The sequence below is a fragment of the Rhinoraja longicauda genome, chromosome 5 (assembly GCF_053455715.1).
Source record: "Rhinoraja longicauda isolate Sanriku21f chromosome 5, sRhiLon1.1, whole genome shotgun sequence".
Lineage (NCBI taxonomy): Eukaryota > Metazoa > Chordata > Chondrichthyes > Rajiformes > Arhynchobatidae > Rhinoraja > Rhinoraja longicauda.
In genome coordinates, this window is record NC_135957.1 from 60,892,970 (window position 1) to 61,037,148 (window position 144,179).

At 41.9% G+C, this 144,179-nt stretch overlaps 1 protein-coding gene across 2 annotated transcripts; it reads right to left on the bottom strand.

Moving 5' to 3' along the window:
- Positions 1-28,275: 28,275 nt before the first annotated feature.
- On the bottom strand, positions 28,276-102,685 carry kcnk3a (potassium channel, subfamily K, member 3a). Of its 2 annotated transcripts, XM_078399657.1 has the most exons (3): positions 102,257-102,685; positions 37,076-37,643; positions 28,276-30,436 (listed from the first exon to the last, which is right to left on the bottom strand). In XM_078399657.1, exons 1-3 carry the CDS (start codon positions 102,537-102,539, stop codon positions 30,406-30,408), a joined length of 882 nt encoding a protein of 293 aa, XP_078255783.1. In that variant the 5' UTR covers positions 102,540-102,685; the 3' UTR covers positions 28,276-30,405. The 2 variants fall into 2 exon arrangements, with proteins under 2 accessions (XP_078255783.1, XP_078255782.1); XM_078399656.1 differs by having other exon boundaries at positions 28,276-37,643.
- Between the last annotated feature and the right edge of the window lie 41,494 nt (positions 102,686-144,179).

Below are 144,179 nucleotides of genomic sequence, written 5' to 3' on the forward strand. Positions count from 1 at the left end.
TCCAATCCCTTAATAATCTTATATGTTTCAATAAGATCCCCTCTCATCCTTCTAAATTCCACTGTATACAATCCTAGTCGCTCCAGTCTTTCAACATACGACAGTCCCGCCATTCCGGGAATTAACCTAGTGAACCTACGCAGCACTCCCTCAATAGCAAGAATGTCCTTCCTCAAATTTGGAGACCAAAACTGCATACAGTACTCCAGGTGTGGTCTCAATATCCTCAATTGAAATCACTGGATAGAAGAAAGTGGCACCAACCAGGCTCAGACATTGGTGGCTGATAATGGAGAGTGTTTCAGGAAGATGGTGTACACAATCATGTCAGAGGTTGTAGGCAGTGTGAGGAAGAAAACACTGAGGCAGATTAGCACTGTCACAGTCAAATATGTTGATCATCTGTGATTTTGAAGAAAGTCATTTTTGAATTGAATTGAATGGAATGGAATGGAATGATACACCATGGAAACAGGCCCTTGGGACAACTGAGTCCACACTCACTTTCGATCACCCGTTCACACTAGTTCTACATAATCCCACTTCTGCATCTACTCCTTACGTACCAGGAACAATTTATAGAAGCCAATTAACATATAAACCCGCATATTCTTGGGATGTGGGAGGAAACTGGAGCACCCAGAGGAAACCCACACGGTCACAGGAAGAACATGCAAACTCCACACAGACAAGACCTGGAGGTCAGGATTGAACCCGGGTCTCCGGTGGTGTGAGGCGTTAGCTCTACCACCTGAGTCACTATGCTGCCCTGACTATGGCTGGGTTGGACTGATTAGATTCAAACAGGGAGATGCAGGAAAAGTGGAAGCAAACAAACCTAATCTAAGTAGACTAATTGAGAATAACAAGGGTAGGACTGATAGACATTAAACAAACTGATTACGTCATCTTCTTCTATGACTGCAGTATGGATTCTAGGACGTGTTACCAAAGCAATTTGTTATATTCATTGTTATAAAGCATAGGTTTATTAAAAATGATTCATGAATATAGCTTTGCACTCCAAGAGTGGAATTCACTCTACAAAAGACAACATTAATTTCAATGAGTAGGAAATACTGCAACCAGCTCTAGATTTCTATTGTTAAATTACCATGATACCCTCCTGTCAACTGAAGCTTCAATTCACAACAGAGATACCAAATATAACATGACAGAAATGCTTTCAACTATAACCAAAATAATTGTGAACAATCATGTATTGAGAAGCAGCACTGCACCACTGAAATCTGTTATCTCATCTGGCATTTTATCTCTTATTAAAGATCAAAAATGTGATTTTTCCAAAGAATAAAGAAATCATTTTTTTTATCTGCTGACAGCCTGAAAAATGGGTTGTTATTGGAGGAAATTAGGGAACCCTAGTTTTTCCTTGCCTGTCATAGAACTACTATTGCCTATTTTCGGGTGAACCTCTATGGACCATGACAGTCCTGTACATTGTAGCCGTGAGAATGTTTATCATAAGGTCGTAAGTGATAGGAGCAGAATTAGGCCGTTCGGCCCATCAGGTCTACTCTGCCATTCAATCGTGGCATTTCTCCCTCCTAACACCATTCTCCTGCCATCTCCCCATACAAATCAAATATATATTCAAACAGGAGTTCTTTGCGCAATGAATCCCAGCTTTGCCTCTAAGAGTGCAAAGCTATACTCAAGAATTGGGCAGCACAGTGGCGCAGCGGTAGAATTACTGCCATACAGCGCCAGAGACCCGGGTTGGATCCTGACGAGGTTGCTGTTTGTCAGGAGTTTCTATGTTCTCCCTGTGACCATGTGGGTTTTCTCCAGCTGCTCCGGTTTCCTCCCACATCCCCAAAATGTGCAGGTTTGTAGGTTAATTGGCATTTGCAAATTATCCCTAGTGTGTAGGATAGAACTAGTGTATGGGTGATCGCCAGTCAGCGCGGACTCAGTGGGCCGAAGGGCCTGTTTTTACACTGTATCTCTATACTAAACTAAACTAAACTAACAAACCTATTCTTTAGGATAACCATATAAAAATTGCTTTGTAATACATGTTTTATGATCCATACTGCAGTAGTTGTAGCAGATGGTTAATCGGTAACTCTGTGGAGGGGAGGGGGGGAGGGGAGATCCTGACTTCAGTTTTGAATTATGAACGATCATCAACTATGCCCACTTGTACCAGGCAAGTAATCCTTGAAATGGCCAACAGAAGTTACAATATTTCTGCAACGACACTAAAAATCTGAGAGCCAGTCCCATTCTGTACAAGCAACTCCCTCTGTTTCTGCTTAAATAAGCTAAATTCCCTCCTTGTGACACCAACAACGTTCATGGGTTATAGGAGTAGAATTAGGCCATTCAGCCCATCAAGTCTCCTCCATTCAATCATGGCTGATCTATCTTTCCTTCCCAACCCCATTCTCCTGCCTTCACCCCATAATCCCTGACACCTGTACTAATGAAGAATCTGTCAATCTCTGCCTCAAAAATATCCATTGACTTGGCCTCCACAGCCGTCTGCGGCAGTGAATTTCACAGATTCACCACCCTCTGACTAAAGAAAGGTCAAGGTTCGCTGAAACTGTTGCAGGTCTCCTGGACTGAACTCAGGTGAAGCTATACCAATTCGTCAACTTCATGCCTCTTCTGGATAGTAATTAAAAATCACCACCACAATTCCAATTCCACCATAACAAGAATACATAATTCCAACCTGATTTTATAGTGCTCTAATGGAAAAATTATGTCTGTGGTCATTAGTTCAGGAAAATCTGTGTATTTGTGCATTAGCTGCAATTTAGATAATTAACAGGTTTACAAAAATGTTGACCTATATATGCTGGACAACTTACACAAACCGAATAAAAGCTTCCAGTAGCCAAGAATGGAAATAAGGATCGAATTATAGTGTTAAGTACATAAATATGGTGCCCACATTAATAACGATGCCTATAGAACTGAAAAGGAACAAGACTTCCACCTTCCTTCAGTTGTGATGATGCTGACCTCAAAAAGGAATTACAGGGTCAGTCAATTTAAATTGACCAAGAGTTGCTGACTGTGTTTGGAAAGAAATGTTGGGGAGGGTGTAGGAAGCCTGTACCTGCAGGAGTGTGAATTAACATGAGAACATAGAACATAGAACAGTACAGGGCAGCCCACAAGGTCCATGCTGAACTTGATGCCAAAATAAATCAATCTCATCTGCCTGAACATGATTCCCATCCTTCCACGTCCCACACATGTCCCTTACATATCCATACTCTCAACTCGATAACAACATCTATGATCCTTCCAATCCCCAAAGCTGTGATGCTGCTGATCGATTGTCACATTTGCAATGGTAGAGCTAGCATGGGAGTTGCCTTTGTACATCTTTTCACATGCAAAATAATTTGTATTGGACATGTTCGCTTTATCCTCACATGCAATAAATAACCTATTAAGGTCAAGGCTAGAAAATTAGATAAAAAAAGGATTGTTATCTACCAAGAGCACAAGAAAATCATGACTATTAAAACTATTTTTTCATGCAATCATTTTTAAAACCAGAAAAAATGCAACTTGGTTAAACTTTCATTTAAAAAAAGGATGATTAGCTGCAATGGTCAATTACTTTAGAAAATTACAGTATGCAGAACAGGTTACACTATATGAAATCCGTAACTATTATAAATGCTTTTGAAAAGAACACAATGTTATCTGATAAATTCACATTTTAGCTAATCTTAATAATGATCGCTGGCAAACATGATCCCACACTATGTGCATCTTGCTCATCTAACAGCTATTAATTTGGTTCGGGTTATTTTTAGAAATGTCTGAATGTTTTCTTTCTTTGCATGGAGTAGGGTTAGATCATTAAAATTCAGTCAATTGAGCATTTTTGTAAAAACTACCACCATACATAAGCACTATGGATGAGATAAAGTGCCATTTGTAGAGAAAAATATTCATAAAATCTTGAGAGACAAAAGGGTAAATTTTGTGCTTAATATTTTTGCCAACCAGATTCTCTGACCCAACGCTCAAGAGAATGAATAATATTCAAGGTGTGAGTGTTCCAAGGCTTATTTATATATTCCAAAGATAGACACAAAAAGCTGGAGTAACTCAGCGGGACAGGCAACATCTCTGAAGAGAAGAAATGGGTGATGTTTCAGGTCGAGACCCTTCGGATACTGCCTGTCCCGCTGAGTTACTCCAGCTTTTTGTGTCTATCTTCAGTTTAAACCAGCATCTGCAGTTCCTTCTTACACATTTATATATTATAATATGTTTTTCAATCTATGTCTTCAAATATAGTAACTTGTTTATGTTTTATTTAACATGAACTAGTTCTGATTGGAATCCCTATCCAAAAAAAATCTGAAAACCTGCAACATTGTTTTTTTAGGGAATAGAAGGGACTTATTTGTCAATACCAATTGTTTATTGATGGAATCTGATGAATGTTTGCTCACACCATTGATTACTGTAGTCTAACTCTTTGATATGGAGTTGACCTACTCAAGATGACCCAGTTACATTTCTGAGGGAAGTGAAACTGGCTCATAATAATAGCACCACAAACCTCTGAGAAACCAAGATAGAAATTTGTTGTCAACAGCTTGCGATAAATGTGAAATGTGATCGCTGCTGAAGTTAAAAACCAAAAATATTAAAAGTATTTAGCAGGTTAGGTGATGTCTTAGGAGAGGTAACAAGAATTAAATATTTCCCATCAATTTCCTTTAAATATATCTAGAGAAAAGTAAGTAGAAAAAAACCTGCAGATGCTGGTTTAAATTGAAGGTAGACACAAAATGCTGGAGTAACTCAGCGGGGCAGGCAGCATCTTGGGAGAGAAGGAATGGGTGACATTTCGGGTCGAGATCAGTCTGAAGAAGGGTCTCGACCCGAAACGTCACCCATTCCTTCTCTCCCGAAATGCTGCCTGACCCGCTGAGTTACTCCAGCATTTTGTGTCTACCTTAGAAAAAAGTAAGTAGAGCTGTGGAAATACAATGACTCCCTCTTCCAAGATTTCACTCTGTTGAGGTTAATATGTTGTGTTAATACTTTATTAGGCAGGAAGAATTTCTATTTATTTGTAAATGTTTACTGTTTAGCAATAATTCGTCCATAGCCTTTCATAAGTCTGTGCCAAGCTGGTCCATTAGGTAAGATCAACTGAAGTCCTGCCACTTTAATCATTGGAACGGTGGAACATTGGTCACATTGACTATTTTCTTCTACAGTGAATATTAGCATCAAATGCTGAATGTGCAAAACAAAATCGCTGGCAAAAATAAGTGCCCTGCATATTCAATCTGAAAGGCAGATTGTTTATACATAAATTGGCAGATGACACCAAGATTGCTGGGGTCACAGACTGTGAGGAAGGCTGTTGAAGTATACAGCGGGATACAGATACAGAAATGGGTGGAGAAATATCAGATCGAGTTTAAACCGAACAAGTATGAGGTGCTGCACTTCAGGAGGTCAAATGCAAGGGGAAAATATATAATTAATGGCATGACCTTTAACAGCATTGAGGTACAGAAGAATGTTGGGATCCAAGTCCATAACTCCCTGAAAGGGGCAACACAAGAGGATAGAGTGGTAAAGAAGCCATATGGTATGCTTGCTTTCATAGGTCGGGCCATTGAGTATGAGAGTCAGCAGGTCATGATGCAGCTTTGTAGCTTTATAACCAACTTTGATTAGGCTGCATTTGTAGCATTGTGTGCAGTTCTGGTTGCCCCATCATAGGAAGGATGTAGAGGCTTGGCAAAGGGTGCAGAGGACGTTTAACAGAATGATACGTCTGTTATAATATGTTTTTCATATTAGGCGGTATTAGCTAACAGAGAGGTTGGATGAACTTGGATTTCTTTTCTCTGGAATATTAGAGGTTGTGGTGACATCCGATAGATATAAAAATGAGAGGCATAGATAGAGGGTAGACAGTCAGAATCTTTTTCCTAGTATGGAAAAAAAAACAAATACTAGAGGGCATAGCTTTAAGGTGAGAAGTATAAAGTTTAAAGAAGATGTGCTCGGCAATTTTTACTCACAGAGGTTGGTGAGTGCCTGGAATGCATTGCTGTGACTGGTGGTTGAAGCAGATATATTAGTGGCATTTAAAAGGCCTTTGGATAGGCATATGGATATGTAGGGAATGGAGGGATATAGGTTATGTACCGGTAGATAGTGATGGTCTTGGCATCATGTTCGGCACTGACATTGTGGGGCCTGTTCTTATGTTGTGCGGTTCTGTGTTGTATGTTAAGAACTGAATGTTTATAGAAAGTTAAATTGTATTTCCATGCAGAGGGTTTCAATAGGAATCCAACAGTACATCTGTACCTTAATTACTTTTCTGTTCCCAGATCTTGGTAGATTTGCTGTCTACAGTATTTTCAACTCATTCTGCTTTCACTTCATATTTTCAGAAACTGATTCTTTTTACATGTACTTCTACATGTTTCATGGCATTCTGAAATTTTGATAAAGTATGATTTTTCGCTGGTTTGTTGAATTGCATCTTCCTGTGTTTTAGAATAATTTTGTTGCCTCCGGGAGCTAAGGGAAGAAATCTTGGTGCACCACTTTCAGCGTAAGAAATGAACTTGATCAGCTGATTTATTTTTCACAATGTTGTCTTTATTGTACAACTGCCAAGCTGTCAATAAACTCAACTTGAAAGATTTTGTTCATGCTGAGAACAATGAAGCCGAATCATAGAATCATAGAAACACAGAGCACAGAATGGGCACTCTTGATCCACCTTGTTCCTGCCAACCCTGGTGCCTGCCTCAGCTAATCAATTTGATTACATTAGTCCTATGTCCCTCTACACCTTTCCTGTTGATGTATGTGTCCAAACACCATTTATATGTTGTCAATGTGCCTGCTTCTACCCTCATTCCAGAAAACCACCATCCTCTGTGAGAAAAAGCAGCTCCTCAGCATCCAGAAAACAGCAGAAAATCTCTCAGTTGGTCTTTTCTGGCCAACTAAATTTGTTCCACCAGTTTTCGAAACTTTAGATTTAGATTTAGAGATACAGCGCAGAAACAGGCCCTTCGGCCCACCGGGTCCGCGCCGCCCAGCGATCCCCGCACACTAACACTATCCTACACCCACTAGGGATAATTTTTACATTTGCCCAGCCAATTAACCTACATACCTGTACGTCTTTGGAGCGTGGGAGGAAACCGAAGATCTCGGAAAAACCCACGCAGGTCACGGGGAGAAAGTACAAACTCCGTACAGACGGCGCCCGTAGTCAGGATCGAACCTGAGTCTCTGGCGCTGCATTCGCTGTAAGGCAGCAACTCTACCGCTGCGCCACCGTGCCGCCCATAAAAACCTCCCCACTATGGTCAGGATTTTAAAGCAGACAAACCCCACAGGTAAATCCACTTTTGTCCTTTGATTATCCACTGAGAGTTCTTCCGATATGACCCAACCCAATGTTTCATTTCCCAGTAGATCTTTACTAATTGCAAAACAGGACCAGCCAAAGACTACCTAATCTAGCTAAGGAAGGATCTGAAGAAGAGTCCCGACCCGAAATGCCACCGATCCATTCTCTCCAGAGATGCTGCGTAACACGTTGAGTTACTCAAACATTTTGTGTCTATCTTAACTAAGGAAGAGTGTGGTCCAGGTTGGAATCTTGGAACCATTAAATCAAACCAGGATATTCTGGAGTCATTCAGCAGGCCAGGCAATATTATAGAGAAGGGAAAGTCAACATACTATTCTAGTCTACGCGTTTTCGTCATTACAGATGTGCAGCTGAACCTTCCAACTCCATATAATAACTAGCAATGAAATAAGACTTGTAAATTAGAGTTGGTTTCATAAGTGTGCACTGCTGTAGTAGAAAGTAGAACTTTCCATATTTATATAATTGAACGATTTCCAAACCAAAGTAAAACATTGCATATGGTGTAACTTTGTGTTTGTTAAATGGAAACATCTGTAATAATTAATCTACCTGTATATAAAAGGGGCAGGAACAGTGATTTATGGCACAGGCTCAACTTGATGAGATAAAGGTCAGAAATTTATAAAAAGGCTGTACAGCATCAAAGACCATCCAGCACTGATAGGGTGAAAATACAGTTTCTTCCTTTGAAGCCAATGTGCTTATTGGGGCAGACATAATTTGTTAACAGATGGCTAGAGGTTTTAGGAGATGACATAGTTTTTCCCTTTCATTTACTGTACCAGACCACTTCTGAATTAAATCAATGGCACTGAATTTTCCATTAAGGACATCTGCTGGGATCTGACATCTTTCGGTCTTAATGTTTGAAAATCCAAAGTTAATGCAAAGCAGAGGAGAAGCACTTTAAACTTCTTTGAACATTTCTTTGTTCACACATTTGTGGAAATCACCATGAAACTAAAGGAACAAAATACTTACAAATTTTTAAGTAAAAGCAATGAAATGTTTCACCTAAGATTTAGTGAAGCTCTCAATTCAATAGGTAATGTTTAAATGTTATTACTTGTGAAAGGAGACTACAACATTGATTAATATTAGTATGATGCTTGCAGGGAGATGAGGTCATGGTGAACTATTTTTCACAGATCCGGCAGCATTGTTAAATTCCATTAATTTATGGCTTCCCTATTGGAAACATAGAAAATAGGTGCAGGAGGAGGTCATTTGGACCTTCGAGCCAGCACTGTCATTCACAGCTGATCATCCACAATCAGTAACCTGTGCCTGCCTTCACCCCCATATCCTTTTATTCCATTAGCCCCAAGAGCTCTATCTAACTCTTTTTAATTCATCCAGTGAATTGGCCTCTACTGCCTTCTGTGGCAGAGAATTCCACAATTTCACAACTTTCTGGGTGAAAAGGTTTATTCTCATCTTTTTTTTGTATCATTGTATTGTTATACCTAGTATTTTATGGGTGAATCTATTCCAAACAATAACATCTTTCAATGAAAACAATATATGGCCTAGAAATATGTAAACATCAAAGAACGTTGTCAGCATTATGCACATGCAAATCACTTATTTCCAAAGTAGAACTGGGTCAAATGTTGCAGCCTTGATACTTGTGTCAGGCCCCACTGATTGCAAAATCAGCCTATGGTGTGCTATTCAGAAGCTATTTTCAGAACTACAATGTCTTAATAGCAACCCCCTACCTGGACTGGTATTCTCAGTAACTTCAAGCTCCCCAAGTCATCAATCACAACTTCAATCTGTATGAGTCCTTTGAACATAGCTAACAATGGCCTGTTTCCTTTATCATCATAACTTTTTGCATATTTGCACATCTTTCATTCATTGTTCTTTATCTCTCTATATCATTGTCTATATCTCTCGTTTCCTTTTCCCGTGACTTTCAGTCTGAAGAAGGGTCTCGACCTGAAACGTCACCCATTCCAGGGTGGCACGGTGGCGCAGCGGTAGAGTTGCTGCCTTACAGCGAATGCAGCGCCGGAGACTCAGGTTCGATCCTGACTACAGGCGCCATCTGTACGGAGTTTGTACGTTCTCCCCGTGACCTGCGTGGGTTTTCTCCGAGATCTTCGGTTTCCTCCCACACTACAAAAAAGACTTACAGGTATGTAGGTTAATTGGCTGGGCAAATGTAAAAAAAAAAATTGTCCCTAGTGTGTGTAGGATAGTGTTAATGTGCGGGGATCGCTGGGCGGCGCTGACCCGGTGGGCCGAAGGGCCTGTTTCCGCGCTGTATCTCTAAATCTAAATCTAAAAATCCTTCTCTCCAGAGATGCTGCCTGTCCCGCTGAATTACTCCAGCTTTTTGTATCTATCTTCAGTCATTTGAAGATCTTGGTCAGTATTTGCTGCTTTCTAGTTTCATTGGCATAAGCTTTCCTGGATAACGAGTGATCGAGGCTCAGGATAAAAACACAATTTGATCCTGTCAAGTGTTTTATTAAGTCTAGTACTTCTCATAGATCAATTCTCTCCAGGGTCCATGATGATATACTTGTTAATTCAGATAATCTGTTTTAATGGTCAATGAGTTTTACATCGGCTATTGCAAAGGCAAATATCTTAAATGGTTTCTGAACAGTATATCAAACCTCGGAATTGGTGGAAAAGTACAGCTAGAATCGGGGAAAGTGATATCTGGTAGAAAGGAGATTTTTCAGTAGAGTTGCTTAAAATACATTCACAAAATATAATTGAAAGAAATGAAAAACAAATTTTAGGGTAATTTCCAGGAATAATTTAGTTGCATTAATAAAATGTTTTATTATGCACTCTTCTAACTAATGCCAGAAATAATATTCTGTGCATAACGATTCATGGCCAAGTGCCAAAGTAGCCAACCAGTGAGCAACATTGCTCGCAGCTATTGGAAGTGATCTACATACGCAAGGGGATCAACAACTAAAAAAAACTATTCCCACATGCAACTATTCCCTTTCTATTGTTAGAGTTAAAGGAGATACAGCTCTGGCAGTGCCCATGGTCTTTATGTGAGCTTCCATATGTTCATGGCCTGCAATGTTCTTTGGGATTATTTAATTATCAGCTCCAAGGGAAAATCCAGCAGCGAAACTTGAGAACACACAGGTTGCCACTGTGGAGAGAGTGGGAATTAAAACGATCAGAACATGTAATCAAAGTAATTGAAACCATTACGCCATTTATGAGTGGGAGGGAGATATCCATGGAAAATAATTTATTTCCCTTCATTGTTTTGGAGGTTCCCACTCACAAAAAAGTATTTATTTTTGAGATTTAACGTATAAATTTGGTTCACCCATTAACATTTTTAAATGTTTTTCTTCTTTACTTTTTTTTAAAGTTTATTTTATTTGTACGCGTACTGAGGTACAGTGAAACACTTTTGTTGTGTGTCTTGGGTGTGGATGCACTCATTGTAACGTCTCTATTACTTTATGAGGTGTAAAAAGACATTTTACCATGGAAGCAGCTGGAATGCTTTACAGCGAATGCAGCGCCGGAGACTCAGGTTCGATCCTGACTACGGGTGCTGCACTGTAAGGAGTTTGTACGTTCTCCCCGTGACCTGCGTGGGTTTTCTCCGAGATCTTCGGTTTCCTCCCACACTCCAAAGACGTACAGGTATGTAGGTTAATTGGCTGGGTAAATGTAAATGTAAAAATTGTCCCTAGTGGGTGTAGGATAGTGTTAATGTATGGGGATCACTGGGCGGCACGGACTTGGAGGGCCGAAAAAGGCCTGTTTCCGGCTGTATATTATGATATGATATGATATAATCCACAGCTGCTTAATGAATGAGAATGACAGGCAACTCATTGGCTCACTGGCTACAATTAGCCCTGCAGCCCATAACCAACCAAACCCAAGCCATTCATCATAATGTGTAAGAAAGAACTACAGATGCTGGTTTAAATCAAAGATAGACACAAAATGCTGGAATAACTCAGCGGAACAGGCAGCATCTCTGGAAAGAAGGAATGGGTGACGTTTCGGGTCATCACCCATTCCTTCTCTCCAGAGATGCTGTCTGTCCCGCTGAGTTATTCCAGCATTTTGTGTCTATCCACTCATCATAATCACCTGCAAAGAACAGCAGCCATCACCAATGACCATAATTTCAAAAATATATATATTATCAAATATACTATTCTAGAAACAAGGAGTCTATTTGGCCCATTGAATCCATGCTGACCTTAAAAGTGTTATTCAGTTTAATCATATTCCTGAGACATTGGTCGATGGTGAATGTTTTTAAGCAGTAAACTCCAACCCTTTCCTTCTACCAACTGCCTGAAAACTACCTGACTTTGATTTGTTCTTTTCATACCTTTGTCATTTGTTCTTTGTACCTATTCACACCTCTAGTTTTCCTCTCCCCTGACTCTCAGTCTGAAGATGGCCCTGGACCAGAAACGTCACCTATTCCTTTTCTCCAGTGATCCTGTTTGACCCGTTGAGTTATTGCAACATTTTGTGTCTATCTGAGGAATAACTCATGAAAAGGTACAAAGAAGGATTAAATACATCTTCGATGTAAACCAGCATCTGCAGTTCCTTCCTACACCTGAAATCTATGACAGGTTCTTTATGAAACTTGAACATATCCAGCTGGGCCAATCTTTATTTTTATATCTATAATTCTCCAAGCCTGGTTACATCTTGAAAGTCTCCTCAGCAACCTCGCTGAAATGACATTGTTAGACAGTCAATTACAGTTGCTGCCATCGGACTTCCCCTACCAATCACCCAGAATCAACTACCAGGATCCACTGAACAAATAATGTCCAAAATGGAAATGGAAGCTGAGAGAGATTTGATTTTGGATCTGGCGGCAGTGAAGCATGATTTTTGATTGATTGATTGATTGATTGGTTGAAAGATACAGCATGGAAACATGCCCTTTCCCCACCTAGTCCACATCGACCAGAGATCACCTGCTCACACCAGTTCTATGTATCCCACTTTCACATCTACTCCATACACATTAGGGGCAATTTAACAGAGGCCAATTAATCTACAACCCTGCATGTATTTGAGATGTGGGAGGAAATCGGAGCACCTGGAAGAAACCCATGTGGTCACAGGGAAATGGTGTAAACTCCACACAGAGAATACCAAGTCTGAAGAAGGGTCTCGACCCGAAACGTCACCCATTCCTTCTCTCCTGAGATGCTGCCTGACCTGCTGAGTTACTCCAGCATTTTGTGAATAAATATCTTCGATTTGTACCAGCATCGGCAGTCATTTTCTTACAATACCAATGGTCAGGATCGAACCTGGGTCTCTGGCGCCGTGAAGCTGCAACTCTTATCGGATGCACCACAATGTTGTCCTAGCAGCTGGAAGCCTGAGGGGATGAAAGGTGAGAGGATTCGCTCCTACATCAATGGAACAAGTTGAAATCAAATTGTTTCAGAAGCCAGCCTGTTGTGTGAATGGACCAGCATGGGTCCCAAATGATTTAGAGATGAAACAAGAGTTAAATGGCACTGGAAAACTTCACAGTGAGACTGTTTAGATCCAAATGAAGAAATTGCTTCCAACAAAATCAATTTTGGAAATATGTTTTCCAACATAAATCACAACACAGCGTTCCAAATTATTTCTGCTCTGCCTGCATCTAGTCCTGCCAGAACGTCAATCCTCCTGTTGCTGTGAATAGAGCTCCCCATCTGTCCACAGTTAGTAGTCATGTTCATTTAGTTCAGCTTTTACACCAGCCAGGATAGAAGCTGGTGGGACATGGACAGGTGGTAAAGCAGAATTACCTGTAATCCAGGGTGTGAAGGTGACATCAATACTTTAGGTTTGGAGTGGGCAAAGATGGTCTCTTAACATAGAGTAGGTTTAGAGCGAGTAGGGAAAATATTTAATAAGAACCTGATGGACAACCTTTTTACAAGGTTGGGTACATGGAAATGGTTGTGGCAGGCACAATAATAACATTTAAAAGACATTTGGACAGGTACATAGACAGCAGAGATTTGGAGAGATATGAGCAGGACAGAGGTAAATGGGACTTGCTTGGATGGGGATCTTGGTCGGCAAGGATGAATTGGACCAAATGGCCTGTTTCCATGATGTCTCTATGAATCTCTGCCACTGCTTTAATTGCAGACAATTTACAAAGTAATGCATTCATTTCCAGTTCCTTAAAAGTGAATATTCTCTTCTCAATAATCATATTATCTTACATATTATACCAACTATAATGAGATATACTATACTATCCATCTTAAGAAAAACTATACTAATTATACTGAGGTGTACTGTGTGTATCAATCACCACTGTCTTCAACGTATAAATAGCAGAACCTCCTCAACATCTTCAGTATTCAGCATGATATAACAGTTACTGCCTGAGGAACAATATCATAAATGTCTAATGTTAGATGTCAAAAAATACAGTGGGTCACAGAATATCTACCGATATGGAAATAAAGCTAATATTTCACTGAACCAAATTCTCCATTGATGCTGTCTGATCTGGTAATTCCAACATTTTCTTTTTTTTTAAACTTCAGCTCTCATAGACTCATAGAGTTATACAACGTGGAAACAGGACCTTTGGCCCACCTTGCCTACGCCGACCAACATGCCCCATCTACACAAGTATCCCTTCAAACCTTTACTATCCATGTGCCTGTCCAAATGATTCTTAAACATTGCGATAGCACCTGTCTCAACTAGCTCCTCTGGCAGCCTTTCCATACACCTACCACCCTTTGTGTAAAAAAGTTGCCCCTCAGGTTCATATTAAATCTGCCCCCCCCCCCCCCCTCCCCCAACCCTAGACCTATGTCCTCTGGAACAATGGGTATTTTTAATTATTGTCAATAACGAAGGAATACGAAGGGTGAAATTAACAAGAGGACTTGAGTGGGGAGGGACAGAAAGAGAGGGATTGTAAGGGTTACTTGACGTTAGAGAAATCTATATTCATGCTGCTGGGTGGTAGGCTGCCCAAGCGTAATATGAGGTGCTGTTCTTTCAATTGGCGTGCGGCCTCACTCTGACAGTGGAAGAAGCCAAGGACAGAAAGGTCAGTGTGCAGACCAACATCTCTGCCATTGTGACCTCTCCCGAAGCCCAGACCTTCCCTCAATGCGGACCGTTTGTAGACCTGATACTTCCCTCAGTCTACCGCCTTCTTCATTCTGCCCCCTCCCTCAGCCCAGCCCCTCCTTTGGGCCTTTGCTACCCCTGAAATCCCAGTCAGCAGAAGGTGCCAAATACTGAAGTACTGGATGACCAATTATTTTTTAGTACGGAACAATTTTGCCCCACTAGTAATTTTTTTCCATCGAAGTTAAAACAAAAAAATTCCACTTGATATCCTGTTTATTAATATTGTGCAAATCAAATAAAAATAGATAGACACAAGAAGAAGGGTCTCGACCCGAAACGTCACCCACTCCTTCTCTCCAGTGATGCTGCCTGACCCGCTGAGGTACTCCAGCATTTTGTGTCCATCTTCGGTGCAAACCAGCACCTCCAGTTCCTTCCTACAGATCTAGACATAATTTTTGTTCTGTCAGCCATTACATTCCCTAGCCCCTTGATATGCTTGGAATATGTCCCTTTCCCATGACTATCCCTCCCTCCTTTTTGAATGGCCTGCTCACCCAACATTACAATTTTTCGCATCTATTGCCACCTCCTTCCTCACCGCTGCTCTGACCTGCATCAAGAGGTCATGTAACTGAACAGACACTGCGGCTCCATGTTTTTGTGCTTCCACTTCAATTCTTATGTCCATCACTAAGTGCTTCTGCACACATTTATATACGTATTCATTTTTTCAGGATTTGAGCTTCATGCTGCCCTTGAACCCAATGGCTTGTTAAGCAAAAACAGACACCATTTAGAAACAAGGAAACATAGAAACAGAAAATAGGTGCAGGAGGAGGCCATTTGGCCCTTCGAGCCAGCATCGCCATTCATTGTGATCATGGCTGATCATCTACAATCAGTAACCTGTGCCTACCTACTCCCCATATCCCTTGATTCTACTAGCCTCTAGAGCTTGATCTAACTTTCTTTTAAATTCATCCAGTGAATTGGCCTCCACTGCCCTCTGTGGCAGAGAATTCCACAAATTCACAACTCTCTGGATGAAAAAGTTTCTCACCTCAGTTTTAATTGGTCTCCCCTTTATTCTTAGACTGTGTCCCCTGGTTCTGGACTCCCCCAACATTGGGAACATTTTTCCTGCATCTAGCTTGTCTAGCCCTTTTATAATTTTATACGTCTCTATAAGATCCTCTCTCGTCCTAAACTCCAGTGATTCCAAGCCCAGTCTTTTCAATCTTTCCTCATATGACAGTTCCTTCATCCCAGGGATTAACCTTGTGAACCTACGCTGCATTGCCTCAATAGCAAGGACATCCTTCCTCAAATTAGGAGACCAAAACTGCAGACAATACTCCAGATGTAGTCTCACCAGGGCCCTACACAACTGCAGAAGGACCTCTTTGCTCCTTTACTCAAATCCTTTCGTTATGAAAGCCAACATGTCATTAGCTTTCTTCACTGCCTGCTGTACCTGCATGCTTACTTTCAGTGACTGGTGTACAAGGACCAAGATCTCGTTGCATTTCCCCTTTACCTAATCTGACACCATTGAGATAATAATCTGCCTCCTTATTTTTGCCGCCAAAGTGGATAACCTCACATTTATCTACATTATACTGCATCTGCCATGCATCTGCCCACTCACTCAAACTGTCCAAGTCACCCTGCAACCCCCTAACATCCTCTTTGCAGTTCACACTGCCACCCGGCTTTGTGTCATCCGCAAACTTGCTAGTGCTACTTCTAATTCCATCATCCAAATCATTAATATATATGGTAAACAGTTGCAGCCCCAGCACCGAGCCTTGCGGAACTCCACTCGCCACTGCCTGCCATTCTGAAAAGGACCTGTTTATTCCTACTCTTTGCTTCCTGTCTGCCAACCAATTCTCTATCCATGTCAATAACCTACCCCCAATACCATGTGCGCTAATTGTGCTCAACAACCTCCCGTGTGGGACCTTATCAAAGGCTTTCTGAAAGTCGAGATACACTACATCCACTGGTTCTCCTTCATCCATTTTACTTGTCACATCCTCAAAATATTCCAGAAGATTAGCCAAGCAGGATTTCCCCTTCATAAATCCATGCTGACTTGGACCAATCCTTTTACCGCTATCCAAATGCGCCGTTATTACAATAGACAATAGACAATAGGTGCAGGAGTAGGCCATTCGGCCCTTCGAGCCAGCACCGCCATTCAATGTGATCATGGCTGATCATTCTCAATCAGTACCCCGTTCCAGCCTTCTCCCCATACCCCCTGACTCCGCTATCCTTAAGAGCTCTATCTAGCTCTCTCTTGAATGCATTCAGAGAATTGGCCTCCACTGCCTTCTGAGGCAGAGAATTCCACAGATTCACAACTCTGACTGAAAAAGTTTTTCCTCATCTCAGTTCTAAATGGCCTACCCCTTATTCTTAAACTGTGGCCCCTTGTTCTGGACTCCCCCAACATTGGGAACATGTTTCCTGCCTCTAACGTGTCCAACCCCTTAATAATCTTATACGTTGCGATAAGATCCCCTCTCATCCTTCTAAATTCCAGTGTATACAAGCCTAGTCGCTCCAATCTTTCAACATATGACAGTCCCGCCATTCTGGGAATTAACCTAGTAAACCTACGCTGCACCCCCTCATTACCTCTTTAATAATTTACTCCAGCGTCTTCCCCACCACCAATGTCAGACTAACTGGTCTATAATTCCCTGTTTTCTCTCTCGTTCCTTTCTTGAAAAGTGGGATAACATTAGCTACCCTCCAATCCACAGGAACTAATCCTGAATCTATTGAACATTGAAAAATGATCACCAATGCATCCACGATTTCCAGAGCCACCTCCTTGAGGGCATTGGGATGCAGACCATCAGGCCCTGGGGATTTATCAGCTTTCAGTCCATCAGTCCACCAAATATTATTTCTCGCCTAATGCAAATTTCTTTCAGTTCCTCTGTCTCCCTTGATCCTCTGTCCACTAGTACATTTGGGAGATTGTATGTGTCTTCCTTAGTGAAGGCAGATCCGAAGTACCTGTTCAACTCTTCCACCATTTCCTTGTTACCCATAATAATTTGACCCATTTCTGCCTTCAAGCGACCCACATTTGTCTTTACTAATCTTTTTCTCTTAACATACCTAAATAAGCTTTTACTGTCCTTATGTGGCGGCTCCCAAGGGTCGGGACATACCACTACTGACCCCTTGGCACGGGAATGGACCGGTCCAGGGGGGCGGCCCTTTGCTACGGATATAAAGGACGAGGTTTTGGGCGCGATTTTACTCTGGCTGACTTGACCGGTCTAGCAAATGCAATAAAATCAAACCTCCCGAAATACCTGGCTACTCGCCTTTATTTTGGGCCTTTTTTGACGCGCCACACTTATTTATATTCTTGGCCAGCTTCGCTTTTACCTCATCTTTTCAGGCCATATTGCCCTTTTTGCTATCTTCTGTTGTCCTTTGAAAGTTTCCCAATTCTCTGCCTTCATGCTACTCTTTGTTATCTTATACATCGTCTCTTTTAGTTTTATTCCATCTCTAACTTCCCTTGTCAGCCACGGTTGCCTCTTACTCCCCTTAGAATCTTTCTTCCTCTTTGGAATGAAATGACCCTGCATCTTCTGGATTATGCCCAGAAATTCCTGTCATTACTGTTCCACCGTCATTCCTGCTAGGATCCTTTTCCATTCGACCTTGGCCAGCTCCTCTCTCATGCCTTCCTAGTCCCCTTTGTTCAAATGCAACACTGACATTCCTGGTTTAACCTTCTCCCTCTCAAATTGCAGATTAAAACTGATCATATTATGGTCACTACCTCCAAGTGGTTCCTTGACCTTGAGTTCCCTTATGAAATCTGGTTCATTGGACAACACTAAATCCAGAATTGCCTTCTCTCTGGTAGGCTCTAGCACAAGCTGCTCTAAGAATCCATCTCAGAGGCACTCCACAAACTCCCTATCTTGGGGTCCAGAACCAACCTGATTTTCCCAGTCTACCTGCATATTGAAATCCCCCATAACCTCAGTGGCATTACCTTTGTTACATGCCAGTTTTAACTCCTGCTGCAACTTACACCCTATATCCAGGCTACTGTTTGGGGGTCTGTAGATAACTCCCATTAGTGTCTTTTTACCTTTACAATTCCTCAACTCTATCCACAGTGACTCTACATCGTCAGTCCCAATGTCACCCCTCGCAAGGGACTGAATTCCATCCCTCACCAACAGAGCTACCCCACCTCCTCTGCCCACCTGCCTGTACTTTCTATAGGACAATATTCAGTTCCCAGTCCTAATCCTTCTGCAGCCATGTCTCTGTAATCCCCACAATTTCATACCTACCAATCTCTAACTGAGCCTCAAGCTCATCCACTTTACTTCTTATACTTTGCGCATTCATGTACTTCTAATACTTTGCTCAACTCAGTTTTCACATCGATTCCTATTACACGGCCATTATTTCCTATTCCTTCGTGAGCTTTCTGTCCCGTTAATTCTGGGGTGTTTCTTAATTTTTCCTATACTCTCTTTCCCTTTAACTCCATCCGTGTCTATTCCATTTGAAACAGCCCCCCCTACTATTTAGTTTAAAACCACCCGTGTAGCAGTGGCAAACCTGCCTGCCAGAATGGTGGTCCCCCACCTGTTGAGGTGCAACCCGTCCCTTTTGCACAATTCACCCTTACCCCAAAACAGATCCCAGTGGTCAAGAATCTAAATCCCTGCCCCCTGCACCAGCTCCTCAGCCACACATTCAGGTCCTGTATCTCCCTGTTCCTGCCCTCACCAGCATGAGGAACTGGAAGCAAACCGGAGATAACTACGCTGGAGATCCATCTTTTCAACCTTCTTCCGAGCTCTCTAAAGTCACGCTGCAGAATATTTTTCCTCTTCTTTCTGACGTCGTTTGTGCCGACTTGCACTACCACATCCGGCTGCTCACCTTCACCCTTGAGGATGCTCTGCCTTCCGTCCATGACGTCCTGGATCCTGGCACCAGGGAGGCAACGCACCATCCTTGAATCTCGCTTGTTGCCGCAGAAACCCCTGTCCGTACCTCTCACGATGGATTCTCCTACTACCACAGCTCTGCCTAACGTCGGTCTCTTCTGCTTTGGGTCAGTGTCACGTTTTGCCTCGCTGACTTGTTCGCCACTCAGACTGGCAGTGTCTTCTGTCATGTCATTTTCCAAGCTGGTGAATCTGTTTTCAAGAGATACAACCCCTGGGGTCTCTTGTACTCCAACCTTCCTTCCCTCCCTCACCGTCACCCACCTTCTCACTTCCTGTACCTTCGGTGTAACAATCTCACTGAAGGGCTTGTCCAGGAATGGCTCATTTTCTCGGATGATCCTGAGTTCACCCAGTTGGCTCTCGAGTGTCCCAACACGGTCCTTCAGGAGCTGAATCTGGACACACTTACCACATTCGTAGCAGCTAGAGGCACCAACGGTGTCCCTGACCTCCCACATCCTGCAAACATCACACTGACTCAGCTTACCTGTCATTTCCTTGTATTGTCTCACCCTCTCCAATTGTTGGCGTGGCCTCCTCCCTCAGCCTCCTCGCCGAAGACTCGCACGCCAAAGGCTCGCACTTTTTTCGACAAGGCATTTCCCTCGACAAGGCCGCTCCCCGACAGGCTGCTCCCCTGCTCAGCCAATCCCCGCACTCCTTCAGCTGTCCTCCTCTGACTAACTTGAAGGTAACAATATAACCTTGAACTTGAAGGTAAAGTTAACAATGTCCGTCCTGAGCTCAGCAGATTGATGCAATCACATAAAAAGCTCACTAATACCTTTACTGCCTCAGAAGTTTAAGGAGATTCAGCCTGTTGCCAAATACTCTTTTGAACTTCTCCAAGAACAGTAGAAAGCATACCAACTAGTTGCATTGTGGCCCAGCTCAGAAATCTGAATACTCAAGAATAACGGGGACTGCAGAAACTGGTGGACATTGCCTGGTCCATCATGGGTACTGACCTCCCAACCATCAAAGGGATCTACAGGAAGCATGCCTTCAAGTTAATATCATTAAAGACCCACTTCATCTTGCCTATACTCCCATCAGGCTATTGAGCCACCCTGCACAACCCTAATCACAACCCTACCTCAACCACTTCAAACTACTGAACCACTCAAGACTTTGCGCAGCTATGGATGCTCTATGTCCTTTGGTTAATGCTCTATCATATTCTGTCCACTTAGAGTAACTGATAATTTATTGTATATTATTGTCGTTGCGCTACGTCCATTAAGAGGCAGTTGGCAAGAATTTCATTGTTCCGGTTTATATCCAGTGCATATGATAAAGATCACTCTTGGCTCTTGACTCACTTAAAGGATGAATTGAGGTAGGCCAGGGAAGCTGTACTTTATACGTGTGATTGCTTCTATTATTGGTATGGTAACTATATACTGACTGATTACAACTTAGATTTTGACGAGGGAATTTAGATTTAGACGGGGGAATTAAAGCTGGGTGGCAGTGTGCGCTGCGATGAGGATGCTAAGAGGATGCAGGATGACTTGGATACGTTTGGTGAATGCGCAGATAAATGGCAGATGCAGTATAATGTGGATAAATGTGAAGTTATCCACTTTGGTAGCAAGAACAGGAAGGCAGATTGTTATCTGAATGGTGTCTGATTAGGAAAAGGGGAGGTGCAACGAGACCTGGATGTGTTTGTGCATCAGTCACTGAAAGTAAGCATGCAGGTACAGCAGGCAGTGAAGAAAGCTAATGGCATGTTGGCCTTCATTGCGAGAGGATTTGAGTTTAGGGGTGAGGAGGTCCTTCTGCAGTTGTGCAGGGCCCTGGTGAGATTGCACCTGGAGTATTGTGTGCAGTTTTGGTCTCCTAATTTGAGGAAGGACATTCTTGCTATTGCTATTGCAGCCTAGGTTCACCAGGTTAATTCCCAGGATGGCAGGACTGACATATGATGAAATAATGGATCAAACTGGGCTTGTATTCACTGGAATTTAGAAGGATGAGAGGGGATCTTATAGAAACATATAAAATTCTTAAAGGATTGGACAGGCTAGATGCAGGAAAAATTATCCCGATGTTGGGAGAGTCCAGAACCACGATCACAGTTTAAGAATAAAGGGTAGGCCATTTAGGACTGAGATGAGGAAAAACCTTTTCATGCAGAGAGTTGTGAATCTGTGGAATTCTCTGCCACAGAAGGCAGTGGAGGCCAATTCACTGGATGTTTTCAAGAGAGAGTTAGATTTAGCTCTTAGGGCTAAAGGAATCAAGGGACGTGGGGAAAAAGCAGAAATGGGGTACTGATTTTGGATGATCAGCCATGATCATATTGAATGGCGATGTTGGCTCGAAGGGCCGAATGGCCTACTCCTGCACCTATTTTCTATGTTTCTAACTGCCACTATTCACATATCCCCACTAATATTGATTATTCGAATAATTGTTGCAACTGAATCCTGGATCACTCAAAGAATTTGCAGGGCTCCGGCAACATGCATATTATTCGAATGAAAAAAAAAGTCATGAAAATGAATCTGGTATGGTGACACAAGCATAAACTGACAAATCTTATCACATTCACATCAGAGCTCTGCAGACAATCCGAAACGTAGAAACCTCAGTGTAATTTATTTAAATTAAATAAACCTTATTGCTTGCCTTACTCCTGAAGATGAAAAATATTCTTTTTGTCTGTTCAAACCTTGACAATTTTGTCGGTGCAGTGACAGTAAAGCCTTTTAAAGTATTTGCACCAAAGAATATTTTGCTTGTCATCAAAAAGCAGCTTCTGCTAGTCTTGAATGATTAGGAATAATGTGCATGCATGGATTGAGAACTAGTTTACAGATAGACCAAATAAATGGGTCATTGTGTACAAAGGAACTGCGATGCTGGTTAACGTAATGGAATAATTCAGCTGGTCAGGCAGCGTCTCCAGGGAAAATGGATAGGTGATGTTTCGGGTCAGAATCATTCTTCAGACTGAAAGTTGCGGTGGGGGTGGAAAATAAACTGAGGGCGACAAAAGGCCAGAACAAATCAGGGACGGCAACAGATGCCCTCAGGAAGGTTGGAGGCCATAATGGCCCATTGTTGGCCTGGGAAGGTATGATTACAAGAGGGATACAAGGATGCGGATAGTGGAACTGGTAGGATGACTAGGATGGGGGGGGGGGGGGGGGGGGGGGGGGAGGGGAAGGAATTGCAGGAGTAACTTGAAATTAGAGAAATCGACGTTTATACAGTTTCTGTTGTAAGCTGCGCAACAAATGGGTCATTCTCAATTTGACATATTGCGACAAGTGAGGTACTACAAGGAACGGAGATTGGGTCCCAGCTATTTATCATCTGTATTAACAATTTATGAGGAAACAAAGCTGTACTCCTAGATTTGTTGATGATACAAAACTGTGAGATTTTGAGTAGGGAGGAGGACGTAAAGAGGCTTCAAAGGGATGTAGATTTGTGAGTGGGTGAGAACATGGCAGATGGAATGTAATGTGGAAAATTGCAAGGGCCTGCCTGCACTTCCATGCACGAAACAGAAAAACAGCATAATTTTTTAATAATAACAGGCTGAAAAAAATAAATGATCAAAGAGAACTTGGTGTTCTTGTACACAAGTTAATGATAACTAATGTAGGAGCAGCAGAATATTAGGAAGGCAAATTAGGTTTTCCTTTATCATATGGGGATTTCGAGTGTAGGAATAAAGTTGTCTTATTTTGATTATATAGCACCATGGTTAGGCCACAGGAAAAAAAGAATGAACTTGCGATGAAGGATGTGAGTAAAGATTCACCACAATACCTCTAGTTTTCCTCTCCCCTGACTCCCAGTCTGACGAAGGGTCTCGACCCGAAACATCACCCATTCCTTTTCTCCAGAGATGCTGTCTGACCTGCTGAGTTATTCCAGCAATTAAAAAAAAATCTATCTTCAGTGTAAACCAACATCTGCAGTTCCTTCAGACATACTTCACCACACTCATTCCTGATTTGGCAGATTTGCAGGTTTGAGCAGAGAGTCAGTAAACTAGACTTATTCTGAGTTAGAAAACCACAAACGGATATCTTATTAAAACTTACTAAGTTGCTACCAGTCTTGACAGGATTAATTCAGTGAGTATGTTCACCTGAGACTGAGGTTTGCACAAAATGTCATGTTTGTATCAAAACTGGCTAGTTCTGAGAAAGGCTTAACCACCTGTGATGTTAACTAAATTTGTTTTCTCTCTTCACAGATGCTGCCTGATCTGCTGAGTTCAGATTTTTCAGCAAGTACTCTGTATCCCACAATTCCAACATTGTGTTTTCCTCTCTGTCTCTCAGCTATTTAATTGTCCTCTATTTAAATCTCCTCCAGACAGATAATTTTAATTAACAAGCTTTACCACCTCCAATCTGCTTGCATCACCTGTATTTGCATTTGCATCACAGTTTCTCACGGTCTCCACCCTAATCACAGTTTCTCATGGTCTTCACCCTAAACCAGAATTTCCCTTTGCTACTTCAACCCTTCCCCTTTTTCTGAAACTTAAAATATGCTTGTCTGTTTAATTTATGTCGGAAATTCATTAATTAATGAAAGGTCGTAGACCTAAAACGTTGATTGTTTTTCTCTCTGCAAAGGTACCTGCTACGTTTTCATAGCATTTTGTGATTTATTTTAAATTTCCATCATCTATAGAGTCTTGCTTTTTAATTATCTAAGTGCTGTAAAAGTTAAAGTAGCCAGATATAGTTTTAAATCAATGAATAATGTAGCAGACTAGTTAAATAGTGCAAGATCCTAGAAATGTAATAACACTGGAAGATGTGGTTAAAATAGTGATGCGATACGATACGATAGAACTTTATTTATCCCAGGAGGGAAATTGATCTGCCAACAGTTATCAAACCTATTGATCTGCCCCAGTCTGATTTGGTGTCTCTCATATTAAAAAAATGTCCATCTCATGCAAACACCATATTGTTTTAGTGAAGGTAGACACAAAAAGCTGGAGTAACTCAGCGGATCAGGCAGCATCTCAGGAGAGAAGGAATAGGTGATGTTTCGGGTGGAGAGCCTTCTTCAGTCTGAAGAAGGGTCTCAACCCGAAACGTCACCCATTCCCTCTCTCCTGAGATGCTGCCTGACCCGCTGAGTTATTCCAGCTTTTTGTGATACCTTCAATTTGTACCAGCATCTGCAGTTATTTTCCTACACATATTTGTTTAGTGATGTAACTTCTACGACTTTTAACATTATTGCCTAGAGAGAGAGGTATTTTCAGGGACATGCTGCATGTGATCTTTGCTTATAAAGTTTCTCCATACACGTGTGAAGGTAGAGAATTTAATTGGTTGTAATCACTGCTGGGCCTCATTGTTCTGTCTGGGGAGCATTCAGTAAAGGCATGACATTGAGATTGGACATCCTGGGCACTGTCCTTGAAATATTTATTGAAGTAGCTGACACCTGGTAAGTTTATTGTGCGATGCTGAAAACACAACTGCCCAAAAATAAAGTACGGAGATTGTTAGGGAGACTAATGTCATTTTCGAATCTCCAAGGACCTTTTCCAAGCACTGCACAAAGTACGGTATCCTGGCACTTGTTGTGAAGATCAGGTAACACATACTACAATCACATTTCTTAATGACTAGGTTCACATATTATTCCATTCACCACATTTCTAATCAGTGGGACAGGCAGCAACTATGGAGAGAAATGGACAGATACATTTCAGGTCAGGATCCTTCATCAGTCCGATGAAGAGACCTAACCCAAAATATTGTCTGCCCATTTTCCCCCACTTTGTTACCTGATGCTGAATTCTTCAAGCACTTTGTTCCTTGCCCAAGATTCCAACATCCACAGTCCCTTGTGTCTCCAATATCTCTAATATTCACATAAAAGCAATCATTATCAATCAACGGTCTTACCTAATATATGTCCCGCCACACATTGACACAACTAAAGCCACTCCAAAGATAGACACAAAAAGCTGGAGTAACTTGGCGGGACAGGCAGCATCTCTGGACAGAAGGAATGGGTGACGTTTCGGGTCCTAGACCCTTCTTCACCACTCCAACACTTGCATCTCTCAGCTCATACATGCTGTCATCAACTCAACCACAATACAGTAATGTTCTCATTAACAGTCATCTCTCTCTTGCGTTTCTACCTCTCTCTTTCCTTTAAGGAAAGATAGCAAGCAAATTGTGACTGCAGCAGCAAACTATTTCAGGTCTCTATGCCCTAGAGATAAAGTACATTAAGAAAACATGCTGGTGAATTTGAGGTCAGACTATAGTGCATTAATGATCGTGGAAAATGCTCTTGTTTAATCCCCCTGTCATCTCGTCCCCTCCTTCCCTAATCCCTCGTCCACAAATTGATGCAGATTACTTAAACAAGTAACTCTTATTTTTCATGTCAGTCATCAGTGATTTTTGCTCTGTGTTCTCTGTTAATGCAGCTGGTATATCCCACAACCCACTATTAGCAACACACAATAGAGACAGAGAAAGATAGTCTGTCTTTAATTGACTCATTTGGAGTCACCTTTGTCAGATATTTTCTTTGTCTTTTCTGACCCACCCTCACCTTCCCCCCCCCCCCCCAAATTAAAATTAAGCTTTGGTCTCCCACCATCCCCCCTTGCCACCCTGCCGCTCATATCTCTGAGTTTCCCCATTACCCTATTATCCCCTCACCCCTTCTCTGTACCGTTACATTGATATCCCTCCCTCCACCTTTGCAGTTTGCTCATTTTTTCTCTTTATCTGACTAACTTTTGTCTCTATTTCACCTCTAGCCTTTGTCACTACCTTCACCCATCTCCCAATTACCACTCTCCTGTACCACCTATCATTTACCGGGCCTACCTTTTTTTTCCAGCCCCCCCCCCCCCCCCCCCCACCCCCCTTTCCCCAATGCTCTTGCCAATGCCCCATTAATTCAATTCATTTGCTTCAGCATTTAGTGAACGCATGGCATCACCTGTCATTTGGACTGACATGCTTCCAGGTTTAGGATTTCCATAGGGCCAACAGTGGCCTCATTACACTTCATTCATTTCATGTTGTGTCTTCCTTTTTCTGAAGCGTTAAAAGTGAAGCCCTTCATAATCTGTTAAAAAAAAAAATTCCTGTCATTTATCTTCAAGGTTAAGAGTATAGTTTTCAACACAAAACAACGTGGCAGGTTGGCTGGTCAATTCACGTTTGTTCATTTTGTGTTAACAAGATAATATCTCAAATATCCAGATAATGTTATCAATATCACCCCTCAATAAACATTGTTCTTAATGGAAACTCAATGTATTATTGCTTGCAATATATAAAGCTCGCAGGAATTATTTTGTTTCTTTGTATTGAAACATCCTACATAAAAAAGTCATCATAAAGGTATGATTGGAAAGCTTTTTACTATTTGTTTACAAAGAGTATGATAGTCAGAGCACAGCTTGTTCAAGCTGATCTAGATGTCATCTAAGCTAGTCCCATTTGCCTGCACTTGACCCATATCACTCTAAACATTTCTTATCTGTCTACCTGTCCAAATGCCTTTTAAACGTTATTATTGTACCTGCCTCAACAACCTCCTCTGATGGTTTGTTCCATATATGTACCACCGTCTGTGTGAAAAAAATGCCTGTCAGGAAACTACTAAACCTCTTCCCTCACATTCTCGATTCTCCTACACTGGAAAAAAGGCATTCACCCTGTCTATGCCTCTTGTGATTTTATATCCCTCTATAAGGTCTCCAACGCTGAAAGGAATAGAGTCATAGCTTACTCAACCTCTTCCAATAACTCAGTCTCTTGGCCACATTTTTGTAAATCTTTTTTGCATTCTTTTGAGGTTAATGACGTAACAGAAGATCAAAACTGAACAAGTGTGGCCTCATTAATGTCTTGTCCAACGGCAACATAACATCCCAACTTCTATACTCAATGTCCTGACTGATGAAAGCCAGTGCCAAAAGCCTTCTGCTCCACATCTGTGACAACACTTCCAAGGAGTATGTACTTGTAATCCCAGGTTCCTCTGGTTCACAATACTCCCCAGGGCCATACCATTCACTGTGAAAGTCTGACTCTTGTGTGACTTTCCATAATGCAACACCTCACACTTATCCGAATTGAACTCCATGGTCCACTTACCCAGCTGATCAAGATCCCACCGTAATTCTTGATAACCTTCTTCACTGTCTATGGTACCACCTATTTCAGTGTCATCTGCAAACTTACTATGTCAATGTACATTCTCATCCAAATCGTTGCTATAGATGACAAACAACCACAGCCTCATCACTGATCTGTGAGGCACGCAACCAGTCATGAGCCTCCAGTCTGAAAAATAATCTTCTATCATCACCCTCAAGCCAATTGATGCAAATAATACAGAAATGCAGTATTATATCAATTCTACAATTGAAGCCAAATTCTCCTTAAACAAAGTCAGATTTATTCAGTAGCATTCAGTAAGGATTTTTGTATTTTTTTATTATCGAGTTTCCAAAAAGTGGTGAACATGTTCATAAGTGATAGGTGCAGAATTAGGCCATTCGGCCCATCAAGTCTACTCCGCCATGCAATCATGGCTAATCTATCTCTCCCTCCTACCCCCATTCTCCTGCCTTCTCCCCATAACCCCAAACATGTTGTAGCCATTGAATTTCTATTAATCAAAAGACATTTGGAAGTAATTCAGCAAATCGTTTTTATTAAATCAAGAATTTTATTTACAACGAAGTATAGCGCAAAACATCTTTTGTTTAATCAATTAAACAGCAACACAAGGTACTCTAGCATTATGCACTTCATTATGTACAACAGAATGAGACAATACCAAGTCTGCTAAGTTATCTCAGTACACTTTGGAAATATTTTCCATAATAACAGATACTATAGGAAAACATATTACTGTGTTTTAATGTTGTTTCATAGGATATGTGCACTGAAATGCAGAAGCTCAATAATCAACAACAAACATGAGCATTGTGTATTAATTGTTGAACATCCTTAGAATTATAAAGAGTTTACAGTGCAAAAGATTACCATTTAGCTCATAGGTCCATGCTCCCTGGTTAAACATCCTAAAACGAATTTCATTGTTTCATTCTGATCCCAATGCATTGCACTTTGATGTGGTTTAAATAATCTTGACATTGATATGCAAGTGTCTGTACCATTTGCTGTTTATCCTTATCTTGGATGATCCCATACCTAGTTATAAAGAAACATACAATGTATGTTTTCAATACATTTGTGGTTTACTGCACCTCATTGCACAGATTTTCAATCAGTCATGCTTTTGGGCAGTTTCAGAGGCCATGTGCAGATTTATAACACCATTCATGCAAAATTCATGCAATCTGTTCATCCACCTTGGTTCCTTTGGCATGAATCCACACTGTAAATATTAAGCCAAACTTACTGTTCATTTGGCATGTGTGAGTTTTAGTATTATGTTCAACCATTCAGTAATGAATTTCATATGGATTATGTCACATGACTAAGTCTGAGCACATTAAAATATGACATGCTGTCAATCAGCCTTCTTTTATAATATTTGTGAGGCACGATTTAATTAGTTAATCAGTGGTAAGCCAATGTTAGTCTAAGGAGGTTTGGAGGGAGTGAGATGCCTCTAATGATCATGGGATATCAGTTGGGTCAAGTGTTCAGTCCACAAGTATAGTTGTCATTCACTTTAAAGGGAGGTTTTTTTGTGTCCATTCATGTGCATCTCTTTCCAATCTAGAGTGCATCTTTAGGAGCCCACTGTTCATGATATTTGAAATATTAAAATTAAGTGTAGTCTTCAGCCAGATTTATCCTGCCAGGGATCAGAACGCCCTGTTGGCAACAGAAAATATTCCGTGACACAACATTTTAGCAGTAAGCTACATTGAAAAGATTGTCTCAGAAATTCATGTGTTATCTACACAAGCTCAGGAACGTGACGAATGGTTACTTTGGGGTTTTTTAGATACATGTTGAGCAATTACATGTAACACACATTATAGTTAAACTCATTTCTCTTGGATTGTCTTTCCCCTTATATTTAGTCCTTTCTTCCTGCTTCAATGTTCTGGTCTTGAAACTCAACCTAATTATTACTGATTGCTATCTTGTCTTCCTTTTCACTGCTGTGCTTGATTAAATTAAAAATAATAACTCTGCTTTGAATTTCTAAACACATACAGCTGGACAGAAGTATACATGTACTGTACGCCTTTGAGGTAAGGCAGCTGGGAAAGAAGTTCAAATTGATTCCAAATAAATCAAATTTTCATTCATCTGATAATTATTTAGATATTAAATTGAATATAGCTCTATAATAACCATTGATATAATAACCATCCTGATAATATAGTTTGAATCCGAGACACATTCTTACACTTTTTCAAAAATACATGATCCCTGCAGCTGTATTAGGTCATCAACTCAAATTAATTGAATTCATTTCTTTATATCGTGATATTGTTCCATCTTACGTTTTCTGATGTTTTAAGCAAGTTCTAAATCTGCTTAGCTCAGCATTACAAAGAGCGTAAAATACCAAATGTATGATTAGTTAATTGATTAATGTTGATATAAATTAACAGGCAATTTAAAAGATAATTTAAATAACACATACAAATATAAAAAACACAAAGTCAGACACAGAAGACATGACAATTGGCATGTAACCATATTTAAAATTCAATATACTCTGAGTGGTGATTATTAAACTATAAAGTTATTCACAATACTTTATATTTTTTAATAATATCTACATCTGAGATTTACAGCAGGTGTCCAGCAGGTAGCTTGAAATGGAACATATGTATTTCTATTCAACAGTCCTAGTCAACACATCTTGACGTCTTCATTGGCTGAGTTATACCAGCTAAAAGACAGGTGAATCATCAGTCTGGTCTCTATAATAAATTGCACAATATGATTGGTTCGTTATTATCATGCAAATTTTGAATACAAAATTTAATTTCTGAGATATGCATTTTTCTGCAACATATGTTTTATGGTTTAACCAGTAAAAGAAATGTGACAATGACACTCGCATTTCTCTTCATACATGCTTCAATGTTAAGTCTGTAATACAGAAGCATGTAAATGCATAGTGAACGCCACGCAACGCACAAACCAACCCCCTCCCCCATCAAAGCAATCTATACCATGCTGTTTTGGGAAAGCAGCCAACATTATCGAAGAACACCCAACCCTCTCTCCTGTCAGAAGAAGATACATAAACTTAAAAGCACGCACCACCAAACTGAAGAGCAGCATCTTTCCTGCTGTTATTAGATTCTGGAACAACCTCTCATATGCTAGGGATGAATTCCCGATCTTCCAATCTATTTGCAGCTCTTGCACTATTTTTACCTGCATTTTCCCTGTAGCTGTAATACTCTATTCTGCACCCTTCTTATCTTTTCCTTTGCACTATCTGATGTACTTGTGCATGATATAATTTGCATCGATAGCATGCCAAACAAAGTTTTACACTGCATGTTGCTACATGTGCCAATAGTAAACCAGTATCAATACCAGTATCAGTCCAGTTTTAGTCCTTTGGATTGAAAGCATTTTTTTCTGGGCAGCTGCAAGAATATTTTATTTCTTAATGTTGCATTGAATTTTGAAAAAGAAATTCCTATATGCAATTTTATGCTTGCAAAGTTAAAAAAAAAACCATTCCAATCCATTGTTTAATGTGACCCAGTAAGAATGAAAGAACTTGAGCTGATGCTTGCATGCACCTTGGAAGCCAAGCAGCATTGAGTTAAGAAGATCATGCTTTTGTCAAGATCCCTTATCAAAATATTATGTCACATACGATAGCCTTAGAGAATAGGAGTGCATTATCTACATTTTAGAGTTAATAAATTCAAACTATTTATCAACATTAAACATTAAAGTAGCAGTCGTGCTTAATAATAATTTAGCAAACAATGCTCTTTGGTTATAGTAATTAATTGACTCTTGAGATCACATTGTATCAAAATATTCAGGACTATAATCACTTTAAGCATAAATGGAAATGTAATCCACTGTTCTACTAAGTACTTTGAACAGTTGGAAGTCTGAATAAATAGGGTGTAGTAAAACGAAATACATTGGGAAAATTACATTGCAGATATCCATAACCACCTTAATTTACTGAGGGAAAAAAATAAATTTACTTAAACTGAAATAATAAAATATTTTTGCCATTATCACTCCATATAGAGTATACCTATATTTATTTTTTTCAAGATAAATCATGCAATAACAATTGCAAGTTAAAGCAGACAGCATTTTCTTTGGGGAATAAAATCTAATTTCGAGATTTAAGGTCAGAGATTAAGTCAATGGCCTTGTATGCAATAAAGAACATACAAGTATGGGATCCTGAATTAGATTTAGGTCAATCACTAATCATACACATAATAGCCTTAAACCACTGAGGGATATTTATACTTCGACATTTTTTGCAGTTCTTTCTGATGAATGTTGATGGGAAAGGACATTGTGCTGTTTGAATGTAGAACCTACAGAGCCTCAATTATTAGATGGTAGACATAAAATGTTGGAGTAACTCAGCGGGTCAAGGAAACATCTCTGGAGAGAAGGAATGGGTGACGTTTCGGGTCGAGACCCTTCTTCAGACTGATGTCAAGGGGGGGGACAAAGGTAGGATGAAGTCGGAGTCAGGAAGACTAGTGGGAGACCTGGGAAGGGGAGGGGATAGAGAGGGAAAGCAGGGACTATCTGAAGTTAGAGAAGTCAATGTTCATACTGCTGGGGTGTAAACTACCCAAGAGAAATATGAGATGCTGTTCCTCCAATTTGCACTGGGCCTCACTCTGACAATGGAGTAGCCCCAGGACAGAAAGGTCAGATTGGGAATGGGAGGGGGTGTTGAAGTGCTGAGCCACCGGGAGATCAGGTTGTTTAAGACGGACTGAGCGGAGGTGTTGAGAGAAAAGATCGCCGAGCCTGCGCGTGGTTTCGCCAATGTAGAGAAGTTGACATCTGGAACATCGGATACAATAGATGAGGTTGGAATAGGTGCAGGTGAACCTCTGCCTCACCTGGACTGTTTGGGTCCTTGGATGGAGTCGAGGGGGGAGGTAAAGGGACAGGTGTTGCATCTCCTGCAGTTGCAGGGGAAAGTACCTGGGGAGGGGTGGTTTGGGTGGGAAAGGACGAGTGGACCAGGGAATTACGGAGGGAACGGTCTCTGTGGAAAGCAGAAAGGGGTGGAGATGAGAAGATGTGGCCAGTAGTGGGATCCCGTTGGAGGTGGTGGAAATGTTGGAGGATAATTTGTTGTATGCAACAGCTGATGGGGTGGAAGCTGAGGACAAGGGGGACTCTATCCTTGTTACGAATAGGGGGAGGGAAAGCAAGAGTGGAGTTGCGGGATATTGAGGAGACCTCAGTGAGAGCCTCATCTATAATGAAAGAGAGGAACCCCCGTTTCTTAAAGAATGAGGACATCTTCGATGCCCTAGTATGGAACACCTCATCCTGGGCGCAGATACGGCGTAGACGGAGGAATTGGGAGTAGGGGATAGAGTTTTTACAGAAAACAGGGTGTGAAGAAGTGTAGTCAAGATAGCTATGGGAGTCAGTAGGTTTGTAGTAGATGTCGGTCACTAGTCTGTCTCCTGTGATGGAGATGGTGAGATATTAGATACTAGATTACTGTAGTAAAGAGGCAGAAGGGTCAAGAAATAAACGTATGTAACAGAAGACGACTTTGCATTTCAGAGCAGTGACTGTATTTCAGGGCCTTGTTTGGCATATGTCTCATCAGTGTTTAATTCACAGGTTTATGGTGGGAATGATATGTTATCATCAGTGTGCTGACTCATTATAACACGTTACATGATCAGACAAGGTCATAATTTACCCAATGATTTCTGAGAACTATAAAAATTGTAGGATCAAATGCAAACCAAGAGACTGTGCAAATTTCAGGAGATTTCGTTTCTGGAGCTTGATCGACTGGATAATAAATCAAAATACAACGGCACATTTCATAATGAAAATTTGAACCATAAACTCAATTCTCTAAATATATATCAGTTAGATACCACACTTTGATTAAAGCAGTATCACCATTTTTAAAATAATCAGCTAGTAAGATTAATACTGCTCTAAATCTTGTTGCCATAAATTTAATTTCAGATCAATGTTAAATGTTTTTATTTACAGTAGTTCCAACCACATTTTAAAAATAGTATTTCACTTGATTATCTTTAGTAACTGAAAATACTTTTTTTTGACCTTGTGCTGTGACGGAGTTAGTAAATGAGACCAAATGATGTGGCCTTTGCGATATGGAGTTGCTGGTGTGTATCTGACTGTCATTGGCCTGATGTATTATGGTATAATATGCCACATACCTTTACATCAACTACTTTTAAATTCTTATGAAATGAAAATCTGGAATTTAAAATAAAATGAAAAAAGTGCTGAGCAAGTCTAAACACATCCACCAATAACAGCAATTAGTCTCATACCTTTTCAGGTAATGGGGTTTCATTATCTTTAGTTCTTAGTGTTTGAACTGTTTTATTCCTTTCAACCTCACAATGCAGTCAGAAGGCATGTAAGATGCAATTTTATTTGATACAATGGATCTCGTCCAGTTATACTTAATCTACAGATTCTGTTGTTGGCAAGTATTTAAGAAATGAGCATCGTAGATGGAAGAGATCTTTAAAGAGACTTATAAAACAAAAAGCCTCGTCGAAGATTTAATAAATGAATGAGCTTATCTGATTTGCTCTGGGCTGCTGCATCAGTCAGAAAATAGTGGAGAATTATTCTTGGAGTGCTCAATCATGCACAAGAGTGAAAGTAATTAATTTTTGATTCGAATTGGGCTGAACCAATCTGCTGGCAATGTTATCATTTTGAGTGATCATTTGAGAGGATAGCCACAATTTGCCAAGCTAATCATTTATTATGTACGTGGCAGGCTGTATAATCTTGCTTCCTATTTTCAACTGGTCCCTAGTTGAATACAATGCAGTGCACATTATAAAAAGGCAAACGTACCATTATTAAATTAGTTAATATTTCCAATAGGTATTCAGGTAATGTAACCGTTTTAATATTTGTCAAAAAAAAGCTAGACCCTACATTTGTTTATTTGGCTGCCAGTGTCTCTTCTTTGAGTGTTGCCAATGACAAAGGCAGAATCATGATATCTGTGGAGGAACAGAGGAATCGTAGATATCCACAGGGGCGGCAGGGCATTTCGATTGAGTGGTTAAAAATGCATTCATGATGCTTTGTTTTATCAGCTGAGGCATAGAACATAAGAGCAGGGAGTTTATACTGCAACCATACCGAATGGTGTTCGACTGCAACTGGAAATACTGCATACAGTTATGCGCATCATGCTACAGGAAGGGTTTCATTGCACTGGAGAGAGTGTTGAGGAGATTTGCAAGGAAACTGACAGGACTGGAAAACTAATGGAAGGAGGAAAATCTGGATAAGATGGATTATTTTCAATGGAGGAGGTGACTGAGAGGAGAATTAATTGACATGTATTAAATTAGGGGAGGTGTTGAGAGAGTAAATTAATGGTTAAAAAAAGATGAAAGTAATAGGTCGAATGATTAAAGGAGAGGTTTTTAAAAAAAATATTTCCTCCCAATAAATAGATGTCCGGGACACAGCGGAAGAGGCGCAGAAGCACAAGTCCACATTTCAAAAGTACTTGGATGTGTACTTGCAGATCCAGGACCTGCAGTATTGACTACGACTGGAAATTGGGACTAAACTTGGTTGCTTTTTGTCCGGCCACTGCTGACCCAGTGGGAAAGATACCTTGTTCCACGTTGTGAACTTTGTGAGGAAGATGGGCCTCTGCTCTCATTTCAAACGAGCAGATGACCTGTTCTGAACTGCCATTGAATTGTAATTGGAGATTAGGTTGTTGTGTTCTTCCAGCTTACCTCAGGTAATTACCATGGCCTCCTGGAGGGCTACCGCATTATTCATCATTTGACTTCAGGAAATGGTGGGTGAAGGCATGAAGCATTCAAAACCCCAAATAATTTCCTGAAAGGGGTGGAAAACTCAAATTTAAATATATGATAGGTAGACACAAAATGCTGGAGTAACTCAGCGGGACAGGCAGCATCTCTGGAGAGAAGGAATGGGTGATGTTTCGGGTCGAGACCCTTGACTTTTCAACCTGCACACCTGTCTCTGGCACATCATGTTAAGTTCAGAGAACAGAATAAGGCCATTCGGCCCATCAAGTCTACTATGCCATTCAATCATGGCTGACCCATCTTTCCCTCTTAATCCCATTGTCCTGCCTTCTCCCCCCTAACCCCTGACATCCTTACTAATCAAATCCTACACATCTATCTCATCTACTGCAGCAGTGCAGCTTTTTGTCAAGTATTTTGGAAATTCGGTAGACCACCTAGCAAATTATGATGCTCCGTGTCAGATTTCTAGTTCATTATATCAGAGCCATTGGGAGTGAGCTCTGCGTCAAACTGATGGCTTTCTGGACTCCATCCTTCAATTCCAACTCCAGCCACTCCTTTTCTTTTGAATGTCAGTTTCACTCCAAGCCTCCGCTCTCTGGTGTGATGAGTAATGATTGTGACACCCACTGCGGTGCTGACACATTTGCAGATCCCAAACTGCATGCAAACATTCCTCAATACAAGTAAACCTCGAGCAATGTGAGACCATTACACCAGTGCATTATAGGTAGTTTTTCATCCCATCAGGATGCTTATAAATATATATGACAGTGCGTCCCATGTTTATCCTAAGTGATATTTAATTCTAGCATCACTTCTGGGGGCAAGTGCAATTTTTAAAACCTGGCTCTGCCCCTGTTCATAGTAGTGTGTTGGGTGGTTTGTCTAAACGATTTCCCATAACTTTCTTGCTACACATTTTTGACTATGTGATATTTTTGCCTGATGATATATTAACCCAGAAAAATGCCAGAAACACTCAGCAGGTCAAGTAACATGTGTGGAAAACAAAATTAAGTGCATGTTTCAATTTGAAGTCCCTTCAACAGTACATGGGAGTTTGACCTGAAATAATGAGTGTTTCTCTTTCCAAAAATGCCACCTGACCTGCTGTGGGTTCACAGTAATTTTTTGGCTTTCGAACAGATTTATAATATATTTGCTGATGTTGATTTTCAATATATGAATATGGTCCTATTCACCTATTAACTCCAAAATACTGTGAATTATTTAAATGCCATTAATTAACATTGAATTAATCTACTGAATCCTTATTACACAGAACTTCTTCTTTTTGTAAATCCTTTGAGGGCAGACAAACTATGAAGTCCTGAAGACACTGAGCTAATGGTGGACCTGTGGAGATTACACACACACCCATTGGTAAAGGTCTCTGGAAGCCTATTTGGAGACGCATCGCTCTGTTCGATGCAAGTGTCAGACGTTGATATGTCTCTGGGGATGATCATTGGTATTGAATAATGCAATTTTTCCCGACTCTTATACCAGAGACATGAACACATGGAGTGAAAATGAAGAACTTCTGCGTACATGTTCCGGAAGTTGCCAGAGGTTTCTGTTGTGCGGATGGTAGTTTGTCCATTTCTTCTGAGCAATGCTTTCTGCTCTGCATCCCGTTTTTCATCTTCTGAGTTCATCGTCATGAACCTCAGAACCACCAGGTTGAGGAAAGCTCCAACAACTGTCAGCCCCGTCAAAATGTAGACAAAGCTGAACGCCACATAGTGGGGGTTCGTTTGAAGAGCGTCGTGTTTCTGCAGAGCTACATAGTCCCCAAAACCAATGGTGGTGAGTGTGATGAAGCAATAGTAATATGCATGGAAAAAGGTCCAATCCTCATAATATGAGAATGCAGCAGCCCCGATGCATAGGGTGCTAATGCAGGAGAAAAAGCCAATGATGACCATGTTTGCCATGGAGACTTCTGTTCGTTTCATTCTCAGGCACTTCTTGATTCTGTGTAGGAGATACTTGACAAATGTATTGATTCTCTCTCCCATGCTCTGAAACATGACCAGGGTGAGTGGAATCCCGAGCAAGGCGTAAAACATGCAGAAAATCTTCCCTCCATCTGTGCTTGGTGCAGCATGGCCATATCCTGTCAAAGAGAAAGTACATCATCAACTTCCATTTGTTATCCTTTTGGGATTTATTATCAATAGTGAATACTTCTATTGCATTAGTCGGGAATCTTGGCACTGAGGCACACAATTGCATTTTTATCACACAGTTATTTCCAAGAATATTAAATATGACATTTCTTTTGGAATTTTATTGAGCAATCAATTTGGAGTACAAAACAGGGGACCACTGCATGTTAACTAACTGCTGGCAATTGGAAACAGAAAATTATTGATCACATAGAATATGATTTCGAAGAATTGCACGAACTATTTAAGTACATCAATAGATTAACATATTTAAATTTAACTTTATTTACCATGATTCAGAGGTAGAAACGTTCATATTTAAAGACAGTGTTGTGATAATTATGTAAAAGAGTATCAATACACTGCAGAATTTTTTTCCGCAAGGCATTAACTTTGAAGAGTGACAATATGCTGACCAGTAATAAGCAAATCTATCCACATGACAACCTGGTGCAAACCTCATAAATCTCCAGTAAGATAGGAGATTAAAAAGAAATTGTTCTTAAGAGTCATACAAAGTAGAAACATAGCCTATGGCCCACCTTGTTCATGCTAACCATCAAGTAGCTCTCTACAGAGACACAAGGAACTGCAGATGCTGGTTTACAAAAAAAGGACACACTGTGCGGAAGTAACTCAGCGGGTCAGACAGCGTCTCTTGAGAAAATGGATAGGTGATGCTTTGGATCAGGACCCTTCTTCAGACTTAAGTGTGTTTTCTGAAATAAGGTGCCGACCTTTCTTCTGAAGAAGGGTCCCGACCCGAAATGCACCTATCCATGTTCTCCAGAAATGCTACCTGACCCGCTGGGTTTCTTGAATATTAAAGAGTGTACTGCCTCCGTCATCTTTCTGGGCAGTGCATTCCAGACCGCAACCACTCTCTTGGTGAAAAGTTTCTTCCTCAGATCTCCTCTAAATCACTTACTTCTCAATTAAGATCTATGCTCTGGTCTGTCATGGGAAAAAAATTTTTTGTAACTATCTACCCAGTTCTATCAGGGTCCATGTAATATATTACAAAAGAAGCAAATATTAATTTGAGAGCTTTATTAAAGTTGATCCTCGAGCTGCTGTTTGCCAGCAGTTCGTTTGGAACTGCCAGCTGCTCTGGCCCATTAAAAACATAGCTGGATTTTCTTTCCGAAGAAACACTGCGAAGTACATGGGAAATTCCATGATACAAGACGTCCGTCAGTAAGTTCTCTGACACGCAGTAAAAGGAGGAAATTGATTTTACAGGGTGCAATTTATAAGTACTGAAATCCATGAATAAACTCTTACATTTGGCCGGCCAGGCCCATTGACTTCCCCTATTGTGATCCTCACCAGATCCTGCATGGATCATTCAGGATCCTTCCGGATTAATTCATGGCTCCACTGGCAATTCCTGCCACTAGATTCTGTGCATCTCACACTAGACTGCAGCACCCAGTAGCCGATATAACCTCCCATTTTATGCCATTTGAAGTTTTGCTCATCCTTCACTTTTGGAGTGATGCAATGGGATATCAGGTTGATTGACTTTGTTCATCATCATCATAATCATCAACCCTTTCCATCTCCTATCCTTCAGTTTTGAACTTTCTTATCCTCCTGTTCCTATATCCTGGTGAAATACCTCATCTGTAGTTGGTTGAAATCATTCAAATCAGGTAAATCATCCTGCAGAAACTGAATCTCTGCAGAGATTAATGATCTCGAACAAACATATTGCCAACAAGCAAAATGGCACAATGGGGAAAAACAGCAAGGGTGAAAGAAATTGAGATTCGAGTCAGGAAAAGAAACAAGACCTGGGTCAGGTATAAAAGGTAGGCGGATAAAACGTTCCCATGCTGCATGACTCCATGATACTATGACAAAGCTAACTGTTTAATGGAAGCGGTATGGTTTACTTAAGCTGTTCTATGTCAGTGGGGTGATTTTCTGACTCACAGTTGAGAGAAGGAAATTCTGCTTATATGGGACACACCTTGAAAAATCACAGTGGTCTTGCTATTATTTTCCATTTGTTGAACTTATTGAAAAGATTACAGTTAGAACTCTACAATCAGAGGCCCCTTAAACTTTTTCTGAAACTCTTGCTTTCGGATTAAGTCCATGTTGCCATCTAATTTATTTCCACTCATCTGACAGGCTTTTTAATTGATATTGATTAACAACTTTGATGGCCAAAACCTGAGGGCAACATTGCTGACCATAGTAAAAAAAAATCATATAACAGTCAATTAAAAAAAAAAAAGAAAGCAAAGGGGAGGGAAGAGCATCAACAGAGGTGTTTTTAATCGGATCAATCTTATCTACTGAAAAGAACTTGTATTTGTGTGAGAGGAAATTGTATTTGTGTAATAGCTCAGAAAGGTGACCTTTAGAATAGTAAAAATATTTGATCTAAAAGACCATTAGATTTATTTCTGCACTGGAAAATCTTAATTTACTGTTAATATAATGTTAATTTACTTTTTCTTGTTCTTCAAAACACTGAATCCTTAAGTGTTATGAAAGTGGCTTAGGAAAATGGAGTTTCATACTTTCCATGCTTCTAAAATTTCTACTCGGTGCTGAAAAGAACATGATGCTAAGACACTCAAATAACAGAATTGTTCTTTGCTGTGTCAAGCCACATTGTTGGAAGAGTCTACATTTAACCTGATCATCTATTCCCCACAGTGGAGTTTCTCACATAGATTTTTGTTTCATTCATGAGAAAGTACAATTTAAGCAGTACATGTAAATATATATTTTCTGATAAATAATACAATTCCAAGCACACAATTAAAATCTTATTGGTGAATGGCATGGCTATGTTACTGGATAATAATTCAGCAGGGTGGATTAATTATCTGGTGACACAGGTTCAAACCCTTCCACAGTTGCTCAACCACTAGTAATCGCGCCGTGCTTTTTGATACATTTGAGATAGCTCTGCGGGTCACCCTCACAATGTTTGTGGAAGTTGCACATTGAGAACTTCAATTGCAAGGGCCACTGAAATGTTGTTGAGTGTTCTTGTACAATACCATACTGAATCCTTTCAGAGATGTCAGTGTGTAGCCCAGCAGGTGAGCCAACGCTTAAGAAGATCTACATCAATACAAGTAGTATTCTTCCAGTTATAAGAAAATGTTACAACTCAAATGAATGGATGGATGCTGCGTTGATGGGAGAAGGGTCAGAGGAGCCTGGGTTGCATTTCTCATTGGTTGATATGTTGCTGTTGTAAGTGGCCAAAGAAGCCATCCGAGACTACATGCAGGAAGTTGCCAAGAGGAAACTTCCTGACAGGAATTTCCAAAGGAGTTGTATATAAGGACGAAGTCAAGGACATCACAAAGTAGGTGCTGGTTATTCCAAAGGAAGAGCAAATAGTCAAAGGTTGTAGTACACCTTGGTGCCAACAAGGTTGGTGATGATGTCCTGCAGCAAGAATTTGGGGAGCTAAATCGCAGATTAAAGAGCAGGAAATCTTAAATTCTAGCTTTTGGATTAGTCTGGTGCCTCGTGTTGATGAGTTTAGAAAACTAGAGGATAGATCAGATGAATGTGTGACCCAAGAGTTGATGACGGAGGGAGAGTTTTAGATTTCAGTATCATGAGGACTGTTTCTAGTGAAGGTGAAACCTCTGGAGAGTTCCACTTGAACTGGAATGGGAGCAACATTCTTGAAGGGAGATAGACACAAAATGCTGGAGTAACTCAGCGGGACAGGCAGCATTCAGACTGAAGGGTCTCGACCTGAAACGTCGCCCATTCCTTCTCTCCAGAGATGCTGCCTGTCCCGCTGAGTTACTCCAGTCTATCTTCGATTTAAACCAGCATCTGCAGTTCTTTCCTGCACATTCTTGGAGGGGCCTTTGGGACAGGTTTCAATTAATTTTGACCATAGAGTGGGTGTACATTTTTGGGGAAGAGGTGCAATCAACTATAGAAGAAAATCCAAGTCAGCCCAGCATGCAAGATTACGAAGGCATTATAAAGAATGTTGGAAGAATACAAGGTTAAATTTCCTCTGCTGTGATGCAAGTAAGGCAGATTAACTGAGGCCATTAATTAACACATGGTAATGCAATATAATTATCACAGAGATATAGTTGAGAGGACAGGACGGGCTACTAAACCTTCCAGAATATCGAATCTTCAGGTATGAAAGGGGGCCGTATAAAGGACTGGTTGACAAAATTGATTAAGGAGTCCATTCCTGCAGTTCTGCGGGAGGATAATTTGAAGGTTCTTCAGATGATGCAAAATGAATATAGTTTAGAAACAAAGAAATCATTACCTTGCTGTGGGTTTACTAAAGCCTCCCAACAATCAGAAGGAAACAGAGAAGCAAATTTGTCGGCAAATCCCTGTGATGCGTTGGAGTAAGAAGGTGATAATAGTAGAGGATTTTAAATTCCCCAACATTAACTTGGATCGCCTGAGTGTGAAAAGTGTAGAGGAGATGTAATTATCAAAATGCACCCAGGAGGGCTTTTTGAACCAATACTAAGATAGTCTGGCTCCTGAAGGTGAGTACTACCGGTCTGAATCTTAGCAAATGCAGCCAAGCAAGTGGCTGGTGTAGCGCTGGAGAGATCAGTTTGGAGAGAGCGACTGTGAGTTTCTGCACATTTTTAGATATATATAGAAAAAGATAAAAATTGATCTGGGAATTAAGGTCCTGACCTGGTGGAAGGGCGTTATCAATACCACAAAATAGCCATAATAGATCAAGAGCAGCTACTTGGATATGAGAACTAGAAGTCGTTGAAAGGTGAAACTGTGGGAGTTCAAGGCCAATGTGTTCACTTAAGGTTGAAGATAAGGGCAATAAATCTAAAGAACTCTGGAATTCAAGGGATATTAAAGGCTGGATAGAATTAAATAAGGAAGCTTAAGACAGGAATAGATGACTAAAAAACGGTATAGGCCTGACAGTATAATAAGTATACATAGAAAAGGACAGCACGTGAACAGGCCCTTCAGCCACAATATGTGTGCCAAACAAGATGCCAAGATAAACTAATCTCATCTACCTGCAATGCTCAAAACCCCTCCACTCCCCTGAATATCCATGTGCCTATCTAAAAGCCTCTTAAACACCATGAGTGTATTTGTATCATATGTTAAGTACTGTACTTAAAATAAAGAGGGCAAAGAGGGGTCATGAAGGTTCCTAGAGAAAGTGTAGGGCCTATTTGGGAAAAAGGACAATTGTGTATGGATCTGGAGGATGTACCTTGAAGTCTCATAATGAATACTTCTCAGGCTTTGTAATCTTTGTAATGATAGACAGATATCGTAATCAAAAAAATCAGGGAGGAAGGTGGTGAAATTTCCAACAAGCACTCGTGTTTGCAAGTTGTTGAAAGCTGCTGGCCTGTTAACTCAATGACTTGAGTGCCTAGAAGTCTAGCAAATGGGATTAGTATAAATTGGTACATAATCGTCGACATAATGGTTGCTAACCATTTTAGCTCCATTTCCTTGACCTGACTTTTCTGTCCTGGGCCTCCTCCAGGGAAAAAGTACAAACTCCGTACAGACAGCAACTGTAGTCTGGATCGAACCCGGGTCTCTGGTGCTGTAAGGCAGCAACTTTACCGCTGCACCACCATGCCGCCCAGGTGAAGGCCAAGGCAGGTAGGATTAAGGAACCATGGACGATGAGAGAAATTGATGCTCTAATCAGGAGGATTGGAGGCCAGTGATTAGCGGTGTGCCTCAGGGATCGATGCTGCCTTACGATCGGTGCAGGGCCCATTGCTGTTTGTCATTTACATCAATTATTTGGATGAGAATGTAAAGGGCATGATTAGTAAATTTGCAAATGACACTAAAATAGGTTATATCGTAGATAATGAAGATGGTTACCAAGCTTAACAGAAGGATCTTTATCAGCTGGGCATGTGTGTCGAGGAATCGCTAATGATCTAATTCTGACGAGGGTCAGATGTTGCATTTTGGGAAGTATAACCAGGGCAGGAGCTTCACAATGAATGATAGAGTCTAGGGATCTAGGAGTACAGGTACATCATTCACTGAATAGTAGGGTGGTGAAGAAGGCTTTGGTCAATGTCCATGATTTGGATAAGAGTGTACAAGGCATGGTTAGTAAGTTTGTAAGTGACACTATAAGTGATGTACTGAGCAGGAATACTATTGCATCCCAATGATTCCTTGGATGCCATTTGTTGCCAAAGACATGGGGTCATGTACTATTGTACAACCATAATACCCAGTTCCTCCCTGGTGTCCTTCTCATAATCCTCTCCCCTTATTTTATGTGTTCAGACTATTTGATGAGCTGTACTTTAGTTGTTAAACTTTAGATAAACAAAGACATAGTCCTTGCCATCCATCATAAACCCAATCACCACAATACCAATTCACCCCATTCCATGAGAAATGTCATTAATTAGAAAATATTATTTGGAAGAAAACGCACAAAACTGCAGATGCCAAAAAGTATCTGCTGGAGGAACTCAATGGGCCAGGCAGCACCTGGGGGGAGGGGAGGGGGGGTCAATATTATTTGTAACCTTGAATCTCATTTGATCCTGAGCTAAGTTTCAGATCGCATGTCTGTTCCATTACAAAGAACAGTAATTTCCTCCACTGTAATGTAGCATGCTTCTATCTTATCTCAGCCCATCTTCTGCTACATGCCTCTCATTATTTCTTAATTTAACTATTCCAATATTCGGACTGATTTTCTATTCTCCAAACATTGCCCCTAAAGTATGCACAGGCAGGTGGAGGGAGCAGCACGACTCGAGCCTCACACATTCCCTGCCATTATTTTCAAACATTGAATATGTTCACGCTTGCATGTGTATTCTTAGGGGATTAACATGCCCTGACATTAGCAGACAAACTTAAATTCGAGTACATTAATTTTCTAATTCTTCAAAATTCTGCTGCCGTACATTATGCTAACATAAGTAGTTCATCTCTCATCTCTAGTTGGTTCACATTTGCTCACTGCATCAGTGCCTCAAATACTAAATTCTTACCTGAATGTTGTATCATTATATAATCTGCCCTATCCCTATAACCTTCTTTTGCCTTATAGCTGTTTGAAAACTGTTGATTCCTTCATCTCTGGTTCTTGTTGGGCCCCCATTCCCTTCATCCTCACAGCAGTGGCAATGATCTCTAAACCTTAAATCCTGCAACTCTCTCCATAATCAATTCTGTCTCTTTCTGTTCTTTGACTTTCCTTAAAACACTCTCTTTTGCAAAACTTCTAATCATCCCTGACATCCCCTTCTGCGCTTCATGTCAATTTCTGCCATATTATGTTTCTGAGAAGTGCCTTGGGACATTGTTCTACATTGAACCATAATTTGTTAATACAGTTACTGTTGCTAAGCAAAGGTAAAGGGAATCTAATAATAAAATAAATCAGTGGCTCCACTAATATCTTGTGAATTTAAATTGGCAAACATAGTAGTATTGAAATACATAAGGATTAACAATTTTTTTTCTAAAATAATTTACCGGCATCTTTACATGTTAAAATAGAGAGTATGTGCATGATGAATACATATACTGCCAATTCCCCTTCAAGTGTTACATTATTTATAGAATAGACAGCTGGCAGTAAGTTGTAAGGCAGCAGTAATTCAATTAGATGGTTCTGATGATGTCATCAATAGACTAAATGTTTTGTGGCTTTACATTATCCGACAAACGCTAAAAAATAAATTGTTCCTAATGCTATCGACAGACAATTTGCTATTTCCTATAACATATGATGTATTTTAACTTATTGTGTGTATTTGATTTACTGTACTTTGAACCATTATGTAGTTGCCAAGGAAATGGAACAGAACTGATGCTGACATTACCCCAGTGCTTTATGGCAGGATGTGATTAACGCATCACCAGACTACCCAGTAATAAACTTCAGCCTTTTATATTACAGAACAGTTTTTTTTTAATGGCACAATATTACCTACAAAGTCTCAAAACAATTCACTGAAATTTGAGGAAGTCTTCCTGAGGATTATATAAATATCTGGCATTCTGTGCAGAAGGTAAACAGATGTGTAGGATTGCCATTTTCCATAAAATACCAGGACAGCATTGTCATATATTTCACCCCAGGACAGCATTGTTATATATTTCACATATTGTACAAGTGAAGGAGTAAATAAAAGGAAGCACAATGCTGAGCAGATAAATTGAAATGATACTAATGGATGAAGACAGTTAAATATTGAAAGGAAATGTACAGCAACATAGTAATTAGGTTACTGGAATGGTAATCCACTGGTTTAGAGTCATGATTGGTGATATGGTTCAAATCTGACCATGACAGATGGGAAATTTGTTCAGTTAATAATTTGGAATAAAAAGCTTGCATCAGTAATGCTTGTGATAAACAAAAAACAATCTGGTTCGGTAATTCTTTTTAAATAATGGAACCTGTCACTGTTACGCAGACTGGCCTTTGTGTGATTCCAGAGCTATGGCAATGTGATTGAATCCAAACTGCCCTCTGAAATGACTCAGCAAGTCACTCGATTGCTCGAAGCTTCTACGACGAGACATTATAAAAAATAATACTGGATGGACATGCTGCCAGTGACCTTGACACTGAATTCTGAAGGGATAAAGGAACATTCAGCCCTGTCAATCCAGAGAGTCACAACCTGGAGGCTCTGGAGATCTGGTTTTTAACTGTGGGAGATGTCCCATAGTCAAGAAGTAGCTATACATAGGATCAAGCTTTTCTGCCAATGGCCAATCTTGATCTGAGACTCCCAGTAGACTCATAAGTGCCCTTGTGTCATAGAACTACTTAAATTTTCATTGCACCCATCACATCCGTGCCTGGAAAAAAATTCTATCTGATGTCTTCCAGTACCAGACTCATAACACTGCAGATAATGGGTCTTGAAGTACATGTTTTGGTGAGGGTTGGAGGTACAGAGGTATTTGGCAATCGTGTTGAAAATGAGCACATTGGGTGGGACATACAATGGTTTAGCACGACAGTTACTGTGGACATTTACCATCATCCTCGGTGGTGGGGGGAAGATGTGGAACTAAGCTACGTGTGGTTAAGAGACAATGACCTTGGAGGCTTTGGAGGGAAGAGGTCCAGAGTGAATGAGGCCAGCAGTGTGATATTTAGTGGTGCGATCGAAAAATATGAGGAAAAGTTCAGAGAACTGCCATTCGGATTCTGCAAGGTTGATGGCAGTTCACCAGGCAGCACCAGCTTTGTCTTTAATTTAAAAAAATCCGGAATCACTCAGCATATCATGCAACATCTGTGGAAAGAGAAACACTTAACCATTAGTCAGAGACTTTTCATCCAAACTGAGAAAGGGAGAAAAAACAAATTAGTTTTCAGTAGCTGAGAAGGTGGAGGAGGGGACGGGTAGAGTAAAGAAAATATTTCTGATAGGTTTAGACCAAAGGAGTTAATGGAGCTTAGGAACAGCAAGTAAGATCAGCTTGTGCTTATTTTTCAGTGTAATGTGTTGTTAACAGCAAGGTTGTAGGACATTCAGCAGGCCAAACAACAACAATGGAAAATAGTACAGAGTTTGTATGTTCTCCCTGTGACCAGCGTGGGTTTTCTCCGGGTGCTCCGGTTTCCTCTCACTTTTCAAAGACATGCAGGGTTGTAGGATAATTGGCTTCCATAAATTCCCCCTACTGTGTAAGATGCAAAACTGAGATAATGGGTGGTCGGTGTGGACTCGGTAGGCCGACGGGCTTGTTTCCACGCTGTATCTCTAAACTTAAAGAAGATCTGAGCCAAAATGATGGCAGGTATGAATGGCCAGTTCTATTACAAAAGGGAAAAATTATTTAAAGATTAAATTTTTAAGTGTGTATTAAGGAGGGGGTTATGGCAGTCTGTGGAGTGGTATGCTCCTTCTGTCAGATTTGGGAAATCAGGGAGCTCCATATAGACAGATCCTGTAGCAAGGATCAAATCCGGATCTCTGGTCTGTAAGGCGGCAACTCTACCGCTGTGTCACTGTGCACGCTGCATTCTGAAAGGAGAGCGTGAACAGCCAAAGGTTGAGGTTCATATTGATACCAATGATATCAGTAACAAGGGAGATGAGGTCCTGCAAAGGGAATTTAGAGAGTTAGGTAATAGGTAAAAAAAACAGGTTGCTATCTTAGGATTACTACCCCTGCCACCAGTTAGTAAGGAAAGACATAGAAAGGCAGTGCAGTTCAATAAATGGCTAAGGAGCTGGTGCAGGAGGGAGTGCTTCAAATATAGGAATCAATGGGCTCTCTTCCAGGTAAGATGGGATCTGTACAAGAGAGATGGGATGCACCAGGACTGGAGGAGAACCAATATCACCAAAGGGAGGTTTCCTAGAGCTACTCAGGCAGGTTTAAACTTGGGTGGAAGTGGGGTGGGAATCAGAGCAGCAGGTCAGCAAGCATAGAGACTGACGGGAAGGTAGTGGTTCTGACAAGTAAGTCTGAAAGGAAGGATAGGCGAGGACAGGTTAATTAACATGGAGAGATTAACAGGCTCAAGTGTGTTTCTTTCAATAAGGGTAAAACAGATGAGCTTAGAACCAGACCAATGCATGGAACTATAGTGTTGTGGAGCTATTACAGAGACTTGATTGCAAGAGGGACAGGACTGGCAGCTCAACATTTCAGGGTTAATGGTCCTCTCATCAGTCAGCTTGCGTTCCTAACCTCCCATGTACGTCATTGGAGATCTTTAAACTATCATGAATTAGTTTTTTTATCTTGCACTAAATGTTGTACCCTTTATCCTTTATCTGTACACTGTGGATGTCTCGATTGTAATCATGTATAGTCTTTTCTTTGACTTGAAAGCATGCAAAAAAAAGCTTTTCACTGTACCTCAGTACATGTGACAATAATAATAAACTAAGCTAAATAAAGAGGGAGGTAAAAGACATGGAAAAGTTGCATCTACTGAGGCAATATGGGGAGAAGGTCAAACATAAGAAAGGTGCAATCATTCTGATCGGATTAAACTATTGGCCTGCCAATACCCAGATGCTACTTGCCAGAGTTTCGACATCTCCACCTCTCATTTCCAGGTTTTTCCCCCGACCCCATCAGTCTGAAGAAGGGACCCGACCCAAAAGGTCATCTCTCCATTCCCTCCACAGATGCTGCCTGACCCACTAAGTCCCTCCAGCACTTTTGGTTTTTTTTATGCTAGAAGACAACCTTGATTCAATGCTGAATGTGGAAGGGAACCACACCAGATGTAGCTAAGGTGAGATTCCAACCCCTTGAAGTTACAACACAGAATCATAAATTTATTAAAACAATGGAAGATGCTTAAATGGCCCATTAGTTTACTCTTTATTAAGTAATCCAGTAAGTCCTATTCTCTATCCATTCCCTGGAAATTATATTCACCCAAGCACGGTAGCGCAGCGGTAGAGTTGCCGCTTTACAGCGAATGCAGCGCCGGAGACTCAGGTTCGATCCTGACTACGGGTGCTGCACTGTAAGGAGTTTGTACGTTCTCCCCGTGACCTGCGTGGGTTTTCTCCGAGATCTTCGGTTTCCTCCCACACTCCAAAGACGTACAGGTATGTAGGTTAATTGGCTGGGTAAATGTAAAAATTGTCCCTAGTGGGTGTAGGATAGTGTTAATGTGCGGGGATCGCTGGGCGGCACGGACTTGGAGGGCCGAAAAGGCCTGTTTCCGGCTGTATATATATGATATGATATGATATGATAATTCCTTTCTGAAAGCCCTGGACTTATACAATAATTGTATTTGGTGTTGTAATCTAGAAGCATACTTATGATGTCAGGAATTTATATTCTTTACCTATCAACCTCCTAACATGCTCTGTCGTTTTCCAAGATTTATGGATCTGTATACCAATCCTTTTGTTCTTACACTGTTTAGAACTGTAACAGTTGGACTATAATGTATTGATTGTTTCTTTCTGCAGAACTGTGTTATTTCACACTTCTCTGCAGTGTATTGAACTTGCTTCTTGTCTGTCCATTTTGCCTGCCCATCCGTTTCCTTACAAAGAGAAAGCAATTTTTCATTGTCCAAGCCCTACCTTCACTTTTCAAGGGGAACATTGACCATGCGTTTAATTAATTTTAGATGCTGAACACTTTCACAGCAACCAGCTCTTTCTTTTTACAAACCTCACAGCTAGTCAGTAAATAGCTACTTGCAGTGAAGTACGCAAATGGATATGTGGAATCAGAACTGTACACAATAGCAGGGCTAATCAACAAGAGCAGACGGACAATTAATAGTATCCACAATGCGATGGGACATTTGGGCAGATGTAAATGCTCATCATTTCATTTGATCAGCTGTCACGTGGTCTCAATTGAAATTGCAGTCAATCCTCCAACACCATTTCTCCTTTAGTGCATCCGTGCGTACAATTACAGACTTAACATCATTCTTTGCCAGCTGCACTCATGGTCCCACTGCTCCCACAAAATCTCTGCAACAGAAAGAGCACAATATAAAGATGTACTTGAAGCAGATATATCAATCATACTCCTTCCAGGGTTCATCTTCCAACAATCATTTTTAAAAAAAAGATAGATATTGAGTGTGAAATGCAGTAATGATTCCTGGCATATTTTAGCATCATCACATTATCACATACTGCCCAAGCCATCTCAGATCACTAGCTACCACATTCACTATGATGTTACTCTATAGTTCGGATGTCACGATTTTGAAAAACTCTTGTTCGAAGACGTCCAAAAGCTGTTCCAGCACACTTAAGACGATGTTGGATCTCGTCATCAAGGTCGGCGCAGCTTAAATATCAGCTGGGAAGTCAAAAGAATCAACGTCAGCGTGCTGAATGAAGCAAAAATATCAAGCATCGATGCCTTCGTCATCAAGAACCAACTCAGATGGAGCGGTCATATTGTTCGGATGGAAGACGAGTGTCTACCAAAGCAAGCCAGTTTAAAGAAGGCAAACGTAAAAAAGGCGGATTAAAAAAAAGATTCAAAGATGCTTTAAAAGCCAGCATGAAGAAATGTGAAATCGACATCGAAAATTAGGAAACCAATGCCAAGTACAGGAGACTTTGGCGAACCACCATCCAAAAAGGAACAGCGACCTTCAAAGCCAACAGATGCGCAGAATTAGAAGAAAAGAGAAGTAAACGGAAAGAGAGGCAGCAACAACTAAAGCTCAATCTGACATCTGGAATTACCTGCCCTGAATGCCGAAGAACTTTCAAAGCCAGGATTGGACTCATAAGCCACCTGAGAGTTCATAAAAACAACAGAATGTAGACCATCATCCTCGACCTGAAAGGATAGCCACGACAACTCTTCCGTGCTGCAAAAGTTATTTTTGTGAACTTTATGTGAAGCCATTATTATAAAGAACATACAGAGGCTTCAAGGAATTTAATTTTCTTTATTTTCACGTGATAATCTTTTTTTTGCAAGCTATTCAGTCAGCGAAAAGACAAAACATGATTACCGTCCACTTAGGTATAAATAAGCTAATTGAGTGGGCAACAAGAAGACCAATGATACACAATGTGGAAAAAATGTGAAGCAAACATTTCAGAAATGCTGAGTATTTCTGGAGCGGTGCGTGATTGGGAAACGTTGATGTTCAGAGTGGCCATCCAGAGGTGCCATCTGATCTGCTGCTCAAAGTAAAAACTGATTTATTTGCCACCTGCCTGACGTCTCATGTGCCACTTCACAAAAATGGTAGTTAACCTGATGACAGTCCCTCATTGTTGCTACAATGTTCATCTGAGCACTCCTGTGGCACATACTAGCCTGGAAGCTCTTTCAGCACTGTCCCAATGTCATCCCAGATGCTCCCTGGCACCATTCCAATATCAACCTGTCCACTCCCTTGACACTGTCGAATATTGACGCAGATGCTCCTTCAGAACTGTCCTGATCTCAACTCATGTTCTCCATCAGCACAATCCTGATGTTGTCCTGGGAGCTCCCTCAACACTGTCTATTTGTCGAGCTGGGTCCTTCATCGGCACTCTCCCAATGTCAAACCAGGCACTCCTTTGGTACTGTCCTGACACGGAGCTGGGTACTCTGCACTTTCCCAGCATTGACCAAAGTGCTCCTTTAGCACTGCCCAGATATTATCTCGATCATTGGTTACTGGAGTCTGCTGATGAGGGTAGTGCCACACACCCAGGCTTTGCCTGCACTTCCAGTATTATCTATTTTTATGTCCAGGGTAAGCAGGCACGATTTCATTGGTGAGGACAGTTCCTCCAAGCAAACAACATCAATAGAGAAACAACCTTCCGTGAAAGCATTGGAGTCTCAGTTCCCACACTGCCAACTGCACTCTTAAGATGTTAGACAATGATGTGCACATCTGATGTTGCTCAGATTGTACATATGTCATCACTTCTGTCAAATCCTTGACAAGGCCTGTAAAGAGATTTTGGAATAAGATTGCCCATCTCCCGATGGCAGGACTACTTTCCTGCAGAGCAAGAAACCATAGTTCGGTAAATCCTCTGGTTTATGGTTAGCAGAGCTCTGAAGGACTGGGATTGCCCCTTAATAGAGGCAGTAACCTGTTCCTCTCTATATTCTGCACTCCGCATCTTCCCCTTTGGTCTGTCTATTGTACTGAGTTTGACTTGATTGTATTTATGTATGGTATTATCTGATCTGATTGAATAGCATGCAAAACAAAGCTTGTCACTGCACCACAGTACATCTGACAATAATAACAAACCTAAACCTCCTTGATTCCTCAGCATTGTCTGCTGGCAAAAAAGAATGAAACAAAATGGAAGGGAGGTTCCTTTGAGTTTTGCTCCAGTACCCAGGAGAATGTGCGCATGGATGTCTTTTTTTCTTTCTCATGAAGGTTGTTCTTGTAGGTAAGATACTATGTCTACTGTGTTCTTATTGTGGAGTTCAGTCTACTTGCCTACTCTTCTGAGGCTGCACCACTGAGGAGTCAAGAGAGGAATTCTCCTTCCCCTCCTGCCTGACCGGAGCCCATAATATCTGATTTGAACTAACCTGTTCTCTCAGGTATTTTACCTGAGTCGCTGCTGTGTGGGAACAGGCACAATGTAGTTCCTTCATCTCCTGCTCATCAGATAACTCTAGCAGCTCCTTTGATGCATTAGGGTGCGGCTCAGGGCACCCTACACCGCTCTGTGAAGAAAGGGGCAGCACAGTGGCGTAGCTGGTAGAGCTGCTGCCTCATGGTGCCAGAGACCCGGGTTTGATTCATGTCATTGCGTGGCTTTATTCCGGGTCTTCCAGTTTCCTCCCACATCACAAAGACGTGCATGTTTATAGGTTAATTGGCTTCTGTAAATTGCCCCTAGATTGCCCCTAATGTGTAGGGAGTGGGTGAGAAAGTGGGGTAACATAGAACTTGTGGGAATGGGTAATTGATGGACTCGATGGGCTGAAGGCCTGTTTCTAAGCTCTTTCTCTCTAAATGCTAAAGCCTAGATAAGACAGGACTACATTGCATGCCGTTCTGGTCTCCTCATTACAGGAAGGACGTGGAAAGGTTGCAGAAGAGGTTTGCAGAATGATGCCTGGATTAGAGGCTATTGTATAAAAGGTGAAATCATATAAACTTGGATTATTTCCTCGGAGGGAATATCCGATTGGTATATAAAATCATGAGAGGCATAGATAGAATAAACAGTCAGAACCTTTTTCCGAGGGTGGAAATGTCAAGGACATTAGGGCTTAGGTTTAAGGTGAAAGGGGCAAAATTTAAAGAAGTGTGGGACAGGTTTTTTTTTACACAGAGTGGGGGGATCCATGAATAACTGCCAGGGATGGTGGTGCAGGCAGTTACGATAGTGGTATTTAAAAGACTTGTAGATAGGCATATGGGTATTGCTGGGAACAGAGGAATATGGATCATTTACAGGCAGGGGAGATTAGTTTAAATGCATCATGTTTGGCATGAACATTGGGGACTGAAGCTGAAGTGGTTCCTGTGCTGTGCTTATCTTGGTTCCAAGTACATGTTTGGTATCAGTAATGTTGAAAGGATATGCAAAGGATTAAATGATGAAGAATGCATGGAAATGAGCTCTCTGAGTTACATGTGCAGTCCCTGCATGCAAAGGCACCCTGTACTGCTGAGTGAACTTGTGCAACAAAATCATGGCTGGCAGATCTCAGAATAGCATCTCCTGGTGCCGGGGGTTGCCTTTCCCACCCCCATTACAGCTGGTACATTCTCATCCTCAGCTATCAATCTGCTACTTGAGACGAACCATCCGCATTTAGTGATCTGGTCTGACAATAGAGGGAGGGAAACATAAGAACATTACGAACTGAAGCCAAATTAGGTGGTTGAATGGATTTGACATTACAGCCTTGATGGATGATGGTTTGGAATAGTCATGGAGTGACTGAGAATGTGAATGTGTGGAGATTAAAGGACTCCAGGCAGAGTGTGCTGCTGAGTTAGTGTATGAGTAATGAGCTGGTACTGTGACAGACAGCCAGTGAGACAGAGAAAGAGCAAGATGCAGGGAGCAGGTGAACGGTAAAACATGTTGTCAATTTAACTGTGAGAAGTAAAAGAGCATTGTAGGATTCTTACTTTGAAACGTTGCATGTGATGAACATCAAAATCTGGCTATCTCCCACATCTTTCATAGTCCTGTCTGCCTGTAACACACAGCACCGAAACCACCATCCAAACCTTTCACTGTACCTCGGTACACGTGACAATTTTCTAAATTTAAACTAAGTGACAAACTTGCCACCCATCTGCAGATCATTGCACGAAAAACATTCCACCACCAGGTCATCGACTATCCCACACGTGGACTCAATATCATATCAAATTGTGTCTCCTGTTGGAAGAATTGGCACTGTTTGCAGGAAACATGTGAACTCACAGGGAGGGAGGGGGAGAGGGAGAGAGAGAGGGAGAGAGGGAGAGGGGGAGAGGGGGAGAGGGGGAGAGGGGGAGAGACACTGACTGGGAGGGACCTACAGGGAACTGACATAATTAGCCCTTTAAAGCAGTTTCGTCCTGCAAATATTCAATGTAACTAAATTACCCAAATATAAATTGAATGAATGAATAAGTTTCCTGCCCAAGTTTGTACACATACAAGGAATGTGCCTTGATGCTCCGCTCGCAAGAAAAAACATGAACATACAGTAAACAATTAAGAATAAAGCATAAAACATAAAACATTAAGAATAAAACATTACAGTTTAAACATGTGAAGAATGAAATAAACCAGAGCCAAAAGAAACTATAGACTTTGGTTGTTGAGTATAGCTAGTACTCGTGGAAAAAAAGCTGTTTTTATGTCTGGCTGTGGCTGCTTTGACAGTCCGGAGTTGCCTTCCAGAGGGAAGTGCTTCAAAGACTTTGTGGCCAGATTGAGAGGGGTCAGAGATGACCTTGCCCGCTCACTTCCTGGCCCTTGCAGTGTACAGTTCATCAATGGGGGGAAAGTTGCAGCCAACAACCTTCTCAGCTGATCGAACGATTTGTTGCAGCCTCCGGATGTCTTGCTTGGTGGCTGAGCCAAACCAGACCATGATGGAGAAGGTGAGGACAGACTATGATGGCAGTATAGAATTGGACCATCATTGCGTGTGTCAGATTGTGTTTCTTCAGTTGCCGCAGGAAGTACATCCTCTGTTGGGCCTTTTTGACTGTGGAGTTGATGGTGGCCCCCCATTTAAGGTCCTTGGAGATGATGGTTCCAAGGAACTTAAATGACTCCACAGATGTGACTGTGGTGTTGTTGATGGTGAGTGGGGGGAGGGGAGGGGGAGCTCTCCTAAAGTCTACAATCAGTTCCACTGTCTTAAGAGCACTGTCTTAAGAGCATTGAGCTCCAGGTTGTTACGAAGGCACCAGGCTCCTCTTGTACCTGGTGATTTCTTGCAAGCCCTTCCAAACTGAAGAAGCGTCATTAGCTGAGAACTTGCTCCTCAGCTTCTCCGAGTACCTTTCCTTGGTAGCTCTGATTTCGCTTCTCAGCTTGTACTTGGCCTTCCTGTAGAGGTCTGCATCCCCACTCCTGTCGGTCTCATCTTTTGACTGGCAGAGCTGTCTGAGTTCTGCTGTGAACCAGGACTTGTCGTTGTTGAACCAGATCCGGGTCTTAGTGGGAATACAACTGTCCTCGCAAAAGCTGACATATGATGTCACAGTGTCTGTGTACTCATCAAGGCTTGCTTCCTTGAACACATTCCGATCAGTGCAGTCAAAGCAGGACTGTAGCTTTTCAATGCCCTCACTTGTCCACCTTTTCGTTGTTCTGACCACAGGCTTAGCAGATTTTAGTTTCTGCCTGTAGGTCAGAATAAGGTGAACTAAACAATGATCAGAGAGACCCAGAGCCGCCCGGGGAACAGAGCGATATGCGTTCTTGATTGAAGTGTAACAGTGATCAAGTGTTCTCTCCCCTCTGGTGGGGCAGGTAACATGTATACTTTGTGTGCAACATTTAACCAATGAGTAAACCTAATCCAAAACTCAACAGGTTCATACCTAGTATGCCATGCCATGGATTACATTCAGGGATCAAACCAATGGACCAATATCTTTACAGGTATCAAAGTTGCTGGAAAGTCATTGACCTGAAATGTTAACTCTGTTTCTCTCTCTGTCGATGCTGCCTGAACAGCTAAGTACTTCCAGCATTATCTGTTTTATTTTAGATTTACGGCATCTGCAGTTTTTCACTTTTCAATTCCAACATTTCTGCAAAAAAAAAGTTCTTGTTGACTGCACGAATCCATTCCCCTATCTCGCACTACCATCACGGTTCCTATTTGTACAATTAATTGGTCCAACTATTTTTCCTTTGGAGAGATCATCAGAACACAGATAAAATGAATTAAATTAAATCATCATCAGATATAAATTACTTGCGCTTTTGATTTAGTGTCCAACTATATTCTGACTTTTTTTCCTCTGACATTGAGGGCTAATTAATTTCATCATACTATTTATGAGATAAAGTACTTGCATAAAGAGCTCACTCCAGGCAGTATCTGTTTTGATAATTTCCTTTTCTGCTTTTCAGGATTCTGATGGCCATAGCCCATCGGATGGATATTTGAGCATTGTACGTCGGATGTACATAGAAACATAGAAAATAGGTGGGGTGCAGGAGTAGGCCATTCGGCTCTTCGAGCCAGCACCCCCATTCAATATGATCATGACTGATCATCCAAAATCAGGATGTTGAAGTCAATCATTCTCCCACACCACATGTTCTTCCAACCATTACATTTATGAGCAAGTCTTCAAGCAGAATACAACATTGTTAATTCGTGCATGTCCACCAGCCACTGCTTTTGATTACGTATTGACTGCTTTCAATAAACAATGTTATATTGATCAAAGACCTGTTGATTATAAAGCAACACCATATCTTTGTTCGCATATTCATTATAAAGATTCCAGCATCCTGCCAATGCTAACACACTGTTCATTAACTAAAAGCACCATCAGGGGAATTGATATTATGAGTGGTTCGGCACAGATGGAGCCCGTCTGCAGTGCTGCAAGTTAGGCAGGAATCAGTACAGCACTAGAGATCTTTGCATAGAAAAGAGAAGAATGGCACAAAAATAAAAGGACAGAACTCAAAGATTTCACAGGCGAACGGTCAACTGGTTGTTTGCTCTGAAATTAAAAGAGGTTGTTAGCTGAAGCAAAAACCTCCAAAATGGCAGCGGTCTGCAATCACCTTTTTGCATCATTATCCAACACAAAGTGTTGGAGTAACTCAGCGAGTCTGCCAGCATCTCTGCATGACATGGTTAGGTGATGTTTCGGGACGGGACCCTTCTTCAGACTAATTGTGATGGGGGGGAATAAAGCTGGAAATGAGGAAGGGCAGGACAAAGCCTGGAAAGTGACGTGGATACAGGTTAGAGGGCTTGTAGATAGTCAGATGGTTGGACAAAGATGAAAGGTATGAGATAATGACAGAACCCAACCTAGCTAGCCGCACTAATAATGCTCAATCAAAACGTGCAAGATATGTGTATGTCCTAGTTCTAAGGGCACTCATGGTACCCTAAAACAATCTCCAAAACCCAATTTCACACGATATATTTTACATAGAAGGCGCTTGTGTGTGTGTGTCATCAAGTCAATTAGCTAAGTAAACTGGATGGCCTACAGTTTCTATATTTTTAGCAATGAGTAAATAGTAGCTTCAACAATTTTAGTGAATAATTAATGAAATAATTGTCATCAAAACCGTAATGCAGTACTTCAGCTGTGGAGAAGTGGGAGAAAAGGTCTGGAGAAAGGATTAGTAATATTAACTGTGGTTTGTTCAAAAACCTACAATGGCTTAGAATTTCCACTGTGTCATATCATTTTAACAAGCTAAACTGTGCAATTAGGAGGAGACATAAGAAATGGTAGATGCTGGAATCTGAAACAAAAAGAGATCGCTGGAGGAGCTCGGTGGGTCAGGAAGCATCAGTAGGGGTGGGGGAGATGTACGGTGGGGAAAGAATTGTGACATCCTGCATCATGATGTGGGATCTTGAGCCAAAACATTGACAATTCCTTTCCCCCATACAGATGCTGGTTGATCCACTGAGATCCGCCAGCAGTTTTATAATGTAATATAACAGTTCAGCAAGGTAGGTCACAGAAGAATGGTCGCGCTGCTTCTGAATCATGCTACCTGGCATTTGGATGATATTGTTCAGTTAGCCTTCAGGGTCCAAAAGCAGGAGCCTGATTATCCTTATTTTCCAATTTAATTGGTTCAGATCATCTAGTGGTCAGTATAGTGGTGCAGGGACTGGCACTGCGGTCTTGCACCTCTGGGAACCTAAATTCAATCCTGATCTCAGGTGGTGTCTGTCTGGAGGTGGTGCATTTTCCCTGTGACCATGTAGGTTTAATTTGGGTGCTCCATGTGTCAAAGCTACACTGCCTGGTCGGTTATTTGGCCATTATAAATTACCCTTAATGTAGATGCTGATAGAATGACTTAACTTAACGACTACTGTCCAGTGGCCTTGACATCCACCATCATGAAGTGCTTTGAGAGGCTGGTTATGGAACGCATTAGATCCAGTCTATCAAGCAACCATGACCCATTGCAGTTCACAACAGGGCCACGGCTAAAAACGCATACCTCTAGATTCAAGGACAGTTGCTTCCTAGCTGTTATCAGACAACTGAACCATCCAATCACAACTAGAGAACGGTTCTGACTCCCATCTACATCATTGGAGACCCTCGGACTGTCTTTAATTGGACTTTTCAGGACTTTATCTTGCACTAAACGTTATTCCTTTTATCCTGTATCTGTACATTGTGGATGGCATGATTGTAATCATGTATAGTCTTCCCGTTGACTGGATGACACGCCACAAAAAAGCTTTTCACTCTACCTCGGTACACGTAACAATAAACTAGAGTAAACTAAAAACGGGAGGGGGTTGGTGTTGAGCACAAAATGGAGTTGAATGGAATGAAAAGTAGAAGTATGATAAGAGTATAACCCTGACCTTATCTCTGTGTCTCCCTCTCCCATGTCTCTCAGTCTGAAGAAGGGTTTCGACCCGAAACATCACCCATTCCTTCTATCCTGAGATGCTGCCTGTCCCGCAGAGTTAATCCAGCATTTTGTGTCTACCTTCGATTTAAACCAACATCTGCAGTTCTTTCCTACACGATATGCTGATTAGTTGGTTAATTGCCTCCATAACGTGTGCAGGTGAGTGGTAACTCTGGGAGGAGTTGAGAGGAATGTGAGGAGAATAAAATGGGAGTGGTGCAAAAGGGTGCATGTTGGTCGGTACAGTCTCAGTGAGCCAAAGAGACTATGTTTCTATGCTGAAATACTCTGTGACTTTAATGTGCCAACTTAGCTGTCCTGCAGCAAAGAGTGCTATGGTTCATCCTACCCCACACTTTATATACAGTCCAAACAGCACAAAGGCAGCAAGCAAAATTAATCACGACTTGTTTACCACTATGGATTTAAACGTTTTATGAGTTAGTAGCTCCACAGAGCTGAAGCCAATCCTAAAGCCAAAAAAAAAAATTTTTGTTTTACTATTGTTTAGGATGCTGACTGGTGAATACTGTTGACGGTGATGTATTTGTGTGTTAAAGATTTTCCTATTGAAAGCAAACAATGTGAAGAGAGTTCACTGACCAGGCCAATGGACTGACACTAGCCTCCTGTACTCAGCAGCAGAAAAGGTACATTTCCTGGAACAGTTTTGCCCTCAACTCCCAAGCAACTTCCACCAATTAAGCATTTATTTCTCTTTCCAACATGCATTTATGCCAAATTACAACTTTTCCCCAGAGAGTAATAGTAATCCAACTATATCATCTGAGTATTAACTAGGAGCAATCCCTTACTTTGCCTCAAGCTAATATGGCATCTAAATGTCCACTGGAAAATCATCTGTGATAACCTTTACTGTCCAATGAAAACTCTGCAAGGAGGCTCTATGAGCTGCACAGCAGACTCTAGTTTCTATTTCATGTTTACTGCTAATTTGGAGTCTTTCTTCACTCCAGAGATGCAGGGAAACGTCACCCATTCCTTCTGTCCAGAGACTCTGCCTGTCCCGCTGAGATCCTCCAGCATTTTGTGTCCATCGTCTGCATTTATGGAATGCGTGAGTACTTGAGCAAGTCACAGGAAACCTAAGCTTATTGTTTCACAAAGAAATCCAACTGATGGCTGCTTTCAGTGAGGAGAGTAATGCAGGATTCCTCCTTTGCAAACATTAACTTAGCTGTGTATAACAGATTGTCTAATGAAGAACAGGACCATGTGGTGATTCAGAAAGAACCAACTGAAAGCCTCATGCTGTGGTACTTTTCATTGCTCTGGGAAGTGCTGCTTCTGCTACAATGTTGACTGAAGGTCACCATGTAGCAGATGGCCATGTAGAGAGTAAACACCAACACAGAATGTTTCAGCCAAGAAGCCTGTTTCTAAATTGTATTTTCCATGTAATTTGATGTAATGAGCTGTGTGTCAGCCTTCTTTGTGAAACGAGCTTAGATTTCCTGTGACTTGTTCAAGTACTCACACATTCCATAAATACAGACGATAGACACAAAATGCTGGAGGAACTCAGATCTCCGGAGAGGTGGTGTTTCCAGCATCTCTGGAGAGAAGGAATGGGTGACGTTTCCAGCATCTCTGGAGAGAAGAAGTGGGTGATGTTTCCCAGCATCTCCGGAGAGAAGGAAGACTCCAGATTAGCAGTAAACATGAAATCTAAACAAGAGTCTGCTGTACAGCTCACAGAGCCTACTCCATCTCTCAGTAAGATGGCGACTGATATTGATCTTTGGGCAATTCGATTTTCCTATCTGATCATCGTAACCTTTGAGTCCTTTGAAACCTAAATACATTATATGTTCCAATCAATTACACTCTCATTCTTCTGAATGTCAATGCATACAAGCTTATCTTCTACTAACGTACCTCATAAACTGCCCTTCCACCATTAGGGATTTATCCAATAAACCTTCTCTAAACTACTTCCAGTATATTATCATTCTTCATTGAAAACAGTACTGATGTGATCTGGCAAATGACCTGTATAACCAAAGCATAACCTTCCTATTTTGTATTTAATATACAATAATATCCTCAGAAATAAGCCTTTGAGAAAAGAAATTCCTCCTTATCTCAGGCCAACTCTTTATTTTGAGAATAGGCCATCAGTTCCAATCGTCTTCACTAGAGGCAATATCCTCATTACATTGATCCTGTCAAGCATTCTCAGAATCTTACACGTTTCAGTGATGTCATCCATCGTTCTCACGAGCATTGGCATAAGCTGTTCAATTTTTCCTTATATGAAGCCAATCTCTTCCTCCCGGGAATCAATCCAGTGAACCAGTTGTTTCTAAGTCAAGTAGATTATACCCTATATGTCATTAAAACTGCCTTAGTGAAGCCTTATTTAGATGTGGCTAGACTTACATTTCTCTTGTACTATCTTCCATTCTCTTGCTATAAATGTAATCATTCCATTTATATTTTTTATTATTTTCTGTACCAATATACTAACTTTATTTCTTGTAACTAGAACACTCCAACACCAACATTTAATAGCATCACACCATTTAAATATTATTGATCCATCTAGAGTGGATAATCTTACATAGAGTCACAGAGTCATGCATCATGGAAACAGGCCCTACGTCCCAACTTGCAATGCCCACCAAGATGCTCCATCGACACTAATCCCACCTGCCTGTGTCTGGCCAATATCTGTCTAAACATTTCCTATCCATGTACCTGTCCAAATTTAATTTAAATGTTGGTGTAGTATCTTTCTCAACTACCTCCTCTGGCATTTAATTCCATATACCCACCATCCTCTGTGTGAAAAAGCTGCCCCTCATATTCCTATTAAATCTTTCCCCTCTCACCTTAAACCTATGTTGTAGAAACATAGAAAATAGGTTCAGGAGTCTGTATTTCGGCCCTTCGAGCCAGCACCGTCATTCAATATGATCATGGCTGACCATCCAAAATCAGTACCCTGTTCCTGCTGCTTCCCCATATCCCTTGATTCCCTTAGCCCCAAGAGCAAAATCTAACCCTCTCTTGAACACATCCAATGAATTGGCCTCCACTGCCTTCTGTGGCAGAGAATTTCGCAGATTCACAACTCTCTGGGTGAAAAGGTTTTTCCTCTTCTCAGTCCAAAATGGTCTACCCCTTATTCTTGAGACTGTGACCGCTGGTTCTGGACTCCCCCAACATTGGGAACATTTTTCTTGCATCTACCCTGTCCAATCTTCTATGAATTTTATATGTTTCTATAAGATCCCCTCTCATCCTTCTAAATTCCAGCAAATAAAAGCCCAGTCGACCCATTCTTTCATCTTACGTCAGTCCCGCCATCCCGGAAATTAACCTGGTGAACCTACGCTGCACTCCCTCGAGACAATAAAGAGCCCTTCCCCAAATTAGGAGACCAAAATTGCACACAATACTCCAGGTGTGGTCTCACCAGGGCCCTGTACAACTGCAATTGGACCTCCTTGCTCTTAAGCTCAAATCCTCTCGCAATGAAGGCCAAAATGCCATTGGCTTTCTTCACTGCCTACTGTACCTGCAAGTCCTCTGGTTCTTGATTCCACTACTTTGTGTAAAAGTGCATCTACCCTATCTAGTTAGTTCATGATCTTATACACCTGTGTAAGATCACCCCTCATCCTCCTGAGCTCCAAGGAATAAAGTCCTAGCCTGCCCAACCTCTCCCTTCAGTTCAGGCCCTCAAGTCCCAGCAACATCCTCGAAAAAAATATATCTCCATAACTCTCTATTCACCTTATTCATCTCCACATACTTAACTTGTCTTTATCCTTTGCCTTGAAATTAGAATTTATTTGTTTTTGATGTGCGAACCATTTTCATGAATTGGCCAAAATCTTTGCAGAATAGCACCATGCCATTTTACAATCAGACTCTAACACTAAGACAGCATCTCTGTGCTCCTGTGAAGATCATTATGCAACTGCTGCATTATTGCCAAGCTAGCTAGTAGAAAGTGAGTCAGGCTTAAAAATCTGCCTGATGGCGGCCACAACACAGAAACAGAACAGGCTTCCATGGAGGTGAACGAGACGTAGAGTTCTCCAGTACGTCTGGCCACTCCGTTGTAATGAAATGGTCCAAATGCCCTCAGCCATTGTCAACTACAAGATGATAAATGGACCAGTACTCTGCGCATACGGGTCAAATGTTCTTGAAATAAAAGGTAGTGATCAATGAAAGGAGCCTCAATGAATTATTAACTGGAATGCTGCCCATTAAAAAGTGAGGATGGGAGGTGTGTGCAAGATATCCATGGGACATTGCACATCCTTTAATTGCAGAATACAGTTCAGTAACTTGCAACTAAAAGTGTCCAATTTTTAGACAGTTTTGTTGTCATTATATTGTTAAAAATGTGCATATATTACATGTAGCCTCTTCATAATATGGATTGTAAATAGTTGACGACCCAGCACTGATCCCTGGCACAGCATATTAGTTGCATCTTGCCAACTTGCAAATGGTCGAGTTATTTATAGTTTATTTAGTTAATTATAGTTTATATCGAAGGGCTCCGAGAAACTGCCAGTTGATGTGGAAGGATTCTTGAATAGGCCACCTTTGCTGATGAAGTCAAGTGCCTTGGTGAGGTCAATATAGTTGAGTTTATATAGTTAATTATTTATAGTTTATTTACTATAGACCACAAATCCACTCCTTGGTGTGTTGCAAGATTAGGCTGCAACCAAAGAGGTTCTACCATACCAAGAAGCAGGGGAAACCCCACATCGATGTCAGCAAGATGCCCCATCCAGAACTCATGCAACAGTTTGCAGAGGCTTTTGAGCGAGAACTTGGCACCTCGTGTCCTGGAGACTCTGCAACAGAGAAGTGGGAAACTCTGCGGGACACCATGCACCGCACAGCCTTGGCTAGCTTTGGGAAGAAGTTCTCAAAGACACACGACTGGTTTGAGGCCAGGTCGACCGTGATGAATCCCGTCATCGAAGCCAAGCGCGCCGCCATAGCCGAGTACAAGCGGTCAGCCAATGAGAAGAACCTGCAGATCCTCAGGCATGCCAGTAGCAAGGCTCAGCAGACTGCCAGGCGTTGCGCCGATGAGTACTGGACACAGCTTAGTGAGGACATCCAGACGGCCGCCATAACAGGGAACATCAGGGGAATGTACGATGGCATTTAGAAGGCATTAGGACCAGTCCAGAGCAAGACAGCCCCCCCCTCAAATCCTCCACTGGGGAAGTAATCACAGACAAATGCCAGCAGATGGAGAGATGGGTGGAACACTACTCCGACCTCTATTCGAGAGAGAACACTGTGTCCTCCTCAGCCCTTGACGCCATCGAGTGCCTGCGATGATGGATCATGGATGAGCGAGATGGAGAACCGATGGTAGATGAGCTCAGCAAGGCCATTGACAGCCTGGCCTCAGCGACAGGATTCCTCCTGACCTGATCAAGCACTGCAAGACCTCCTTACTGCTTCCTCTGCATGTCCTCTGCCAGTGATGCCAAGAAGGAGCTGTACCGCAGGACATGAGGGATGCCACGATCATTACCCTCTACAAGAACAAGGGCGAGAGAAGCGACTGCAACAACTACAGAGGCATCTCCCTCCTCAACATCGTCGGCAAGGTCTTTGCCCGGGTCATCTTGATCCGCCTGCAGAAGCTGGCAGAACGTGTCTACCCAGAGTCACAGAGCGGTTTCCCAGCTGGAAGGTCAACAGTAGACATGGTCTTCTCCCTTCGCCAGCTCCAGGAGAAGTGCAGAGAGCAGCAGATGCCCCTGTATATTGCTTTCATTGACCTCACCAAGACGTTTGACTTTGTCAGCAGAGATGACCTATTCAAGGCTCTCCCAAAGATCGGCTGCCCACCAAAACTGCAGAGCATGATAGAATCCTTCCACATCAACACGAAGGGGACAGTGCAGTTCAATGGCAGTTTCTCGGAGCCCATCGACATCTGCAGTGGCATCCAACAAGGATGCGTCCTCGCTCCCACACTCTTGGGGATTTTCTTCGCTCTGCTCCTGAAACATGCCTTCGGCACCGCAACAGAGGGAATCTACCTGTGTACTAGATCAGATGGCAGGCTCTTCAACCTCACCCGCCTCCGAGCCAAAAACAAAAGTACGTGAAGCTCTCATCAGAGACATGTTGTTCGCCGATGACGCAGCAGTTGTGTCCCACACCCAGCAGGAACTACAGTCATTGATGGACTGCTTCTATCGGGCTTGCAAGGAATTTGGGCTGACCATCAGCCTGAAGAAGACGAACGTCCTGGGACAGGATACAGAGGCACCGCCGTCCATCAGTTCATATACCTCAGCTCCACCATCACCGACAACCTCTCCTTGGACACAGAGATTGACAAGAGGATCGGGAAGGCAGCTACAACTCTCGCTCGCCTCACAACTCGAGTGTGGACCAACCCAAAGTTGACAGTGAAGACAAAGATAGCAGTCTACAACACCTGTGTCAACAGCACGCTGCTGTACGACAGTGAGACATGGACTACATATGCCAGACTGGAGAGAAGACTCAACACCTTCCACCTTAGAAGCATCCACCGTATCCTGGGTATATCCTGGCAAGATAGAGTGTCCAACACCGAGATTCTGTCTCGCGCTGGCCTTCCGAGTAAGTACACTCTACTCAGGCAGCGCAGGCTGCGCTGGCTGGGCCATGTCCACCGCATGGAGGATGGCCGTATCCCAAAAGACACCCTCTATGGAGAGCTAACATCTGGGAGGAAAACCATCAGCCGCCCCCAGCTACGTTACAAGGATGTCTGCAAGAGAGATTTGAAGGCGCTCGACATCGATGTGGTGTCCTAGGAGAACCTTGCAGCTGACCGTACGAGGTGGAGAGATACCCTGAACCAACATCTCAAAACGGAGGAGGAGAAACTGATGAACGCAGCGGCAGACAAACGGGCACGCAGAAAGGAGCGCAGCAACTTCAAACAGACCTGTGTCCACACACAAATGTGACCTTTGCGACAGAGACTGTCACTCCCGCATTGGTCTCTTCAGCCACAAGCGACACTGCTCTAGCCGAAATGTAGAGCAAGCAGCCAACTAGGATGCATCACCCATGGTCAGCCATGACCGAGGGGGCTTAAGAAGCCTATCTGTTAACCAACCCACTATTTAGAATGGTATATTACCCTCAATTTCACAAACTCTTTCGCACCTGACTGAACGCTTTAAATTTTTTTAATAGATAATATCCAATGGATCCCCTTTATCTATGCTGCTGGTTACATCTTCCAAGGACTCCAATTAATTTGTTAAACACTGAATCTGCCTAATGATTTTGTATACTCTCTGTGGTCAGTTTGTTGTTGGATTAATAATCTATTGTTATACTTTGTGACTACTGATATCAGATTGACAGGCTGATATTTCTTCTTCTAGACTAGGGGTGCTACATTTGGAGTTTTCAAATCTGTGGAAAACATTTTCAGGATCTAAGACATTTTGGACGATCACAAGCAATACATTCACCATCTTGCAGACTCCTCTTCTGCAACCCTAGCAAGTAAAAATAAGAATTGGGAATGTATAATAGACAGCTGATATTATGAATGAATGAATGAATGAATGAATGAATGAATGAATGAATAAGTTTATTGGCCAAGTATGCATATACAAAGAATGTGCCTTGGTGCTCCGCTCACAAATGACAACACAAACATACAGTTAACAATTAAGAATAAAGCATAACCACATCAAAACAATGAGGATACAACATTACGTTCTAAACATGTGGGTGAAAATAAACCAGAGAAAAAAGAGACTACAGACTTTGGTTATTGAGTAGAACTATCACTCGTGGAAAAAAGCTGTTTTTATGTCTGGCTGTGGCTGCTTTGACAGTCCGGAGATGCCTTCCAGAGGGAAGTGCTTCGAAGTGTTTGTGGCCAGGGTAAGAGGGGTTAGAGATAATCTTGCCCGCTCGTTTCCTGGCCCTTGCAGTGTACAGTTCATCAATGGGGGGAAGGGTGCAGCCAACAACCTTCTCAGCTGTGCGAACGATCCGTTGCAGCCTCCGGATGTCGTGCTTGGTGGATGAGCCAAACCAGACCATGATGGAGAAGGTGAGGACGGACTCAATGATAGCAGTATAGAATTGGACCATCATTGCCTGTGGCAGATAGTGTTTCCTCAGTTACCGCAGGAAGAACATCCTTTGTTGTGCCTTTTTGACTGTGGAGTCGATGGTGGCCCCCCATTTAAGGTCCCTGGAGATGATGATTCCAAGGAACTTAAATGACGCCACAGATGTGACTATGATGTTGTTAATGGTGAATGGGGGGAGGGGAGGTCCCTCGCCTAGACTTCGAAAGTCTACAATTAGTTCCACTGTCTTGAGAGCATTGAGCTCCAGGTTGTTGCGATGGCACCAGGACGCCAGCTGTGTCACTTCCCTTCTGTAGGCAGATTCCTCCCCATCCTGTATCAGTCCAATCAGGGTAGTGTCATCCGCAAACTTGAGGAGCATGACAGGGGAGTCTGTGGTGGTGCAGTCGTTGGTGTAGAGAGAGTAAAGGAGAGGGGAGAGTACAACACACTTTATACAGCTATTCAACTTCAAATTTGCTCACATTTTCCTTATGTGCAATTGAAGCCAAATTCCTTTTCCTCAATAAGTACTCAGTTTGCAAAGAACCCCTTTGAAAGGAACCATTTAAATCCTTCATTTGTCAGCAGCAATGAAGAGTAACTGCTGGAGTCTGAATTGGCTTATTGTGTAAACTAATGAGGCCTGTTTGTGTTCATAATTTTGCCCATTTCTTTGTGAGCAGTGCCTATTGATAAATGGCACAGAGCCTTAATGTCTCAAGCCTTATCCGCTGCTTGAATGACTCTTCCATTGGAACAGACTTGGAAAAAAAATCCTTTATGCAAGAAAATCAGTTCCAATGTGAAATAGCACAGGCATGGACACAATGGTCCAAATAACTTCTTTCTTTAGAGATATTTATTTGATAATCTATCGCATTATTAAATTATATGGAGTTTGAAATTATTTTCACCTCCCAAAATCACATCAATGTCAATCTGAGAATATATTTTGGTTTACCCGTAACAATGTTTATGCCTTTCTTAACAAGTAATTCTCAGAAAAAGACTAACAAAATAAAACAATGCCTTCTGCATTAACTGATATAGAGACTATGTTATTTTTATTTCTAATGAAATAGCAATACAATTTACTGACCGCCACAAATCGATCCTTATCAGGTTTATGTTGTTGAGACATTGAGGTCAATTATTTTAATGGTTTTAATCTTGCAGCTGCCAGAAACGAACAGCTCTGACTTGCCATTCGTTGAAACCCTAGCAGTTCCTGCAGAAGCTGGCTCATCACCAATATATTTTTTACTGGTTTCCGAATCCCCATTTTAATTACCATGGTTTCAATCCAACAATGATTCATCAGTCAGAACTGTTTGTGATGTCAAACTAAGGTATATTTGTCCACACCTACTACCATATTTATACCAAGTGATTCAGTTTGCCAGAATGGAAAATATCAATATTTTGAAATTACTTCCTATCCTCAATGCCAGAACTTTCATTTTTTCAACATGCAGCCGAATTGGCATGATTTACCCTTAGACTGCATTGTTTACATATAGACTGGCACAATTCCACATCGCTAAGTTAAACAAGTGAAGAAGGTCTTTGGAAATCAATCCAACGACCAGTTACAATTTCTCACTGTCATGGCAACAATGTACTCATGTACTAAATGCTAGATGATAGCTGAAAATTCATAGATGCTTGACACAGTTTGCATTCCACAGTAGTGTCTATAAAATAGATATAATTTCCACCAGAGAGAGAACCATCAAAGCACAGCAGTTTACAGACCAGTAGGAGGGCAACTCACCCACCGTTACAGCGTTGAGTCTTTGTGAGTGCCCTCTAAACTTACTTCCAAACTTCTGAAGACACACAAACATATTAACTTACTTTCTTTCTCTCTACATATCAACCCGGGCCTGTTGAGTATTTCCAGCTAATTCATCCTTTTTCCAAACACTTTCTCCATATACCTGCATCTTTCACTGACTCAAATATTTATCAAGTTTTTCCTGATCTGCCTTCAAACTATAAGCACTGCAAGTCTTATCCCTCAAGCTCCCTCAAGAGCCTAAATGTACTTAATTGTTCCATTTAAAATGAAAACTCACGTGCAACTTGTTTCAAAGTCATTGAGGCTGAACTTAACATTTCAGAAACTGATCTGGAGTAGCCACAAGAGAAGGTCAGAGGCTGGGAATCCTGTAGAAAGCAATTCACCCTTAACTCTCCAAAATCTGTCCAGGATGTACAAGTCACAAGTCAGGAGTGTGATGGCATACTACCCACTTTTCTGAATGAGTTCAGGGCGGCACGGTAGCACAGCGGTAGAGTTGCTGCTTTACAGCGAATGCAGCGCCGGAGACTCAGGTTCGATCCTGACTACAGGTGCTGCACTGTAAGGAGTTTGTACGTTCTCCCCGTGACCTGCGTGGGTTTTCTCCGAGATCTTCGGTTTCCTCCCACACTCCAAAGACATACAGGTATGTAGGTTAATTGGCTGGGTAAATGTAAATGTAAAAATTGTCCCTAGTGGGTGTAGGATAGTGTTAATGTACGGGGATCACTGGGCGGCATGGACTTGGAGGGCCGAAAAGGCCTGTTTCCGGCTGTATATATATGATGATATGATATAACAACGCTCAAGGAACTCAACATAATATAGGACATAGTTGCCGCATTCACAACAATTCCCTCACTCCACCACTGGTGCACAACAGCAGCAGTTTGTACCATCGACACACTGCACTGCAGCAACTCACCAGGACTCCATAGGCAGCATCTTCCAAAGAACGACCTCTGCAAACTAGGTATTTATTCACAAAATGCTGGAGTAACTCAGCAGGTCAGGCAGCATCTCGGGAGAGAAGGAATGGGTGACGTTTCGGGTCGAGACCCTTCTTCAGACTGATGTCAGGGGGGCGGGACAAAGGAAGGATATAGGTGGAGACAGGAAGATAGAGGGAGATCTGGGAAGGAGGAGGGGAAGAGAGGGACAGAGGAACTATCTAAAGTTGGAGAAGTCGATGTTCATACCACTGGGCTGCAAGCTGCCCAGGCGAAATATGAGGTGCTGTTCCTCCAGCAGAAGCATGAGAACGTCAACAACTAGAAGTTGCCTTCCAAGCCACACACTATCATGGCTGAGAAATATATATATTGTTGTTGCTTCACCATTGCTGGGTCAAAATGGTGGAACTCTTTGAATAAGCTCATCCTTAAATGTCCAGGCCATTTCCAAATGGCTTCTGGACTTCTTGACCCACAGTTATTTAGAATTAGTCAGAACATTTCCTCTGCTGTGATCCTCAACACTGGTGCCCCTCGGGATAGTGTGTTCACTCCCTTGCTTTACTCCCTGCATTCCTATGACTGTGTGGCCAGGTACAACACCAACTCAATCTCCAACTAGACATCACCAATGGTACCACTTTTATCAGTCATATCTATAACAAAAATGAGATGAAGTACAGAAAAAGGATTTGAGGACCTAGTGTTATGGTGTCAGGACAATAAGATAGCCCTCAAAATAAGCAAGACAAAATTGTTGGTTGTTGACATAAAGAAACAATGGGGGGGGGGGGGGGGAGGGGTCAGGGATGAACATAACCCTGTCTACATCAAGGAGCTGCTGCAGAGATGGTCAACAACTTTACGTTTCTAGTTAGCCATATCACCAGCAACCTATCCTGGTCCCGTTTATACTTGTGCATCAATCAGCATATTTACTTTCTTTGGCACCTGAGAAGATTCGGCAAGTCCATGAAGATTCTCTCTATAGAGATATCAATAGCATTCTATAGATATGCTATAGAATATATTGTGACGGTATGCATCTCAGCCTGGAATTGCAAATGCCCTACTCTTAACCTCTTGTACCTGTGGAGTGGTGAACTGGATTATGACTTACTTCCATCAAATGCAGGATGGATGCTTCAGCATGTCACCCTTGCTTTCCTTTTTTCCTTCTGGGAGAAGATATAGGGGCTTGGAAGATCATATCTCAGACTTGAGAACAGCTGGTGCAGTTATTTTTTCATAATTTGAATTACTTCAAACAAATGTTCTTGTAACATTTTCTGATCTGGTCAAAATAGCACTAACTTCTCTAGTTTATGCACAAAATTGTGATGAAACTTTAAAAAAATTGCAGATGCTTGTAAGCTGCATTTAAACAGAAAATGCTGGAAACCCTCTACAGGCCAGACAGCATCTATGGAAATAAAAACAAAGTTAATGGTTTAGGCCAGAGATCTTTCACAAGGATTTTATGGAGAGATAATAAAGCCAATTTTAAGTTGCTGTAAAGGTGGTATGAGAGGTTGACAGGACAGAGGGAATATCTGAGATAGGGTGAGGCCAGGCCAAATGAGTTAATGGGGCAGTTAGAAGTTGTTTCTTTGTTTTGTGTTCCTGTAGCATTCTGCACAAGCCTGGCTGTACTAATGTAAATTGAAAAAACAAAACTATGATACCTCATCTGCAGAATCTGAGAGTCCATATCTTCTCCACTTTCTCCAAAGTATTCACACCCTCAAAAGGTGTGGCTCCATGATTGAATGTAATATCTCAGTGGAGCCAAATTAGTGTTTTAAAAGTTTATTATAATTTGTTCATTTTGTGTACTCTTTGCATCTGTTTATAGAGCACAGGATCACACTTATTTTGTACGGACTTGATTTTACTCACATTATTCAATCTTGTAATTTCTCAAAGATATACAGTTGGTCCAACATCAAGCTGAACTTTATTTATTGCCACATCATTTTATAATTGCAAACTAATTGATAAATGTGTGGAATCCCTGGGTTATAAGCATTGAAGTCACAACATAAGGCTTCACAGCTTGTTAACGTATTCCAGAAACATCAGACAATAATTAAAAGTGTGTCTGGCTCCAGCACTCTAGACATTAGGAAAGAACACCCACAACTCACTGAAACTTTGGCGCTTTAAAATATTGCCTTGTTTTCAAATTAATTGGAAGCTTCCATGGCAACAGTACTCACAGAATATAATCTGGAAATTCATGTATCATCTTGGTTCATTTAGGAGTTTACACGCCACAAGCCAATCATACATTTCAGCCTATGATCGCAGTGTGGCTTTGACTGGGCTCCCCACCAAAATTGCTGGGATTATCTGGTGTTTGTTTGGCCTTGCTGTGTGAAAACCGCTTATTCTCCTTGCCTATGTAACAATCCCACATTTCGAATGTAATCTGTTATCTGTAACATTCAAGAGATGCAATGTAAATATAATGCAGATGAAAGTAGTTTCTTTTCTATATTGTATTGAGAGCTAATGCCATTGCCATTTACATCTAGAGGATACCACGAAAATAAAAAGGAAATATTCAAAAATAAATTAGGATATGATTGAAAGGTATGTAGGTTAATTGACTGGGTAAATGTAAATGTAAAAATTGTCCCTAGTGTGTGTAGGATAGTGTTAATGTGCGGGGATCGCTGGGCGGCGCGGACTTGGTGGGCCGAAAAGGCCTGTTTCCGCGCTGTATCTGAAATATGAAGAAGAAAAAAAAGAAGAAAAAAAACATAAACGTATGCATCACTTAAGGGCCTGTCCCACTTTAGGCGGTTTTAAGGTGACTGCTGGCGACTAGGCTGTCGTCGACAGTTCGCCGTGTGTCGCGGGCATGATCGTGAGGAGTCTTCCAAGAATCGTAGTGGATCTCAGCGCATCGCTGAGAAATCATCCGGAGTGAAATTTCTCGGCGACAGCTGGCTTGTCGCCAGGTATCGTTGCTTATTGCGGGCACTGTCGCATGCTGTCCCCAGGTTTGCTAGTAAATAAGTAAAGTCATTTCAAAATACCATAAAATGCTTGTGTTTAACCAATTTATTTACCGTCAGGACATTTGACAGGTAGATTGGAGGCGACAGTTTGACGGTCAGGTAAGTGTGGGAAATTTGCGATGTTTATGGCCATCAGCCATTACATTTAAAATGGGCTCCCAACCCAAATATGCAACCCAGAAACCAGGTATGCATCTCCCCTACATTTTCAAAGAATGCCCACACACTTTTCACAAAAATCCACTTAACCACTTTTTAATTTTTTTTTTTAATACAGCTATTAGTAAATCCAGTTTATGCCTTGTTACAGTGAAGCTTGGTTTTTAAGTAAATACAAGATGTTATAGTTCAAAACTCTCAACTCTCAAAACTCTCAACTTGTCAGTGATTTCAGCGAAAATTAGGACACCGGAGAAGCATTGACAGCGTGGGAATTTTGCGATGCTTCCGAAGACGCTGTAATCTCGACCTGACTCGGCATTGTCGTGGTCATTGTCGTCGGGTAAAAGAAAAGTTCAGCGATCTGCTACGACTTTGACAGTTGCTGGCAGTCGCCTTAAAATCGCCTAAAGTAGGACAGGCCCTTTACTCAGCTTCTTAGAGAAGTATTCACAAAATGCTGAAGTAACTCAGCAGGTCAGGCAGCATCTCGGGAGAGAAGGAATGGGTGACGTTTCGGGTCGAGACCCTTCTTCAGACTGATGTCAGGGGGGCGGGACAAAGGAAGGATATAGGTGGAGACAGGAAGATAGAGGGAGATCTGGGAAGGAGGAGGGGAAGGGAGGGACAGAGGAACTATCTAAAGTTGGAGAAGTCGATGTTCATACCACTGGGCTGCAAAATGCCCAGGCGAAATATGAGGTGCTGTTCCTCCAATTTCCGGTGGGCCTCACTATGGCACTGGAAGAGGCCCATGACAGAAAGGTCAGACTGGGAATGGGAGGGGGAGTTGAAGTGCTTGGCCACCGGGAGATCAGTTTGGTTAATGCGGACCGAGCGCAGGTGTTCAGCGAAGCGATCGCCGAGCCTGCGCTTGGTTTCGCCGATGTAAATGAGTTGACATCTAGAGCAGCGGATGCAATAGATGAGGTGGGAGGAGGTGCAGGTGAACCTTTGTCTCACCTGGAAAGACTGTTTGGGTCCTTGGATGGAGTTGAGGGGGGAGGTAAAGGGGCAGGTGTTGCATCTCGTGCGATTGCAGGGGAAAGTGCCCGGGGTTGGGGACTTAGAGAAGTACAGTAATTGTGCAATTTACGTTACACACGCAGCTTCCACCCAACCAGTGCTGATGAGATTTTATATTTTAGAGATATTTTATTTTATTATTCATTCTAGGGATGTGTACACAGTACACCATTTGCAAGGCCAGCATTTAACGCTTTTCCCTACATGCCCTTCATACATTCATAATGTCATACAGCATGGCTGGTTGGCTCATCAATTCCTTGCCAACAATCAAGGAATCATTTACACTAACCTCATTTTTATTCTCCCCATATTTCTATTAACTCTCTCCAGATCCTATCACTCACACACTAGAGGTAGTTATCAAACCACACGTCTTTGGGATGTAGGAGCCAACTGGAATGGCCGGAGGAAAGTGTGCAATCTCCACACAGACAAGATGTGTGGTACATTTATGTCAACCAATGTCAGCTTTTATCTCAAGCATACTGAGTACATTTTAATGAGTTTCAGTATATTCTCTATCTCTATCAAAAGCCTTCTATAATGCAGACTTCCTGTAAAATCACATTATTGTAAAGGCCACTGAATTGAGTTGAAGCACTCCCTTTACATTGATATGATCCTGAAAGAATGCTGAAATTAATGATAAATCTTTAATCTGCTCAGAAGCCTGCCACATAAAATGAAATATCTCTTCTGATCCTCATGCGTGCAATATTTGATCCTAATACTTGAATAATGCACGATAAAGCATAATCACCGGAGGTAAAATAAAGATAAGTAGCAAAAGGTAAACTGGGAGATTTGATCACACAACAGAACAGTTCATCTGGAAATCAGTTATAAATAGTATTATTTATTTATCGTTTTTTAAAAACTCAGAGTAACTAAGTGGAATGAGTAAGTTAAAAATATCATCTTGATTCGTGAACATATTTTCCCTCTGTGCGTTCTGAAATGCAGATTAAGCAAACTTAATCTACGTGTAATCTGCATAGGGAACTGATTTTGTATTAAAAAGTGATCTCACAGTTCTAACCACTTCAACAAAAAAAGCTCTTAATCTGAACTAAAGGTGTCCAAAATAAAAACAATTGTGAAAGGACCTCATTATTTCAACCAACCATTTAACTCCCTAAAACCATTGCTGTCCACTCATTCGTGCTGCAATCTGGAAAAACTAGTCATTCAAGTTTTATTTCTGCAATGACTTGTTATGGCAAACAATGAAGCCACCCATTGTACCAGACCTCTGCGTTTGCCAGCTCTTTTTCTGCAGCCTTTACATTCATCCATTAACCATTAAGCTACCACTGAGGGAACAACACCAGAGGAGTTCACCAGAGGAATTTCCTTTGATGTTTCTTCCCACAATAAATGGACCATACCCGTGAAAAGGGATTTGTGACTTTGGATTTCAGGCCTGGGAGATTCAGCCCTTTTACACTCACAGAACATGTTCCATTCACCAGTAAATGGCAATAGAGCTGAGGAAAAAAATAGCTCAGGAACAAACTTAATTAAAGTTGTACCTCAGTTATGAGCACGCTGAAAGTGATCTTAAGTTGTTCAAAACTCTGAAAGGTGTATCCCTAAAACAATGAAGGGTATTTGTTTCTTTCATCATCGGAATTGAACCAGAAAGGGGAAAATCACCTTCAGATCCTTCCAAACCGTCTGTCACATTCAATTCAAAGAGCTTAGAAATGTAACTGAGAACAAACATATGGCAACAAATTAATTTTAAAAAACAATTCCAGGTTTGCTTGCATACAGAGCTATGCATCTTTATTTCAAATAAAAAAATAAAAAAAATTGTTTGCCTGTTGGCCTTTTCAAATTATTACCAATTGATTTATCACATAATTTTGTTGGTATTTTTGTGCCAACATTGTTAAATTGTTCTTTGGCTCTGCCACCATTTGACACCGCTTTAAAATTGCCTTCATCCTCTCTCCGAATTTGCTGCCTGCCCTTTTCTAAAGTTTAACTCTGTAAAGATCACCAAGACATTTCCGAATAGTAGTGGAGTTGAATAATGTAATCCAGATTATACTGTCTAGAAAGTTAGTGGGCACAGATTCAACTAGAGCATTCAAAAAGACCTCAGACAGAAACTTGTAAAATAAACAAATTTAATTCCATGGGAGAAGAGTAGGAAAATGGCACTGGTAATTGACCAGTGTGGAAGGTCATGCTGGCTCAAATGTCCTTCACCTTGATTCACATACTTTTTTTTTCAACAAAACTGTTGAAGCTGTTCTTTGGAACTGGAATTTAGAAGGATGAGAGGAGATCTTATAGAAACATATAACATTCTTAAAGGATTGGACATGCTAGATGCAGGAAAAATGTTCCTGATGCTGAGGGGGGGGGGGGGCAGAACCAGGGGTTACAGTTTAAGAATAAGGGGTAGGCCATTTAGGACTGAGATGAGGAAAAACTTTTTCACCCAGAGAGTTGTGAATCTGTGGAATTTTCTGCCACAGAAAGCAGTAGAGGCAAATTCACTGGATGTTTTCAAGAGGGAGTTAGATTTAACTCGTAGGGCTAAGGGAATCAATGGATATGGGAAAAAAGCAGGCATGGGGTAATGATTTTTAGAAGATCAGCCATAACAAGATCTCACACAAGAGATTAGTGTGCAACATTAGAGCACATGGTATTGGGGGTAGGGTATTGACATGGATAGAGAACTGGTTGGCAGACAGGAAGCAAAGAGTAGGAATTAACGGGTCCTTTTCAGAATGGCAGGCAGCGACTAGTGGGGTGCCGCAAGTCTGAGTGCTGGGACCCCAGTTATTTACAATATATATTAACGAAATAGACGAGGGAATTAAATGTGACATCTCCAAGTTTGCGGATGACACAAAGCTGGGTGGCAGTGTGAGCTGCGATGAGGATGTTATGAGGCTGCAGGGTGACTTGGATACGTTGGGTGAGTGGGCAGATGCATAGCAGATGCAGTATAATGTGGATAAATGTGAGGTTATCCACTTTGGTGGCAAGAACAGGAAAACAGATTATTATCTGAATGGTGTCAGATTAGGAAGTGCAACGAGACCTGGGTGTGCTTGTACATCAGTCACTGAAAGTAAGCATGCAGGCACATCAGGCAGTGAAGAAAGCTAATGGCATGTTGACCTTCATTGCGAGAGGATTTGAGTTTAGGAGCAAGGAGGTCCTACTGCAGTTGTACAGGGCCCTGGTGAAACCCACACCTGGAGTATTGTGTGCAATTTTGGTCTCCTAATTTGAGGAAGGACATTATTGCTATCGAGGGAGTGCAGCGTAGGTTCACCAGGTTAATTCCCGGGATGACGGGACTGACATATGATGAAAGAATGGGTCGACTGGGCTTGTATTCACTGTAATTTAGAAGAATAAGAGGGAATCTTATAGAAACATATAAAATTCTTAAAGGATAAACGCAGGAAAAATGTTCCCGATGTTGGGGGAGTCCAGAACCAGGAGTCACAGTTTAAGAATAAAGGGTAGGCCATTTAGGACTGAGATGAGGATAAACGTCTTCACCCAGAGAGTTGTGAATCTGTGAAATCCTCTGCCACAGAAGGCAGTGGAGGCCAATTCACTGGATGTTTTCAAGAGAGAGTTAGATCTAGCTCTTAGGCCTAAAGAAATCAAGGGATATGGGGAAAAAGCAGGAACGGGGTACTGATTTTAGATGATCAGCCATGATCATATTGAATGGCGGTGCTCGCTCGAAGGGCCGAATGGCCTACTCCTGCACCTATTTTTCTATGTTACCATGTTTCTTTCCAGCTAATGGATAAAAGAAGGTTCACAATATGTTCTTCCTTCCTATGCATCAATGAGTGGCTTTTTTAAAATACTAGAAATATGAAGAAAAGATATAAGGGGTTAAAAGGGTGTTGAATGAGCAGGAGGAGGTAATTATATTAAGCAATTATTTCATTATCAAATAGATAAGAGTACAAAAGTCACTGGATAAAGCTTGGCAGATCATTAGAACTCTTCTAAACTCTAGTTTGAATTAAATTTTAATTGAAGTCTGTAACTTAGCTGGGTGGAAGTGGTTTTAAGTGTTTTTAGTTACATAGAATTAAAATTTAATCAATCTGTAATACAACTTGAACTGTTTTAATACTCATTACAAGCTGTCCAAAACAGGCCTCTGGAAAATATTCAGCCTGAAATATTATTCTGTCAAAAGGATCCTAACTGTATTTAACCTGTCGTGAGCAGAATGATGGAACAGCTTTCCTGCCAGGTAATTGTAGTTCAGTAGTTGTAAGGTGGAAACAAGAGGTCCATAAGGCTCCCTTTTCTGGGAATGTGAGGAAAATCTCTGAGCAGAAAGTTAACTGGCTGTAAATGAAAGGGAACCAGCAGCTAAAACCCTCTAATGCCCCCCTTATGCTACTGGTGATCAGGAGATTAAACACACACAGTAGTTTGTGTCCTAAATCCTCCCAAGTTAAAAATGCATTCCTCCACTGCCACTGACAACACAATTCAGAGACAAAAAGGTTGTGGAAGCACAGAAATACAGATGTATTCTAGATCTATGAGACTTCTATTCTTTGCAATAGATCCACTAATTCACATTAGGGTTCTTGTAATAGTTTGACCAAGATTGCCATCTCATTTCTGAGATACTGAACTTTAGCATCCTCATCCAAAGATAGGGTCCACATGAAATTCTTGTCACTGCTTTTGGTAATTGCAAACTTGACTATTCCAATGTCAATGAAATCCTCTATTTCCTCTAACTTGTAATTCTTCAAACTGAGTATTATACTAACGCACTGGTCCTCCTCACCCATTACCCTGACCACAGCATGTTGTGAAGTCAATAGAAGCCAAAACACAGAGCAACACAAGAATAGCCCCTTTGGCCCTCAATGTCTGTGGCAAACATGATGCCAAGTTAGACAATAGACAATAGACAATAGGTGCAGGAGTAGGCAATTCGGCCCTTCGAGCCCGCACCGCCATTCAATGTGATCATGGCTGATCATTCTCAATCAGTACCCCATTCCTGCTTTCTCCCCATACCCCCTGACTCCGCTATCCTTAAGGGCTCTATCTAGCTCTCTCTTGAATGTACTGTGTGCAGTTTTGGTCTCCAAATTTGAGGAAGGATATTCTTGCTATGGAGGGCGTGCAGCGTAGGTTCACTAGGTTAATTCCCGGAATGGCGGGACTGTCGTATGTTGAAAGGCTGGAGCGATTGGGCTTGTATACACTGGAATTTAGAAGGATGAGGGGAGATCTTATTGAAACATATAAGATAATTAGGGGATTGGACACATTAGAGGCAGGAAACATGTTCCCAATGTTGGGGGAGTCCAGAACAAGGGGCCACAGTTTAAGAATAAGGGGTAGGCCATTTAGAACGAAGATGAGGAAGAACTTTTTCAGTCAGAGAGTGGTGAAGGTGTGGAATTCTCTGCCTCAGAAGGCAGTGGAGGACAGTTCGTTGGATGCTTTCAAGAGAGAGCTGGATAGAGCTCTTAAGGATAGCGGAGTGAGGGGGTATGGGGAGAAGGCAGGAACGGGGTACTGATTGAGAGTGATCAGCCATGATCGCATTGAATGGCGGTGCTGGCTCGAAGGGCTGAATGGCCTACTCCTGCACCTATTGTCTATTGTCTATTGTCTATTGTATTCAGAGAATTGGCCTCCACTGCCCTCTGAGGCAGAGAATTCCACAGATTCACAACTCTCTGACTAAAAAAGTTTTTCCTCATCTCTGTTCCAAATGGCCTACCCCTTATTCTTAAACTGTTGCAAAGTTAAACTAATCTCGTCAGCCTGCATGTGATCCATATCGTTCCATTTCATGTATGTCCATGTAACTATCTAAAAGCCTCTTCATGTCCCACCCACTCCCCTGACATCAGTCTGAAGAAGGGTCTCGACCTGAAACGTAACCCATTCCTTCTCTCCAGAGATGCTGCCTGTGTTACTCCAGCATTTTGTGTCTACTCTCAAAATAAGTGTCAGACATTCAGAAACAATTTCTTCATCCACAGAGTGGTGCACCCACAACCTGAAGATGAAAAGGTGGCTGAAAAGAATCCAGATATTCAACAATTATCCGATAATCAGGACAGGCAACACCCAAGGAAACCTGGACAGTCATGGATTCTTTAGCTTGTGAAATGTGAACCAATACCCCCGAGCGCACATAATTGAGAGAGGTTTAAAAGGCAAATGCCAAATAAAAAGCAACACGACAACAAAAGCAAATAAAAAACAGGCAATATTTCAAATTTTCAAAGGCTCAGACTTTCTATCATTAGAGATTTGTCTTCATACTGTCTGTTACGTAATATCAAGGCACGATTGTAATCAACAATCCACCAGAGACCCATGCCAGTACAGCTTGGAGTCAAGCAAGATTACGTGATCCCTCCCTCCTACTTCATAATCTTTCCAACTACAATAATGAATCATGTTTTCAATAAGGTTCCCATTGGATTTGAAATAATCAATGAAACAAATGGGAAATTGCCTTATCTTCAGTTCAGCTCCACTCCAGAACAAAGGACATTTCAACCTCAGCATCTTAAAGATGCAGTGTATAAACTTTGCTGTATATATGCACATTCAGAAAATCAAACTCCAAATCACCTTTGACCATTGCACACACCTACAAGAGTATCGACCTTCTTTTCTGATCTCCTTTCTCTAAACATCCTCAAGACAAAGTCAACCTGCCTGTGCCATGCAACACTCTCCCCTGACAATAGCAGTCGATTGTGAGACTCTGTGAAATGTGGATAGGGAGCAACTTTTCAATAAAAGGAGACATCAGTTTTGAAATCCAGCATTGCTTTTTGTGCAACACAGTCCATTAAATGGAAAGGAGGTTCAAGGGTCACGACTTTAAACACAGTGCAAAGTTCAATGGTCCATTGGATAGCAGTGATCCCCACTCTCATGCATACTTTGGATAATTAGATGACCTACAGCAGGCAGTCCTCAAAGCACTGAAGATATATCATCAGGTAGTATAAGAAAATAACTGCAGATGCTGAGTGCAGGTAGATGAGATTAGGTCAGGGAGAGTGGTCGGCGTGGACTGGAAGGGCCGAACGGGCCTGTTTCCGTGCTGTAGTTGTTATATGGTTATATGCTGGTACAAATCAAAGGTATTTATTCACAAAATGCTGGAGTAACTCAGCAAGTCAGGCAGCATCTCAGGAGAGAAGGAATGGGTGACGTTTCGGGTCTGACTGAAGAAGGGTCTCGACCCGAAACGTCACCCATTCCTTCTCTCCTGAGATGCTGCCTGACCTGCTGAGTTACTCCAGCATTTTGTGAATAAATACCTTCGAAGATATATCATCAAGTGTCCTGTGATATTCTTAAAATCATTGTCAGGATAACCATGTCACCAATTTTTCTAGGCCAGTCTCTAGGATTTAGGCTCTGGTTATACTGAGAGACCTCAAATGAACACACCCAACACAGAACTTCCAAAGTACTAGTAACTTGGAATTTCACTTATATCTTCAGGTTTTCTTGACGGAAGCATGCAGAAGTTCAGAGAAAACAGCAGAGGGAGCACACTACTGTCCATACACACCTTCCAATTGCCCAATCCGGCACCTCCAGCCTGATCTGCAGCAGAGTCGGAAACCTGCACTGGCTACAATAGCCAGTTCAACACCCATAGAAATGAAGAAGTGTCTCAACCCGAAACGTCACCCATTCCTTCTCTCCCGAGATGCTGCCTGACCCGCTGAGTTATTCCAGCAATTTGTGTCTACCCATAGAGATGATATAGACAATAGACAATAGGTGCAGGAGGAGGCCATTCGGCCCTTCGAGCTAGCACGACCATTCAATGTGATCATGGCTGATCATTCTCAATCAGTACCCCGTTGTGGATGTGGAAGTAAATCATCTTAAATCCCACGGGACTACGTTTAAGAAAATTTAGACAGGTACATGGATCCAACAGGTTTAGAGGGATAGGGACCAAATGCACGCAGGTGGGACAAGTGTAGATGGGGCATCTTGTGTGGCCAAATTGGGCCAAAGGGCCTGTCTGTAAGACTCAATGACTGTGAAAGTAATGAAGCAACAGAGCAACTAGAACATCAATATGTGGTACATATTTACAAACATCAAGAGAAAAATGACTGAGTAATTTATATTCATCCACAGTTACACTGTGCAGATAAATGGCAATATGTTTCATTTGAACAGGCACACATCAGACAGCCAATCTTATGCACAAAGACATACATGATAAAAGAGTTTGACTGAAATAAACGTTAAGGCAATCGACACTCCAATGACATAATTTAATAGGAAGATCTATTTTTTATTCAAACACATTCAACTGGTTTGCACAGTGTGTTCACTGGTGTAAAATATGTACTGCACAATAGTATACACTTCCCAGGGAATATTTACAATGTTTTTATTCTGATTCATTCAAGCATGGTTACGAAGCATGTTGTAGGTTTGGCTTTGCAGAGACAGGGGCAAATCTGTATAACTAAAACTGATGACACATCTGAATGACCCGCAGTCATGGAACCAGATAGCTGGGAAATAGGCCCTTTGACCCGTCATGTCTGTGCTGGCCCCTTATCATGAACAGCTTCATCCTTGCTGTTATCAGATTACTGAATAGTCATAGAACATAGAATTGTACAGCACAGGAACAGGGCCTTCAGCCAACTCATATCTGCCTGCATTTAAACCATATCCATTCTATGTATATCCATCTGCCTATCAAAAGTCTTTTAAATGTCTCTATTGTGTCTGCCTCCATCACCACTCCATGCACTCACCACCCTCTGAGTAAAAAACTTATCCTGCACATCTCCTTTAAACTTTGCCCCTCTCACCTAAAGCTATGCCCTCTAGTATTTGATATTTCCTTCAAAAATGAAAATATCTACTTTTCAGACTATTCATAGAGTTACAGAGTCATAGAGCTTAGAAACAGACCCTTCAGCCCAACTTGCCCACGCTGACAATAATTTTATAAACATCAATCAGGTCTCCCTCCCCTCAACCTTGGCATTTCATAAAAAACAAACTAAGACACAGTCTCCTTCTTCCTACTTTATGTGGCATGGTGGCGCATGGTGGCACAGAGTCGCTGCCTTACAACAATAGGGACCCGGGTCTGGTCCCGACCATAGGTGCTGTCTGCACGGAATTTGTATGTTCTTTCTGTGACCGCGTGGGTTTCCTTCGGGTGCTCCGGTTTCCTCCCACATTCCAAAGATAAGTTAATTGTAGGTTAATTGGCTTTAATATAATTTGTAAATTATCCCTAGAGTGTAATATAGTGCTAGTATATGGGGATCACTGGTTGGCGTGGACTTGGTGGGCTGAAGGGCCTGTTTCCGCGTTGTTTATCTAAACCTAAAACTAAGAAAACGAAAACTCTGCAACTTAAAAAAAGCTAAATTTCTAACTCTTCTTAGTTCACTTTAAAGACCATGAAACTGAAATGTTGTTTCTATTTCTCTCCCAAGAGAGGGTGAACTTCTCAGTGTTTTCCACATGTTCTGGGTTTATTTCGGATTCCTCTCAACTGCTTATTGCTTCACAGGATCAGGCCAATTTTGTTGACTGTTATATTCTAAATCATAATAAAACAAAGGACTTCAATACTATCTACCATAAGCAGCACCTAATGAAAATAACTGATGATTTTATGTTGAAGCTTAATTATCAAGAGATAATTAGACCAAATTTAGTTATTGTTATTCCAGAAAGCAGGTTTCATTGCGGAACTTTCCTCTCTAGGCGTCATCTTTACCACATTCTCAATCTCTCGTGAGATATTTTAAATGCTAGAATTATCCTCTTTAAATTTACATGCATATTTTAGAAATGTTTGCATATATGGTGATAATTTTCATTGTATTGCATAGTATGATCCTCGCCAAACTTTATGCAGCCAAATCATATTTAGAAATATTAAAGCCCAATCCTCACGACATTGCAATCAACTCTCTTCAGGCTTAGCTTATTATCAAGGAAGCAATGTGAAAGATGTAAGTGAAGTGAAAGATGACTGTTTTGCCTGGAGGCTTATTCCATACATGCAAAAACAAATTGTAACATCACAGATACCACACTAAATTGTTTTTAACTCAGCGTTACCAAAAGAAAACCTGTTGGTTGAGAATGAAATTATAATCATTATGATAGGGTAGAATTGAGTTTCACTGCATCTGTTTTTCAGGAATGCAGAAAGGAGCAAAAGAAAGCAATTTAAGGAGGCTCTGCCCCGTGACCCAAAAAGACACAGCCCATGTCTATAACAAACAGGTTATTTTTCAGGGGTCTCTTCCAACTAGGACTGACAAATTTGGTTAAACATCTTCCCATAGGAAAAAAAAATTGAGTGTTCTCTACCCAACCAAACTAAACATTGTTTCCCATCTTGAATAATTTTACAATAGGCAAATATTTACAAAGACAATGTATAAACAGGTTGTATTCAGAGATAGAGTGCGGAAACGGGCCCTTCAGCCACCGAGTCCGCACCAACCATTGATCCCAGCACATTAACACTAACCTACACACACTGGGGACAATTTACCTTATACCAAGCCAATTAACCTGCAAACCTTACATCTTTGGAATGTGGGAGGAAACCAAAGACCTCTGAGAAAACCCATAAGGTCACGGGGAGAACGTACAAACTCCATACAGACAGCACCCATAGTCAGGATCGAACCCGGGTCTACTGGCATTGTAAGGTAACAACTCTGCCACTGCGCCACCATGCCTCCCTAATTCTCAATGCCGCTATTCTCCCAGGTTGTTTATAGCGGTAACCAGATCAATAACTTGTGCTGGCCCAGCTGAAAAATATATCACAGACCATCTGCTGGACCCTCTGCAGTTTGCATACCGAGCCAATAGATCAGTGGATGACGCAGTCAACCTACACCTGCACTTCATCCTCCAGCACCAAGACCGCCAGGGGACCTATGCAAGGATTTTGTTTGGGGATTTTAGCTCTGCATTTAACATCATTGTGCCAGAGCTACTACACTCCAAACTCTCCCAGCTGACTGTGCCTGAACCCCTCTGTCAGAGGATCACCAACTTCCTGACAGACAGGAAGCAGCATGTGAGGCTGGGAAAGCATATTTCGGACACGCTGACCCTCAGCATAGGAGCACCGCAAGGCTGTGTACTCTTCCCTCTCCTTTACTCTCTCTGCACCAACGCCTGCACCTCCACAGACTCCTCTGTCAAGCTTCTCAAGTTTGCGGATGACACAACCCTGATTGGACTGATCCAGGATGGGGAGGAATCTGCCTACTGACAGGAAGTGACACAGCTGGCCTCCTGGTGCCTTTGCAACAACCTGGAGCTCAATGCTCTTAAGACAGTGGAATTGATAATAAACATTAGGAGAGCTCCCCCTCCCCTCCCCCCACTCACCATCAACAACACCACAATCACATCTGTGGAGTCATTTAAGTTCCTTGGAACCATCATCTCCAAGGACCTTAAATGGGAGGCCACCATCGACTACACAATCAAAAAGGCCCAATAGAGGATGTACTTCCTGTGGCTGCTGAGAAAACACAATCTGCCACTGGCAATGATGGTCCAGTTTTACACTGCCATCATAGAGTCTGTCCTCACCTTCTCCATCATGGTCTGGTTTGGATCAGCCACCAAGCATGACATCCGGAGGCTGCAGCGTTCGATCAGCCGAGAAGGTTGTTGGCTGCAACCTTTCCCCCATTGACGAACTATACACAGCAAGGGCCAGGAAACGAGCAGGTAAGATCATCTCTGACCACTCTCACCCTGGCCACTAACTCTTTGAAGCACTTCCCTCTGGAAGGTGACTCCAGAATGTCAAAGCCACCACCAGCCAGAAATAAAAACAGCTTTTTTCCCACGAGCAGTAGCTCTACTCAACAACCAAAGTCTGTAGCCTCCTTTTGCTCTGGTATTTTATTTCATTCTTCACATGTTTAAACTATGTTTTATTCTTAATGTTTTAATGTTTGATGTTTTATTCTTAATTGTTTAATGTATGTCGTGTTGTTACTTGCAAGCAAAGCACCAAGGCAAATTCCTTGTATGTACACATACTTGGCTAATAAATTTATTCAATTCAATTCAGTTCAACTGAGACCACAAGATAAGCTGAGAGGATGAAAACACGGTTGACAGCACCCAGATCTGAGTATTAGGCTGACTTTTCTTCTTTATTTCCTTATTTTTCAACGTATTCATCAGTAATTACCCAATCCATGGTTCATGCTGACATCTTTCTCTACTTTCAATCCTTTTATGTCTATTCCCTTGTTTTTCTATCTCTCTTTCCTGGGTGACAACTTTGCTTTCCTCTCAGCTCTCCTGCAATAATAATGCAATAGTATACAACTACATAACAGGGGTGAATTCTCATTAAACCATGAATTATCTTCAACAGAATATTTTGCTCTTTGCCTGTAAAGGACCTTCTGATTGGCTTTTACTATGTTGACCCCCTGTGTTAAACATAGTTGAAATGTACACAGTGGCCCATGCATGTGAGGATGCATAAAAATCCTGTTGTTTGGCTTGATTACCTTTGGAGATCAGGGAATATTTATGTGGAATTTGCTCTCTGATGATTCAGAAGCCTGAATAAATTCCATGATGAGGTAAATGATAGATTCACGGGAGAAAAGACCACGTCTGGAGTACAGCAGACGGTTTTGGTCTCTTTATTTTAAGAGGCAATGTTGTCAAAGTTCACTGGATTTAGAATTAGGTTTAGGTTAATTATTGTCAAGTGTAGTGAGCTACAGTGGAATGATTTCTTTTGCGTACTATCCAAACAGATCAGATAATCCTATACATAAAAAGAATCACGTGAAACACAAGTAAATAGATAGAGCAAAGAGGAAGATAAAGACTGGAGGATATTGTAGTTAGCGTTGCAATGCAACAGTTCCATTTATAAAGTCTAATGTCCAAAAGGAGGTGAATCTAACAGTACCTTAGCTACGAGAAATAGTGTTCAGAATCCTGATAAAAGAGGGGGAAAGCTTTTTCCGCCTCTGGCGGATTCCCAAGAAGAGCGGATTGGCCTATGAAGCACTCTGTTGCACAATGGGTTAACACATTTGATTCTGAAGACGGGTCGCGACCTGAAACGTCACCTATCCATATTCTCCAGAGAAACGACCTAACCCACTGACTTACTTCAGCATTTGTGTCTTTTTTTGTAGACCAGCATCTGCTGCTCCTTGTGTCTGACACATTTGTGTGTTTGGAAGAATGTGAGGTAATCCTGAGGGAGCTTTGTAAGGTAAAATATCTGAGAATATTTTGTCTGGTAGGAAGTCTGCAACGAGGTAGCATATCTCAAGATAAAAGATTGGCCACTTATGAGATGGAATTTCCTCTCTCACTGAATATGAATCATTGTTTCTGCCCATATGTGTTAATGCTGAATCATTAACCATATTCAATGTCAAGATAGTTTTGTTGGAATATAGGAGTATGAAAAGGTTATGAGGTGCAGGCAGGAAAATAAAAGTTGACGCCAGGATTAAATGGTTCTGTCATCGCAGCCTAGATGAGTAGCTGCAATGCACTTTGTGCATGGTACACATTGTGTGCCGGTGGTGGGAATAAATAATTGTGTGCTGGTAGTAGATGGGATATCAATCAAGCAGGCGGCTTTCTCCCAGAAGGTATCTGGAGCAAAGGTTTGTGCAGCGCAGCAAAGGGCGTGCAGCGTAGGTTTACTAGGTTAATTCCCGGAATGGCGGGACTGTCATATGTTGAAAGACTGGAGCGACTAGGTTTGTATACACTGGAATTTAGAAGGATGAGAGGGGATCTTATCGAAACGTATAAGATTATTAAGGGGTTGGACATGTTAGAGGCAGGAAACATGTTCCCAATGTTGGGGGAAATCCAGAACCAGGTGCCACAGTTTAAGAATAAGGGGTAGGCCATTTAGAACAGAGATGAGGAAAAACTTTTTTAGTCAGGGAGTTGTGAATCTGTGGAATTCTCTGCCTCAGAGGGCAGTGGAGGCCAATTCTCTGAATACATTCAAGAGAGAGCTAGATAGAGCTCTTAAGGGTAGCAGAGTCAGGGGGTATGGGGAGAAAGCAGGAACGGGATACTGATTGAGAATGATCAGCCATGATCACATTCAATGGCGGTGCTGGCTCAAAGGGCCGAATGGCCTACTCCTGCACCTATTGTCTATTGTCTATTGTCTATCACAATTTTTGAATGTTACAGCTGTACTCATCCAGGTAAATGGATAATCTTGCATCACAATCCTGACGTGTGCCTTGTAGATAAAGAAAAGGCTCTGGGGTGTCAGGAGATGAATCACTTACCACCATATCAATATTTATCTGGTTGTGTTGCTTGATTTTCTGGTCAATGTTGACCCGTAGGACATTGATGAAGGGGATTCCGTTCTGGTAATGACACTGAATGTCAAGAATACGTGATGAGACTCTCTTGTTGAATATAGTCATTCCCTTTACATATTTGATACAAATATGATATCCCATTTATCAACCTTATTTCTAGATCTTGTTATGTATAGACAAGGACTGCTTTATTTTCTAAAGAGCTGCAAAGCAGTCAAATATTGTGGATTCATCAGCAAAAATTTCCACTTTATGTGTTATATTAGAATATAGTCAATCATGAAAGCATTAGACACCATTTGCTGGAGTAACTCAGTGGGTCAAGCAGCATCTGTGGAAAGAAGGAATGGGTGATGTTTCGGGTCGAGAGATGCTGCCTGACCCGCTGAGTTACTCCAGCATTTTGTGTCTACCTTTGATTTAAACCAGCATCTGCAGTTCTTTCCTACACATGAAAACATTAGAATTAGTTTAGCCAATGGGAAGGAACCCCTCCCCCCCCTAAAGTACAAGAACTGTGGTGATTGACCTTCAACAGCCAAGAATATCTTCCCTTATATGTTTGACCAACAATCAGAGTGTTTTCCCTCAGATGTACTTTAGCTTCAGTTTTACAATGCCACATTCAGTCAAATGCTGTCTTGATATAAAGGACAGTTCTTTATATAAAGGATATAAAGTTCCCCCTGTATCTTCCTGTCTCCACCTATATCCTTCCATTGTCCTGCCCCCCTGACATCAGTCTGAAAAAGGGTCTCGACCCGAAATGTCACCCATTCCTTCTCCCCTGAGATGCTGCCTGACCTGCTGAGTTACTCCAGCATTTTGTGAAATTGATATAAAGGATAATCACCTTTGGATATCAGTGCCTTGGCTGTGTTGGATGTGCTACCAATCAAGAGTAAATTAGAAGATGCATGTTTGCTGAACAGAATGAATGGAGTGAAGTAACAGAGAATTAAATTCCAGTAACAGTGCTGCAAGTATTAGGTACAAAGAGCAGAAAAGTATAAGTGTTACACCAACATTTAACCGGAGAGAGATATTCTTCACATCTCATAGTGTTTAGCATTGTTTCACTCTCACTAATGTTGTTTCATCACCAGCAATGCCATACAGGCCAGGTATTAGTTTTCAAAGTGAGCTGGCAATATCAGAGGAAGGAATTCTTTCTAAACTTGTGAAAATGCAATCAGCAGAGAGTGAGTGGGAGTGCTGGCAACTATTTGGGTTGCTCGCATTGCAGCAGGTATTTTTGAGCAGTGGGCACACTGGTCAGTCTGTTTCAGAGCTGTAAAATTAATTAGGTATAGTCTTCCAAATAAATATCTATTTACCAAGGCTGTTAAAAACTGTGAGGTAAATCCAAGACGTTAATGGTCTTGCAGGCTTTTCAATAAGATGGAACAGATAATTTATTAAGATACTTTGCGACTCTTCCAATTTTCCATTCTTTAATTTCAATCACTGATAGGTTATGAGGCCTATGTTTCAAACCTCTGCACCCTTGTGACAAATCCTCAACATCTTGTGCTTCAAGTTGAACTTTCTGATGGGACCTATGGGGCAGAACCTCAACACAGGCCCAATCAGAAAATCTAAATATGACGCAAAGCGCTAGTGTGGAAATTAGATGTTTCCCCTCTGACCCAGTATATGACTCTTCCAATTTTCCATTCTTTAATTTCAATCACTGATAGGTTATGAGGCCTATGTTTCAAACCTCTGCACCCTTGTGTGCTTGAGAGCACCAACTGGTAAACTCCCTTTGTACCTGTGAGCCGCAATCATTTCAGTGTGCATGTCTCCCCATTGTTGCTTCGGTGCAGCAGAAAGCACATCCAGAGATATCAGACACAAAATTGATAAAATGGAAACATTAAAAAACATTGCCCCAACATTGTCTGCAGAGTACTTCTCCACAGGGTCAGTTATTCCAGAAACTGTGCATATCACTAATTCCACTAAGAAAATGATACTGCATGAACATATTTTTTTCAAGGTCAACTGGATCTGGAACAAAGCATCAAGGCAAATTCCTTGTATGTATACATACTTGGCTAATAAAAATTATTCAATTCAATTCATTTCAATTCAATCTTAGATGTTTATCCGGATGAGGAGTATTTCTAGTATGTTGACAATGAGCTTCCTAACACCTCAGTGAGGACAAGGAACAAATCCTCAACATCTTGTGCTTCAAGTTGAACTTTCTGATGGGGCCTATGGGGCAGAACCTCAACACAGGCCCAATCAGAAAATCTAAATATAACGCAAAGCGCTAGTGTGGAAATTAGATGTTTCCCCTCTGACCCAGTATATGAATTTTGAGTTCAGAAGCAGTTATCCCCAATATCAACTCAGTAGTCATGCTACCACAGCACGGACACAAGGAGTTTTGGCCTTGCTTAGACATAATATGGAAGCAACATTTCCATTTTATTGTGGAGATGCTGAATGTTATTGATTGCCAGCGGCTAATGGAAAAGTATGAAACAGTTTGGAACTCAACAGGGAGAGAAAAGGCATAGCTGGTAAATATTTGAAGACAGAGAGCTAGAACTGAGCTTCTTACTTTTCTTTTGGTTATGAAATTCTAGTTCAGCGATTCCTGGAAATATGCAGCTGTGTGTTGAGGTTAGAGAGCTCAGTTTTCATTTCATCACTGAACTTGAGGGATGTTTAGTTCTCCGGCAGAATGAAAAAAAGAAACACTTCCTTTTATAGTATTGTGTATTTTTTTTAAGTGTTTTGTTTCTTTAGTCTTTAAAACTAGCTAGCGCACATGATTTTATTTTTTAAAAAGGGAGGCTGCTCCCACAAATAACTTAAAAAATTCAAAACAAATCAGTCAAAATAAATTAAAGATTGGAAAAATTATGTTGGAGCAGAAAGTCTATTTTCCTTGTGAAGCAGAGTGGAGAACTGAAATAATCTAGAACTCAACATACTTTGTCCTTCTAGAAAATTTAATAAACTCCTCAGGTCAGACTTTGATGCCTAATAATGGTAGTTCTGAAGGGATTTGCCATAATTTAGACATTCAAATTACACTTCTCCATGTCATCCATGCATGTGCTTCTAAATAGGTGCCCAGTGCGGCTCGGCCGCTGGACTTAACATCGCCCGGTGCGGCCGCGGGACGTTTCGGTGCCCAGGGCGGCTCGGCCGCGGGGCCTTGCGGGGGCTGTGCGTGTCGTTTGCCTCGGTAGGGGTCGAGCTGCCTGTCCGTGGGTGCGGGGGGAAGAGAGGGGAAGTTTTGTTGCCTCCATCACAGTGAGCGGGTGTTTGGAGTCACTGTGATGGATGTTTGTGTTGGGGTCGGGTGTCCTGTGTTCTTTTCTTTTTTGCTGTGTTTTGTGTGACTGCTGAAATTTCGTTCGGTGTAAAAAGCCGAATGACAATAAAGTGTTGTTATGTTATGTTATGTTATATGGAAGATCCCATCTCACTGTCAGAGATGAGATGTTGAATCTGTCTGATCGCTAAATTTCTACATGCAGTCTAGCATGTAGCTGGATGTAAATGTAGTCCCCGGGTGTAAAGGTGCATATATAGTGCTAAATGTATCTTTACATTTGTCGCTGTGTTGTTGTCTGAGGCATTAGGACCCAAGACATTTTACTTTCAGCCACGCAAATTTGTGGCAGCTGGTAAGAACACAGACAAATAGCTCTGCAAAAGAAATGTGTAGGAAGTGAAGATGCTGGTTTAAACCAAAGATAGTCAAAAAAAGCTGGAGTAACTCAGCGGGTCAGATAACATCTCTGGAGAAAGGGAATAGGTTTCAGGTCGAGGCTGAAGACGGGACTCGACCTGAAATATCACCTATTCATTTTCTCCAGAGATGCTGTCTGACCTGCTGAGTTACTCCAGTTTTTTGTGTCTATCTTCAGCTCTACAAAAGAGATATTTTACAATATTAAAAAATGATACCTCTCTCAGGAATAGAAACTAATGAAAGGAAAAATAAACATGTGAAAATATTTTGACATTGGTGGACTCTCATTGGCAGAATGGATCCTGTGCATTTAACATCTGCATTGACATCAGATTTCCGTACATAATTTTACGCCTCCAACGTAAACTAAGGAATGTGGGTTTACCTAAAGATTTATATCCCTGTATTCACATCACATTCCTTGTTTCCTAGATATCAGAGCTTTTGGATGAGAGACTAGGGCAGATATCAAACATTTTCTAGGTACTGCATAAGAAATCTTTGCCTCCAGTCAGGACCGAACAACAAAGAGAACCATTTTTTTCAACCAATTTAAGATGAATTTCTGCAGTTTAATGTTCATGGCAGTATCTGGCTGTACATCTAACTTCAGTTGTTCTCGTGAGTTGGCAAGTATCGTGCATGATGTTTCGTTAAGTTGGTCAGAGTAAACATTCTATAAATGTTAAATGCCGATACTGATTTGAAGTGCCAATGCTGCAGCGTTGTGTATATAATGTATTACAGCATCATACAGTTTAGAACTGCCTTGAACTATGGCATGTACAAACATGCATTAAAACGCTATTGAAATGAAGATCTAGTTGGGCAGCATCAAGAGGATTGTATTCAGCTTTAGGCACAGCGTCGTTAAAAGGTGATTTATTGCAGCCATTTTATCAAAGGATATGATAGTTTAATTGAAGGAGTATCATCTTTTTGAGGGAAGGAAGTCCAGAACAAAGAGACATAATCTTAAATTCAGAGCTGCTTAACATGCCTTCATGCAAGGGGTAATGGAAATATGGAACAGTGATCATAAACTTCCCTAAAGGGTTGTTGAGGTAGGTAATTTGAAAATATGTTTAACCTAAAGTTGATAACTTTTTTTTAGGTTTTATTGGTACAGAACAAAAGTGCCATTAAATTACAAGTCAGGCATGGCAGAGCAGGTATGAGTTTTCAAACCACCCACCTTTCACAATGAAAACAGAATCCAACCCGATTTCTCCCTGAACAAACTAGTCATTTGTTGCTGGCTGCCAAGATAAAAGTGTTTCTATGACTGAGAGTAAAATGATTGCCTTTATGTGAATTATCCTCCTTTAAATAGTAATAGAGTGATACAGTGTGGAAGCAGGCCCTTCAGCCCAGCTACACTGGTCCCACCTGCCTGCGTTTGGTCCATATCCCTCCAAACCTGTCCTATCCATGTACCTGTCCAACTGTTTCTTAAATGTTGGGATAGTCCCAGCCTCAAATACCTCCTCTGGCAGCTTGTTCCATACACCCACCACTCTTTGTGTGAAAAGGTTACCCCTCAGATTCCTATTAAATCTTTTTCCCTTCACCTTAAACCTATGTCCTCTGGTCCACGGTTCACCTACTCTTGGCAATAGACTCTGCGCATCTACCCGAACTCTTCCTCTCATGATTTTATACACCTCTATAAGATCACCCCTCATCCTCTTGCGCTCCAGAGAATAGATTCCCAGCCTACTCAACGTCTCCCTATAGCTCAGATCCTCTAGTCCTGGCAACATCTTCGTAAATCTTCTCTATACCCTTTCCAGCTTGAGAATCTATGTTGCCTGCATAATTTAGCACCCCAACGTAAGAGGGAGCTCTGAAATGATAACCTGGATAAGGTGGCAGCTGTGTGAATGGGTAAGTCCTGGGCAAATGGAAGAATTGAGGATTTATCTACTCACAGTTTGACAACACCTCAACATTGTAGCTAATAATACTTCTTCTGCAGAACGAAGTAGCTTTTCAAAAGAGATTTGTTTTATGGCTGCTGTTTTTAAAGTGCAGATTATCACACACAAGTGAGTACACCATGATTGAATAAATCACTTTGTTTCAAGTATGAAGAATACTTTGTGTGGGATGGTCAATGAGTTAGCAGTTAGGTAGCAGGATGACATTAGGTGATGTCAATGTTTGTGAGGAATTGAGGATGCACTCTTCCTACCAAGTGAGGAGTTTTCCATCATCTTGGGTCAGGTTGTCCCTTGAGACCTGCATCTACACCAACCATATAGCACTCGTCTTAACTAATACGATTTTTCTTCTTCTGACTTCATTAACTTTACAACTAATTTCCATCCTGCACTCAAATTCACTTGGACCATCTTCAATACCACTCAGTTGATTCTTGACCTCACTGTCTCCATCACAGGAGATAGACTATCAACTGACATCTATTCTAAACCTAATGACACCCACAGCTATCTAGACTGCACTTCTTCCCATCCTGCTTCCTTTAAAGACTCTATCACCAACTCCCAATTCCTCCATCTACACCCAAGATAAGGTGTTCAATACCAAGACATCTTAGATGTCCTCATTCTTTAAGGGATGAGGGTTTCCCTCTTCCATCATACATGAGGCCCCCATTAGGGTCTCCTCAATATCCCACAGCTCTGCCCTTGTTCCCCCTCCCCCCAGTTGCAATGGGGCCAGAGTACTACTGGTCCTCACTGAGGCAGAGGTTCACTTACACCTCCTCCAACCTCATCTACTGTATCCACTGTTTCAGGTGTGGACTCCTATATATTGGTGAGACCAAGCGCTGGCTCACCGATCGTTTCGCTGAACATCTCTGCTCAGTCCGCCTAAACCTACCTGATCTCCCGGTTACAAAACACTTTAACTCCTCCTCCCATTCCCAAACTGAGCTTTCAGTCCTGGGCCTCACCCATTGTCAGAGTGAGGCCCAGCACAAATTGGAGGAACAGCACCTCATATTCCGCTTGGGCAGCTTACTCCCCAGCAGTATGAATATTGACTTCTCTAACTTCAAGTAACCCTTGCTCTCTATTCCTCCCCCCTTTCCAGTTATTCAACCAGTCTGACTGTCCTCTGTTACATTTTATCTCTGTTTGTTTTGTCCTTACCTTCTCCTAGCTAACAATGATCTATTCTACATTTTCCTTAATCTCCGTCCCCTTTGTCTTGTTTTCACACCTTACGCTTCCTTATCTCTGTATCTCCCTCTGCCCTGGCTCAGTCTGAAGAAGGGTCTCAACCCAAAACATCACCCATTCCTTCTATCCAGACATTGCCTGTCCCACTGAGTTACCACCCGTTTGTGTCTATCTTTTGTTTTTCTTCATGTATTCCAGTCAACTCCACTTCTCCCCAATTCTCCTGCCACCCACCCACATAAGCAGTAATTTTAGTAACCTATTATCCTGCTCTGGCATGTGAGAGGAAGCCAGAGCATCAGTGAGAAACCTCTGATCAAAGTGAGAACTTGAGTATTTCTAACCTTTTGCTTTTATTTCAGATTTCAAGCATCTTCAGTTTTTTCCTTAGACCCATTAACACTCTGCTTCTGCCATTTTATGAGCCATGTTTCAGATATTGCCATGACATAATTCCCATAAGGTCATTTTTACATGTAGCGAAACAAATGTATTCACCACAATTGAGTATTTACATATTCCCATTCTAAATTTGTTTTTATCTTACTTCTAGTCTTTCTTGGTCTTTTCCTACTCTCTCTAATGCTTTCCCATCTTTTGTCCACCTACTTCTGTTTCCCTGTGTTACATGCTGCCAAATTACTTTAGCATTAATTTTTTTGATAGGGCAGCACGGTGGCACAGCAATAGTTACTGCCTTATAGCACCAGAGACCAGGGTTCGATCCTGACAACAGGTGCTGTCTGAATGGAGTTTGTATGTTCTCCTGGTGACCTGTGTGGGTTTTCTCCTGGTGCTCCGGTTTCCTCCCACACTCCAAAGACATACAGGTTTGCAGGTTAATTGGTTTGGTAAAATTGTAAATTGTCCCTAGTGTGTGTAGGATAGCGTTAGTGTGCAGGGAATGCTGGACGGCGTGGACTCGGTGGACCGAAGTGCCTGTTTCCATGCGGCATCTCTAAAGAAAACTAAACGAAACAGGGAATGAATCAAATTGGCTGAACAATAAGGATGGCAGAAACCTAAGAAGGATGTTGAGGTGGATTGTCCACCTGATACCTTAGACAGAAGATAGCTGCAATTGTTTCATTGTTGCTTTTTATATGACCGACATGTTCATGATTAACTGTGGCAGGGATATGGAGTTTTAATCTGATCTATTATTGTTAGAATGGTTATCTACATCAACCGTATGCTCCTTTTACTGACTTAAAAGCTTGTGTCCTGTTCTCTATACTATGCATGCATGAATCTGCCCCCTCACTCCACTCTTCTGCAACCAGCGCCATTTTTCCAAGCTTGACAGTCATGTGAGAGTTAAATCTGTGACATAATGAGGTTATATTGTGGCAGAATAAAATATATTTCTATTGATAGCTCAAAACACCTGATGGACCCTCAGTTTATAATTATCAACACTGCTTTAAATCTATGCCATTTAGTAGAACGTGTGGGACGCATCACCACAGAGAATGGGGTGAAGTGGGTCCTTTATCTCTTCAAGAACTGGTGCCGAGGATGATATGTCCAATTTTATTCTCAATCTCTTCCAATGTAACAATTTACAGGGAAATGAATGCCTTGATAGCCATTTAGAATCCAGTTAACTCGATGAACATCATTGTCATAATTACTGAAAATGCTTATTTTTACTGTATTTTGTTTAATTAACTGAATTTAAATCCCTCAGCTGCTGTGATGATGTCTGAACTCATGTCTTAGATTGTTAATCCAGACCTCTTGATTACTGATCTAATAATAACTACCACACAGCCGTTCCCTTCAGATTCACTGCTGTGATTGATGATGATTTTAAAATTTTCAATTCTTAAATGTTAAGTAATACAATTGGTGCTTTTATGTCAGAATGTAAACATGTGCGTTTCCAGGAATTCACATATACGTAATTTTAATTCAATTATTTGTACTTTTGACACTCTTTTTCATAAGGAACTTTAATCATAGTGCAATACTAAACTAAACAAATAGCTGGCTAAGTGAATACGTTGTGATACAGCCTTGACAAAAGTGAGAGTCATCAGCTATGATACCTTGTTTATTGCTGAAATTCCTGCTTGGAACGCCTTCCACTAACTCATGTCCAAATATCCTTGCTGCCAGGCATAACATGATCACAAAATCAATGCTTGTGACATGTTCCACATGTCCTCCTTATTTGAGCACTAACTTTGCTCCATATCATCTTTAAAATTCCCATCTTTATCCCCACCTCAAATTTCTCAATGATCATTCCGAACCCTATACCTCCCTCATCTTCTGGTTTAGAGGTTTTCATCCTCAGTAATATTAGCCTCTGAATCCGCATTATAAATTTATTTATGTGGATCTAAACTGCTTAAGGATAGGTGACCAGTAAACCCCTAAATTTACAAACCATCCTTAACTTCCATAACTTTGTAAATCCATGCAAAAACTCCTGCTCATAACCATGACCTTCCCCTAAATCCTCTTAAATCACACGTTCTTTATTATCAATTACAGTCAAGATCACCCCATATCACTTCCTTGTCATGCTCAGTACTCACACCCCATCTGCTGCTTATAATTCCACCTTCTTTTGCATCCCCAAAAATAACTCTGACCTTGGTCACATCTAATGGCAATTTCAAACTTGCTAACATTTAGCCTTTAGTCCACTACTCTCCATGAATGATTTACAGAAACAGAGCTGACATTGATGTCTTGTCTCAACACTAACATCCCTTCTTTTCTGAAAAGATCCATCTCCTTTTCTGTTGCATGAAAGTTCTAACCACACAGTTCTTTTCTTAGCCTTCATACTACCTGTTATTGTGTACCATTTCCCCCGGTCTAGAACCTACCATCATTAATCAGTTCCTAACTCTTTTGTCCTTCTAAATTCATAGTCATGCAGCATGAAAACAGGCCCTTCAATCCAACTAGCCCATGCGGACCAACATGCCCCATCTACAATAGTCCCACCTGGCTACGTGTCGCCCACATCCCTCTAAACATATCCTATCCATGTATCTGTCTAAATGTTTCTTAAACATTGTGATAGTACCTGCCTCAACTACCTCCTCCGGCAGCTTGTTCAGGAAGGAGCTATTTCCCTGAGGCATGTCTGGTGCAGGTTTTTGGTATGCATGAAAACAGACAAGCACAAACTTGCCGTCTTCTGCTGGAATTTGCAAATTGGTCTTCTATTTTGTTGTACGATTCTGACTCTAATGTGCAGGTACAAATGAACAGATTGTGCAGTGCAGATATTCCAGCTATTTTCACCAGATATTAATGAAATCATTGAACCTGCGCAGAAGAACAACAGAAGTTTTAATGTTTTGTTAAAATATCATAGAATTTAAAGCAGATCCACAGTAATAGTTCTGTTTAACAGTTTGTGCAAAGGCCTCTAACCACTCCAGCTGGATCCCTACCTTGTCCTGTCTTATGTCAACCTCTTTCCCCCCATCCCGTACCATCCCATCCCGTCCCCCTAAAGCTCTCAAGATCATCTCCAACTGTTCAATGAGCTGTTAGTGGAAGGTTAGTGGAAGGTAATTCTCAGCATTCCATGCACAGAATTTCAGTTACCCTTTGGTGAAGCCTAACATAAACAATATCTGCAGGAAGTTCCAACCAATGGATTTGTTAAACCAAAAGGCCTCCTCTTGTGCTCTGTGTGTAAGAAGGATGCTGGTTTAAACCGAAGATAGGCACAAAAAGCTGGAGTAACTCAGCGGGACAGGCAACATCTCTGGAGAGAAGGAATAGGTGACGTTTCAGATCGAGACCCGTCTTCAGACTGGTTAGGGATAAGGGAAACGAGAGATATAAACGGTGATGTGGAGAGATAAAGAACAATGAATGAAAGATATGCAAAAAAGTAACGATGATAAAGGAAACAGGAGTAAGTTATTTGTAGGATGAAAATGTGAAGCTAGTGTGACTTGGGTGGGGTAGGAATAGAGAGAGAGGGAATGCCGGGGCTACCTGAAGTGAGAGAAATCAATATTCATACCACTGGGCTGTAACCCAGTTACAAGAAGGGTCTCGACCCGAAACGTCACCCATTCCTTCTCTCCCGAGATGCTGCCTGACCTGCTGAGTTACTCCAGCATTTTGTGAATAAATCCACTGGGCTGTAAGCTGCCCAAGGGAAATATGAGATGCTGTTTCTCCAATTTGCATTTAGCATCACTCTGACAATGGAGGAGACCAAGGACAGAAAGGTTTGTGCAGGAATGGGAAGGAGATTTTTTTGCATATCCTTTCTTATTGTTATTTTTTCCGTATATCTTTCATTCCTTGTTCTTTATATCTCCACATCACCGTCTATATCTCTCATTTCCCTTATCCATAACCAGTCTGAAGAAGGGTCTCTACCCGAAACGTCACCCATTTCTTCTCTCCAGAGATGCTGCCTGTCCCGCTGAGTTACTCCAGCTTTTTGTGTCTTTCCTCCTGTGCTCTGATGATTTCAATCAGTTTTCATTACCTGTACAGTTGCTCTGATGTCTCTGAACTCATTTTGGGTGGAAGGCAATGATTTTCTCCTCCACCTCAATTTGGATATTAGATTCCATAGTTATGTCAAAATTACTCCTGCTACCTTCCATTCACACTATCGACTGAAAATGTAACAATAAACGAAGTATACTGAAATAAAACAGTTGAAATAAGTTACAACTGATCTAGAATAAAGCAGTTAAAAATAGATCCACAGAGCACTTGAATCAGATAGCAACAGTCTAAACAAAATAGTCATCTTCTTTCCCAAAGCTTTCCAATATAGTATTCAGGCAATATAGTATTCCCACCACTGAAAGCACCTACATTAAGTGCTTCCTCAAGAAGGTAATACCTATCAATGATCCCACCGTCCAGGCTATGCCCTCTTCTCACTGAAATCATTGGGCAGGAAGTACAGAAGCCCGTGGTTGCACATCACCAGGTTCACAGACAGCTACAAGGTTTGTCATGAAGTATCAGCTCAGAATAAAATGGACCACCTCTTGTACTATCATGGACTCGCCTTTTCTCTTAAATCTGTTTTGCACCATAGAGTCATAGAGTCATATAGTGATACAGTGTGGAAACAGGCCCTTCAGCCCAACTTGCCCACACCGGCCAACATGTCCCAGCTACACCAGTCCCATCTGCCTGCGTTTGGTCCATATCCCTCCAAACCTGTCCCATCCATGTCTAAATGTTTCTTTAATGTTGGGATAGTCGCAGCCTCAACTACCACTTCTGGCAGCTTGTTCCATATACCCACCATCCTTTGTGTGAAAAAGTTACCCCTCAGGTTCCTATTAAATAACCTATGTCCTCTGGTGTGCCTACTCTGGGCTAGTGACTGTGCATCTACCCTGTGCATCGATGTTTTTTGGCCCCGATGTTTTACAGAATTTTATGTGAAATTTATTTGTAAGTTATGTTTTTTTGTGTGACTCTCAGTGCCTGTGAAGCTGCTTGCAAGCAGGATTTTCAATGTACCTATACCTCACTGTACCTATGCATACGACAATAAACTTGACTTAATGTGCTAAGGCACTTCATGAATAAGTGCAATAACATAAATGTTAAGTGAGAAAGAGAGAGTTTAACAGATTGAATAAAATCTTGGTTGAAAGGCCATACTACCGCACGGTTTATAAAGAAAGTACAACAATGGAATGATTAAAGGGGCCACTTTCTTAACAATGTAGAAGTGAACAGGGGAATCTCCATGACACTGAAAACGGAGGAGTTTTTAGTTCAAAATAGGTCAATTTACTCCACTTAACACGCCTTATCTTCCACTCTCATGTTCACTTATTTTATGGTTCACATAAGTTTCCTAACATCTCATTTAATTTAACATTATCGGCGTTTTATTTTAAACCTTCTCCCTTTGCATGCTTATTAGACATATTACGTACCCCAACTCTTTTGTAACATGTTCTGGGAGAAGCAGCTTTTCCTGAACCCATTGGACAGTGGCTTTCCCCATATTTACGACCCTAATTTTGGATTCCCCTACAAAAAGTAAATCGTCTGTTGGGGCCACACTTTAATCTTCTCTTTATTGGAAACATTACAGTGTTCAGTATTTTTTGACAGTTCTAAATTCGCCACCCAGCCTTTAAAAAAAACAATCTGGCGAGTTCTCCAGTGCCATTATCTCCTTGTATAGAACGTGGACATCAGAATTGAGCGCAAAACGCTTCCTATTTAAGTCACTGCTAATGTGCCCCATATAAGAAAATTTCAACGATTTTCATAACTTTTTTCCTCCGATTTGAGGCAGAGGGCTGTTTAAAAAAAAAGGGGGTCTGTGACTTATTACAGGCTTATCAATTGTGGCTTCCTCAACGGGTCAACAGAACTATTCACCTCGGGTTGTTACATCTTTCTTTGATCCATATGCCAAAGATGTGAACAAAATAGACCTTTCTGCAGAACGAATATTTAGTGCATGGAACTATATAACGTGTCTTGGATCCTAAACTTCACTTTTATCTGCATGACGCCACAAAACCCAGCGAGCTGCAAAATCGGAATGAATTGGATATTTCAAATTGCCACGGATATTAACTTTTCAGTAAAGCGGCGCCAAGATTCTTTTGCGATTCCTTTTAACTATTTTTTTCTAAACGAAACACTGGGAAGGCAAGCGCAGGCCCGTCAAAAGCACGACAAAAGACAAAAACATCAACACCCACCGATGGTTGTGATCACAGTGATGGCGAAATAGAAAGAGCCGGCAAATTTCCACTGGACCCCTGCCTGATGCGGCTTGAGTTTCAAGACCACCTGCTCCAGTTCTTCGTATTTCTTCTCGCTCAGGTTGTATTTGGTCATGAGCTCGGACCTCCTTTCCTCCAAGTTCTTCTTCTCCGAGGTCTCCTGCTTGGACTCCAGCGCATCGAAGACGGCGGCACCGACCAGCAGGTAGGTGAAGGTGCAGACAATGAGGGCGAGAGTCCGCACATTCTGGCGCTTCATGGCGCCTCTCCGACAGCAGCCTCTGGACTCATGATGCGCAGCACAAGGGTGGAGGGCGAGGCGCGGCGCGGCGCGGAGCGGAGCGGAGCGGACCAGACCAACAACCCAACCCACACCCTCCCTCCCTTCAACGCGCGGAGCTCTCTGTTCAGTACCGCCGAGCCCCGTCGCCACGCCCACACTGTTCCCGCTGCTGGCCGTCCCTGGCTATATTAGGGGAGGAGAGTTGGGGGGGGGGGGGGGGGGAGAGGAGGGAGGAGAGGGAGGGAGAGGAGAGGAGAGGAGGAGGGAGGAGAGGGAGAGGAGAGGAGGAGAGGGAGGGAGAGGAGAGGAGGAGAGGAGAGGAGGGGTGGGAGGCAGAGGAGAGGAGAGGAGAGGAGAGGAGGGGTGGGAGGCAGAGGAGAGGAGAGGAGAGAGGCAGAGGAGAGGAGGGGTGGGAGGCAGAGGAGAGGAGGGAGGGGGAGAGGGAGGGAGAGGAGAGGAGAGGAGAGGAGAGGTGGGAGAGGAGAGGAGAGGAGAGGTGGGAGGGTGGGAGGGTTTCTTGGCGATACAAGAGCTGACGCACGCCACGGTAAGTGTACAAAAGCCTCGCATCCTCAGCTGCATTGTACTCCGAGATGCACGTACATCGAAGGGAAGTTGATGGGTTACTTTTGTAGTTGGAAGCTAATAAATTGATCTTTAAAAATTAATAATAATAATCCGCAACCCCCTCCTCTCTCCCCCCCCCCCCCCCCCCCTCGAAGCCCCCACTGAAACAGTCGCTCTTGAATAGGAATGCACACGTACAATGAATGCCGCAAGGGTTTACACCGCTGGGATGAAATATTCGCGTTCGCTTTCAGGGCGAGACGTAAACTCGGTTTTATTCTGTCAGTGTTCTCTGATGTATTGGAAATCCTTGATCCCAGAAATGAGAGCGGTTAGTCAATAAACGCCACATTATCAGATGCGAAGGCAGTCATTAGTCAGAGGTGACAAAAGGCCATCGGTGTGTTTCTTGTTTCCACTCACACTTGCTCGCGTATCTGAACTATCGTGGTGGTTGGTGTCTGGAAGCGGACACGGAACGTTTCAAGCTATCCTTCAGCACCACATCCTCGGGTATTCACCAAACAACAGCATCCGAGACTCTGGCTGTGGGTTCCTTAGATTTGGGTATCGTTACATCTTCACTCAACTAACAATGGTGGAGAAAATTTGCAGGATGATAAAGTACACCATGGGTTTTCATATTGATGCCAGTTTCCCCACAGTGCGCTTTTTTTAAAGCATTATTCGCTAGTTTTTATGTACGACTCGTTGTTTATTCGCGTGGACGTGAACTGACAGATTAAATTCTCATTGTTCTTGGCCAGTATTTTTCATGACAACTAATACAAGCGTACATGCATGCACTTAATGCACATGAGAGCTTAAATCGGGCATTTTACGGGAATATATAAAGTTATCTGGTAGGGGAGGAGCGCGGACTTGGATTGAACAATAAACAAGGAATTTGATACCTTGCAGGTAGCTTTTTATCTCCCTTGCTTTTGGTCTCATCTGAGCCATCGCCAGCGACTTCGTGTATCTTCTTTCAACTGAAGGTCGGGCGAATTTCAGTCACAGTATTATCGTTCCTGCGGCCACCCCTTCCCCGTTCGAACGAGAACATCTGTTAAATGCTATTCCCCTTCCATTTATTCTGCTTTGAAGCACACGATCTTCTTCACCCCGAGAGTTGTGAATCTGTGGATTTCTCTGCCCCAGAAGAACATTCACTGGATGTTTTCAAGAGAGAGTTAGATTTAGCTCTTTGGCCGAAAGGAATCAAGGGATATGGGGAAAAAGCAGGAACGGGGTACTGATTTCAGATGATCATATTGAATGGCGGTGCTAGCTCGAAGGGCCAAATGGCCTACTGCACCTATTTTTTCTATGTTTCTATGTCATTTAGAACATGCAAAAAAAATCTTATTATAAATTACAATTTGATAACGAAATGGAAACACGTTTAGCAAAGTCAATAAAAACGCTGCTGGGTGGTATGGAGTGTCTATAGAGGTAACATCTCACTTGCTGTTGTTTTGCTTAGAGATTCAAATCTCCCCAACACATACACCCCTCCCCCCGCAAAGGCTAATATTGTAAAGCCCATGAAGCAATCCTGATATTGGAGCAGTGGTTACCAATCACGTTTTTTTTCACATATGCACACATTTCAAAATGTAGAAGTAATTGCCAAGGCCGGTATTGCCCATCGTTGACGGCCCTTGAGAAGGTAATGGTGAGCCAACTTCCTGAACTGCTGCGAAGACAATCCCACAACATTGCTGGAAGAGAAATCCAGAATTTAGACTCCATAGCCTGAAAGAAAGCGTGATCCGTTTTCAAGTAAAAAATGGCACAAGACTAATAAGGAAAGCTATAGGTGGTAGTGTTCCCATTTGTGTGTTGTCTTTGCCCTTTTTTTGTGTGAAAAGTATTGTTATTATGGGAGGTGCTCCTGGAATAGCCATCACAAAAGGCTGGAGTAACTCAGCAGGTCAGGCAGCATCTTGGAGAGAAGGAATGGGTGACGTTTTGGGTCGAGACCCGTCTTCAGACTGATGTCAGGGGGGGGGGGGGGCAGAGACAGGAAGATAGAGGGGGAACTGGGAAGGGAGAGAGGGACAGAGGAACTATCTAAAGTTAGAGAAGTCAATGTTCATACCGCTGGCCTGTAAGCTGCCCAAGTGAAATATGAGGTGCTGTTCCTCCAATATGAGGTGAGCCTCACTATGACACTGGAGGAGGACCATGACAGAAAGGTCAGACTGGAAGTGGGAGGGGGAGTTGAAGTGCTCAGCCACCGGGAGATCAGGTTGGTTAAGGCGGACTGAGCGAAGGTGTTGAGCGAAATGATCGCTGAGCCTGCGTTTGGTCTTGCCGATACAGAGAAGTTGACATCTGGAACAGCGGATATAATAGATGAGGTTGGAGGAGGTGCAGGTGAACGTCTGTCTCACCTGGAATAGCAATGGTGGACAATTGCAGTGCATTTTTAGTTAGTACGCACTGCAGCCATGATGCATCAATGGCTGAGGAGTTGAAGGGTTACATGGGTGGAATGTCAACCAAGTAGCTGTTCCGTCAACGAGTGGTAATCAAAATAGTTGGGAAGTTACAGTCTCAAAGCCACTGATTTGACATCTGTCCTTCCACTTCCATTATTAATTCTAAATCCAAGCCACAGCATCCCATCCAAAAGCTCTGATATCTCAGAAACAATGAATACAAGGATATAAATCTTTAGGTAAATGCAAATTCCTTTGTTTATGTTGGGGGTGTAATATAGTGCAGGGAAATCTGATGTTAATGCAGATGTTAAAAGCACAGGATCCATTCTAACTGTCAATGAGAGTCCACCTATGTTAAAATAATGTTAATATCTTTTTTCCCCCTTTTATTAGTTTCTATGCCTGTGAAGGATATCATTTTTTAAAATATCGTAAAATATCTCTTTTGCAGAACTGTTCCTCTGTGTTCTTACCAGCTGCCACAGACTTGTGTGGCAGAAAGCAAAATGTCTTGGGTCCCAATGGCCGAGACACAACAGGGACAAATGTAAAGTTGCATTTAGCATTATGTCTGCACCTATCCTTAACCCCAGAGACTACATTTACATAAATACATACTGGGCTTGTCTGTGGAGTCCATACAGAGAATTTTGAGGGCAATTTAATAGTTCTAAGAATCTGCAACAACCTAAAACGCATATAAATAGTTACATATTAATTTCTTCTTTCGTGTCCATCATCCATGTTCCAAATGTTACATCACTATCATCGTCCGTCCTGAAAAGGACGCAAGCTTCCGGCAACAATCAGTGGGAGCCATCACTTGTGCAATAGATGGTGGTGGTAGCAGAATTAGATCAGGCCACTTCCAGTTTCCAGCCCCCTCATCATGGACGCTTCTGCTATGGAGACACATATCAACTAAAGTGAAGTAATTACATCAAAAAAGGAACTTACCTTCCTCGTTCTCCTCTAATTACAATAAAACTTCACTCTATGGAATTCACTTTAGTTGATATGTGGTCCCATAGTGGGGGCGTGGCTGCGTTCTGCAGCTGCGGCTCACCGGCAGTTTCTCTGTCTTTTTTTTGTTTTTGTCTTTGTTATCGTTTAAATGTTTCTTTTGATTTATTTTTAACTCTGTATATGTGGGGGGGGGGGGGGGGGGGGGGGTGGGGGAAACCTTTTTTTCCAATCTTCTCCTCAACGGAGATGCGACCTTTACCGTGTTGTGTCCGTTCGTGCTATGGCCTAACACCGTGGAGTCGGCGGCCTCCAGCTGGGATCGACCTTGAAGACTCCGGTCGCAGGGCCTGGACTTACCATCTCGGAGGCTTCGGCCGTGGGCCCTGCAGACTGCAACATCTGGAGTTCGCAGGTCCCTGGCTGGCGACCAGCTTTCGGGAGTTCCAGCCGTAGCAGCTTCGACCACCCCGAAGCGCGAGGTTTGATTGACCCACTCGCAGGCCCCTCATCGCCCTGCGTGGCCTGGCCGCGGCACCTTCCATCGCCCGGTGGGGGCTCAGGACCTTCATCGGCCTGCTCGGCTCGGCCTGGGACTTTCCATCGCCCGGTGGGGGCTTCAAAAGTCGGGAGCCTCGATCGCCTCGTGGTACCACGGGAGAAGAGTGAGGAGGAGATAAGACTTTTCTTTGTCTTCCATCACAGTGAGGGTGTGTCTGGAGCAATCACTGTGATGGCTGTTTGTGTTAAAAAATTGTAATTGTGTGTCTTGTGTTCTTTATTGTCTACTGCCGGACCCTGACGTGAGAGGACGCTGGCGCTATTTGTTCGCCGCTTCTCCGTCAGAATAGTTTGTCTGTTTGTTTTTATGTCTTGACTGTTTTTGTAAAGCGTCTTTGAGCATTTGGAAAAGCGCTATAAAAAATAAATGTTTATTATTATTATTATTATTATAGCAGAAGCGTCCACGTCACGGGGCTGGAAACTGGAAGTGTCCTGAGCTAATTCTGCTACCACCACCATCTATTGTACAAGTGATGGCTCCCACTGATTGTCACCGGAAGCTTGCGTCCTTTTCAGGACGGACAATGACAGTAATGCCTCCCACTGATTGTACCAGTACCCAAGAGGCAAATTCTAGTGTGAATAATGGGGAACTTTAGCCAGACTGAGCTACATGCTAGATTGCATGTGAAGTGCAGAAATTTAGTGATCTGACAGATTCAGCATGGCATATCTGTCAGGAAGATGAGAACTTCCATATTTAGAAGCGCATGCATTGAAGACACGGAGAAGTGTCATTTGAATGTCTAAATTATGGTAATTCCCTTCAGAACTACCATTAAAGTTTGACCCTAGTTGTTGGATTTTCCAGAAGGACTGTACATTGAGATCCAGATTATTTCAATTTTCCACTCTTCTTCACAAGGGAAATAGACTTTCTGCTTCACCATTATTTTTCTTTTCAGTTTTCCAATCTTTAATCTAGTTTGACTGATTTTTTTTTCTATTTTTAAAGTTATTTCTGGAAGCAGCCTCCCGGTTAAATAAAATCATATGCACTCGACTAAAGAAACAAATACTTTAAAAAAATTACTTGATACTATAAAAGGAAGCTTTTCTTCTTTTCATTCCTTCTGAGAACCCAACATTCCTCAAGTTCAGTGATTAAATGAAAACTGAGTTCTCTAACCTCACCACACAGCTGCAGATTTCCAGGAATTGCTGAAATAAATAAAACTACAATGAGGTTCGAAGTCTTAAAATATTTACCAGCTCTGCCCTTTCTCTCCCTGTTGAGCTCTAGACTGTTTTGTGCTTTTTACTAGCCTCTCCTTTGGCAATCAATAACATTCAGCAACTCCACAACATAATGGCAATGTTGCTTCCATAATTTGTCTGGGCAAGGCCAAAACTCCTTGGGTCCGATCTGCTGTTGACAGATGACTCATGACTCATGACTACAGAGTTGATATTGGGGATATCTGCTTCTGAACCCAAAATTCATATACTGGGTCAGAGGGAAAATATCTAATTTCCACACTAGCGCTTTGCGTCATATTTAGATTTTCTGATCGGGCTTGTGTTGAGGTTCTGCCCCATAAATCCCATCAGAAAGTTCAACTTGACCCAAAGGAGTTGAGGATTTGTTTATTGTCCTCAGAGGTGTTAGGAAGCTCCTTGTCAACATACTATAAATGCTCCTCATCCAGATAAACATCTAAGATCCAGTTTACCTTGAAAAATATGTGCATGCAGTATAATTCTCCCAGTGAAATTGGTGATCTGCACAACTACTGGAACAACTGACCGTGTGGTGAAGTAGAGTCTGCAGGCAATGTTGGAGCAATATTTTTTAATGTTTACATTTTATCAATTTTGCCTCTGATATCTCAGGATGTGTTTTCTACTGCACCCAACCATTTGTTTGCTTTTTACCGTACCTCAGTACATGTGACAATAATAAGCTACATTTCTGGCAGGAAAGCATGGAAGTGAAATGACAAATAACAAATTAGATGTTTTAAGACCAGCAATTTTGATCGCCACTCCTTAACAGAACAGCCACTTGATTGGCATCCCATCCACCATAACCAGTCATCTACTTCACCATTGGTCCAGTCAAAGAAAAGACTATACACGATTTCTATCAAGCCATCCACTGTGCACAGATAAAGGATAAAGGGTACAACAGGGCTGTGGAGTACAACTGCCATTACATGGTTGGTCTATTCAAAGTAAATACTAATGAAAGAAAATTAGTTACCCATTAGTTATAATCACTGCAGAGGCTAATTGAGAATTGGAGCAAACATTAAAAATGTAAACATTTTGAGAACTAGCACATGATGTCACGCATATTTTGCTGTGAAAAATGCAAAAAATGCAGCACAACTGCCTTTCCTTTGTGGAATGGGAGACACTATCATGGAAATCCACCTCAAGAGTTAATGGATTTGGGAAAAAACGAAGAAAGACATGTTAATCATAATATTGTAAAAGCGCTACCATATCTGTGGTTCCTTTCTGTTGCATCACATTTCCTGTGTTATAGGGATACATTTTCAAATTTGAAAAGTACATCCAAATCATTCAGCTTCAAGTACCAAACTATAAGTGGTGCCGGTTTCTGATGGGCATGGTGATGGATGCACCACACATCGCTGTCCTCCATATAGCTGGCAAGCTCCTCTTTTGTCTCTACATATGCGTCTTCCATCAACGTCTTCAGCATCATCTTGTTTTATCGTTCCGGGATCCGTATTCCATGGGTGGGTTCCCACAGCACAACCTTGTTTGCTGGTATTTTTGGATGGCGGTGGCAATGACCAGCAAGCCTCCTCCTTCTTGACCTGATCTTCTAGGTCAGAGGTGGAATCTCCCCATAGAGCTGGCCTGTAAGCTGCCCAAGCGAAATATGAGGTGCTGTTCCTCCAATTTCCGGTGGGCCTCACTATGACACTGGAGGAGGACCATGACAGAAAGGTCAGACTGGAAGTGGGAGGGGGAGTTGAAGTGCTCAGCCACCAGGAGATCAGGTTGGTTAAGGCGGACTGAGCGAAGGTGTTGAGCGAAACGATCGCTGAGCCTGCATTTGGTCTCGCTGATGCAGAGAAGTTGACATCTGGAACAGCGGATACAATAGATGAGGTTGGAGGAGGTGCAGGTGAACATCTGTCTCACCTGGAATAGCCATTGTGGGCAATTGCAGTGCATTTTTAGTTAGTACGCACTGCAGCCATGATGCATCAATGGCTGAGGAGTTGAAGGGTTACATGGATGGGATGTCAACCAAGTAGCTGTTCTGTCAACGAGTGGTAATCAAAATAGTTGGGAAGTTACAGTCTCAAAGCCTCTGATTTGACATCTGTCCTTCCACTTCCATTATTAATTCTAAATCCAAACCACAGCATCCCATCCAAAAGCTCTGATATCTCAATGTCTCAGGTCAGGGGTGGAATCTCCCCCATAGAGCTGGGCGTTGGTGATGTGGTCCCTCCAACTGACATTTTGAACTTTTCTGAGCATTTAGTGTAGATACCATTTGAGAGCTTGGACAGTGCTCGAGTGAGAGTCCATGTCTCATAATGATATTGTCTCCATAGTTGCATGGAAGAATCTCAGTATGAGACCATTCGACGTCCAGATTTTCCTCGTGTTATTGAGGGCTTTCCATGCGATCTCTTTCCAGACCTTGATGTCATTCTCTGAGCTCTGCATCCTCGCCTTTATAACAAGAGGAGTTGAGTATAGGAGCAAAGAGGTCCTTTTGCAGTTGTACAGGGCCCTAGTGAGACCGCACCTGGAGTACTGTGTGCAGTTTTGGTCTCCAAATTTGAGGAAGGATATTCTTGCTATTGAGGGCGTGCAGCGTAGGTTTACTAGGTTAATTCCCGGAATGGCGGGACTATCATATGTTGAAAGACTGGAGCGACTAGGCTTGTATACACTGGAATTTAGAAGGATGAGAGGAGATCTTATCGAAACGTATAAGATTATTAAGGGGTTGGACACGTTAGAGGCAGGAAACATGTTCCCAATGTTGGGGGAGTCCAGAACAAGGGGCCACAGTTTAAGAATAAGGGGTAGGCCATTTAGAACTGAGATGAGGAAGATCTTTTTCAGTCAGAGAGTTGTGAATCTGTGGAATTCTCTGCCTCAGAAGGCAGTGGAGGCAAATTCTCTGAATGCATTCAAGAGAGAGCTAGATAGAGCTCTTAAGGATAGCGGAGTCAGGGGGTATGGGGAGAAGGCAGGAACGGGGTACTGATTGTGAATGATCAGCCATGATCACATTGAATGGTGGTGCTGGCTCGAAGGGCCGAATGGCCTTCTCCTGCACCTATTGTCTATTGACTGCTGGCGTCCGTTTGGCGCTCTTTTTTAAAGGGACTTTTACCTGCAATTCACACTTACTTACTTTCAATGGGCTTCCTTGCTGCTGCTGCTGCTGCTCTCCCGACCTTTACTGAATGACTCATGCATAGTATAATTTGATTTGATTGGATAGCATGCAACAAAGCTTTTCACTGTATCTCAATACATATGACATAATAAACAATACAATCCCTCAATCGGTTATTCAATTATGGTACTTCAAAGGGTTATTTTTTGCATTACTTCAGATTGCACTAAAATCTTGCAAAATCCTACTGTTTTGCACTTGTATTTATTGTTGTATATAACAATAAGCTAATCAAAATGATAACAGACAGGCTGGGTGGCTGAATAAACAGACTGCCCAGTCCTATGTGATCTTATATTTAAGAACAAGTATAAGTGGCCACCAGTGGCTTATTACTGTGAAGTTGGTTAGGCAAAGAAAAATACATACAGTAGATGGTAGTCTGAAGACTGAAACAACTTTGCATGGGTTCAGGAAGTAATGAAAGTAGCGTAAGAAACAAATGAGTAAAAGAAGCGTTACACTGTGGATACAAGTGAAGCAATTTGTATGGGAACAAACCATGGATCACAGTGGCAAATAGATTCAGAATTTTGGGCATAACCTGTATTCCTAGTCTGGAGCTTTGCCTCCAACCTAAGCTATTGTTCAGCACCCAATTCCTACTCCTAATGGTACAGTTGAGAATATGACAAATGTTGAACTATTTCAAATAAACCTAGGAAAAATAGATTTTGAGCATTCACGTCATCCATGCACAGTATGATTTGCATATCTCCATAACGTCACCCATCAGCTTCCTATGTTCCAGAAAAAAAGTCCTAACCTATTCAACCTCTCCCAATTACTTTATAAGTGACAGGAGCAGAACAAGGCCATGCAACCTATCAAGTCTACTCCGCCATTCAATCATGGCTGATCTATCTATTTCAGTTCAACTGAATCTGATATTTAAATCATTAAAAAAAGTAGGAGCTTTTATTTAAGTTGACAGCAGATGAGGGATGATGTTTTGGAAATTATTGTAGTCTGTTAATATCACCTGTCATGTTGTAGATGGTAACAGGATAATCCTACCCAATAACAGCTCACCACCCACCCGCCCTTCTCCCACCACTGTCACTGCTACCAGGAATTGATTGCAATCAAGGAACAGGACCATTATTTGAATACCTCTGACTTTCAGAATCATCCCATGTGGGCAATCTTTGGATTCTCCTGTGCTGTAAACTACCAAGTTTGCCAAAAAATATAAGAAACATGTCCCAGTCACAATGGAGACTGCATCCATTCAAATAAACCCACGAAGCTGTAACCAAAAATCACTAGAAATGGGCAAGGTATCACAAAATGCTGGAGTAACTCAGCAGGTCAGGCAGCATCTAGGAGAGAGGGAATGGATAACGTTTCGGGTCGAGACCCTTCTTTAGACTGATGTCAGGGAGGCGGGACAAAGAAATTATATAGGTGGAGACAGTTAGACAGTGGGAGAACAGGGAAGGGGAGGGGAAGAGAGGGACAGAGGAGTTATCTAAAGTTAGAGAAGTCAATGTTCATACTGCTGCTCAAGCAAAATATGAGGTGCTGTTCCTCCAATTTCCTCACTATGGCCTCACTATGGCACTGGAGGAGGTCCATGGCAGAAAGGTCAGACTGGGAGTGGGAGGGGGAGTTGAAGTGCTCAGCCACCGGGAGGTCAGGTTGGTTAAGGCGGACTGAGCGAAGGTGTTGAGCGAAACGATCGCTAAGCCTGCGTTTAAGTTTTTCCCACATTCCAGATCACCCTCCACCAAATCCAACATAAGGCAATCTCATTGTGTTCAATACATTGATTTTGTGCCCTCCCTTATGCACATTCTTCATCCTGAATGTTGTTGAAGGTGAATGAAAACAAGATGAATACGCAAATATGAGCACGTATTGCAATTGGGCAGTAATTTATGTTTTTCATATAGAAAGTCACAAATATATAGGATTTCATAAATACACTAAAAAGATTGATGTTTGGCTTATTTGATCATTGTTAATAGATAATATTTATTATTATGCTCCATAGATACTACATCTATACTTCCCTTGACTGATTATGAGCAATGCCACCCATTCCATAAGCCAGATAGAACAACGGAAGGGTCTCAGTCTGAAGAAGGGTCTCGACCCTAAAAGTCACCCATTCCTTCTCTCCTGAGATGCTGCCTGACCTGCCGAGTTACTCCAGCATTTTGTGAATAAATGCCTTCGATTTGTACCAGCATCTGCAGTTATTTTCTTACAACAGAATGGACAAGATCTATTATGCTTTAATAGCTCAAAGATCTTTAAAGGTATTCACATGGTTCAATTAATATTCATTGTTATAATTAAATGGAAGCAAATAATACATCGTGGTTAGCTTTAGAGTGCAAACAACTTACTATCTACTCAGAACATAAATTTTCAATGAAGACAAAAGGCTGCTCGCATCTCCTGGAAACAGGATAGTCCTCATCCATCTGCTGGATGTGTTACAGGTATTGATTCCAAATGAGGAATTTCAAGTTAAGAATCACAGGTTTTAAGTGATGTTATCAATATGGGATAAATTGAGATTTTGAAAAGCAGTCATTATTAAGAGACAAAAAATAAACCACATTAATAACCATGCAAAAGACAACCAACTATTAAAGTGGAGAATGCATGGCATACATTTAGGATAGGAATCATGGAGTCATAGACCATTATAGCACAGATACAAATAGTTTCAGCCCACCTTGTCTGTGCCAACCAAGTTGGCAGAATAGGCTAGTCCTATTTGTCTGCATTTGGCCCATAGCCCTCTAAACCCTTCCTATCTATTTTTCTGTCCAAATGTCTTTTAAAAACTATAATTGTATCCATTTCTATTGCTTCCTCTGGCAACTCATACCAGATAAGGACTATCCACTGTGAAAAAAATGCTCTGAGGTCCCTCTTAAATATCTCCCCTTTTACCTTCGGCCTATACACACAAATGTTAGAATCCTCAAACCTAGGAGAGAAAAAAATGTGAGCATTCACTTTATCCATGCACCGCATGATCTTGCATATCTCCATAAGGTCACCCATCAGCCTCTTACATTCCAGAAAAAAATGTCCTAACCTATTCAACCGCTCCCAATTGGTTCATAAGTGATAGGAGCAGAATTAGGCCATTCGGCCCATCAAGTCTACTCCATCATTCAATCATGGCTGATCTATCTTTCCCTCTTAACCCTCTTCTCCTCCCTTCTCCCCATAACCTCTGACACCCGTACTAATCAAGAATCTATCTCTTCCTTTAAAATATCCATTTACTTGGCTTCCACAGCCTTCTATGGCAATGAATTCCACAGATACGCCCGCCTCTGACTAAAGAAATTCCTCCTCTTCTCCTTCCTAAAGGTACGTCCTTTAATTTTGAGGCTATGACCTCTGGTCCTAGACTCTCCCACTAGTGGAAACATTCTCTTCACATCCATGCTATCCAGGCCTTTCACTATATGGTAAGTTTCAATGAGGTCCCCCCTCATCCTTCTAAACTCCAATGAGTTGAGGCCCAGTACCGTCAAACACTCATCATATGTTAACCCCCTCATTTCTGGTATAATTCTTGTAAACTTTCTCTGGACCCTTTCCAGCGCCTGCACATCCTTCCTCAGATATGGGGCTCAAAATTGCTCACAGTACTCCAAATACGGTCTGACCTGCATGTTATGGAGCCTCAGCATTACATACCCGTTTTTGTATTCTAGACCTCTCGAAATAAATGCTATTCTTCCTTACTACCGATTTAATTTGCAAATTAACTTTTAGGGAATCCTGCATCAGCACTCCCTATTGCAACTCCTATTTCTGAACTCTCTCCCCATTTGGAAAGTAGTCTACGCCTTTACTCCTACTACCAAAATGCATGACTGCACACTTTGCTACGTTATATTCCATCTGCCACTTCTATGCCCATTCTCCCAACATTTCCAAGTCCTTCTGCAGAGTACCTGCTTTCTCTACCCCTCTGCCCCTCCACCTATCTTCATATCACTTGCAAACATGGTCACTAAGTCTTCAATCCCCCTCATCCAAATCATTAATATACAACTTGAAGAGTAGCAGCCCCACCACCAAGCCCTGCGGAACTCTGCTAGTTATTGGCAGCCAACAAGTAAAAGCCCCCCTATAAATCACAATTCCAGGTAACATCCTGGTGAATCTCTTTTGCACACTTTCAGACAATGCCATCTTCCCACAGCTGGGAGACTAAAACTGCACACAATACTTCAAGTGTAGTCTCAGCAATGACTTGTACTCATTATAATAACTTGGCTTTTTTACTCATTGCCCTTCCTAATGAAGGCAAGCATGCCAATGCCTTCTTCGCCTCACTGTCCACCGATCTTCTACTTTTAGGGAACCATACACCTATACACCCTGATCTCTCTATTCTGCAAAACTTTCCAGGGCTCTTCAATTTACTGTGTATATCCAACCTTAGTTTGACATGCCAAAGTGCAACACCTCACACTTGTCAGAGTCAAATTCAATTTGCCACTCCTCAGCTACCTTTCCAACTGATCTGGATCTTGATGGAAATTTAAATATCCTTCCTCACTGTCAACTATACCACCAATTACGTAAATTTATTAACAATGTTAACTACAATGCTGTCCAAATTATTAATGTAAATAACAAACAGCAGTAGACCCAGCACCGACCCCACTGGTCAAAGCCCTCCAATCAGAAAAACAACCCTCCACAACTACCCTTTGAATCCTTCCTACAAACCTGTTTCGAATGCAGTTGGCTAGCTCATCTTGGATTCCATGCAATCTCACCTTCCAGACAGGCCTGCCCTGCAGGACTTTGTCAAATGCCTTACTAAAATCCATATAGACAACATATCTTGCTCTCATCAGATTACTGCTGTGTATCTCTAACCAAATCCTGATTGATCCTTTCCCTAAGAATACCATCACTGACGGCAGGCTCACCGCCCCTGTAGTACCATGCTTGTCCTTGCTGCCTTTCTTAAATAATAGTACAACATTAGTTGTACACATTCTTCTGGAACTTCATCTGTGGCACATCTGGGGAAATAGTAAGAGACTGAAGGTGTTTTGTATTCAGAGGGGCCTGGATATCCTAATACATGATTTACTGATGGTTAACATAGAAAATAGGTGCAGGAGTAGGCCATTCGGCCCTTAACATGCAGGTATAGCAAACAGTTTGGAAGTTAAATAACTTTTTGGCATTTAGTGCAAGAGTCCAAGAGCAGAAGCATCTTGCTCCAAATATGATCAGATCATACCAGAACATTCTATACTGATCAAGTATCCATCCCTCAATAAACAATAACTTATCATAAAGGAAGTGCAGCAAAATTTCACTGGATTGATTTCAGAGAATGTGGGTTTGTCAGAAGAGGAAAAATTAAGCTGACAGGACTTGTACTGTGTGATACAATGATGCAGCCAGTGGAGATGCTGCCTCACAGCTCCAGCAACCTAGATTCAATTCTGATCTCCGGTGCTGTCTGAGTAGAGTTTACACATACTCCACGTGGCCTTATCCCCAGTGCTCCAGATTGCTTCCCAAATGTGCAGGTTGGTAGGTTAATTGGCTACGTAAATTGCCCATTTTGTAGATAGGTGGCAGAACTTGGAGAGAGGTTATGGGAATGTGGGGGAAGTAAAATGAGATCAGAATAAAGGAGTGGTTCACAGGCAGCATGGACTTGGTGGGCCAAAGTAAGTGTTTCCTTGCTGTAAGTCTCAATGACTCCACGCGCTATTCGGTTTGGAAGAATGAGAGGGAATCTTATTGAAATGTATGGAATTCTTGGGAGCTTGACAGAATAGATGTAGAGATGATATTTTCACTTGTTTGGTTGACTGGTGTCAGGAGTTAGCCATTCAAGACTGAGAAATTCTTTAGACAATAGACAATAGACAATAGGTGCAGGAGGAGGCTATTCGGCCCTTAGAGCCAGCACCGCCATTCAATGTGATCATGGCTGATCATTCTCAATCAGTACCCCGTTCCTGCCTTCTCCCCATACCCCCTGACTCCGCTATCCTTAAGAGCTCTATCTAGCTCTCTCTTGAATGCATTCAGAGAATTTGCCTGCACTGCCTTCTGAGGCAGAGAATTCCACAGATTCACAACTCTCTGACTAAATGGCCTACCCCTTTTTCTTAAACTGTGGCCCCTTGTTCAGGACTCCCCCAACATTGGGAACATGTTTCCTGCCTCTAACGTGTCCAACCCCTTAATAATCTTATACGTTTCGATAAGATCTCCTCTCATCCTTCTAAATTCCAGTGTATACAAGCCTAGTCGCTCCAGTCTTTCAACATATGATAGTCCCGCCATTCCGGGAATTAACCTAATAAACCTACACTGCACGCCCTCAATAGCAGGAATATCCTTCCTCAAATTTGGAGACCAAAACTACACACAGTACTCCAGGTGCTGTCTCACTAGGGCCCTGTACAACTGCAGAAGGACCTCTTTGCTCCTATACTCAACTCCTCTTGTTATGAAGGTCAACATTCCATTGGCTTTCTTCACTGCCTGCTGTACCTGCATGCTTCCTTTCAGTGACTGATGCACTAGGCCACCCAGATCTCTTTGTATGTCCCCTTGGGAATTCTTGGGAATTCCCTACCAAAATGTTATCAAGGCTCATTCACTGAATTATATACCAGAGTTGTAATTATTAATTGAACCAAGGTATGTAAGGTTTGGTGTAGGATGGTGTGTGGTGAGATAAAAGGCAGCCACAATCTCTCTGGATGACAAACAAGGGGACAAATAGCCTGCTCATGCTTCTATTCTTCCTATGTTCTCCATACAAGAATTTGAAGTAAAACATTAAGAATTTGTGCATCATTATTCTATGGTACACTTCCAGAAGTAATGTAGGGATTTTTGAAAGCACATTATCGAAACAATGTATGGTTGACTGCTATCCTTTTGTATTTTACCAGGTAAGTGCTGTGTTTATAATGTGGCATGTGATTGAATTTCAATATAAAATTGATCATGAAATACAATTGGAATCTTTCATCACATAGTGAAAAACATTCAAACTATTTGCCCATCACATAAATTCCCGAAATATGTGAAGCATTCAGAGATGAAATAAATTAATGTTCAGCACTCATTTGATCCTCACCCCTGTGAAATTGGTTCAGGTATATGCAATTATCACAAAATATGAACTACACACCATATAACCATATAACCATATAACAACTACAGCATGGAAACAGGCCTGTCCGGCCCTACCAGTCCACGCCGACCACTCTCCCTGACCTAGTCTCATCTACCTGCACTCAGACCATAACCCTCTAATCCCCTCTTATCCATATACCTATCCAATTTACTCTTAAATAATAAAATCAAGCCAGCCTCCACCACTTCCACCGGAAGCCCATTCCATACAGCCACCACCCTCTGAGTAAAGAAGTTACCCCTCATGTTACCCCTAAACTTTTGTCCCTCAATTCTGAAGCTATGTCCCCTTGTTGGAATCTTCCCCACTCTCAAAGGGAAAAGCCTACCCACGTCAACTCTGTCCGTCCCTCTCAAAATTTTAAAAACCTCTATCAAGTCCCCCCTCAACCTTCTACGCTCCAAAGAATAAAGACCCAACCTGTTCAACCTCTCTCTGTAGCCTAAGTGCTGAAACCCAGGCAACATTCTAGTAAATCTCCTCTGTACCCTCTCCATTTTGTCGACATCCTTCCTATAATTTGGCGACCAGAACTGCACACCATACTCCAGATTCGGCCTCACCAATGCCCTGTACAATTTTAACATTACATCCCAACTTCTATACTCGATGCTCTGATTTATAAAGGCAAGCATACCAAACGCCTTCTTCACCACCCTATCCACATGAGATTCCACCTTCAGGGAACAATGCACAGTTATTCCCGGATCCCTCTGTTCCACTGCATTCCTCAATTCCCTACCATTTACCCTGTACGTCCTATTTTGATTTGTCCTACCAAAATGCAGCACCTTACACTTATCAGCATTAAACTCCATCTGCCATCTTTCAGCCCACCCTTCCAAAAGGCCCAAGTCTCTCTGTAGACTTTGAAACTCTACTTCATTATTAACTACACCACCTATCTTAGTATCATCTGCATATTTACTAATCCAATTTGCCACACCATCATCCAGATCATTAATGTAAATGACAAACAACAGTGGACCCAACACAGATCCTTGGGGTACTCCACTAGACACTGGCCTCCAACCTGACATACAATTGTCAACCATTACCCTCTGGTATCTCCCATTCAGCCATTGTTGAATCCATCTTGCAACCTCACTATTAATACCCAACGATTTAACGGAATATCATTTTTAAAAATAGAATAATTATGAAACTGCTAGATATTGATAACTATCCACATAGACGATGGAGTTCTTTCCGTGAAGGAAATCCATTGCCTTTATCCAGTTTAACCTATATTTGACTCTAGATCTAGAACGCTGTGGTGGATGCATTATTCAAGTTCATAAGTTCTAGGAGCAGAATTAAGCCATTCGGCCCATCAAGTCTACTCTGCCATTCAATTATGGCTGATCTATCTTTTCTTCTCAACCCCATTCTCCTGCCTTCACCTCATAACCTCGGACAACTTTCCGAATTAAGAATCTGTCAATCTCCACCTTAAAAATATCCATTGACGCCTCCACACCCATCTGTGGTAATGAATTCCACAGATTCACCACCCTCTGACTAAAGAAATTCCTCCTCATCTCCTTTCTAAAGGTACGTCCTTTTATTCTGAGGTTTTGGCGTCTGGTCCTAGACTCTCCCACTAGTGGAAACATCCTCTCGATATTCACTCTATCCAGGCCTTTCACCATTCAGTAAGTTTCAATGAGGTCTCCCCTCATCCTTCTTATTCTCCCTTAAAATGACAACAAGCTTTACATTTGTATCAAACCACTTCAGTTAAAGATAATAAGAATGCATCCTGCAGCTTAGCTAAGTAACAGGCTAACTTAGTAAACCAGCATCTGTAGTTCACTTCCCACACAGAATAACATCATCATGCTCACAGACTTAAGCTTTTCAGGCTACATTACAGTTCCTGCATATCCCCACTCTTATCAGCTGTACAGTTCCAACAGAGTTGGTGGCATTATAGTATTCAACCAAGGATTGTCCTTAGGAATCCTTAATAGGAAAATCATGTTGTCTCTCAACATCAGGGCAATCATGTATAAAGAAATCTAAGACTGATTAACATCAAGTAGTTTCCCATACTTGAATAATCAGTACTCTTTCTTTGGAAGGCAGAACTCTAGGCAGCAGTCTTATCTGTAGAAATGGGGGACTCCATGGCATCCCATAGAGAATTTATAGTCATGCAAGGCAACCTAAACGTGATTGTAGATCAGCCATTAATACTGTTTATGAAACATCAAAGATATTGCTCAATGAGTAGAGGATTTATCTTCTCTAGCTTAACCAGAGAGCATTAACCAGCAAGGGAACACCAAAGGATCACAAAATAATGAACTGCATGCAAGGTGCAGTCTAGGTTTCACATGTCCACTCAGGGCACTTTACCGAATGAAAGCTTATCATCTTTGAATATGATATTATCATCAAATAAATCAACATCATTGCAATGAATCAATGCTCTAACTTCGGAAAGGGAAGTTCTGTCCTAACAAACTTTGTGTCTTTTTCCAGTAGTAAATGCAATTTGGTATTTGGTATTTAGACGAAATGTCTAAATTAGAAATAAAGAACAGCAGATGCTGCTTTACAAAAAAAGATAGACAAAAAGTGCTGGTGTAACACAACGGGTCAGGCAACGGTTCTGGTAAACATGGATAGGTGATGTTTTGGGTCAGGACCTTTCTTCAAACTGATTATGATGGGGATGGGGGGGTAAAGAAAGCTGGAAGAGATCAGGGGCAAGACAAAGCCGGGGAAGTAATATGTGCTTGTAATGAAGGTTATTTTTGATAAGCAGATAATAATAATAATAATATTCATTTATTGTCATTGCAACGAGTACAACGAAATTAAAAAATAGCCAATCCTGACGGTGCGTAAAAACATATATGCAATAAATGCAAAAACAAATAAATACAATTATATTAAGTACAAAAGTTTTAACAGTGTTGCCTAGTGCAGAAGGTAGTGTTCAGTTCTCGTATGGCCCTGGGGTAAAAACTGTTCTTAAGTCTGTTTGTTCGGGATTTGATCGACCTGAAACGTCGACCAGAGGGCAGATGAACAAACAGACGGTGGCCGGGGTGGGATGGATCTTTTATTATTTTGCCTGCTCTACTGAGGCAGCGTAGGCTGAACAGGTGCTCCAGGGAGGGCAGTGAGCAGCCGATGATCTTCTGGGCCGTCGTGATGACCCTCTGAAGGGCCTTCCTGTCCTTTTCTGAGCAGCTGGCATACCATGTGGTTATACAGTATGCCAGCACACTCTCGATGGAGCAGCGATAGAAGGACATCATGAGCTTCTCCTGCAGGTTGGTTTTCCTGAGGATCCTCAGGAAGTGGAGTCTCTGCTGTGCCTTCTTCACTGTGGTGATGGTGTTGGTAGACCAGGTAAGATCCTCTGCGATGTGCGTACCCAGGAACCTGAAAGCGGGTACCCTTTCCACACAGACCCCATTGATGTAGAGTGGGTCGTATTCTGCACTGGTTTTCCTGAAGTCAATTATAAGTTCCTTTGTTTTGGAGGAGTTCAGGACAAGATTGTTCACTGAACACCATGCTGCCAGCCTTTGGATTTCATCCCTGTAGGCTGTCTCATCTCCTCCTGAGATGAGTCCAACCACAGTCGTGTCATCCGCGAACTTGATGATGGTGTTGGTGGGATGGGTGGGGGCGCAGTCGTGAGTGTAGAGGGAGTAAAGGATGGGGCTCAACACACAGCCCTGTGGTGAGCCGGTGCTCAGTGAAATGGTGGAGGAGAGGTGAGGGCCTATTTTGACGGTCTGGGGGCGGTTGGTCAGGAAGTCCTTGATCCATTGGCAGATGGTTTGGGAAAATCCAAGGTCAGAAAGTTTGGTGACCAGTCTGCTCGGGATGACCGTGTTAAAGGCAGAGCTGAAGTCGAGGAAGAGCATCCTCACATAGCTCCCCTGGTGTTCAAGGTGGGTCAGTGCAGTGTGAAGAGCAGTGTCGATGGCATCCCCTGTAGACCTATTTGCTCTGTAGGCAAATTGGTATGGGTCGAAGGTGGGTGGGAGGCTGGCTTTGATGTGCTGCAGGACCAGTCTCTCGAAGCACTTTGTGATGACCGGTGTGAGTGCTACCGGACGGTGGTCGTTAAGGCCGCTGATGACAGACTTTTTCGGCAGTGGGATGATTGTGGCGGACTTCAGGCAGGGAGGGATGGTGGAATTTAAAAGGGACAGGTTGAAGATTTTTGTGAAGACCTCAGATAATTGGTCTGCACATTCCCTCAGCACTCTGCCCGTCACACCATCGGGGCCTGCAGCTTTCCTGGGATTCACTGCTCTGAGCACGCGCTTAACATCATACTCCTGCACAGTGAAGGTGTTGCTGTCAGGTGCTGGAGAGGGTGTTATGTCTGCCCCTGCAGCTTTCACCTCGAAACGAGCAAAGAAACAGTTAAGTTCCTCTGCCAGCGAGGCGTCGCCGTCGGCAGTCGTGCGGTTGCTGGTCTTGTAGTTGGTGATGTGCTGGATGCCTTGCCATACCCGCCGTGGGTCATTGTTGGTAAAGTGGTCCTCAATCTTCCTCTTGTAGGACGCTTTGGCATCCTTGATGCCTCTCTTCAGGTTGGCTCTAGCAGCACTGTATAGAGCTCTATCACTAGACCTGAAGGCGGTGTTACGGTCCTTGAGGAGAGACCTGACATCCTTTTTCATCCAGGGCTTCTGATTGGGATACAACCGGATACGTTTGTCGACGGTGACATTGTCAACACAGTTTTGGATGGAGCAGAGTACAGTTGATGTATACTCCTCCAAGTCCTGATCCTCAAAAATATCCCAGTTGGTCCTTTCGAAGCAATCCTGCAGTTGCGAGGAAGCTCCTTCAGGCCATGTCTTAACAGTCTTTATGGTGACTGGAGCTTTCCTCCTGAGTGGGGTGTATGCTGGAGTTAAGAATATGGACAGGTGATCTGACTGCCCCAGGTGTGGTAGTGGTGCTGACCTGAAACCCTTCTTAATATTTGAATTAATATAAAGGCCAGAAATGAAAAGACAAAAGGCGTGAGACAAAAGTATTGAAGAGGTGTGAATTGTGAGGCCGGAGGAAGGATTGTAAGTGGAAGGGGAAGGAGGTGCGTGTCCAGGTGCGTACAGAAGATGGGGAAGGGAAGAGGGTGTGGAAAGAAGGAGGAGGGTGGGGGTTACCTAAAATTAGAAAATCCAGTGTTCATACCATTACGTTGCAAGCTCTCCAAGTGGCAGATGAGGTGCTGCCCCTCCACTTTGCATGTGATCTCACATGTCTAGTGTATAATATTTTCTGACCATGGGGGCCAGCTTTCAGATATCACCTCCTCCCACTGGTGCTTTATCTTAGCGGTTTGCCTCTTCAAAAAAAGATATTGAGATTCACATCTGTGAAGCAGAAGAGTTGCTCTTCTGGCAGTGTTGCCGGCCGCTGGACTTAACATCGCCGGCGCGGCTCGGCCGCGGGACCTAACAGTGCCCGGCGCAGCTCGGCCGCGGGGCCTTCCATCGCCCGGTACGGCCGCAGGACGGTTCAGCGCTCGGTGCGGCTCGGCCGCGGGGCCTTCCATCGCCCGGTGCGGCTCGGCCGCGGAACGGTTCAGCACCCGGCGCGGCCGCGGGGCCTTCCATCGCCCGGCGCGGCTCGGCTGCGGGACTTAAATTGCTGGCGCGGCTTGGCCGCGGGACGTTTCAGTGCCCGGTGCGGCTCGGCTGCGGGACATTTCAGTGCCCGATGCGGCTCGGCCGCGGGACGTTTCAGTGCCCGGTGCGGCTCGGCTGCGGGACGTTTCAGTGCCTGGTGCGGCTCGGCCGCGCGACTTAGCAGCGGCCGTGGGGCCTTCCATCGCCCGGCTCGGCTCGGCCACTGGACGCTGGCCGCTGGACTTAACATAGCCCGGTGCGGCCGCGGGACATTTCGGTGCCCGGGGCGGCTCGGCCGCGGGGCCTTCCATCCCCTTGCGGGGGCTGTGCGTGTCGTTTGCCTCGGTAGGGGTCGAGCTGCCTGTCCGTGGGTGCGGGGGGAAGAGAGTGGAAGTTTTGTTGCCTTCCATCACAGTGAGGGGGTGTTTGGAGTCACTGTGATGGGTGTTTGTGTTGGGGTCGTGTGTCCTGTGTTCTTTTCTTTTTTGCTGTGTCTTGTGACTGCTGAAATTTCGTTCGGTATTTATACCGAATGACAATAAAGTTCTGTTATACTGTTATACTGTTATACTGTTATACTTTAAACAATGCTTGTTTAAGCAGCGCTGCACAAATGATGTCTTGCAGTTATTGCATTCAGTAATTGCTCCACGTTTAATGAAAATTAGCACATCAGTTCCAAAATTAGCACACCTGTTGTGTAGGACTCCTGAAATTGCTCCCTTTATTAAAATTACAATTATCGCCTGTTAAGCTCAAAGCTTTATAAAAGTTGTATCTGCAAACATCACATAAAGAAACTTGGGACAAACTGGCATGGATCCATTACATAGCATCATTTTTAACATATCTTGATCAATTAAACTTCTAGTATATTATGAAGAAATAATTGTATTCATGTTTATTGGAACTTGGTGTGCATAAATTAGCTGCTGCATTTTCAACATGATAATTGCAATTGAGTTGCATAAAAAAGGTCACTGGCTGAAGAATGCTTTAGATTAACCAACAAAGGAACAACTTATATGTATTTTTTAATTTTATAATCATGGAAACATAGAAACATAGAAAATAGGTGGAAGAATAGGCCATTCGGCCCTTCGAGCCAGCACTGCCATTCAATATGATCATGGCTGATCATCTAAGATCAGTACCCCGTTCTTGCTTTTTCCCCCCCATATCCCTTGATTCCTTTAATTTGTTGCAATATCCTCACATAACGTGTTTTAAAGTATCAAGAGCAGGCCAAAACGTTAAGTGGCATAAAATCCATTAAATACTTTGTTCATATCTTGCAGAATGTTGTGGTGAGATTTGCATATGAATTCCACAGACTGCTCCATTCTTGTTAAATGGATAACTTGTTTGATGCAACATTTTAGTTGCAATGCCAAATGTGTCTGGACTGTATATGGAAGCATTTATTTTGCATGCTTCATTTTAAACAGAAATCCTAATTGAAATTATCTGAATGTTTATGAATTTGTATAAGTAACAACATCTTGGTACATTGTAATGCAACAGTAGAAGGAGCAACTTGATTAAAGGAAGCCATTCTAAAGAAGACATTCTCATTTGGGACATAACCAAGTTAAGTTATTTGCACTGAACAGGAATAATCAAGTACAATAAATGTCAAGAGAAAACACATTACATTTTAACACCACATATTTTTCTTTGTAGCATAGTCATTGTACCACATATAGTTTTCTCCAAGTTTTGTCATTTAAAGTCTAGCAGATTTTCAATTATAGAGGGAATTTTATTTTGTAATCTACCTTATTTGATTATGGTTATAATTAATCACCATGTCATTCATTATTACACAATAATTACACTTTTCAAGTTTCATTGAATGTCTGTTATGGTGAGTCTACATTCTAATTAATATAATTTAGGTATTAATTTATGTCCAATTAGCAAAATTTACAATTACACTATTTAATGTCTAAGAATTGTGAAGATCATTTTCATACTGACAGTGCAATCTATTTTTTTCAATTCTGGAGGCTAAATCTATGCTCATGCAAAACCTAAATTGCCACATGTAATTTTTCCCTAGCCTGGAAAAAGGTGGAAAGGATTGCATTTCATCATAAAATGATTGAAAATTCATTATTTAATCTATCATGTCTGTGCAGGTTAAAAAAATAACTATCTGACTTAATCTCACCTTCCAGTAAGTAGATCATGGCCCTGATCTTTGTTTTCTTTGGAACAAATGAGGCTTAGAAAAACCTGATTAAGGTGGTATAAAATTGAATGTCCTAGATAGAGTAAATGGTAAATAAGGACTTATTTCCCAAGGTGTATAAGCCTAAAGTAGTTGATAAAAGGATTAGTGGGAAGTTGAAGTGCTTATTGGAATTCACCCAGAGTGTGGTGATTGTGTTACACAACAAAATGAGTGCAATTAGGATTTAAATGCTATGAGGGTTTTCACCTCTACCATTCATTCAGGCAGTGAGTTCCAGGCCTTTATACCCTCTGTTCTACAATATTCCTCAAGGCTACAATTTTATAGCTGTAGCAGCATCTTCATAGTTGAAGGATGAAGGCTGCAACAGATCTATCAGCTCCAATCGTCTTAATGTGGATAAGTGTGAGGCTATCCACTTTGGTGGTAAGAATAAGAAGGCAGATTATTATCTGAATGGTGTCAAGTTAGGAAAAGGGGACGTACAACGAGATCAGGGTGTCCTAGTGCATCAGTCACTGAAAGGAAGCATGCAGGTACAGCAGTCAGTGAAGAAAGCCTTCATAACAAAAGGAGTTGAGTATAGGAGCACAGAGGTCCTTCTGCAGTTGTATGGGGCCCTAGTGAGACCGCACCTCGAGTACTGTGTGCAGTTTTGGTCTCCAAATTTGAGGAAGGATATTCTTGCTATTGAGGGCGTGCAGCGTAGGTTTACTAGCTTAATTCCCGGAATGGCGGGACTGTCATATATTGAAAGACTGGAGCGGCTAGGCTTGTATACACTGGAATTTAGAAGGATGAGAGGGAATGTTATCGAAACATTTAAGATTATTAAGGGGTTGGACACGTTAGAGGCAGGAAACATGTTCCCAATGTTGGGGGAGTCCAGAACCAGGGGCCACAGTTTAAGAATAAGGGGTAGGCAATTTAGAACGGAGATGAGTTGTAATCAGAACGGAGATCAGTCAGAGAGTTGTAAATCTGTGGAATTCACAGCCTCAGAAGGCAGTGGAGGCCAATTCTCTGAATGCATTCAAGAGAGAGCTAGATAGAGCTCTTAAGGATAGCGGAGTCAGGGGGTATGGGGAGAAGGCAGGAACAGGGTACTGATTAAGAATGATCAGCCATGATCACATTGAATGGTGGTGCTGGCTAGAAGGGCCGAATTGCCTACTCCTGCACCTATTGTCTATTGTCTATTGTCTATTGTCTATTGTCTTGGTTCCCTTGCCATTGGAATTATTTGATTGATTTGTGAAGGACCGTGTGCTTCTTGGAGTGCAACATCAAGTACACGTTAAACAAACACATGTTCTTCGGAACATAGACCTTCATCCTCAACCTCGACGGATAGCCACGACGATGACATAGTTCTCAGCATCTTCTCCAGCACAACGACATCTTACCTGTAATGTAATAATCATATCTCTTCACAGTGTTCAACGTATGGCCTAACGAAAGTTATATGCTGCTCTAGAATAATCTTCTTGCTCTCATATTCCATTCTGCATAACTTTTTAAAATCTGTTATTGATCTGTTGTGACCTTTAAGAGTCTAACTCCCTCTCTGTTCTCATATCTATCATACAATATTGTGTAAAGAGTGTTTAATTATCATATGCACAAGCAACGGACCAATAGAATTCTTACTTACCACAACTTTACAGGCTCATCTGAATGGTGTCAAGTTAGGAAAAGGGGACGTACAACGATATTTGGGTGTCCTAGTGCATCAGTCACTGAAAGGAAGCATGCAGGTAAAGCAGGCAGTGAAGAAAGCCAATGGAATGCACCAACAAACACATAAATATACAACAATCAATAAGACAATTAGTTAACAATCAATAATATACAGTAACCAAACCATAATCATGCAAAATCAAAGTATGTATGCAACCAAAACAATGTACACAGTAGATCACAGTTGCTCCCATATACTAGATATTCCTTTATCTTGTGACACCTTCCCAAATGCACTATATCCCATTTCTTTGGATTAAACCCTATTTGACATTACTGCCTAACTGACCAAATCATCTATATCTCTCTGCAGCCCAAGCTTTCCTCTCACTGTCAACCACATTGCCAATGTTTTTATCATCTGCATTATGTAGCACTAAATATAGAAATTACATTTAACAATTATTCTCAGAAGCACAATAAATTTTAATATCAGCATTCTGTCCTCTGTAAAGTCAGAATAAGAATGTTGCTGATGAATTCCTCAAGGTAACAATTGGTGAATTATGCCAAATTTCTTGCATTCAACCATGACATTTTTAGCATCAATCTGTTAAATATTTCATAGACAACTTACATTAGTGGCAATAACTTGGAATGATATAGCATCTGCATTGTACTGAAATACCTCAAGGATTTATTTCCAAGATTTCTCTGGTTCTCTCTCCACCTTTTCATTTTGGTGCAATTATGTAGTCATCACTCTTACTTCCTTTCTGTCCATCAGTATCACTCCTTACATTTGTGAAGCTTTATTAACAGTGATGTTTAAAATCTTTAAAGAAATGCTCACAATTTCCAATAAAGTGTGTACCCCTGAAGGAATTAAATACTCTGCAGGGAAATTGAAACAAAATGAGAAGTGAACTAAATGTTAAATTAAAGTTGGTTCAACATGTTCCCAGAATCTGTAGTGCGTGTGAAGACTGGGAGAATATTTTAGTACCCTGCAAAAAAATTTGAAGCAAGTTGATAGATTTAATGCAAAAATGAAAGCAGATTAGCACAAGACATAATACAACATTAAATGCAGGTAAAAACATAATTGCAAAATCAAATATCAATCTCTTAAAGGCAGAGAGAGGAGAAATTATATTGATAAATATTGAATGTATTATGTCTATTTTCAAGGTAGAAGATACAAAAATAATCCCAGAAAATCAAGGATTTAAAGTTTCTTCTAAGAATAATGAACATAGAAAGTTACCAGGATGAAAGAATCAAATAAATTAATGGGGTCAATAGCCCAGTGATATCTGGGACCCATCGGCCTACCTCCAAAGGTATCAAAAGAGACTGAATACAGCAGGTTTGCGGCCTGAGAAAACAAATGATTCAACTAGCAGACTGAATTAATATCCCATAAAGAACCTTAGCCTCATTGCAGATTTGTTTTAGATTTTAGAGATACAACTTGGAAACAGGCCCTTCAGCCCCTGAGTCCATGCCAACTAGCAATCACCCCGTCCACTAGCACTATCCTTCATACTAGGGACAATTTACAATTTTTACCTAAGCAAATTGCCCTACCAACCTGTATGCCTTTGGAGTGTGGGAGGAAACCAGAGCACCCGAAGAAAGCCCACATGGTCACGGGGAGAATGTACAAACTCTGTACAGACACAACTCGTAGTCAGGATAGAACCCAGGTCTCTGGCCCTGTAACTCTACTGCTGCACCACCATACATGCGCCACCGATGTACTTTTAAAAGGCTACAAAATGGTAAATTAATTTTTGCTGGATATCTAAAATAAAACCAGAAATGATGGAAATACTCAGAAATTCAGGCCTGAACAGTGGGAAGAAAAAAGAGTTAACATTTCAGGTTGAAGAACTTTGTCAGAAAAACAGAGAATGGAAGTAACTGAGAAATTTTTCAAGATGGCAGTTGCAGCTAGTAAGTTTGCAGACTTCAGTGCTGAGGCCTAGTTAATTACAATATATAGTACTGATGTGTGAGTAAAGGTGTGACACCTAGGTTTGCTGACAATATAAAACTACATGGCAAAGTACTGAAGTCACAATGAAGTAGAGACCAATTACTGTATGAAAAGACAAGCACAATGCAACGTGTAGAAATGTTACATTGGGGAGAATAGAAAAGCAGAATATTTTTTAAAAGGATAGGGGAATATTAATACTCAGAGGGACTTGAGTTTTCTTTGTGGTAAATCATGGAAAGTTAGTATGAAGATATGGGAAGCAATTAATGATGTGTGTGGTATATATATTCGTTTTTTTATTAAAGAAATTGGAGTGTACAATTATATGAGGGGCTGATGAACCCCAACTTGAGCATGGTATACTTTGTTGGCCTCTATACCTAAAAAGGATCAATTTGTCTTTGAGAGAGATTGAGAAAGGTTTGCTTCGCTGATTTCTGGGTTCAGAGGATTGTTCTACAAAGAGAGTGAGTAGACCTTGTTAGTAAACCTAAAGTTGAGAAGGTTGTGAAATTAACTCATTGCATGATACGTCTTAAAATACATGGTTTGACATTTCTCTGTAGAATCTAGACCCAAACATAAAGAATAAGGAATGAGCTGTGGAGGAATAAGATGAGGAGTCATTTCTTAATTCACACCAAAGAGAATCTTAGCAAATCTCTAACCCAGATAGTTCTAGTTCATCAGACATCTATTTAACCAAATCAGTGAAAAATACATTTCTGGATATTAAAGAACTCAACAGGCACAGCGGTAGAGTTGCTGCCTTACAGCGAAAGCAGCGCCGGAGACTCAGGTTCGATCCTGACTACGGGCGCCGTCTGTACGGAGTTTGTACGTTCTCCCTGTGACCTGAGGGGTTTTCTCCGAGATTTTCGGTTTCCTCCCACACTCCAAAGACGTACAGGTTTGTAGTGTAGCGACCATAGAGAATGGTCCAGGTCGTCGAACCCTCGGATTGGCCAGCGAGGTCACGTGGGAACGCGACCATAGGGATTGGTCCAGAGAGCGACATCGCTGATTGGCCAGCGATGTCATGTGCGCGTTTGGCGCCCGATTTAGTCAGTTCGGCGAAGTCTTCAAGGAAGACAGTAAGTTTGTATTGGTTGTCCCTTACCTTGTTGTTTAACTCTGTATTCGAATATTGCGGCTGCAATAAACTCCTCTTACAACCAACAAGTTTCGGACTCGCTATATTGGTGATCACCGACTGAGCAGGAACCCGACGCCTCGTTGACGATGACCGAGCAGGGCACACCGGAGTCAAGCGCGGCAGACGTTCATCTACCGTTGTTTTGGACGCACGCACCGCAAGCTTGGTTTATCCACGCCGAGGCTCAATTTCATATAAAGAAGGTGTCGGACGAATCCACGAAGTACTTCTACCTCGTCAGCGCTCTATCGCCGGACACAACCAAGCGCGTGATGCGGTTCATCGTGAATCCACCTGCGGAAAACAAGTACGAGGCCATGAAGAAAGTATTACTGCGAACCTTCGGGTTTAATAAGCATGGCGGTGCGGCAAAACTTCTGCACCTACCGGATCTTGGAGACCAACTGCCTTCAGTCCTCATGGCCGAAATGATGATGCTAGCCGGTGAGCATACGGATTGCCCTATGTTCGAACAGGCATTCCACGAGAAACTTCCCGAGGATGTCCGACTGCTGCTCACGGATTGTTCTTTTAAGGACCCCGAAGCATAAGCAGCGAAAGCGGATGCGCTCATAGCGGCAAAAAACAAGGCAAGTGGTTCGATCAACAAAGTCTCGACATCAGTGACCACGCCACAGCGACGGCAAGATGGCGCCACGTCTCCCGCCAATTCTCCGAAAGCCCGCCAAAAAGATCCGCACAAGCGCGGCTGGTGCTATTATCACCTACGATGGGGTAACGGATCCCGCAACTGTCGTTTGCCTTGTACCTTCGCGGGAAATGCCTCGGCCGATCGTACATAGGGGCAGTTACGATTGGCCAGAACCGGCGCCTCTATGTCCATGATCGATTCACGGACACAGAATTTTTGGTAGACACGGGAGCCATCGTCAGCATAGTGCCGCCGACCGACCTCGAAACCAGATCGGGTAAGACAGGTCCCACCCTCATCGCGGTTAATGGCAGCCCAATTCGCACTTTCGGTACACGGAAGATGTCCCTTGTGTTAGGCCTCCGCACGTACGAATGGCCATTCATCATAGCCGACGTCAAACAAGCGATCCTGGGCGCAGATTTTCTCTGGGCTTTTTCACTGGTTCCTGATGTCCGCGGTAACGACCTCCGACCCTCTGCCGAAGATGAGCACGTCGCTCCGACAATCGCCTCCTCGCCCAGCCCTACTGTCCAGGCCGTCGTCGCGGCCCCCGACTCGTATGCTGCGATTCTGGCAGAGTTTCCAGAGCTGCTCGTCCAACGTTTTGACACACCTTCGGCTAAGCACGGTGTGGTCCATCACATCCGCACCGAAGGCCCTCCCGTTTTCGCTCGGGCCAGGAGACTACCGCCAGACAAACTGGTGGTGGCAAGGGCGGAGTTCAGGAAGATGGAAGAAATGGGAATTGTCCGTCAGTCTGACAGCCCGTGGGCCTCGCCGTTACACATGGTCTCCAAGGCATCTGGGGGGTGGAGACCATGTGGCGATTATCGGCGTCTCAATGCTGTCACCACGGCTGATCGCTACCCCATACCGCACCTACAGGATTTTTCATCTGGGCTGGAAGGAGCGGTGGTGTTTTCCAAAATCGATTTGGTGCGAGGATACCATCAGATTCCGGTGCGACCGGAGGACATACAGAAAACTGCAACTATTACTCCGTTCGGGTTGTTTGAATGGTTGCGTATGCCTTTCGGTTTAAAGAACGCGGCGCAGGCTTTCCAGCGACTGATGGACCGCGTGGGCCGGGGTTTACCCTTTTTGTTTATTTATCTAGACGACATCCTGGTCGCCAGCCCCTCAGTGCAGGAACACCAGGCCCATTTGCGGACCGTGTTCCAACGGCTCCAAGACCACGGGCTCATTATCCAACCCTCCAAATGTCAATTCGGCCTTCCTGCTCTTGATTTTCTAGGGCACAGAATTACCCCTGCCGGCGCCTCCCCTTTGCCCGAGAAGGTGGAGGCTATCCGGGCATTTCCCAGGCCCACCACAGTAAAAGGGCTGCAGGAGTTCGTAGGCATGGTTAATTTCTACCATAGGTTCGTTCCGGCAGCGGCGCGAGTCATGCGCCCGCTTTTCCAATGCCTTGCAGGGAATCCGGTAGAGTTGTTGTGGTCCCCGACCGCAGAGTCGGCTTTTACAGCAGCTAAGGCAGCCTTGGCAGACGCCACCATGTTGGTCCATCCGAGCCCCTCCGCCCCCACGGCCCTGACGGTTGACGCCTCTGACGTGGCGGTGGGCGGGGTTCTGGAGCAGCAGGTCGGTGGCCGTTGGCAGCCTTTAGCGTTTTTCAGCCGGCAACTAAATTCGGCCGAGCTGAAGTATAGCGCATTTGACCGAGAGCTTCTGGCTCTCTATTTAGCTGTTCGTCACTTCAGGTACTTCCTCGAGGGCCGCCCATTTGTGGCATTTACGGACCACAAGCCATTAACATTTGCTTTTTTGAAATTGTCTGACCCATGGTCGGCCCGCCAGCAGCGGCACCTGACTGCTATCTCCGAATTTACCACCGATGTCCGTCATGTCGCGGGTAAGCTTAATGCCGTTGCTGACGCCCTGTCTAGACCTGCTTTTCCCCCTATTTCGGCGGTGGACTGCGAAGTGGATCCCCAGGAGCTTGCGGAGGCACAGCTCCTAGCGGATACCGTTTCGGCTTACCAATGGTCCACCACTTCGGGATTGAAGTTGGCCCAGGTAGCTTGTGGGTCGGAGGGCACGAAAGTCTGGTGCGATGTTTCTCTTCCCCGTCCCAGGCCGGTAGTACCGCCCTCCCTTCAGCGCCGGGTTTTCGATGCCATTCATGGGCTGGCGCACCCGTCCATCCGCTCCACCTCTGCCTTGGTAGCAGCGAGGTTTGTCTGGCATGGCCTGCGGAAACAGGTAGCGGGGTGGGCACGTTCCTGCATGCCCTGTCAGACCGCTAAAGTCCAGCGCCACGTCCAGCCGCCCGTACAGGATTTCGAGGTCCTGGCTGTTCGTTTTTTCCACATCCACGTGGATTTGGTCGGGCCTTTGCCTTCCTCCCGGGGCTACACCCACCTCCTCACGGTGGTGGATCGGTTCACCCGGTGGCCAGAGGCTTTCCCATTGTTTGATATTTCATCAGCGTCTTGTGCTAGGACTTTGGCCCTTCATTGGGTAGCTCGTTTCGGGGTCCCGGCAGTTATTACCACTGACAGAGGGCCACAGTTCACTTCGTCCCTCTGGGCCGCGCTGGCAGAACTGTACGGGTCCAAGTTACAACCCACGACTGCATATCACCCCCAGGCAAATGGACTCGTAGAAAGGTTCCACCGCCAACTTAAGGCATCCCTCAGTGCAAGGCTTGAAGGCCCGGACTGGGTAGACCAATTCCCTTGGGTTCTTTTGGGCATCCGGACTGCTCCTAAGCCAGATCTCGGTGCGTCGTCCGCAGAGCTAGTATATGGCTCGACACTTCGAGTACCCGGAGATCTGTTTCCGGACCCTTCAGACCTGCTGCCTACAGTCCCATCAGTGTTAGCATCTCTCCGGGAACGGGTGGGCTCCCTGGCTCCAGTTCCGACTTCACGTCATGGGTGTCCCATGGTACACGAACCGTCTTCCCTGAAGGACTGTGAGTTTGTTTTTCTGCGTAAAGATGCCCATCGCGCCCCGTTGCAGAGGGTCTATCAAGGGCCGTTCCGGGTTTTACGTAAGGGAACGGCTACCTTCACCTTAGACATGTGCGGCAAGAGTGAGCTCGTCTCGGTGTCCCGGCTCAAACCTGCCCATTTGGACCCGGATCAACCAGTCCTGGTCGGTCAAACCCTTAGGAGAGGCCGACCTCCGTTAGTTCCGCTCAGTACGGGACCCCCCGTTCCGACAGTTCCTCCAGGACCCCCCGTTCCGGCAGTCCCTCCAGGACCCCCCGTTCCGGTAGTTCCTCCAGAACCTCTCGTTCCGGCTGTTCCGCCAAGTCCGGAACCTCCGGCTCCTGTGGTTCAGGCTGTCCCTCTCCGTACTCGTTATGGTCGCGAAATCCGGCTCCCTGCTAGGTTCCGCACCTCGGGTTCTGGGGGGGGTCATGTAGCGACCATAGAGAATGGTCCAGGTCGTCGAACCCTCGGATTGGCCAGCGAGGTCACGTGGGAACGCGACCATAGGGATTGGTCCAGAGAGCGACATCGCTGATTGGCCAGCGATGTCATGTGCGCGTTTGGCGCCCGATTTAGTCAGTTCGGCGAAGTCTTCAAGGAAGACAGTAAGTTTGTATTGGTTGTCCCTTACCTTGTTGTTTAACTCTGTATTCGAATATTGCGGCTGCAATAAACTCCTCTTACAACCAACAAGTTTCGGACTCGCTATGGTAGGTTAATTGACTGGGTAAAAATGTTTTGTTTTTTTAATTGTCCATAGTGTGTGTAGGATAGTGTTAATATGCGGGGATCGCTGGGCGGCGCGGACTCGGTGGGCCGAAGGGCCTGTTTCCGCGCTGTATCTCTAAATCTAAAATCTAAATCTAAATGGTACCTTCAATCAGCTAGATAAGTAAATAATGTTTGACAGCTGAGGCAAAAGATCAGTTGCCAGAGTCAACTCAAAGAGACAAATGTCTTGCTCTTGCTCCTATTCCTTATAATTTTCTTGGGTTGCTTTGCTGAACTGTAGCAATTCAAATTGTGACTTTGCAATTTGGCACCAGAACAAGTAAGACAAATATGAACAGATGACCAAAAAAATGAACAAGAAGCTAGTTTTCGGGAGGGACTTAAAGCAGTTAGAGTCTAACTGCTAGACACAGGGATTTTTGAAGGGGGCTTTAATGTTTGATTTTGGGAAATACTAGACAAATTATGTAAGCTGATTTCATTACATTTGGCTGAAAGTTGTAAACTGAATGATGGATAATTTGCAGGCATGTGATTTTTATCCTCCAACTTTTCCTTTCATGAAAAGACTGCTGAATATTTCCAGCATTTTCAGCTTTTATCTCTTAGTTTTCTGTAATCCAATCCTCAGTGTTTTTATGTGAATTTTTAGTGAAATATTGATGTAACTGAAAAGACAATCTCCATTTTTGATACTTTTTTAGAAAGTCCATGCTTTTGTTTTATTCAAAGGAATGGTAGAATTGTGTAGGAAGGAAATGTAGATGCTGGTTTAAACTGAAGATAGACACAAAAAGCTTCAGTAACTCAGCGGGACAGGCAGCATCTCTGGAGAAAAGGAATCAGTGACATTTCAGGTCGAGACCCTTCTTGAAGAAGGGTCTTCTTGAAGAAGGGTCTTGACCAGAAATGTCACCCATTTCTTCTCTCCAGAAATGTTGCCTGTCCTGCTGAGTTACTCCAGCTTTTTGTGTCTATCTTTAGTTATATTTATTGTTACAACTGATTAGAATACCACGTTGAAGGCAAATAATGTAACAGATAGATATACATGTATTTAACAAGGAGTTGAAATATGTTCGAAAGTCATCTCAGGAACAATACAAATGCACGTGGTCTGGTTAAGCACAAGGCAATTGTTGGGGTTGGTAAAAGGTAAGTGGTGATGCATTTTTTATTTGTCCAACTGATTTAATGTATCATTGAAACAAGTTGTTTGACATTAGACAAAAACGGTAGCAGAGATAAAGGAAGAATGTGAAAAGTAATGGTATCTTGGATTTGTAAAGCTTGGGGGACCTTCCTGAAACATTGAGTCGGTCCATAAGTGACAGACTCTGTGCTCATGTCAAGAACTGGTAGCACCTAAGTGGCACCCAACAATTGTACATTTTTACCCCATTCATTATAATCAAATAGCCTTGATACTGACAATGGTGTCCATATAATGTACTCAGCTTCCTTTTAGCTCTAGTTTTAATACTATTTCTGACATTCACTGACATCATAGGTGGAACCAAAGATCTGCCTGGCCATATTTACAGTGGTTAATGCACTATGTTTTGAGCCCCATTTCACACATGTAAAAAATGTTTTACTAGCAGTTTGCATTCTAGATTCATAATAAAAGAAACATGCTAACCAAAAGTGTTTGTAAAATTAATTTTAGCTGTTTGATTTGCAAGTGTCCACTTGAGTTTATGAGAGAGTTTCTATAACAATAAACAACTATTAGAAACAAAAGAAAACTGCAGGTGCTGGTAAATACACAAGAGGCCATAATGTGCTGGAGTAACTCAGCAGGTCAGGCAACATCTCTGGAGGACATGGACAGGTGACATTTTGGGTCAAGATCATTCTTCAGACTAATTAGAGTAATTGAATAAACAATTATTCATCTTTAAAAACACAGGAAATACATGAATAGAATCCACCCTGGAGACACACAGCATGTTAGGCAACATCTCTGAAAAGGGAGAATTAATTTTTCAGACTAAATTAAGTGAAAAGACAAGACCAAACAACATGTAGATATGTTGCAATGAGGAGAATAGAAAAGCAGAATATTTTTTAAAAGGATAGGGTAATATTAATACTCAGAAGGACTTGAGTATCCTTTCTGGCAAATCATGGAAAATTAGTATGAAGATATGGGAAGCAATTAATGATGTGTATGGTATATATATTAGTTTTTTTGTGACAGAAATTGAAGTGTAAGATTTTAGTACAATTATATAAGGTGCTGATGAACCCCAACTGCATGCTGTATGAACTGCATTTTCTGTTTTTATGTCAGGTTTATGGAGGTACAAAACTTATGAGGGAGTTAGATATGGGATATCTGAAGAAAGGTCTCAACCCGAACGTTACCTATTCCTTTTCTCCAGAGATGCTGCCTGAACCGCTGAGTTACTCCAGCTTTTTGTGCCTGTCTTCGGTTTAACCAGCATCTACAGTTCCTCCTTACACAGATATGGGAGAAATAGGTAAAAGGTGAAAGGTAGCAGGTCTGCATCTGAGGGAGAATTATTTTCACACAGACTGTGGCTGGAATTTAGAATGCACTAACTGAGGAGGTGGTGAAGACAAATAATATCATAACATTTAAGAAACATATTGACATGTACTTAAATTGCCAAGGCATAGGAGGCTACAGACTAAATTTGGGTAAATTTAACTGGTGTAGTTACGGCATGGATAACGTGGGCCTAATTCAGTACTGTACAATTTGCAGAGTGTATTAGCACTTGCAGTTTAATTGATTTTCATTTACAAACACAACTTATTTTGTTTATATATCATTGAGAAATTAAGTCAGTCTGATTTGTACAAAAATAAATGACCAGATTGAACATTATTTTTTCTTCACATCATCTATACATAAATGACTTTCCCATCTTTTGATCTTCATTTGCTTAACAAAGCAGTTAGTATGACTGCACATGGCAATGTTCAGCAGAGGTAAATGATTGTTTCCCATTATAATTAAAAGGTACCATATGGCATCACTGAACAAACAAACAAAATGGTATTTGTTTAACATGCAATATCTCATGGTTGATTAATATCATTTACTTCAATTAAATTAGATTTTGCCATCATAAATCATTCCAAGGTCTACTGGTGAAAAGTACTGGCAGTAATTTTATTAAATAGTAACATGTAGTGCTCGATTCAAGGATAAAAGGAAGTAGATGAATGCGACTTCTATCAGTAGAATATCATTTTAAAATGTCCGTTTTCAGTGCTTGGATTAATTGCTATTCCTCATTACTATCCCCACATTCGTAAATGATACTTATGTTTTGCTAGACTTGAAGATATGAATGAGGAACTAATTATTTTACTAAACAAATAACCAAAAAAAGGTTAATGGAAAAGTATAGTTTAAAGTGAGTAAGAATATGTGCACAGCTACATGTAATTAGATTGTAGATTATTAAAGTTATCTGTGAGAAAGGCTAAGAGAAGTGCATTGGAGTGATATATGTGTAGATGATTTGGGATTATTAGAGCTAAAAATTAAACTTCTGCTCAATTTGGTTGAGCATATGTGTTCACTGTTTGCTAATAAGTAAACATTCCTCCTCGATACACCCGTAGCCCCTGAACTCAGGAATTGGCACAATCCACTGGTGAACTCTCAATGTGTCAACATTAGCAGCTACAATACATTAATGTAGACTTTCTTTCCTTCCAATCATTTAATTTCTAACATAAAAAGTGACATTTTGAATGAAAGCAGTAAACTAAGCTGCCATTTAATGTAACTTTAAGCATTCCAACTGGGGCAATAATTATTCGATCCTACTGCATTACAGTCAAAAGCTGTAGCATTCTTGGCAGTTATGGAAAATAGTTGTAGTACCAAAGTCTCTTAGACAAATAAGAAATATAATTCTAGTAGGATCAGTTTTCATATTCTTATTTTCTCCCTTGATTATTTAACATTTTTCTTAAAATGTTGTAGACCCCTAATTAAGACAATTCCTACCTCGATTGATTTTTAGCAAATTACACAGAAAAAAATATGGCTTTCTATATTTTTGTACTGCACCTGGGCTAGTATTTGGAGCATTGAAACATCACTGCATGGTTCCCTGTCTATAAAAGATCTGGACATTTGTTCACTCTAATTTTAAAACAACATTTTAACACCGCTGCCAACATTCTCTATTGTGCAGCACCGAACTCTGACATTTATCAGTAAACGTGGGATGACAGAAACTAAAGGCTAGAGGGCGGCACGGTGGCGCAGCGGTAGAGTTGCTGCCTTACAGCACTTGCAGTGTCGGAGACCCGGGTTCTTTCCCGACTATAGGTGCTGTCTGTATGGAGTTCTCCCCGTGACCGCGTAGGTTTTCTCTGAGATCTTCAGTTTCCTCCCACATTCCAAAGACGTACAGGTTTGTAGGTTAATTGACTTGGTGTGTGTGTAAATTGTCCCTAGTGTGTGTAGGATAGTGTTAACGTGCGGGGATCGTTGGTCGGTGTGGACTTGGTGGGTCCAAGGGCCTGTTTCTGTGCTATATCTATAAACTAAACTAAACTAAAGGTTAAGAATGAGGTTCTTGTGGTACCTGGGAGACAACTTTTGCACCGCATTATTATTCATGCAGAGAAATGTAATCTCTAGACAAATGAAATGAAGATAGAAGCACATGTCAGTGCTGAGTGTGAGCAGTGCATAGAATGAGTATATAGAATGAGTGGTGTTCATATGAACATATGTAGAAACAGGTGAAAGCCATTCAGCTCTTTGGACCTACTATGCCATTCAATAAGATGGTGTCTAACCTATTGCCTTGGTGTCAATTTCTTATAGTAACCACATGCCCCTTGATCTCTTAAAATCCAAAATTTTATCAATCACTGGAAGGCAGTTAGGCATGAATACAATGTGACAGTGATTGGCTTTTTAATTATGTTCAGTTCAAGCCTTGAGCTTTCGTAGAGGTTGGTTATATTATTAGTAAAAGGTGCCTCACAGTATTTAATGAAAATGGGTGATAGACTATTATGATATGATTTGGACAAACTGGAATTCAGACAAATAGCAAAAAGGAATAAAACAATCCCAAAACAAAATGCCAAATGGTTGTTAATAATCAGCATTAATTCATCCAGAAATCAGTGCAAAATTGGTTAAAATGCCTTTGATTAATTTTTGACCTGCAGTATGTTTTTCCAATGTTATGAAATTAATTTCTAAACCAGTATGTTTGCATTGTATCTTTACCATAGCACATATGCTTCTTTCTATTGAATTCTAAAATCGCTTTAGAATATGTCTAATTTTTGAAAGAGAAACAAAATAATTTTACAAATATGTGATTTATGTGATATGATTTATTTTAATTTTGCTTAAATAGGGTAATTTTGCAACATTATCCTAAAGCCCATGAATCCTGAACCACTACTCAATATAAAATAGATATCCCCAATATTCGAGCCATTTGCAATGGACAACATTACCCTGATAAGGTAGGTGGTAGAAAGCCAAAATAAAGCGTAATATTATTTATTTTAGACCGCCAACCAAAGAACAGAAGTACTTATCATTTGAAGGGTAGGTAATTACATTTTAATATTAGGTTGGATTTTAATTTCCCAAAGCTTGAAGTTGTGGAAGGTAGGTGAATAGAGATTGTGAGACTAGTCATGGTGTTCTGTGTTAATCCATACATATCACATCTGGCTTCCCAGATATTTATATTTATCATGAACAAACATAATGGCATCCTGTACAAGTTGATGTAAGCTCCACAATCAAAGGGACCTCAAAGCCCAGAAATATTATTCAATTATAGAATTTCAATTTGAGTGCATAATGGAAGTAATGAGCAATTATTAGCAGTAATTGGAGTTCAGATGCTCAAAGGTATAGCTCAAAGGTTCTGCCTTGTTTTGCCGAGACCTTCCTGAATATGCATGGAGGAAGAAACTCTTCCCTGTTGACAGGAGGAGGAAGGATGTAAATGTATCAAAGGAAGTGTGGCTTTCTTTTAGTTTCCCAGTGGGGTCTGCACCAGTTCCTTGATTCACTGTTGGAAACATTCTAATTACTTTAACAGGGCATAAATGCTGCCACATTCATCTTTATCCTGTATCAATCCTCATTCTACCTGTCACGTGTCAGACTAAATGACCTTGTGAATACATCTATCCCTCTTCACCTGTGCTTCTCCTCCCATCTCTCTAAACGTCCTTCCTTTTCCTAATACTATGTTATACCTCTCTATGATAATCTCTCACAAAGAATATACTTTATCCATCTGAACACATGCGCTAATTTATAGCTCTTTTTTCTTCACAGAAGAAAAAAATAGCATGAAACACTAAAGAAATGCAATGAACCCAATGCTGAGATATAGAATCGAATATCAAAGTCATGTAGCATACAAAACCCGTTTATTGATATCAGCTCTGAATAAAATATAACTGACCTCTAAAAGCATTCTTATCTCGAGAGTTATAATTCATTACCAAGAAATTAGATCACACAATAACCTTTTTAAAGTGAAGATAGACACAAAATGAAGTCTCTGGAGAAAATTAACTTATATCCTTTAACACTCTTCATTCAACCTTTTTTTGCCTTTACCAGCACTTCACATGTTAGACTAAATAACTTTGTAGATACATCTATCCCTCTTCAAGTAAACTATTTTTAAAGTGTTTTGTCACTCAAACTTATTTAGCCTGGAATAATCATCTGCATTTAAGTGACATTTTGGGTTGAGACCCTTCTTTAGACTGTACAGTTCCTTATTTCTACATTTTGACTGCTCCACTGCAAAATCACTTCACGGTATGGCTATTATTTTCTCCCTCTCTCCAAAAAAAGTTATGTGAGACCCTCTCTCACTGCTCCCCTCTGGTGATTCCTACTGCTCTCCGGCTCTGCCCTTCCTCTCTCCTAGCTTTCTTTCCTCCTCCCTCCAGTCTGAAGAAGGGTTCCGAACTGAAACATCACCTATCCATGTTCTTCAGTGATGCTGCCTGACCTGCTGAGTTACTCCAGAACTTTGTCTTTTACTTTCACCTGACTGTCATTCTACAACATCACCCCCTCCCCCCTGCCCCCCACACCTCCTCCCCCAACCTACCTTTTACCAATTACTAACACCTGTCTCATCCCTCCCCTTCTCTTTCTAACAGCTATCTTCATTTTCCACTCAGTCCTAGTGCAAGGTTTCAAGATGAAATGCCAACAATTCCTTTACCCCAACATACACTGCTCAATCCATTGAGTTCCTCCAGCAGATAATATTTTGGTTAAAACTATGTAGTTGCATGGCTAACATGCTGAAATTTACAACATACCTCTTCTGAGGGAGTTACTTGCATTCTACAATAAAATGCTTACAATAAAAGTGACTTAAGGCTGGCTTCCCAATGCACTGAAAATTTCACTGGTTTCAACCCACTTCCAAGTTCATATTAAAATTCTGCCCCTTGATTCTTTTGTATGCTAGTTGTGAGCATATTTATAGGTATGATTATTGAAGGTAAATCGCAAACAAGTCATTTTATTTTTAATTAAAGATGGTTAAATAAGGTATAAGATGACCATTGTTTATTAGCTGCACATGTACAGCCATTAGGATTACAATTTTAATATTTGCATAACTTGGCAAATTGATTTAATAGAAAACTGAACATTATGCAGGTTTGTTTAATTACAGAATATATACTTATTAGATTGGTATTAAGTAACATTGGGAGAACAAGCAAGCACCAGAAAAATCTGATAAGTAGAGAAACATGTCACCATCTTTAATTTTTTGGCAATTATATGAATAAAAATAATAATTTTAGCAAGTCTGAGAATATGACTACTAATGTTTGAATTCACAAAATAACCCATTTACTCAAGTAAGACTATTGAAGTATCTTTCATTTGGTTTTCTGTTTGCCAAAAACTGGGGGGAAAAAATCAACCTTGCTTATGGTTGTAAAATGAGTGCAACAAAAAAATAATTTAATTGTGTGTTCACCCATAAATGCAAAGTGCAAGCATTTAGGTGGCGCAGTTGTTAGTGTTGTCATCTCACAACTCCAAGGACATTGGTTTGACATTTACATGTTCTCTCCTTGCAGTAGTGTTGGGCTTCATCCCAGTATACCTGTCTCCTTCCACATCCAAAGATGTGCTGGTAAATTAACTTTCAACTATAAATTCTCCTTAGTGCAAATAATTGGCAAAAGACAGTTGATAGACACACAAGAAATATTAAGTTACAGGGCTACTGGGTATAAGAAAAGGAAAATGACAAACTCCCGTTATCTCGAGACAGCTATTGAGAAAGGAGCACAGGTTATCCACAAAGTGATCACCTAGTCTATGCTTGGTTTCACTCACGTTGAAGAGGCCACTTCACGAGCATCGAATACGGTAGATCAGGTTTGAAGAGGTGAACCTGTGTATGATCTAGAAGGGCTGTTTAGCTCCCTGAAGGGTGGTGAGGGAGAAGTTGAAGAAACATATGCCGCACC

What these genes read in the sequence shown, in the direction of transcription:
- kcnk3a (XM_078399656.1), bottom strand. Translation starts at nt 102,539, where the DNA reads ATGAAGCGCCAGAATGTGCGGACTCTCGCCCTCATTGTCTGCACCTTC. An exon ending in CACTGTGATCACAACCATCG is followed by an intron (nt 37,644 to 102,256) that starts GTGGGTGTTGAT and finishes TCTCTTTGACAG; the next exon opens with GATATGGCCATGCTGCACCA.